Here is a 144,179-nt window from a genome sequence, read left to right on the forward strand (position 1 = left end):
GAGAGAAGCAACGGGTGAGCTGTGGGAGTTGGTTGGGGTCTCGAATAACCCATTTGTAAATAAGGAGAGTCCTCGGGTGAGGGTGTGTGTCTCTGTGGCTCTGTGTGTGTGTGTGTGTGTGTGTGTGGCTCTGTGTGTGTGGCTCTGTGTGTGGGTCTCTGTGTGTGTGGCTCTGTGTGTGTGGCTCTGTGTGTGTGTGTGTGTGTGTGGCTCTCTGTGTGTGTATGTGTGGCTGTGTGTGTGTGTGTTTGTACATGTAGGTGTGCTTTTGTACATTGTTAAGTCATGTGTGTTCCATTCAAATTAATTTAGTGCAATGTCAGGTGAAATGTTAACTTGCGTATGTTTTCATACGGATGAGCTACCATTTCCCAAAACACTCATTAGCTTACACCACATTTAAAACATTCATATCTTTATTACTCATAAAATGTATTAAGGGTTTCCTTAATCCTGCAACCCACACTGTTAGCCCTCTTTCTTTAACCCTTAACAAGAACCACATAATACCTAAGCCACAATCTTACACCCTATACACTATACTCCAACCCTGCAGCTCTACTAAATTAAGCCTGCCCACAAAAGTGTCACTCCCTTTCCTTTGCCATGATCGGTGCACAAGCCACGCCCCCCCCTAGTTCAACCTCAATCACCGGCTTCAGTTCCACCAACCCTCCAGACAACTTCTCTCATCTCACTTGCACATACATCCAGCATCCACAGAAGCACAAAGGGAGGTCAATCATGCTCCTACCAAGCTGCCAAATCTTGGAATGACCTCCCCCAACACATCAGGGCCTCCTCCCCACTTCTTAAATTCTGCAAGAAGCTGAAGACCTGGCTATTTTATTAATCTTCATGCGTGGGCCATCAGAATGCCTGTATTAAGGCCCAGCTTCACCACATGCCTACAGTCATCTATTCAGTGCCTTGACACACTCAAGGGTAACAAGAAGCACTCTGCAAATCAACATTACATTATAAGGCATGGCTAGCCTTAAATCTGTTCCTTTACGAGCAGTGCCCACGAACCACAGTGCAGTCCCAGGTGGCATGCTCAGCGGGCAATGACGTAGTTGGTAAGACCAGGGCGGCAGAGTGAAGCGAGGCATTGTGGAGTGAAGTGCCGACAGGTAGCAGTGCAAGCAGCGCTCGGTGGCGGTGGTCATCGTCGTCTTTGAGACCAGGGTTGCGGTGCAAAGTGCATTGGTGCTCTCTGCAGTGCCTTCAGAACACGGAGTCTGTTGCATTCCCCTTCTGGGCAACTGAAACAGCGGTTTAGAGGCGGTATCCAGAGGTAAAAGAAGTCTTTGCTGTCCCTGAGACTTCGTGAAAAGGAGGCAAGTTCAGTTTGAAACCCTTGGGGATACTCAGCACAAGTTTAAGAAAGTTCAGTCCAGTCCTATCACTGCCCAAGGCAGAAGCAGCAACTGCAGGCCAATACAACAAAGCAACAACATAGCGAAGGGGCAGCACTCCTCCTGGCTGGTCTTCTAGCTCTTCTTCTTGGCAGGTTCCTTGATTCCAGCGAGTTCTAAAGTTCTGGGGTTTGGGCCCCAATATTTATTCTGCCTTTCTCTTTGTTCTCTGGGGCAGAGAGTGCCTGTGCCTGGCGTCCCAAACCAGTTCTGCCCTCTCTGGCCCGGCTTCCTGGCAGGAGGTGGAGACAGCATTGTCCCAGGCTGACCAGACCCATTCAGGTGCAAGGAAGTCTCCTCCCACTACTCTAAATGCAGCTCAGGTCTGTTCAGCCCAGCCCTGTTCCATCAGGAAAGGCAGGACACACCTCAACTCCCCAGTGGCTGTCGGAAGAGAGTGTACACCCTCAGCACCTGTCACTCCAAAGCTAGACAGTCAATACACACTCTCAGCAGAAGCACACAGGATGGCTAAGCAAGAAAATACCTACTCTCTAAAAGTGGTATTTTCAAACACAGAACATAAAAATCATCTTTACTAAAAGATGCCTTTTTATATTCTGAGTTTAGGCATACTAAATCCCATTTCTCTATGTTGTCCCAATGGGAAAATATGTTTATTAGATGTCATAAGCAAACTCCCATTCTATCCTATGGAACAGATAGCCTTTCCATAGTGAAAAATGACATACACTGTAATTTACTACCACAACATGTCACACACACACCAGTACATGTCTTACCTTTAATTTACATAGCACCATGCCCACAGGGTTAAAGAAAAGGGATGATTAGTAGGGGTGGGCGGAATTTCCATAATCGCATTACGCAAATCTCTGTGAAACGGTAAAAAATCTCTGCGAACACGCAGAAATTGCTTGTTCGCGATGCTTTTTTACTGTTCGCAATCGCTGGTTGCATGCTCGGGGGAAAATCTCTTGCGAACACGCATTTGAGAACGTGAACAAGCAAAAAAAATTGCAAAGTCGCAGAACGCAGAATTTTGGGTCATTTTGCATTCTCCGCAGAACAGAAAATTACCCAAATTACCCGAAATCCGCAAACGGAACGGAATTTGCCGCCTAGGCCTAATGATTAGGGCCTCTTATATGTAATGGGGTGACCCTGTAACCCTCAGAACCTGGGTGGGTAATAGAACTATTAATAATGGTTCTGTAGGAACGAAATACACACAGATATAGTATTTGTTATTGCGTTACTTAGAGAATCCGTCCCTGCACGGGTACCAGGATAGTGGTATCTATACCAATATAAACAAAGCACACTGACCAAACAGGAAATAAAGTTTTAGTCATATATTTCCATTATATCTGTATCATGTTAAAACATTAATTTTGCTGTCCAACAGAAACACATAAAACATATAATAGGTACCTCAATTAATTCTTGGGTCCTACTGTCCCACCATTGTACAGTCCTGATGAAGACCCGCCCTCGATGCGCACAACCAGCTCATCGCCCCCCCCCCCCAGGGTCGAAACGTCGATGCATTCCTTCTTTCCATGAATCAACTATACAAAAAACCCACTAGGACCCAAGAATTAATTGATGTACCTATTGGTTTATTGCAATTATAGTTGACTTTGCTAAAGAACCGTGTGATTTGACATCAATGTATGTTGGTTTTTAAATGTATAATAATTCTGCCCAAAGTCTATGTAATGTATATGTTTTATGTGTTTCTGTTGGACAGCAAAATTAATGTTTAACATGATTCAGATATAATGGAAATATATTACTAAAACTTTATTTCCTATTTGGTCAGTGTGCTTTGTTTATATTGGTATAGATACCACTATCCTGGTACCCGTGCAGGGACGGATTCTCTAAGTAACGCAATAAGTAATACTATATCAGTGTGTATTTCATTCCTACAGAACCATTATTAATAGTTCTAATGATTAGGGCCTGGAAAGTGCATGCACATGCCAGGTCGACATGGCAGTTACAAACTATGTGCAGACACTGCAGTAATCGTCAAGAAGGAGGGAGGGTGATCAATTGATCAATCGGACACCATTTACTACTCAAGGGAGTGGAAGGTCCAGTATCAGCTTGTGCCCGTGTCAAGTACAGGTAAAGCAAAAAGGGGGTTGCTGAACTGTTCCTATGGAAAGAGAGGAATTAGGTATAACTGGCATGACCGGAGGTGTAGATGTAACACCTTTGGGCATCCATTTTGTTGGATGTATTTGCCTCACACACCCATAAGGGTGTCATGCTTCATCATAGGCGTTGCTCCTCGTCGGGGAGGCGGTGCAATCCCCGACGGGCTCACCTCTAAGAGGGGCTCTTCGGCGGAGATCTTTTGTATCCAACTGCCTCATGGTGAAGTGCGGGTGTGTGGGTGGGGTAGCAAGTTGCCTGGAGGAGTGATTTAAAATGTAGCAGGGGGTGCCGGAAACCACTTTATTCTGGGGGTCCCCCTACAGCAATTAAAAACGTGAATCTAGCTCGCTAGGTGTCAACAAGTTAGGTATAGTGACCCTAGATGAGACTAGAAGAAAGATTGGTCGACATGTTTCTCGCGTATGGCTGTTTGCCCGCGATTCATCAGGACCTATTAATGGTGAAAACTACATATAATAAACCACATGCTGGTGTCATGTGTGTAGTGTGGGTGTAGTTTACCTCTGTGGTTCAATCCTATGCCTAAACGGGGGAGAAAAGGAATACAGAATTAATAGCATTACATTTCTCCAGAAAGCATACATGGTCAGAGCCAGGGCATGAACACAGTGTAACATGCTAGTGGTGGTGAATTACAACTAGCATCACTAGAACATGCCTGTGTCGTTGCAGCGTGCAGTGTAAACATCACACACACACTGTGTACGTGAAAGAGGTGGTTACTGTTAAAATTAAAAACAGTGATTTAAAAACAGCAGCAGTCTCGCAGGAGACACCATGCATATCAATGCGTGAGGCCAAACAATAGTGTTATTATTGGCATTCTAGACTAACTCCTGACTCACCTAATGGTCAGGGATTAAATGCCACATGAGTGTTCGGCGGGTCGGTACATCGGGGTTGGACCTTTGGATATGGCTAAAGGGCAAGATGTATATATTGTCACCAAGGAAGCTACAAAAGTATTTAAAATGTGGAGGCGATTCATAGACGACATTCTGATCCTGTAGACAGGCCCACCGACCTCACATGAGGCTTTCTTTGAATGGGTAAATACACTCAACCCTTATTTACACTTCACTATGTCTTCTTCAGCTACGGAGATTGCCTTCCTTGACCTAACAATAAAACTGCAAGAGGGGTCACTCAGCACTACCATGTATAGGAAACCTACAGACCGCAACAGCCTACTCCATTACAAGAGCCATCACCCAAGGGCCCTACGTTCCAACCTACCATTCGGACAATTTCTCCGCATCCGGCGAAATTGCAGTAACCTGGCCGACTACAGGAAAGAATCAGCAATCCTATCCAGGAATCTACTAGATAGGGGCTACCCGAAGAGTGAGGTCTCAAAAGCAAAAACACGGGCCAGGAATAATCACCGAGAAGCTCTACTAGAACGACGGGAAGAAACACCGGTCGAGAACCAGCCGATCACTTGTGTTACCACTTTCACCCCCTTGTCCAACAAAATCAAAAGTACAATCAAACGCCACTGGGGCATTCTCAATACAGGCAACATGAGTCTAGAACAACCTAGGTTTGCGTTTAAAAGATCGCAGAACGTAAAAGATATCCTGATTAGTACCAGACCAAAAACAACAAAGAAAGGTACTCAACAAACTTTATGGCACCTGTCGCCCGTCATGGGCCATTATCCATGTGGCTCCTGTGGGGTTTGCAGATACACAATGATCCAAAAAAACCATACAACTCTCTGAGACGTTCAACTGGGAACTCAGGGGCCACACTAACTGCAACACCTCCCATTGTATTTACATGCTGACATGCCCGTGCGGTTTACAATATATTGGGATGACAACTCGCCCAATTAAAACTCGCATTATCGAACATCGCAGCAATTTCCGCTGTAAAAAAACTCACACCAAAATGTGTAAACACTATGTGGAATCCAATCACAATGCAGACTCATTGAAGTGGGTAGTGCTAGAATCCAGTCCTAACTGCCCCAAAAATGCCTTGTTCCGGAAAGAACAAAGGTGGGTCCACCGCCTCTCTTCTGATAGCCGTGGCCTCAATGAGGACATCCCTTGGCACTCTCTATAGACCAGTCACCGACTACTCTGATAATGGAACTCTAGATCATTTACTAAACTTGCTCTCTGTTTTTGCCAACTCTTTTCTAATTCTGTAAGCTCCACAATTTTACATTTCTTGTACCTTCCACTGGCCAACTAACTATTATGTGTTTCCGATTCTTATCACAGGTCAGAATCGTATACCAAACATCCAGTTTTAAAATACTCGAGGCCCATTTTACCCATTACATAATGGCCGACACACTAACCAAGCATATCACGTGACCTTTTGCAAGAGGCGGATAAGGGCGCAATTCCATGACGCTCCCAACTATAAATAGTGAACGCCACCGAGCTCCTCTACCTATTCGAGCTCGGCGGTGATGGGTAGGTGAATCCGCGTGGACACAGGAAGTTTGAGGTAAGGTACATCCTTCCAACACAATACTAGATGTCCCATGACATCTACGTCCAGCTATAACCAACCCTGACCCTCCTTGAGGGCTTTGAATACTTTTGTAGCTTCCTTGGTGACAATATATACATCTTGCCCTTTAGCCATATCCAAAGGTCCAACCCCGATGTACCGACCCGCCGAACACTCATGTGGCATTTAATCCCTGACCATTAGGTGAGTCAGGAGTTAGTCTAAAATGCCAATAATAACACTATTGTTTGGCCTCACGCATTGATATGCATGGTGTCTCCTGCCAGACTGCTGCTGTTTTTAAATCACTGTTTTTAATTTTAACAGTAACCACCTCTTTCACGTACACAGTGTGTGTGTGATGTTTACACTGCACGCTGCAACAACACAGGCATGTTCTAGTGATGCTAGTTGTAATTCACCACCACTAGCATGTTACACTGTGTTCATGCCCTGGCTCTGACCATGTATGCTTTCTGGAGAAATGGAATGCTATTAATTCTGTATTCCTTTTCTCCCCCGTTTAGGCATAGGATTGAACCACAGAGGTAAACTACACCCACACTACACACATGACACCAGCATGTTGTTTATTATATGTAGTTTTCACCATTAATAGGTCCTGATGAATCGCGGGCAAACAGCCATACGCGAGAAACATGTCGACCAATCTTTCTTCTAGTCTCATCTAGGGTCACTATACCTAACTTGTTGACACCTAGCGAGCTAGATTCACGTTTTTAATTGCAGTAGGGGACCCCCAGAATAAAGTGGTTTCCAGCACCCCCTGCTACATTTTAAATCACTCCTCCAGGCAGCTTGCTACCCCACCCACACACCCGCACTTCACCATAAGGCAGTTGGATACAAAAGATCTCCGCCGAAGAGCCCCTCTTAGAGGTGAGCCCGTCGGGGATTGCACCGCCTCCCCGACGAGGAGCAACGCCTATGATGAAGCATGACACCCTTATGGGTGTGTGAGGCAAATACATCCAACAAAATGGATGCCCAAAGGTGTTACATCTACACCTCCGGTCACGCCAGTTATACCTAATTCCTCTCTTTCCATAGGAACAGTTCAGCACCCCCCCCCCCCCTTTTGCTTTACCAGACACTGCAGTGGAAGGTCTGAGAACCCTTTACAGGGCTGCTTGTGTGGGTGGTACTACCAGTGCTGCAGGCCCACTAGCAGCATTTGATTTACAGGCCCTGGCACCCTCAGTGCACTTTACTAGGGACTTACTAGTAAATTAAATATGCCAATCATGGAAACACCAATTTATAACACAATTCACAATAGGAGCACTTGCACTTCAACACTGAACATCAGTGAGAAAGTGCACAGAGACACCAAACCAGCAAACCCGGTCAAAACCGAGAGGTCTAAAAGCAAAAAGACCGTGGAAACATCCCAAAAGATGCCAGGTCTAACATTATGGATGTAGATTCTATAGGATATTGGGATGCCCCCGCTAAATATGTGTGAAGCTTTAACTGTATTATTTGAAGGGATGTTTGAAATTGATTTATAGTTCAAAGTGTGTAAAGAGAGAGACACTAGGTTCTAGCATAAACCAGTGGGAAATATCTGTATCTGATGACAGGAATGGTAGAACGATGCTAAATTAATTTGTTATCATATTCTTTAGCCCTTTCTTCCTTTTCTTTTCAGACCTTTTATAATTCTCTGTACTTTGAAGTTTTAGGAGCATAAAACAATGGGGTGAATCAGGCATTTCTAATGATTTAGAATACAGGTAAGTTGAACTTGTCAAGGGTTTTTTCAGCCATTACTGTAACAGGAGAGGAGGAGAACTCTCAATCTCTTGAGATTTTGTTTAATCATAGCATCAGGATTAACATTTTGAAGTTATTAGGTCAATGTTATCTTGAATTCCAGTTAATATATGATGTAAGTATGAAGTAATAGGTGCTCTTAAATAAATGTATTGTAAAAGATTCGGAGTCCTTTGAAGAGATTAGGCCAATGTAACCTTGAGTTGTAGTGAACGCATGATATAAACATAGAGTAACAGGTTCTTAATTTAGAAAAAATGTACCATGAAAAGATTTTGAGTACTTTTAGGTTCATTGCTTTGAAGTAAGGAATATAAGAGGAGTGAAATTGTCCGTATAGCACCAGAGAAAGAGTTTATGTAGCACAAATGGGTACCCACTTGTGGGTAGATATACTGGAATTTTTGTTTGTGAATTACAAACTATCTGGATGGGAATTGTTGTTTCCTAAATATAGTTGTGTTTTGTTTCTTAAATTTCAGCCCTGAAGAAGCGGTAGCTATACCACATGCTTTTGAATAATCCATATGAGATTTTGTATTGTACTGTTTGGGTTGACAATAAGCTGTTTGTCAAAACAACAAGATGATGGACGGAATGTTGCACAATGGCAAAACATTCACCCCAGTCACAGATCTGGGTTGAATCCATCGTTATTTTGCTCATCAAGCCACCCCAGTTCAGACAAGGCCATATGCAAATCAGTCTTGACCCTGTGCCTCATGGGAACAGTCCAGCCCGAACTGCCAAGCCATGTCTTCCCTGGACCGGAATCAAGCATCCTAGGACCAGTTTCTGGCAATCAGCCGTCTTCAGCCAGGATAGCTTGACTCCAGTGGCGCAGTGAGCACGGGACCCACATCTGGGCATACCCTTCCCACATAGGGTGAACAACAAAACAAACAAGATGATGGACGGAATGTTGCACAATGGCAAAACATTCACCCCCAGTCACAGATCTGGGTTTAATCCATCGTTATTTTGCTCACCAAGCCACCCCAGTTCAGACATGGCCACATACAAATCAGTCTTGACCCTGTGCCTCATGGGAACAGTCCAGTCCGAACTGCCAAGCCATGTCTTCCCTGGACCGGAATAAAGCATCCTAGGACTGGTTTCTGGCTATCAGCCAACTTCAGCCAGGATAGCTTGACTCCAGTGGTGCCGTGAGCACGGGACCCACGTCTGGGCATACCCCTCCCACATAGGGTGAACAACAAAACAAACAAGATGATGTACTGAATGTTGCACAATGGCAAAACATTCACCCCCAGTCACAGATCTGGGTTTAATCCATCGTTATTTTGCTCACAGAGCCACCCCAGTTCAGACATGGCCATATGCAAATCAGTCTTGACCATGTGCCTCATGGGAACAGTCCAGCCCGAACTGCCAAGCCATGTCTTCCCTGGACCGGAATCACGCATCCTAGGACCGGTTTCTGGCTATCAGCCGTCTTCAGCGAGGATAGCTTGACTCCAGTGGCGCAGTGAGCACGGGACCCACGTCTGAGCATACCCTTCCCACATAGGGTGAACAACAAAACAAACAAGATGATGGACGGAATGTTGCACAATGGCAAAACATTCACCCCCTGTAACAGATCTGGGTTTAATCCATCATTATTTTGCTCACCAAGCCACCCTAGTTCAGACATGGCCATATGCAAATCAGTCTTGACCCTGTGCCTCATGGGAACAGTCCAGCCCGAACTGCCAAGCCATGTCTTTCCTGGACCGGAATCAAGCATCCTAGGACCGGTTTCTGGCTATCAGCTGTCTTCAGCCAGGTAGCTTGACTCCAGTGGCGCAGTGAGCACGGGACCCACGTCCGGGCATACCCTTCCCACATAGGGTGAACAATAAAACAAACAAGATGATGGACGGAATGTTGCACAATGGCAAAACATTCACCCCCAGTCACGGATCTGGGTTTAATCCATCGTTATTTTGCTCACCAAGCCACCCCAGTTAAGACATGGCCATATGCAAATCAGTCTTGACCCTGTGCCTCATGGGAACAGTCCAGCCCAAACTGCCAAGCCATGTCTTCCCTGGATCGGAATCAAGCATCCTAGGACCGTTTTCTGGCTATCAGCCGTCTTCAGCCAGGATAGCTTGACTCCAGTGGCGCAGTGAGCACGGGACCCACGTCTGGGCATACCCTTCCCACATAGAGTGAACAACAAAACAAACAAGATGATGGACGGAATGCTGCACAATGTCAAAACATTCACCCACAGTCACAGATCTGGGTTTAATCCATCGGTATTTTGCTCACCAAGCCACCCCAGTTCAAACATGGCCATTTGCAAATCAGTCTTGACCCTGTGCCTCATGGGAACAGTCCAGCCCGAACTGCCAAGCCATGTCTTCCCTGGACCAGAATTAAGCACCCTAGGACCGGTTTCTGGCTATCAGCCATCTTCAGCCAGGATAGCTTGACTCCAGTGGCGCAGTGAGCACGGGACCCACGTCTGGGCATACCCTTTCCACATAGGGTGAACAACAAAACAAACAAGATGATGGACGGAATGTTGCACAATGGCAAAATATTCACCCCCAGTCACAGATCTGGGTTTAATCCATCGTTATTTTGCTCACCAAGCCACCCCAGTTCAGACATGGCCATATGCAAATCAGTCTTGACCCTGTGCCTCATGGGAACAGTCCAGCCCAAACTGCCAAGCCATGTCTTCCCTGGATCGGAATCAAGCATCCTAGGACCGGTTTCTGGCTATCAGCCGTCTTCAGCCAGGATAGCTTGACTCCAGTGGCGCAGTGAGCACGGGACCCACTTCTGGGCATACCCTTCCCACATAGAGTGAACAACAAAACAAACAAGATGATTGACGGAATGCTGCACAATGTCAAAACATTCACCCACAGTCACAGATCTGGGTTTAATCCATCGTTATTTTGCTCACCAAGCCACCCCAGTTCAAACATGGCCATATGCAAACCAGTCTTGACCCTGTGCCTCATGGGAACAGTCCAGCCCGAACTGCCAAGCCATGTCTTCCCTGGACCAGAATCAAGCACCCTAGGACCGGTTTCTGGCTATCAGCCATCTTCAGCCAGGATAGCTTGACTCCAGTGGCGCAGTGAGCACGGGACCCATGTCTGGGCATACCCTTCCCACATAGGGTGAACAACAAAACAACCAAGATGATGGACGCAATGTTGCACAATGGCAAAATATTCACCCCCAGTCACAGATCTGGGTTTAATCCATTGTTATTTTGCTCACCAAGCCACCCCAGTTCAGACATGGCCATATGCAAATCAGTCTTGACCCTGGCTGATTTGCATATGGCCATGTCTGAACTGGGGTCGCGTGGAGTGCAAAACAAAAAAACGCTGGATTTAGGCCCAGATCTCTGTACTGGGGTGATTGTATGACATTGTTCTGCATTCTGTCCATCAATTGTTGTTTTTGTATTTGTCACCCCGAGTGGGATGGGTATGCTCAGACATGAGTCCCATGCTCTCCACAACACTGGAGTCATGCTATACTGACTGAAGATGGCTGATAGCCAGAAACTGGTCCTTGGATGCTTGATTCCGGTCCAGGAAAGACATGGCTTGGCAGTTCAGGCTGGACTGTTCCCATGAGGCACAGGGTCAAGGCTGATTTGCATATGGCCATGTCTGAACTGGGGTGGTGTGGAGTGCAATAAAACAATGTTTTTAGGCCCAGATCTCTGTACTGGGGTGAATGTATGACATTGTTCTGCATTCTGTCTATCAATTGTTGTTTTTGCATTTGTCACCCTGAGTGGGATGGGTATGCTCAAACGTGAGTCCCATGCTCTCCACACCACTGGAGTCAAGCTATCCTGGCTGAAGACGGCTGATAGCCAGAAAACTTTCCTAGGATGCTTGATTCTGGTCCAGGAAAGACATGGCTTGGCAGTTCGGGCTGGACTGTTCCCATGAGGCCCAGGGTCAATGCTGATTTGCATATGGCCATGTCTGAACTGGGGCGGTGTGGAGTCCAAAAAAACGATGGATTTAGGCCCAGATCTCTGTACTGGGGTGAATGTATGACATTCTTCTGTATTCTGTCCATCAATTGTTGTTTTTGCATTTGTCACCCCGAGTGGGATTGGTATGCTCAGACGTGAGTTCCATGCTCTCCACACCACTGGAGTCAAGCTATCCTGGCTGAAGACGGCTGATGGCCAGAAACCGGTCCTAGGATGCTTGATTTCGGTCCAGAAAAGACATGGCTTGGCAGTTCGGGCTGGACTGTTCCCATGAGGCACAGGGTCAAGGCTGATTTGCATATGGCCATGTCTGAACTGGGGTGGTGTGGAGTGCAAAAAAACAATGGATGTAGGCCCAGATTTCTGTACTGGGGTGAATGTATGACATTGGTCTGCATTCTGTCCATCGAACAAGTTACTTACCTTCGGTAACGCTTTTTCTGGTAGATACTATATCTGCCTGTGGATTCCTCACCTTGTGAATATCCCCTGCGTCAGCAACATTCGGAAATTCTTTTGTAGCTTCGCGCCGACGTGGACCCGGACGTCATAGAGGCACAGCATCGCTCGCAACTCCGCTGACGTCACCGACGCCAATAATAGGCCCACGCCGGCGTGATGACATCAGTTCCGCCCTTTTTTCCGTGCCTTCGAGGCACATGGACGGACCAATGACAGTAGACATAAACACAGCATACGCAGTACCAATATGAAGGTAACACACACAGTGTGAAGTAAATGCAAAAAACATTTGACAATAAAATAAATACATAATAGAAACACTGGCACTAGAAGAGTGAACAACGGGGAGGCGGGTGGGTCAGTGAGGAATCCACAGGCAGATATAGTATCTACCAGAAAAAGCGTTACCGAAGGTAAGTAACTTGTTCTTCTGATATATACATCTGCCGTGTGGATTCCTCACCTTGTGAATAGAGTCCCACAGCAGTCCCCACTCCCGGAGGAGGGTGTCCACTCTTCTAAACCAGGAAATCCTGAAGAACAGAGCGCGCAAAATGGCCATCCCTCCTCACCTCAGAATCCAAGCAGTAATGCTTCACGAAAGTGTGGAGGGAAGACCAAGTAGCCGCCCTACAACTATCCTCAACAGGAACACCTCTAGCTAAAGCAGAGGTAGACGACTTAGCTCTTGTAGAATGAGCCCTTATACCCTCTGGAGGTTCCTTACCGGCCAAAGAGTAGCAGATCTTTATACAGAGGACAATCCATCTTGATAAAGTTCTTTTATGGACCGCTCTTCCTTTCTTGCAGCCAGCAAAGCCAACGAAGAGCTGGCCATCCAGCCGACAGTCTTTAGATCTGTCCAAGTAAAAGGACACCGCCCTCTTGGGGTCCAGACGGTGCAACCTCTCCTCCTCTTTGGAAGGGTGTGGGGGAGGATAAAAGGTAGGGAGGGTAACAGATTGACTAAGGTGGAAAGGAGTTACCACCTTAGGCAGAAAAGCAGCCCTGGTCCTAAGAACCATTCAATCAGCATGAATGGACAGGAATGTGGGTTTGGAACTAAGAGCTTGAAGCTCACTAACCCTCCTTGCCGAGGTTATTGCAACGAGGAAAACTGTCTTAAGGGTCAAAACCCTCATAGGACATTTGTGGAGAGGCTCAAAGGGAGCACCCATCAAAAAAGTCAAAACACGATTTAAGTCCCACTGAGGCACAATGAAAGGAGTAGGAGGGAACTTATTCGTAAGGCCCTTCAAAAACCTTAAAACCACAGGAGACTTAAAAAGAGAAGGCTGGTCAGGCATGCAGAGAAATGCTGACAGCGCAGAAAGATAGCCCTTCACCTTGGCAACAGCAAGCCCCTGTTGCGCCAGAGAAAGAGCAAACTGTAGAACATCAGATAAATGGGCTCTCAATGGATCTAATGACTTCTCACCACACCAAGTGACAAATTTAGACCACCTATATGAATAAATGGACTTAGTGGAGTCACGCCTGGCTGCCAAGATGACATCTACCACGTCAGGCGGGAGAGAAAAAGAACTCGGGTTGCCCCGTTCAATCTCCAGGCATGAACGTGTAAGGTCTGGCGGTGGGGGTGTAGAACCTGCCCCTCCATCTGGGAGAGGAGATCTGCCCTGAAAGGGAGACGGAGCGGCTGGTGAGAGGAGAGGTGGAGAAGGTCTGAGTACCACACCCTTCTTGGCCAATCCGGGGCAATCAATATGACTTGGGCCCGGTCTTGGCGAATCTTCCTCAGAACCCGAGGAATCAAAGGTATGGGAGGAAATGCGTAAAGGAGTCGTCCTTTCCAACTCAACTGAAACGCGTCACCCAAGGCCACTTGCATCGGATACTGGAGTCTGCAGAATAACGGGCAGTGAGTATTCTCCAGAGTGGCGAACAGGTCCGCCTGAGGAGCCACGTCTGAAAGACGGGAAGAACCACCTCTGGCTGAAGCCTCCACTCGTGATCGGCCGAAAAACTGCCGGCTGAGACTGTCTGCACGAACGTTCTGTACCCCGGCCAGATGATTCGCCATCAGACAAATCTGATGGTCCTGTACCCAGGACCAGAGACGCAGAGCCTCTCTGCAGAGACAATGCGACCCCACTCCTCCCTGCTTGTTGATGTACCACATAGCGGTCGTGTTGTCCGTAAGGACCTGAAACGACCGACTGCGAAGGGAAGGGAGGAAGGCCTTGAGCGCCAGACGTATCATCCGCAACTCTAGAAGGTTGATATGGAGTAACCTTTCCTCTGGAGACCAAAGACCCTTGACCTCCAGATCCCCCAGATGAGCACCCCACCCTAGAGTGGATGCATCCGATATTACCGTGGCCACCGATGGAGGAAGTTGAAAAGGCTTTCCTTGCGACAGATTGCCTTCCACGCTCCACCAGGATAGATCCGCTGCAGCTTCTCTGGAGATCCTCACTGACTCCCTGAGATCTCCGTTATGCTGATACCACTGCCTGCGGAGGCACCACTGGAGCGCCCTCATGTGGAGGAGGGAATGCACGACATACAGTTGTGTCCAGTACAGCACCTATGAACAGGTTGCGCTGGTAGGGCACCAGGTGAGACTTGGGTACATTTATCGAAAAACCCAACCTGTACAACAACTGGGTTGTCTCCTGCAGATGATGGAGCACTCTCTCCGACGACTCCGCTTTGATCAGCCAGTCGTCCAGATACGGGAATACAGGTATCCCTGACCTTCTGAGATATGCTGCCACCACGGCCATCACCTTGGTAATGACTCGAGGCACAGTAGTAAGACCAAAAGGAAGGACTGCAAACTGGTAGTGCTGCGACCCAACCGTGAAACGGAGATACTTTCTGTGCGACTTCAGGATTGGGATATGAAAATACGCATCCTGCAAGTCGAGCGACACCATCCAGTCTTCTTCCAGCAGCGCTTGAAGAACCTGAGCAAGGGTGAGCATCTTGAACTTCGCCTGTTTCAGGTAAAGGTTCAAGATCCTGAGATCTAGAATCGGCCGAAGCCTGCCATCCTTCTTGGGAATCAGGAAATACCGGGAGTAGCAACCCTGACCCCTCTCCTGCCCTGGAACCACCTCTATTGCACCTTTTCGAAACAGAGCCTGAACTTCCTCCTGCAGGAGAAGCAGGTGGTCCTCCTGAACAATAACCCTGGCAAGGAGGATAATTCGGGGGAAACTTCCGAAAAGGAAGCGCATACCCATTCTCCACAAGATTGAGAACCCAAAGACCAGATGTTATCAATTCCCAATCTTGAAGAAAATGGGTAAGCCGGCCCCCTACTGGGCCCACATGAGCCGGAATGGCGGATCTAGGGCTACTTTGCTGCGGAAGCAGGGGGCTGGGAATTGTTGTTTTTGCAATAAGCTGTTTGTGACAGAATGTTTGAAATAAATGTAAAAAACTTTTTAAAGAGTTTTGTATAGCGCGAACTTGACCTAAATCTGGTATCAGAGCGCTTTACATAGCACCAGTTACGTTACATGAGGACACACATTCATTTTTGTTAGGCACGGGGAGATTAAGTGAATTGCCCAGAATCACAGGATGTTTTTAGCGTCATTACAGAGACTCAAATCCAGTTCCCCAGGTCCGAAGCCATATCTATGATAATTCAGTGGTTAACATCTGTAACTAGTATCTTCCTGTGAAAAATGTATATAACGTATTACATGATGAGACAGTGGCTCCTAGGAGAAGTCACCCTTTCTACGGCCAATTCAGGAAAAAACAGAAAGAGAACTTTGATGCAGCCAGTCCTTGGCACCAGGTTATCCATGTGTGTGCTGCGTCAAAGAGTCAGATCCTGTTAAGGTGCATCTCTCATTATTCCAGTTGTCAACAACCAATCATTGGTGCCAGCGGAGCCCATTCCAAAGCCCAGTCAACCACAGTAATCCTGTGATCCATGAGACAAGGACAGCCCTGAAGGATCAGGATCTCTTACTCTACCACCAAAGCTGTGGACCCACAACATATTCAAGTGAGTTGTGAGTGAAAGAAAGAAAAGAACGGGTCTTTAGATCCACGCAGATGAAAAGATAGTGACAGGCACCAGAGAGGCAGAAAACATATCAGTACTCTTCAATACATAGTATGGTCTTTGTTTCTCATGTGCTTTGTAAAGATAGATGTGTTATTGTTTTTGCTGCCTGGGAACTCTGTGCTTAACTTCCATTTTGCTTAAACTTTTTAACTCTAAGAAAAATGGAAGTTAAGCGAGAGCTCCCATGAAGAGCTTGAGTAGCAAGAGCCCAACTCCCCCGACCCATAAATGTAAGAATGTTGTGGGATGTCAGTTGGATGATACTGTTTACAGGTCAGTGCACAAATAGTGCACTCTCTGAAGTAAACTGTGTGTGCAGAGGGTTTTCTGTGACATAGAATGGTCTAGAGTGGATGCTTCTCCCTTCATTGAGTGTAACTACCTGCAACTCACAGGACAGTAGAAACTAACATTGGTGGCAGTAAAAGATTTTAGAGGCCTTTTTACAAGTTATGTGTCAGAAAGAGTTTCCTGCTGGACTGTGGTCTGCATTTTTTTCAGTTGGACTGCCGGTCATTTGTTCCATCAATGTGGGACACGGATGATCCATGTGTGTGAGTGTGTGTGAACCATCTATGTGCAATACGCTGTGCGTGGAGAGATGGATAGAGCTGTAAGTGGCAATGTGAATGGCAGGGCTATCATCCAACATTTCTTAGTTCCTTTGTAGTGAACCAGACTCCAGAGTGTGCAGGATAGGCAATAGAAGGACCCTTTATTGTAAAGGGAAAATCGTTAACTTTTTGCTGCTTAATTCTTCGCTAGAAGTGTTGCCCACAATAATTTCAGAGGTGTTTAAGTGGCAATTCTGTGCCTTTGTTTTGGGTTTACCTTAGAAGAGACTCCCAACTCTACCCCTCCTTTCTACTGACACTGTGAAACAAAGGACCTGATTACAATATTGGCGGATGGGATACTCCATCACAAACGTGATGGAGTATCCCTTCTGCTGTATTTCAAGTTCAATAGGATGTAGTAGAACTTGTAATGTGGTGTACGGAATATCAGCCATATTTGCAATGGAGTATCCCATCCGCCAAGATCATAATCAACCCCCCAGTCTGGGAGGTACACATGTAAATCAGGAAATGCCTGAAACAAATACCCGAGTTAGACTCTGGAGTATGCACACTCCATTTGGAAACATGGTATACATGTGAGGCAGAAACTACCATGCAGTGTCTCATGGTTTGTCTTGCAGAATCCAGGGTCCCACAGCAATGGAGACTCAGAAATTCTTATTTGCTTGAGGGTTGGGGCTTCTAAATGCCAGCCACCCTCTGTCATGTGTGAGAATATGAACATTGACGCTCTGCAGTCTGCCGGGAAAAAAGATGCCTAGAGTCCGCCTTGAAGAAAGCAGCTGGCTGACTGCTGTGGAAGGGTGTTAGAGGTGCTCTTACATGAAGAAGATCATACCTATAAGGAGGGAACAGTGAGGAATTGAGAGGAAGAACTGAAAGATGTGAGCGGCTAAACAGAGAAGTATCTGCACCTCAGGCTGTGTGGAGAGGCCTTGAGACCCTAGTGGCACTGCTGTGTGTCCAGGAAATTATCTCCTGTAGCTGAGGCATGACCAGGGATACCACAAATGCCTTTTGTGGTATTCCCGCCTTGAAGACATGGAGCTTGTGATTACTGGAAACTGAGAAAATCTTGATCACATTTGATAGCCTTATCTGAAAAACTGAAGTGCAGTAAGCAGCTTAGCACTAGGTCAGACCAATCTCCAGAATCAGTGGTGGTCTCTGTCTCCATCTCCTGATCATTGCTGCAACATAGGGTGGACTGGTCATTTGGGTGATGGGGTTGTGTTTGGGTCCGAGGAAGATTCCCCCAATGAATATTCAATGGAACACAACCAGAGAGCGCTTCGCAGTCTCCTCATTGTTCGTGCTGGTGCTGCTTGTCTTCATCAGACAGGGGCAGGTGCACCACATATAGAAGAGAAGGCCTGGGGCAACATCAGCTGGGCTGAGACAGAGCCACTCTGATCCCGCTTGTTGGGTTTGTAGGAAAGACAGCATTCAGTGAGGTCTTGCCTTTCACTGGCACTCACAGCCTTGGTCTGCCTGAGAAACAATAAAGATAGAAAGGTGATGTCACCCATGAAGAACTGTCATTGGGTACTATCCATGATCCACCTCACCACAATTTCTTGGGGAGGAATAGGCTGACTTAAAAGAGTTAAAATAATAATGTTACCCACCACTTACTCAATAAGGGCTAATGTCCTAATATTCATTGAAGAACTATGTTATACCTTTCTCAGAGGAGTAGCCTAGATTAGTTCTATGAGTCTCAGCTCACAGCAATTATTGCTTTGATAGCTGTGCATTATTTGCTCACTCTCAAATTTATTAACTATATACATTTGTATGTTAGAAGTGAATTACTTTTACTTTTTGAGTGAAAACAATGGCTAGACCTGGATTCATTGCTGACACTGGATGTCTCATTGACTTTACCATACACTATTTAGTAGGCACCTGGGCACCTGGCTTGCCTCATGCTTGTTGCCTCTAGTTCCTGCTTGTTCCAGACTGATCTAGTGACACCGCAGGGATTTTTCCAACTTAGCATTCTTCCTACCAACAGGAGCCTTGCCCACCCCAGGACCCACTTAATGCGGCGAAGGTGCGCCAAAGGCAAGCCTGTCTGTGCCCGTCTGCTCATGGACCGCACCCAGTGCCATGTCCACTGGCTCTCCTGACCCCAAATATATACCATTGCCAAGCTCTATACCCTCAAACCCGGCTGCCACAACAAACACTGCCACTGCGCGAGCCACGCTCCACAGTAGGACCTTTGACCTGCACCCATTGCCACCTCACCTGCCACTGCACACATACCATCCCCACAACCAGCCCACCATGAATACACCAAAGACACCACCTGACCAAAAACACAAACTTGCAAGCACCTTTCTCAACACACGCTCACTATGCAAGCATTCCACTGAATTACAAGACCTCATCGCCATCCTCACACCCAACATCGTCTTCCTCACTGAGACCTAGTTCAACCCCACATCAACCCGAGGCATTGCCACAGCGATACAGACGCATATAAAATTACTCACCAGGACCGCACCAACAAACCATACAGTGTGACACCACCACCGACAACACCACCACCCCCATGGAACACCTCAACTTCAAGCTCCACACGGATGACAAAACAACCATTGGAGACACCCACGCATTCCCCAGGCCCATGCTCCAGCTTGTGCAACCTCATGACAGACTTAATTGCACCCCCAGTGCTAGATTCCAAGGACTAGGTGTTCCAGAGTGACCTAAATTTCCACATCGACGACCCCATTGACAAAAACACTGCACATCTCCTGGACAGTATGAACAGCCACGGATATACCCAAATCATGCAAGACCCTACAAACACCTCAGGACACACACTGGACCCAATTTTCACCTCCAGCAACCGTGTCAAATACAGCCATGTCACAGAATTCACATGGACCTATCAATCCATCATCCACTTCAGCATCTCCAGCCCCTGCACCACCACCCCCAAGATGGTCAACACCCCCCACAAAATCTCAGAGACCAGCTGGGCGAATGCCCACAACACCTCCAACCCTATTAGCGACACCAACCTCGAACAGTCATTGACAAACTTCAACGCCTGGATAACCAATTGCGCAGACAGCATTATCTCCATCAAGAGCAAGGTCCAGAGAAAATCCTCCAAAAAGGCCAGCTGGTACACCCAGGAACTCAGAACAGCGAAACAAGATAGGAAAGAGTTGTAGAGGAGTTGGCGCAAGGACACCTCAGACAGGGCAGCCTTGAAGACCTCCCTCAATCTCTACCCTCTGCCTGCTAAGGGCAATAAAGAAGACAGTCCTTGCTGCATCCATCGAAACCAGTGCCAAAAACACCAAGGAACTTTTTTAAAATCATTAAGGAACTCCCCAACCCTAATACCCTTACAGGAGCTGCGCGACAACCATATACAGAAACCTTGAATCCCAACCACACCTACGGACGTCCTCAACAGATACGCCACAACCATAACTGACATGAACCACACACTGACCACCTGTAACATCCTTTCAACGAACGACACCAATTCCACCATGAAATTCATCCCACAAACCTCTGCCCGCACAACATCTTCAACCTTGAAAGCCAAAGGTTATGCCAGGAACTCACCACCCTACTCACTACCTCTATCACCTCTGCAACATTTCCTGATACCTGGAAAAATGCTGAGTCAACTCATGACAAATCTGGAGCAGTACTAGCTACTCAAAGCCTCCCAATCTCACTTCCATAGCAATCACAACACCAAAACTGCTCTGATCGCAGCCGCTGATGACATACAAATCCTCCTCAACTGAGGAGAAACAGCAGCTTTGATCCTCCTTGACCTCTCGGCAGCCTGTACCCCACACACTGATTGAAAGACTCCACTATATTGGCATCCAAGGGGACACACTCAGATGGATCACCTCCTTCCTCACAGGAAGAACCCAGAGGTTCGATCTCCCACCTTCACCTCTGAACGCAAGGAGGTCGACTGCGGTGTCCCCCATGGCTTATCCCTCAACCCCACACTCCTCAACACATATATGACCTCAGTGGCCAACATTTTCAGATCCCACGTTCTCAACATAATTTCCTATGCAGAGGACACCCAACTCATCCTCTCACTCACCAACAACCCCACCACCACCAGAACCAATTTCCACAGATGCATGCCAAATGTTACCGACTGGATGAAAAACAACTGCTTGCAGCTGAATACAGACAAAATGGAAGTACTGATTTTGGCAACAGCAGCAACACATGGAATTATTCCTGGTGGCCATCAGACCTAACTCGCTCTAACCATGCCTGAAACCTCAGAATATTAATTGATAACAAGTTCACCATGAAATCACAGATCAACGCCTTCTCCTCTGCCTTCTTTCCTCACTCTGCTCATGCCATGTAAGATCCTCAAGTTGCTCCCCTTACACAAGAGGCGTACCGTGACACAATCCATACTCACCAGCGGACTGGACTACAGCAATGCCCTCTATGTAGGAATTGCCACACATTTCCTACAGACACTTCAGAACATACAGAACGCTACAGCCAGACTCATCATTGGCCTTCACCGATGAACCCATATCACACCCCACCCCAGGAAACTCCACTGGCTCCCGTACAGAAAACATGCCAATTTAAGCTGCTGATCCATGCACACAAGGCTCTACACAACCAAGGAACTGCCTGCATTAACCACCGCCTGAACTTCCACCAACCGTCAAGAAGACTACGTTCTGCCCCCCTTTTACTTGCCCGTAACTCCCTGCATCTACCGAAGTAGAGGACTCTACTTCTCCCACATCACAGCAGAGACCTGGAATAGCGTCTCCACGTACCTCCGGACAATCACCTCACTTTCAGAATTTCAAATGGCTCTCAAGACCTGGCTGTTCGAATAAGCCTGTGGGGCCTGCAGGCCCATGAATACCCTATCAGGTGATTAGCCATGCTTTATAAATCCTGATTGATTGTTCGATTGACCTTTTCCCTGACAAGCCTTGGTCTGCTCAACTTTTCTACCCTGGGGGCCTAGTGTTAAAAGGGTATACTTGTTGCTCAATTTTTGGTTCATCTGTAAGCTTAGCCACAGGACGCCATTTTTAAAAGGCTCTCACTGTTATAAATTAAGACCAGTAACCAGTTTCTGTCTTGGGCCGCCTAAAACTGATACAACATGTCTTAATGGCTACCTAAGAGACATCTCATTTTGCCCTGTAACAGTTATAGTCAGTGGATTAATCGGGGTAGGAGTAACAAGTAAAGTGGGCCTGCTGCAGTCTCAGTTCATGTAATACATATTGTCTCAGCTGCCAGTAAACTTGTATAATCTCTTGTAGAATGTTTTTGCCGACCACCTATTACTGTTGGTCTCTTGGTAGGTGAGAGGTGTATTCTACTAATGCTGGCCACTACTGACAGGTACCATTAATGGACTCGCCCACCCTGGCTCCTTGACATGTGGTAACCCTCCCTGATATCACTTAATGTGCTCCGAATGTGTTAAGAGAAGCTCTTTGCATTGGTAGGGCAGATATAATAGCAAGTCATTTTTTTCATCATGTGTTATCTTCGGCTGCAGCTACAGCTACCCATTAAAAATAGATTTAACAAGTGATCATGTCCCTGGAATGAATGCGACTTCTTCTGTCAGAAGGAACTCTATTCCCTGCCAGGTAGGCTGTAACCACCGGATGCAGTGTTTGTGGAATATTTACTTCATCAGCCACAATTTAGTAACATTGAGGTTTCTTTTGTATCTGTTACACTTAACAAGCCCTGATGGATAAGGGTGACATATACAAAAACAACAGTTGACGGAGAGAATGCAGAACAATGTCATACATTCACCCCAGTACAGAGACCTGGGCCTAAATCCCTCGTTTTTAGCTCACCATGCCATTCCAGTTTGAACCCAGCTATATGCAAACCAGTCTTGACCCTGTGCCCCATGGGAACAGTCCAGCCCAAACTGCCAAGCCAGGTCCTCCCTGGACTGGAAACAAGCATCCCAGGACCGGTTTCGGATTTTCAGCCCTCATCAGCCAGGATAGCTTGATTCCAGAGGCATGGAGAGCACAGGACTCACGTCTGAGCATACCCATCCCACTCGGGGTGACAAATTAAAAAACAACAGTTGATGGACAGAACGCAGAACAATGTCATACATTCACCCCAGTACAGAGATCTGGGCCTAAATCCATCTTTTTTTTTGCTCACCATGCCATTCCAGTTTCAACCCAGCCATGTACAAATCAATCTTGACCCTGTGCCCCATGGGAACGGTCCAGCTCAAACTGCCAAGCCAGGTCCTCCCTGGACTGGAAACAAGCATCCAGTGACTGAAAATCAGTTTTCGGGCTTTCAGCCACTGGAATCAAGCTATCCTGGCTGATGAGGGCTTGTTTCCTGAATCTATTGAAGATTTATAGGTACATAAGTGTCTCCTAAATAATATCAGTATGTCACTCAAATGTGAAATTTGGAGCAACCAAGGAAATGGCCCAACTTTGGGAACCACTTCATCATATCACTTCTTTCTAAAATCACTCCTGGCTAGGTTTTGCCAGCTTACAGAGCTGTAGGAATATATGTGTGTTTCTGCAGGTAAAGGGAAAATACACAGCTATCTCACACCCCTCCCTATGGGCCATACATGGTGGAAGAAAGCCCATTTGTGACCAAACCTACCAGATAAGGTGGAGGGACTATGATGTTCCTACCACAATTGTGTCTGTTCAGTTCATTATGTAGGCAATAAGGTGATTAATGTACTGGGGTTTAAAAAGCCCCATCCTCTAGCATCATCCAAGGATTAGAACAGTCATCCCAACAAGGCCAGTAATAACAAAGGCACAATACATTAGGGCTAAAAGTATCAAAAGCAAAATAGTATATTTGATTAGTGGAAATCAAAGCCTGCCATTGCTGTCAGATCTGAAAAGCTATGTAACACCACCTGCACACCATTTTACGACCAACATGACTGGCCTCTACTTTATCAGCTGGAATGTCTTTTGGACAGGTAGTGCTCCTAGTTCTGTAGTCAGTCTTTCCTTCTCTCCTTAGGAAAGACAGGGTTATATTGTATTGTAGCCTGGTTGTAGCTGTTTCCTACTTAGAATGGCATGAAAACCCATTGTTTGGTAGTGTGTCTGTCAACCTGTTGTTGGGTGAAACGGTTTCTTTTCAGTTTGATATAGCGTGAGCTCCCCCCTAAGGTATCAGAGCCTGGTACATGAGCATCCGTTGCATTACGGATTGACACCTTCATTTTTTTTGTTTTTTAGGTGGGGTAGATTAAGTGATTTGCCCAGAATCACAGGATCTTTGAGCCTCCCCAACTCCAACATGGTTCCCCAGTTTCAAAGTCAGCCACCCCAGCTGTTAAGCCACACCCTAGTTATTCATTACTAGGTCCAGTCTTTTAGTGATCTTTTGCTGGGCAAGGGGACATTACAACCATCACACTACAGTGAGCTCATATGGAAACACAGGGCAAAAGTCTTCAGTGAATAATTAACACTATTTGAGAACAGACCACAGGTTGTGTATACAGTTCTTTGTAAAAAAAAAAAGAGAAAAAAAAACTTAGCACTATCATATTGTTATGACAATTTGCACACAATCAAACCTCCTTAGGCCTTAAAGACTTATACCCCAAAAGGCAGTTGGTATGAGACTTTAGTGAGGCACTATACCCAACAATATGAGTTTTCATATATCAAGTAAAGTTAAGCCTGCCATAAAAAGCACCAAACCCTCATCTTGCTCATTTGATTCCATCCCTCCCACTTTTACAAAACAACAAGAAAATTCTCTCTCACAAAGGACATTTTGAGACAGACAGCAACTGGGTGTTGTTTACTAATTACCTTGTCTCTGACCAATGCCAGAGAAGCCATATGACCCTCAGTTATATCTCTGCCTTCTTAGAATTATTCAAGAGTAGAAAAAGTCATTTGAGGTCACTTTTTAAAAAAATTGTCCTTTATTTATTTCCCCAAGAAAGATGTATATGCCCATTACCCTGCTCAAGGACACTGCATCACAATTTAAAGAGTGAGATTATTTCTGTCCCTTGAAACACCCCTAATTGTGATGATGGTTGAAAATAGTTGAAGACCATTAAGAAATATGATCAACATTGATTGTTTTATGGTAATTTATGTAAATGTGATTTCCTAGGTTCTTCATGGATTTCTAATTGCTGGCTTAAGCGTTTACATAAACAAAGGGCACATTAGTAGGCCTGGGTGGAGTTCACAATGTCATTAAAAAACTCCACTGTGCTCCGCTGAGCTCCGCATGCGGCGGAGTGAGTTAAGTCATGCTACAGATTTTTCGTACTGGGATTATTACAGCACAAATGGCACCATCTGCAGCACAAGAGGGTACAGCTTCCTTCTGCCCCTTGAGCTGATGTTCTACTCGAGTGGCAGCTTTCTCAACGCAAGTGGCAGGCGTCTCAATGTGAGCGGTAATCACCTGCTGTGACCGCTCGTGTTGAGAAATCTCCCCAGGAGATAGTCTAGCGGTGGATTTTCCTAGCTTGGTCTTACCAAATTAACGTTGGCAACCCATCCAAGAAGAAAAACTCAGTTCCATGCTACTACATAGAGTTTTTCGTAACTCCGCACAGAGCAAAGAGGGGAAAACTCTGCAAACTCCGTGAGTGGAGCAGTTTACCCCCCAGGCTAATGAAAGGAATTCTTTATTTTACATTGCTTCCCTTGCACAGGACTGACCCAAGTGAATTAATAGACAAAGATCAGTGGGTCCCTGTGTTTCAAACTTTTTTATGTGATTGAAGAAACATGTTTAATCCAAATCTTAAATTCTGCATAGAAAAACCATGCTGAGAGTGATTTTTCATGAGTGACGCATGGTGATGCAATGGGCCCCAAACCTACTTAGTTTTGAAACTCGATCTTCAAGGATTACCGTGTAGCCAAGAATATATGAGAGTTCTCATTAAAGGCAAGAGTGATTTATTGTCTTTAAAAAAAAATATTTACTGCCAAGGGCCCTAAAAACAGATTACATACAAAAAATGTACAATGTTTATATTCAGTGAGTCTGGGAAACAGCATTCGCAATACAAATATTTTAAGGAGTCAGATCCACATTACAAATAGTAGGCAATTTAAAATTCATCATGGCTGTACAATAACTATTTACAACTGCTTAAATTGCTCAGGTTGTGGTGAACCAACGTGTCAAGACTGATATCGGTTAATTATTTGATGCAGGAGCCCCAGACCGGCGGAAGCGATACTTCGTTGTCATTCAAGGTGATCCTCAACCGTACTCCTGAGATAGGGTCATCATCCTTCACCAAATCACAAAAGTCGAATCTTCGTGTTTCTCTATGGCTGGTGAAGCTTTTCTGTTCAATGATATCTAATGGTTTTCTGCATGTCCTCTGGTGGGAGATGGTGTTTCAGCACTGAGTGCTCATCAGAAAGGGAGATGGTGAGGGATCCTCAATAAATGCTATCAGTGATATCAGCCACAGTGGTCCGAATCAAAGGCCAAAGAGATGGTACTTAGGCTGGTACCTGGAAGATGAAAGGTACATGGTCAGATAGGTCAAGTAGGCAATTGTCCATCCTTACAGTGCAGCAAGCAATTGAGGCACCATGAACTCATAAGATATATTTTGCCTTGTTTCCAACATTGGCTTGCAAAGAATTTGAATACATTTAACCAAGGTGAAGGGGAGTCAGCACTGAAAAGATTGTGCCTCTTCAAATATTGCAAGAGGTAAGTTAGTTCATAAAAATGTGCTGCCTTCAAATATTGTACTCCAGCATCTGCCTCTTGCCCTCTTCAGTGTCACACCCTCTACTACACAGGAGCTACTTTACAGAATTCAAGACTCTGTGAAGTCCCTAAACAGGCAGTAGGTGTTTTCTAATCAGATGGTTTTTTTTTAACAATGTGTTCCCAACCTGATAAATGCCAGTCTTAAACTCAAGGGGGCAGATACCAATGCTTACTCATGCCCCCCCCCCCTTGCATCTGAACCAGACATTCAGAATTATTATGCTCCTCTTTTGAAATCACAAAGCATCCATACTGGGATCACAGCCAAGCTCTTGGTGGCTGTATTTTCAGATGATACATCTATGAATTCATAAAAACAAAGGGCCTGATTCACAAAAGTAAAGGTCCACTGTCTTTCTTTTCTAAAAGGTTTTGCACCCAATATTTCCCAACCTAGAGGTATTTCTTTGATGACAACTGCTTTGGACAACCCTACCCCAGAATCGCTCTTTCTCCAGCACCAATGGGATGTGATCCCTCAGTCTCTCCATGTCCATTGTTGGTTACATATTTCTCTAGACTTGAAAACCTATGTATTTCGTTCCTATTGAACACACCCAATTGTAATTTAAAACATTAATCAAAGGCCTTCTGCCAGAAGGGCTTCTGGAATTATGAGACTATGAAGGGCCAATTGCACTCTTGAACGTCTCGTACAAGAATATTGTTGCACACTAATGCCATGGACAAAATATCGAAGCACAAAATATTGAATGGTAAATGCAAAGAGAGGCAGATATATTTACCATTCTTAACTCCACATAAATGAAGATATATGTATATATATTTTTGGTACACATATGTGGAATTAGGTACAGAAAATCTGTTCATTTTTACCTTTTGATATTTTGGCTCGCTTTTTTGTCAGTTATATTAGTGTATGGCGATATCAATGTTCAGGAGGCACATTTGGAAGGCTATATTATGGGACACAGTGAAAATTATGCAGCATAATTTATTACATTCTGTGAGAATACTATTCTGCTATTTTATCACCCATTAATGCTGTTCTCCCAAAAAGCTTTGCCTCTCTTATACCAGTATAGCACGTGGGTGAGGTAATCTGGTGAGTAGTTAATGTTTGCTGTGGCGCAGCACCATATGGTATTTTTGATTATTCTAAACTATCAATACATTTATTTGTGGAAATCTGCAATCTATGTAGCATAGGGTGGATTATTTGGTAAGTACAGCAAACCCAAAATTGTATAGTAGAAGCGCCTGGCTAAACTCATGGGTGACAAGCAGCACTGTACAAATCCACCTTGCATTTACATTACATTCCAGTGACCCCATTGATTTGTGATGGTTTGTTGTGTTATCATTTCAATCTGATAGTACTCACACTCTCACTGACAATAACAGAAAACAAAAGTATCAAAATCTTACCTCACCCTACTTAGAAAGTATGTAGTCGCACAACTTGAGAGTGTTTTTCATACATTTGATCATGTCCTCGAGCTGGTAGATAGAGAGAATAGAAATGAGAAGACTATTTAGATGTGACAACATGCATAACAGATGACTTATTTTTCTAAAAAAATGGTAAACTGTGGGCATTGCCAGTAACAGGTTGATCCCAGGGAATAGGAGATTGTTTTCTCTGTTGCTCGTTGCCAATGCAGCTGAATCCTTTGCCTGGTTTAGAAGTGAGGATAGAAAAAGCTAAATTTGCTCCTAAGGTGAAAGGGAATTTTTGATCCCATAGTTCCTTGCTCGTCCACAAATATGATCAACCCCTGGGTACTTTGTTCTCTTCTCTCACAGAAGAGTTTACTCTTGTAGTCAGAAGGGTGATTGTTTTAATTAATTCCTGTTTCCAGCAAGAGATAGCTTCCACCTCTGTCCATTTACGCTGTGCACTAAAACCAGCGTTGAAGTTCCGAAATCGGTTCTAGCTCTCTAAGGGTACCACTGGATGGGAGACTGAAGGCCAGATGTAGGACGGCTATTACCGGTTGGTAACGGGAGGCCAATTTACAGATTCGGTAAATACCGAATCGGTATTTACCGATTCAGTATTTACCGAATCATCATATACTGATTCGGTATTTACCGAATCGGTAAATAACATGTAGGAAGCACTTTGAAGAGTGCTTCCTTGCTTTAAGAGTTTGTTATTTACCACCAACTATTAGTTGGTGGTAAATTACGAATACCTCTGTAAATGCAAATCCATGCATTTACACCAGTGCCATGTGGCAGACATACATGCCCTTAGGGCATGTATGTGTGCCACATGTGCACATAAGCACTATTCAGGGGTGCAACAGGGTGTCAATGTGCCACCCTGCCACCCTTGACTCTTTCTCTATTTTACCGAATCTGTATTTACCGATTCGGTAATTGACATTCATTCCTATGGGCCTCCAGGGCCATAGGAATGAATGGCAATTACCAAATCGATAAATACCGATTCGGTAAATACCAAATCTTAACGATTCGTCAATTTTTACCGAATTTTTAGCTACATAGCATTTACCGATTCGAAAATACAGAATCGGTAAAATTCGGTATTTTCGAATCTGTAAATACTATTTGCCTACATCGAGCCCGACTGAGTTACTACACTATTCACTCCGCGGTAATATTGTAATGAATTCCTTTTGTTTCTGAGAATGGAGTACAGTTTCCATGGGCAGTTATTCCTCTGGTATCTTTTGGATTTACTTTGTTTTGTGTAGATGCAATGGAAGCGACAGAGTTTGAGAGAGAGGGCACATGAACTTGATGGTATAGAACTTTAAAGAAGACTCACATATTTCTCAGCTGCAATGGTGGGCATGTCGAAGGCATCCATTTGTTCCGGTGGTGTTACTTCTTCAAGCAGAATAGATGGATCCTAAAAATATAATTAAAATATCAGCATTACCAAGACCGTTGTCAACACATCTAGACTCTCATGAGTCTCACAGAGACGGAAGTCACAAAAGGCTGCACACCTCAAGAAACTCAAAAACTAAGAAAAACATTTGTACAAGAAATAGCATACTATGTTCACTTCCTATTTGGGCATTTCACGGCCTTAGCACCTTGTGTTCACCCCCTTTAAAAGCAGAACTATTACTTTTGCGAGTAATTGATCAAAGATGCAGAAACAGTGAATATGGGTAAGCTGACAGTGTACAGGTGTGCTGCTACCAGAAGTGGTCACTCTGCTCTTGACCCAATAAATTGTGTATGCTCTTTCTAAACAATACAGTATCTACCTTATCTGATGAATACCATCCTGGCTCCCAAAGTTCTTGCCTACTATTGACAAATCCCTCACCTCCACTACATTGTAAAGAGCATCAAGAAAGAGATTACTGGGAGGAGTTGCCAAGTAGTGTAAGATGGAGGCTACATTTTACGAGAGCTCCGTGCCAGTTCCGAGAATCCTGCTGAATCCGGCAGGGAACCAGAGCACACTATACGTTTTCAAATGATATTTTCTTCATCTAGTGTTCATTCATTCGGGATAGATCACACCAAATGGAGATTTTCAAAAGATTTTATTCATAAACAGTGTCCACCTCTCGGGAATCACTGTACCTGTCACTTAAGCCTACACGTGTTTCATCACAGCATGTGGCTGTGACTCTTCAGGGCTGATCTTATTGATCGAGGCGCGTGGTCGGGGAGCCGGTGATAGTTCCAACCCGGTCCTTATCGGGTAGTTTTGTTGTGTTGTAGATTCAGGCACTAATCGGTATTTCCGGGTGCCGTCAGCAAACTTTTAGGATTTTCACAGTGAGTAAATGTCACTAATTGTATTCAGGCCGTGTTCAGCCCGTGAGTCAGCTTGTATAGCTTCGGTCTCCAAGTGCGGGTTCCCGCACTTGGAGACCGAAGCTATACAAGCTGACTGAATGAGTGTCTGAATCTACAACACAACAAAACTACCCGATAAGGAACGGGTTGGAACTATCACCGGCTCCCCGACCACGCGCCTCGATCAATAAGATCAGCCCTGAAGAGTCACAGCCACATGCTGTGATGAAACACGTGTAGGCTTAAGTGACAGGTACAGTGATTCCCGAGAGGTGGACACTGTTTATGAATAAAATCTTTTGAAAATCTCTATTTGGTGTGATCTATCCCGAATGAATGAACACTTGATGAAGAAAATATCATTTGAAAACGTATAGTGTGCTCTGGTTCCCTGCCAAATTGAAATAAGAGGGGGGTTGCTGTACCTCTTCTCTTTACAGAGGTTAAGGTTTTCCTCTGACCAAGAAGCACCTACCTTGATGCCACGACAAGCTAATACTTTACTGTAAGAAGTTGAGCGCCAAATTTCTGAACACTTAAAAACCCACCCACAGACTTAACCAAAATCCTGCTGAATCCGACCCTTAGGCTACCTTTTTTCAGCCATAAGCACCGGTGTGGTAGCCTGTATACTAACCCCCTTTGGCCCACAGAAGCCCATCCAGAGAGACCGGGATGAGAGATAATTTTGGCGATCAACAGCCTGGGTGTTCGTACGACCTGCCTGGAGACGTGCCTGCCGGTGACCAACATCTCCTGAAGCTGTGAACTCACAATGGTGAACCCCCCTGTGCATCGACTCCTGGGTCGCGCAAGGGAGAGAAGACAGCCAAGTGGCCAGGGTGTGGCACAAAGCCGCTTTAACTTCCAAGCGGTGGCTGGAAACAGCAGAACAGGGACCTTAGAGTGGAGGAGCGGGACTGGGTGCCACACGTGGGCAGGGCTGCAACTGCAGACTGGGCGAGCCGACTATGGGGAAACCTTTTCTCCGATGCAAACATCCATGTTGCGGCCCCTACTCTTGTACCCTTTGTCCTACCCAAGCCCATGCAGGGAGCCAGGGATGAGAGAAAATCATTAGGCAAATGACGCCTGCTGCCAACGTATCCATCCTGGAGCTGCAATCCCACAGCGGCTATCCATCTTTACCTCCGTATTGACTCTTGGGGCACAGAGGAAACAGCCACATGGGAGGGGAGTGGTAGGGACCGCTTTTCACGTTTAGGCAGCCACATCGGATTGTGACTGCCGAGCCGAATTGGTGGGCCACATTAGAGGAGATTGGATAGGCAGCATGAGCATCCACGACAAAGTTACAGCCCAGGTGGGCCGGGACCCACACAAGATGTCTCGCCCCAAAGGTAGGAGACTGGGTACATGGCTTCAACCTCAAGAGGTGATCCCCCTCTGGGAGCCCAGAAGTCCTGGGAGACTGCTAAGGCCAATGGGGGGGCAGTGACGGTCGCACACGCCCAGCCTTACTCCTCCCCTGATCACCATGGTGTCTCAGGAGGACATCTGGAGAGAGGAGGGGAGAGAGGGGGGCCCCAGCATTGGGCCAGTAAGACATGACCTCACAGAGACAAGCGTGGCCAGATGTCCCTTGCATTGTGTGTAGGGAGGACCCTTCTGTCCCCTCCCAGCTGGTAGACCTGTCAGATGGCGTGGTGGACCAGCACCCAGAGAAATTCCTCACAGAATAGTTCAGAACCCGGGTCCCCGATTGTGAGCTATCCCGCTACTTTGTTCTGGAAAGTGCACACAGGGCGCTGGCCCCATGACCTCCGCCGGTGACACAGCCTAGAGCCATTATCATTAGGGTACTGAACTTTGTAGGCAGAGACTGTATACCGCGGCAGGCACGCCAACATCCAGACGTCCTTTGCACTGACTCCAAGTTTATGCTCTTCCCCAATTACACAGTTAAGTGGAGCTCTTTCGTAAATGTTAGAGGTTAAGTGGAAAGTCAGGGCTATGTACATTGAATGTGCTGATGTACCCTGCCAAACTAAAAGTTATCTATCAGTAGGGAACCATTTTTATTTTATAGCCCGGAAGAGACCTGGATCTGAGCGGCAGAGATGAAACAACTGCCTATATCAACAAAGGAGCCAATGACATCTCGGGAGACTGAAGGCTGAAATGCAACACACTGATAGGAGGCCAAATCTGGTTATAACAGGAGGATAAACATAGGGCATCCTCCTCATAGAGCTCTGGTGAGTACCAGGAAGGGGACCCTACTAGTAGATGATGAGATAATATTCAGCGGTATAGAGGAGGGGTTTAGTCCCCTTACTTTCTTTTCTCCATGTAGAGCTACAAGTGTTTTCTCATTCATGGAGGGAGAAGAGACATATTGCCTCTTGGGAGAGGGGCTGGCCCGAGGCAAAGCACTCCCCACTACACAAGATTATTGTGGTTACTTTATTTTGATTAAGTATTACATTGTATTGTATGTTGTTTCTATTGGGATTGCTTGTTTTTGGAGGCGAAAAATGCTTCCACTTTAGAGGCATTGAGTAGAGGGTTGTTGGGGGGACAGTTGGGTACTTTAGGGTTGATTTTGGTCACAACACTACGTCTCATGCAAAACAGATTGCGGACCCCAGTCAAATGGGCGCAATGACCTGCCATGACCTCTGACAACAACACCATCCATTACAAGCAATTGTCTTGGAATTTCAGTGGGTTGTTGGATAAAATAAAATGCACAACAATCCTTCGACAGGCCCACAATCTGGTCCTAATGGTTCCATAATTGCAAGAGACACATTTTCTTGGGAATAGGGGTGCATTTTTGGACACTAGGTCTTTAATCATGCAGTGTTCACTAGGGGTTCCAGAGGAGTTACTTTTCCCCTGATGGTCGTGGACACTATCTGATATGCCATAGATAGATATGTGGTTGTTACGGGCTTCCTGTTTGGCATTCCATTGGCAGTAGTGTCTGTGTATATTCCACCGACCCTGCAGGCGACTACGATGAAAAATCTGATGACATTTATCACCTTGGGCCTGGATTAGGAGCTTATCGTAGGGGGGATTTCAATGATGTCATGTACCTACAACTTGATGTGAAAAGAGGGGCTTACCCATTGCATCATGGGCAGAGTCCCTGCGACTTTGCAATTCGTGGAAAGCAAATTTATTCCCACTCTCATAGGTCACATTCAAGACTAGACTACTTCTTCCTCCCAGTTGCTGGACTCTGATAGTCGTCAGGAGCTACAATTCATGAAGGGTTACTGTTGGGCCAATCACCGATGTAATTAACTATGGGGCTGGGGAGGTGTAGGTCTAACATGCACTGGAGCCTTTAGGTTGGGTGGCTGAAGGATGTTAGGATAGGTGGAAAAGTGTGGCTCAATGGTTAGAGCGGCAGACCCTGATGCAGAGGTCTAGCCCGGGACCAGGGTTCAATTCCCCGCCTCGGCGGGTCTTGGGCTCAAAATTCCATCGACCTGATAATTCCCGCCTCGGTGCCTATTCCAATCATGGAGTCCCACTCTGCATCTCTGGGCAATAGCTTGCTTAATCGCCACAATGGCCCCCACAATGCTAAGGATGCCTGGCCTCCACCTTGGGGGTGCCCAGGAGTGGACGCCTCACAGGGAAAGCCAGGATGGGTTCCACAGCGGTATTCGTACAAGCGCCTTGAGACCCTTGCGGGTGAGTAGTGCGCTATACAAGTATCAATTTACAATTCAATTTACAATTTAGGTTTTAAGAACACATGAAGAAAAAGATAAAACTCTACTTAAGAGCAAGCTCCACAACAGAAGTCTCCCTAATCACATTGTGGGAGGCAATGAAAGCAGTTCTTTGGGGGTTAATATTAGCACACCCTCTGGGAGGAGAAAGAAAAGTACCGCCTTAACCAAATGAGAGATCTTGACACATTTTGTAATCTAGAGGCTACTAAGGAGGCCCTTAAACAGAAACTGGTGACTTATGCCAGGGCACCAGTGTCTGATTTTTAAAAACTGAGAGTACGAATTTGAGGCAAGACAGGAAAATTGCTAAACAGGCTTGCAGCCAACTCTGGAAGACAGGTTTGTCCCATAGACATAGGGCCCGACAGTGAGGTGACCCATTACAAATCACACATTACTATGAGGCACTTTACCAATCGAAGCCGCCGGGCGGGTTGGAGCAACAAAACCTCTCGCCTGCAAACCTGGTCATGCCGAGGCTCTCCATTAGTGGAAGGGTGAATTTGGATGCTCCCCTGTTGAAGGAGGAGTTATTTGCAGCCTTGTAGGAGATGCCATCTGAGAAGGTGCCTGGTTCAAATGGATTCCATATGCAATTCTTGGAAAGGTTTGCATCAACAGTACTCTCTCACTTCCTCACGAAGGTTGAAGCTGCAGAGACAGTTTTGCTACTTCCCTATGATATCTGGATTGCCTTAGTGGTAGCCCTCCCCAAACCATATAGCCACCTACAGACTGCACGTCTTACAGACTGATCTCCCTAATAAATATTTAAGTCAAAATAGTTGCAAAGGCCTCAGCAACAAGGCTACTGAAACAGGTGAGACCCCCCCCAGTGCATTGCGATCAAAATGGCTTCATGCCAGTCAGAGGCACAAGGCCTTGTCTTAGGAGGCTAAATATGTACTTGGACCACATACATTCTGTATCTGACCACACAGCCATGATGCAACTTGACTTTGAGAAGGCCTTTGGCCCATTTGAATGGTCTTTCCTCCACAATATCTTGAAAAATATTAATTTTGGTCCTAGATTCATTTAGCATGTGAGGCTGTTATACATGATGCTATGGCTAGGGTCAGAGTGAACAGGATTTACTCACAGCTGTTCCAGATAGGCAGAGGCCTGCTGTCTCCTCCCCTGCTCACTCTCGCAACTGAACCACATGCCAAATAGATTGGCGGGACGTGCAGGTGTAGAGCTTGAGGTATGGCGGAAAATTAGAGGGCTGCATCTCTTTGTATGCAGACAATGTCCTCCTTTATATCCAGTGCCTAAACCAATCCATCCTAAAGCTAATTGATATTCTAAAAATCTGCAAAGAAGTGTCAGGCCTGAGGGTGAACTGGGGGGAATCAGCCATAAACCCTATGGTGGGTTCTCCTCCAGATTTACTTCCAGACTCCCCGGCGAGCGGGAGTATTTAAATACTTGGTGTTAGACTTGTCAGTCTTATGGTGGTTTTACCTCAATCTTTTTGGCTGCACATTTTGCTGAATCTTTTGTTGGCCTTAGGACTTTGAGCACTTTACCACTGCTAATCAGTGCTGAAGGGCATGTGCTTCTTCCCTAAACATGTGTGCAATTGGTGCATACTTAATTGATGTAGGAGAGTAGGGTCTGCTTTCCTATGGTCACCCCATTTTTTGCTTTTTGCTTCACTGGTTTTCGACTTAATGTGGCTGTGGGCCTGCTAATCAGACCCACAGCCTGATGTTCTCTCTCTAAATTCATAACCATGTACCTTAGGTACATTACCAATTCAGTATTGGGTCACCTTATCAGCCCCTGTACAGTGTACTATAGGTACCCAGGGCATAGGTGCATCCAAGGCCTATCAGGGGCTGCAGCATATCTTTTGCCACCCCTGGCTGGCTATCCAAAATGACACAACTGGCTGATCACTCAGCTGGGGCAAGGTGGTGTAATCACCCCTTGCTTAGATATAATATACCTATATCTAAACCTATATCTGGACACATATACACCTATAAGTCACTCCTATGGCAGGCCTTAACAATCCTGGAGGCAGAGTGCTTGGTTTTTTGTGAGATGGTGCTCTAGCATGAGCAGAGCCTGTATGCAGCTTTCGGAACCATGTCCCTTAGCTGTTCTGGGATATTGCCATACCATATACTCTTAACCCCTTCCATGCTGATGACGAACCCAGCCGTCACGCTCCACGGTGCTCCTGTGCTGATGACGGCTGGGGTTCGTCACGGCCCCGCCCTGTTCATTTGTTTACCGCACAGCGCCGGAAACAGCCCAGCATGGAAGGGTTTAAGTGCATTATAATCCTCGCGGTTACTTGCTAACTTTGGTTTGGCTTTATCAAAACATGTCGTGTAAGGTGTCATATGCTTTGGAATACTACCCCCTCGCCAGTCCTGACGACGGGGGTAGCATTACATCCTTCTAGAGGGAGAAGACATGTTACTTTCCTTAAACGCGGTTAAATCTAACCAGAGCCTCAGCATCACAAAATGGATGCTGCTGCCACAGACACGAGTTTGGCCTCCTGCTGCTGACCGAAACTCCGGCAGGGGAGGCTTGGACAAAAGGTTTCCTGTCACAGGGAGGTGTTACACCACCCCAGACAGGAGATAGTGGATTGGGGCAGGGAGGGCTGAATGAAACTAGACACTGCCTGGGGCACACAAGGTGTCCCATGCAAAGTCCAGTACAAACCGGTGCTGGGGCATTCCAGCCCCAGCTCTGGCACGAAACTGGACAAAGGGAAAGGGGTGTAACCACCCCCTTCCTGGGTCCCACCCATAGAAGGGACCTAGCAGGTGATCCAGCCCCTTGATTTGGAATAAAGGTAGGAGCTGTGCCATGGCACATCAGATCATCCTGACTGAAACTTTGAAATGAAACTCTGGACCCTTTGACATCCTACTCGACATAGAAGACTGAAGAATCTCCCTTGTGGTCAAGGAGTGGCCACCCTCTGCAAGCAGGCACCATCAGCGCTCAAAGGTTTTCTTTGCTGTTGCTCCCGCCGGAGCTCGAACGACAGAGACCGACAAGACCTGGACTCCTAGGGCCCGATGTAGGTAATTCCATTTTACTGGTTCATAAATACCGATTGATACAGAATCGGTATTTATGAATCGGAAAACAGGATGTAGGTAAAAAAATGGTAAAAAATTACAGATTCGGTAACAGTTGGAATCCTGACTCGGTAAATACCGATTCGGTAATGTCCGAATCGGTAATTACCGATTCGGTATCACCCATTCAACCCTATGGGCCTCCATGCCCATAGGAATGAATGGGAGATACCAAATCGGTATTTACCTAATCGGAAATTACCGAATCGGTATTTACCGATTCTGTAAAAGCCGATCTCGAAAATTCGAATGGAAGACATATGAGCCACTCAACCAATCAGGGACACCCACCACACCCCACAACAAAGCCAATGTGAAATCAACCAATCAGAAGCAAGTACCACACCCAGTACCTGGAGTTGGCCGCACCCATGCAGGTGCAGAACCACAGAACTGTCTGGAGAGCTGGAGGGAAGACAGAGAAGCAGGCTGCACTAAGCCCAGCAGAGCATCACCATGGAGTCCCAGGAAGCCCAGAAGGATGGTGTTGACCGAAAAAGGAAGATCAAATTCAGCACAACTGAGCTCCAGGTGCTGGTGGAGGAGGTAGTGCAGCATTATCAGTGCCTAACCATGGCACTGGTCATGGTAGACCTTAGCGCAACGTTCGACACTGTAGCACATATCACCTTGCTACAGTGTCTGAACAGAGGAGGTGTGACTGATAGAGCACTCGGTTGGCTAAAATCGTTTCTGACAGGCAGAAGCTTTCAGGTCCAACGAGGCTCGTTTCAGTCTGAGGAGAGGGTATTAGAACAGGGCGTGCCACAGGGCTCTGCTTTAAGTCCTACCCTTTTTAACTTATATATGGCCCCCCTGGCTGAGTTAGTTCAATCGTTCGGCGTAGAGATTGTCTCCTACGCCGACGATACGCAGCTGTTACTCACCCTCACCCAAACTCCTGCAGCTGGAGCCAATAACTTCCGAGCCTGCATGCAAGCATTGGCCACTTGGATGGATAATCACTGCCTAAAACTGAACGGCTCCAAGACAGAAGTCTTGGTAGTTGGTGGTGATCAACGGCTCTGGACTTGTGACTGGGGGCCAAGTTGTTTAGGTGCTATGCCTACACCGTGTTCTGAAGCTAAGAACTTAGGGATATGGATGGATCTCACACTCTCTTACGAGACACACATCAACCGTTTAGTAGGCAAATGCTTTGGAGTCCTAAAGACTCTCAATAAAACCCTGGACCTCCTTCCTTTGGAGGCTCGGCGCACTATGACCCAGGCACTGATTACATCACGCCTCGACTATGGGAATGTCCTCTTCCTGGGAGCTTCTAGTAAAAGCATAGGACGACTCCAGATACTGCAAAACGCTGCAGCCCGCCTAGTACTTAGACTCCCAAGAAGAGCCAACTCCAGACCCGCCCTGGAGGCCCTCCACTGGCTCCCAGTGAAAAAAAGAATTATGTTCAAAGCCCTCCTTATAAGTCATCGGATCCTGTGGCATAAAGCTCCCGGCTATCTGGCAGGTCTGGTTACCTGGTATGAACCACGTAGATCGCTCAGATCGGGCGGCATGTGACCCACCGCTATAGAAGAGAAAAAATGGGAGGTCGGTCCTTTAGAGTGGCGGCTGCTATAGGATGGAACAAACTTCCCATCAGTCTCCGCCTAGAGCCTTCGGAAACTGTTTTCCGACGTCAACTGAAAACTCATCTGCTCTCCTCATAAGTCTACTTTAATGTCCTGTGCCTCGCACTGTCCTCTCCCCTGGCGAGTTCTGTCTTCTCTGTTTTTTAGCGCGGGGACACGCCGGGATGGCGTTACCATGCGCTCTATAAATGTCTTTATTATTTATTATTATTACAGCCAGCTTTTTGGGAGACAGTCCCTGCAAGTGGCAGAGTCTGTTAAAAGAACCACCTGGCTGGCCATCCAGAGCAAATTATAAATGCCCTTGGGATCACACATCGTGAGATAGAAGACATTAAAAAAAGGTGGTATGATCTGAGGATCACCACTAAAAAGAAGATAGCAAGCCAGAGGAAAGAATCCTTAGCCACAGGTGGAGGGAAGAGCCGTGCACCAAGCCTCACTGAACTGGAGCAGATGGTGGAATCCACAATGGAGCCTGAAAGCATACACAGGATTGGGGATGCTGACAGCTCAACCAGAGCTGCAAGAAAGAAAGGTAAGATGCATGGACATGAATCCCCACCCATTTCCTGGGCCCTTCCCCAATGTGGGTTACACATGCACAATCCATAACACATGTCAGTACTCACCAGCAATGCATCATGGTAATCGTAGTCATAGGAACATTCATAAATGCAGCCAACACTGAACACTGCATGCCATGCCACACTCCCCATACACAAGCAGTTGCAGCTCAGGAAACTGTGTGACAGGAATTTTTTCCAATGGAAACACACAGGTGATCATTGTCCATGTCTTCCCACAGGAGAGTCATCGCGCAGTGCAGCGCAGGGAGGGGAGGCAAGTGCACCAGCAACAGTTGCGAGGGAGAAGTCCACTGACAACGCAGGACCCAGCACTGTCCCTGAGGACACTTCCACTACGCAGGCATCCCCAGCAATGGAGGAAGACACCACAGCACAGCCACAGTCACCCCTGCTGTTTGAGACACAGACCACGCCAGTACCTGCAGGTGCCACAACACCAAGCTCAGGGCCCTCTGTGCAATTGAGGCCAATGAGGCAGGACGTTCCACCACTCAGGATCCTGGAGAGCTCTGATGAGGAAGAGGTGGGGGATCAGACACCTAGCACTCCAGCACTACCTGGGAACGCAGGGCAACAGGGATCATTAGGATCTGGGCGTGCAAATGCCCGTGGTCGTAGGGCACGTGAGCAAGAGGAGGGACAAGAAATGCAGGGGGTGTTTGCCGGGTTGGAAAGCACCATGGTGAGGATCCAGCGCATGCAGGCCAAAGGGATCATGGCAGTGCACAGACAGGTGCGCATCCTCAATAGCAGGATGTCTAACATTGATAGGGGGATAAGCTCCATGGCCCTGGGAATGGAGTCCATGTCCAAAGGAATGGAGTCCATGGCAGAGGGGGTGAGGGACATGGGTGTGCACATGGGTACCCTCTGTGACAGGCTGGAGAGTGACCAGACGGAAAGGCGCAGGAACAGGCACGAACTGAAACAGCTGAATAAATCCATCAACCGCCTGGCAACTGCAACCACCCTGCTATGGCGCCGGTCTGTGAATATGCAGACAGATATTGTGCACTGCTGCAGTGACTTGTCCTGGGGGATGGGGAGAGTGAACTCTACTATGGAGGTACTGCTGACACAGCAGACAGCCACTGCTGGTGACACGTGTGTCGTGGACACGGAGGAGTCCACAAGCAGGAGTGGATCCAGCACGCCTGTCCATGATGTTCGCTGGAGCACCAGGCTACATGCTGATGACCCAGGCACCACTGCACAAGTTGGCCCCCTGCCCCGTGGCTCCCACAACATCATGCGTAAACGCAAACATTAACATTTCATCCATAACACAGGACAGGTCACAGTGAAGTGAACTTTGGCCACCCAGTGTGAAAAGTGGATTTTATTTTGTTCATGTGCTCTTGAATCTTTGGAGTCCCATAGTGCAAATTAAACAGAGTGCTCCAAGAAGTAAACCTGCCTGTGTTTCATCAATCTATTAGAAATATCTGTTTGTTATTTCTGCGCATCTCAGTCTGCCATCTGTTGCTGGTGCTGCACCTACTGCATTGTCATCGGTTTGTTCTGTCCCATCATCCATGTCCTCATGATATGTGAGTTCTACCTCTGTGCCCTCCTTGGTGGCAAGATTATGCAGCATGGCGCAGGTAGCAATTATTTTACAACAGGTCAGTGGCGTGCACTGCCGTGCACCTCCACTCTTATGGAGGCACCTAAATCTGCTTTTCAGAAGTCCAAAAGGGCGTTCCACAAACGCAACGTGTTGTTCTGTGTGCCACGTTGTAACGCCTTTCGCTCCTGGTGGATGGATTCAGGATTGGGTGTGAGAACAATTGGACGCAGGGCATATGCACTGTCACCTGGGTGGAAAATGAAATTTTGTTTAGTCACATTCTCATGATTGTTCCTTCTGCATTGACTATCAGGGTGTCTCACACATACTCACCTAGCAGATATCCATCCCCAAAATCACCAGCCACAAGGCGTCTGTATATCCCACTGTTCTGGAATATGTAGGAGTCGTGGCTACTCCCTGGAAATTTCGCTACAATGTCCGTTATCATGTTGGCAGCATTGCAGATCCCTGTACATTGATTGAATGCGTAGACTTCCGGTTTCTATATATGTGTTCAGTTGTTGCTGGTGGGCATAGTGGGATGTGCGTCCCATCGATACAGCCTATGATGTGCGGGAACTGTGCAAGGTGATAGAAATCGGTTTTTGTCTTTGCTAGTTCAGCAGGTGTGTCAGGGAACTCTATGTAGTGTTCCATCCTCTACATCATGGCGTCAAGGAATTTTCTGAAGAAACGTGACAGGCAGCTCTGGGACACCCCACCAATCACAGCAATCACATGCTGGTAGCTCCCAGAAGCAAGGAGATGTAGGCAGCACAACACCTGCACGTGGGGTGGGATGGCATGTGCTCTTGGGGTTGGGTGTTCCAGATATGGGTGGAGGTCCCTGATCAGGTCCAGGATGGTTCTGGGGTGGAGTCTGTACCTTTGCAGGATTTCAGGTTCAGTCAGTTGGAAGAGGGTGATTCTCTGCCTATACACCTGCTCCTCCCTTAGCCAGACCCTCTCTCCTGCTGCCTATATCCGTAGCCACCTTGCAATGACATAAAAAGCTGCCATTGTGGTTGCAGTGTTGCATTTTGGGGCCTTCTTTTGTAACCTGTACCTGGTTTCCACCTGCTTTCAATCCATGGTAATAACCGACTCTTAAATACCGATTTTCATGGAATTCGGTATTTTTTGTGTTTTCTACATCTCGATATGCCTTTTTTACCATTTCTTATTTGCCGAATCGGTAAATGAGGAATCGGTAAGTTCCGATTCGGTAAATTGCCGTTTCTAGTTTACCGAATCGGGAAATGGGAATTCGGTATTTTCCGATTCGTCAAATACCGAATCGGTATTTTACCGACAGGTTTTTACTGATTCGGTACATTGTTGGTCACATACATCTCGATTCTCTTAAACCGGCCGGTAAGGGCCGAAATTACTGAATTTCGGCCGTTACAGACCGGTATTTGGCTACCTACATCGGGCCCCTAGACTTCCAACAGCCTGATCCACAGTCCCAGCAAAGCTGAGACCCGTGGAGGCGACGTGAGACGTGGGACCGGCCATCTTGGAAAGCCAGCGAAGTGCTTCCTGTGCAGCCCCCGAGATACCCTCGAGGCTGTGCTTTGGGGATTGAGAAGCCCCAGCCCCGAGCAGCCTGTGCACCGAAGATCACCTCTCCACACTCACCGAGTGCTGCGTGGGACCCTTTTGCACTTTTCCTGCTCGACGCGTTGTCCGGTCACTTGCCCGTTGGCTAGTGGCCTCTGAGACGACGAACCTTCGATTTTGAACTGCTGGTCTGGTTGCTCCAGACTGGCCCTAGCTCCTCTGAAAAGGAGCCACCGATCTGACCTTCCCGGTTCGATCCAGAAGACATCTTCGAGTCCTGCGTGGGTTGCATTTGCCAAGGCTTGGTGACTCCGATTTGAGAACCGACACCGCCGACAGCAAGAGCCAGCTGGTCATTCTCGATTCTTCCTGGTCCACATGGCAGCGGAGACAAACTACTTGACAGCACCTGATCACAACCCGACATTGCCTGGTTCCATCCTGGTTCCATCCTGGTCACTGGCTAGTGACCTAGACTCTGTCCCCTCTGCTTTCAGGTACTCTACATCTTCGATCCACCCTTGGATCCAACCGGACTCTTCTTTCCTGGCCGCCTGCAGCATCTTTTCCTCCAGGCTCCATAGACCTCCACGAAGAAACCCGACACACTTTGGTACCTATGCACCCGCTTCCTGTTGGGTGAGGTAACGAGGGTACTCCAGTGCCCCTGTAGTGATTTGCATCCCTAGTGTGCTAGTTTCAAGTGGCTAAGTTCTAGTCCAGTCGGAAGTCTCCTAAACCTATAACTTTCTGATTTTTACGCACCATTGACTTGTATGGTAAGCGCGGTTGCCTATAGACACTGCACCCGCATCCCGTGGGCCTCCTATGTCTTAACCTTCATTAGTCCAGAGTAGGCTCAGCGATTCCCAAGGCCCTAGGCCTTACCATTGTTCGTGACGTGGTACTTATATCACTTTTTTAATATATGGTTTGAGTGGCCACCCGGCCTATCCATAATTGTGCAGCTTATTGCATGTTATATTGAGTTCTTTGTTTAAAGCTTGTGCTTCTGTGCTCATAAAGAGTATAGGGGATTATTCTAGAAATAAATACATATATTTTGTAATATATAACTTGTGTGGTGTCCTTTCATTTGGTATTTAAAGGATTGCATATGGTAAAACAGCTGGCTTCACATGCCCTCTTGAGTTTAGCCTAAGACTGCTTTTGTCCATGCTACCCCTAGGATAGCTGGTCTATAAGGTTGACTTACAACCAATCCATAAGGGTCATTTGGACTGGTGCAAGGTGCTCACTAGAATTAGTGATCATCATATACCAGGCCAACGTCTCACAATTTACCTATTTAATTTACTTGTAAGTCCCTTGTAAGGTATATACCAAGCCTCTGTAAATTTACTGCAGCTGGTGCTGCAGCCATGATTGTTTCACCAACAGAAGAAGCCTGTCTAACCCATCTCGGCCTGCCACTGCAGTGCCTTTGTGGGCAGTTTACTGCCACTTCGACTTGGCATTTAAAACTACTTTCCAAGCCTTAAACCTCAATTTTATTGCATATAAGTCACCCCTAAGGTAGGCTTAGGGCAGGGTGGTAAGTAAGCAAAAGGTAGAACATTTACTTTATAGTTTACATGTCCTAGTAGTGACAAACAGCATATTTCATTTCTCACTACTGTGAGGCCTACTCCTCTCATAGATTAGCTTCAGGAATTCCTTAATACACTTTTTAAGCTATAATTCCTGATCAGAGAGGAGTAGCTGTTTCCTGTTTCATATGTTTGGAATGGTAGTGATAAACCCTACTTACTGGTGACGTTAAATTTAACATTACTATTTTAGAAATGCCACTTTTAGAAAGTGGACATTTCTCTGCACTTACTGCTTTGTGTGCCTGACAGCCCGTCCCCAATGCATGTCTGAGGTGGCGGACAGCTATGCTTTGTGCATTCCCTCTAGACAGCCATAACACAGGAAGGATAGGTGGGTTTGAGTACCCATCTACATACATCTGCATTCTGATGGCCTTGCCTGGGCTGGATGGAATGGAGAGGTTAACACTTCAATTGAATAGGTAGTATCCTGTCCCCACACAAAGGACCGATTACCCCCCACAGATAGCCTGGCAGGCAGGTCTGGCCTGTAAGGGGAACATGTGCATTTAAGAGAGCTGCCTTGAAGTCACCCCACGCCACAACAAAGGCACTTTTGGGTATAAGTACTGGGTTTCTGACCACACCCCAAAAACAAATTAGGCACTTCTGGATCTTGAACTTGAATCTTTGTTACAAGGACTGTTGTGCTGCTTAAACAACTAATCTTTGGACTGCAGGCTTGGAAGGTTTGCTTTTCTCTTGTGTTTCCCTGCTGTCTGCTGCTCTTTGACTCTGCTGAAGGAGAGCTGGACTCTACCTTCCCTCCAAGTGATCTCCAAGGGCTTGTTGGCTTGCCTCCTCTTGCTTGAGACTCAGGGATATCAACGTTTCTACCCCTAGTCCTACGCCTGAACTCAGTGGATGTGGCCCAGATACTTGCTGCACGGAATTTGACGCATCTTCTGTCTGTGTATATCACAACGGGTGCATCGATCCAGTTGCGCAAGTAAAATGAGCACATCACATTGGAACCAGCACTTTGCCTTCAGAGATCGATGCACCAGACAGAGTACACCGCCACTGCATCTTGGTGAGATTGATGCACCCCCTCAACTGCGTGGTAGAATCCGATGCGACAAATTGTTCGACACCTCTTGACTCCAGTACCCATTTTCAATGCTGACACATCGCCTTCACTAGATGGCGCAGATCTACACATCTAACTGTTTTCGTCAGGAAAGGTGCTTTGTTCACTAGGTCCTGCGTGGATTCTTAGCTGGCCTGCACTTCCATGTGGTCAGCCTGATATTTGACTTCGGCCTGGTCCAGCATGACTTAATGTAACCTTTTTAGCACTACTTGCTTCCAAGCACTTTACTGCGTTTATGCCTTTAAAATTCAATATCTCAAAGTCTGTACATTAGATTTTTGTCATTTTTTTCTTATTTTGTTTATAATATGATAAACTGCTTTTTCTCAACCTGTCTGGAGTCTTTTTATGGTGTATTCATTGTGTTACTGTGTGTGTGTTGCACAAATACTTTACACATTGCCTCTTTAGATAAGCCTCACCAGAGGGTGAGCACAGGTTATCTTTAAGTGTGGATCTAGCTTACCCAGACCAAGATTATGGCTTCTGCTTGGACAGGGTGCATACTTTTGCCAATCAGAAACCAATTGTCTAATATTAGAGCATGCGCATATCAAGAGACCCACAGGAACGCTGGGACAGGAAAATCACCCCTTTAACTTGCAAATTTAAGGGATATATGGCAAGATGGAGCTCCCTCCCCCGATCATTATGGAGCGTATAGCCCTCTTCAAAATAGTGGCCTTGCCAAAGCTGTTATAAGTTTTGCAACACTAGCCACACAAAATCTGTACCCAGTACTTTACAACCCTACTGGCAAACATCAATGGCTACAAGTAGGGAGGTTCTGCACTGTGAATCTCCCATAAGAAGTGCATACAATCCCCTTATTATGGCAGACTAGGGACAGTAGACACCAGACTGTATTACTAGTCGGTCCACCTGCTTGCAGTTAATGACTGGATCTATGGGGATCGGGGGGATCCAGCTACGAGATTCGAGCGGACTCTCTTAACCGGGCCGGACCCAGGGTTTTGGCTGTATGGGGAGTCCCCCCTGCCCTCTCTCTCTGCTATTTCAGCCATTCCTGTGATTAGCTGGCAAAAGGCACTGCAGTAGGTTGGATAGTGGAGGGTGCCCACTAGGAATAAGCCACTGTGGATTAGGTCATGGCTATCGGAAACGGTAGGGGTCCAGGGCACTGAGATAAGTTGGGGATCCCAAAATTGGGAGATGTCTGGCAGACACACCATATGATGTTCTATGATCCACTCAAAGCTGAATACGATTTACACATATCCCAGTTCTTTCTTTATCTTACAGCGCTGGCATGCACCAGTTCGGCTTCTAGACACACACCAACTAGAATCAGCAAAGGAATACAAACACTTGGGTGTTCTACAAGATAACAAAGGCTCCTTCAACCCTCATATGGAAACACTGAAACAAAAAGGTAATACAATATTCTTTGCCAAGAAATTTTTTTAAAAAGTGATTGCCGGGCCCTCTCTGAGCCCTCTATTAGAGGTTATCCAAGTCAAACTCCTGCCAACGTTAACATACGGGAGTGAGGCAATGAGAGGAAGAGACACCACTACCGTGGAAAAATAATCACCAGGTCATTTAGAACAATCTTCAGCCTCCCAAAATACACCTCCCCTGCCCAAATAAGGATAGAGTTTGGGTTACAGAAGTATTTACTGTCCAGAAGGGGTGCATTTATAAAAAAATGTTGGCTCAAAATCACAGGGGCAGAGCAAGATACACTGAACTGGCAACTTTGGGTTGAACTATCACTAAGAAAAAACTTACCGGTGGGAATGTATCTTAGAGATTCCCTTGGTCTGGAAAACCTATGGGCAATATCAGTGTCCCACACCAGCTTCAAGAAAGTGGTTAACAAGACCATCAGAGCACTGTCATTGGAAGAAGCTAAGCCTGCACTTGCGAAGAGAGTACATGCCTGGTATGTACTACACAACTATGTAGCAGCCAAACTACCAAAATATTTTAGTTATGGATTCAATATCCATCTGAAAGAGAAATGTTTACAATAGAGGATGGGTATAATGCCGATCTTACCACACCTTCCACCATGGAAGAGGAAACGCAGAGACAACATATGTCAACTATGTAGCCTTGGAACGGAAGATCTTGCGCACATAATTTGCAACTGCAAAAGCCTAGTACAAGAATAACATCTACTCTTGCTACCTCTTCTTAATCTATACGGGATCCGTTCCTGCAGACAGGTAGTGCTAATTTGTTTCATATCTGTCAATATGCAATTGACCTGTCGATTTACAAAATTTCTCAATATTGCAGAGAAGTACCAAAGAGAAGACTGAAGTTAGAACCATTCTAGCCCAGCACATTACACAACTTCAATAAGCATTACAATACAGCCAACACACAACAAAGGGCTGCTTAGCCTAAAGACAATCATAGGAGACACTTGGTCCCACGAATCTCATAAGCCTAGTCTGCATTGCGGCACTTCACACAAGACTTATTTATATGCAAATCTATGCAAGATTCCCTTTCAGGCAAAACAACATCAGCACGGGAAAGGACAAATGGAGCACAGAGCAGCTTTCTTTCGATTTTAACCCAAAGAATCACTGAATGGACATAATTGGTCAAATAAGGCCCTTTTAACCTTCATTTTAACCTTGCTATTTAACACAGTCAATCCTATTTAATCACTTATGCTATGTGTATGTAACAGTTTTAATTAATGATGCATAATCAAAATTACTAATTGGCAGTCAGGCACAATGTACACAGCTCTCACAGAGTACAACCCATAGGAAATCTGACTCATGATGTCAGCTATTGGTAGGAAGGACAGATCTTGCTTATACAGAACTCTGGTGATAAACATTCCAGTCCTCACAATTAGGAGCATAGAGGGACAAGCAAAGGACCCTGGTTACCCTCCACTCAAAGTGTACTCAACAACAAAACCTGGTCCTGATCCTCATAGGTAATTCTTCTTACATCACCTGTCTATTGCTGTGTGTGGATCTATTTAAATCAATCACCCACATTATTTCTCTAGACAGGGTGTACCTTCTTGTTATCTTACTAATAAAACCAGTGTGTGTCTACATATGCCTGCGTGGCTATCATCCAGACGATATACTACGTGTCTATGAAAAAATGTGTGTGAGGAAGGAAGGACCCTCACGGGAGCAACCACCAGGGAACTGCTGACTGGTACTCGTCAGTTTGTTCCTCTTCTCATCATTGGCTTCTTCCAACCAAGAAAGAAAAAGACATAAAAAGAAATAGTGTGAAAGGGTAAATGATAGTAAAAAAACCTCAAAAGTGGTTCTACCTATTTACATCTATGTTCACCTGCCCCCAAGGGTAAGAGAACCACTATTCAGTGCTCTACCCTGTCTAAAAATGGGTCCGATATCCCTAGCTGCGTAATACTCTTTATTCTCTGCTGGGTATCTACTCCTATTAAAACCTATACACTACAGTTGAGCTTCGTTTTAATCTATAAGAAGCCAATATGTTTCGTTGCCTGACTTACTTGGTTGGCAACTTCTTCAGGGCTGGGGGTTTGTCTTGCCACACATTTCTGGAAATACCCAGCACTCAAATCTTGTTGTGGTCACCTGTTGGCGTACCTGTGGCCACTCATGTACCAGACTTAAATATAGGTCCTCTTTAGTTCAATGCGGTCGCTGTATGTCAACGGTCGGTTACTACTTCTATCGGGCTCCCAGTCCCGCTCCAGACCTGCTAAACAAATTGCAGGAAAGAAAGGAATCAGACCTGCGGCCCTTGGATGATAACAAATGGATTGAGGCAAACAATGGCAACTGGAGAATTGGAAATATTGCCTTGCTTTAGATTAGACCAGGTTAAATACTTTCCTAGAATGTATTACACCCCTGACTGGCTGTGGAGGATGGGGAGTGACAGCAGCCCTGAATGTCTCAGTTGGGGACAGGCCAGAGGTTCTCTTATGCATGTGGTATCGGAATGCCGGGTGATTAAGGTGTATTTGAACCTGCTTTTCTCCAACCTAGAAATGGTTTGTCAATTTCTGATAGCACGCAACCCCATATTGGGAATCATGGAAGTATTCCACAGATGGGATGGGTAAGGGGGCAAAAAAAGATGGCTGGGATAGGTTGTGTTTTGGCTAAACGTCACATAGCGGGCCATTGGGGATCCATGGGGCCTCCCCAATCTCAAACCGGCTAAGATGGATGGATTACTGTTCTTCAGTTAAGGAAGCAGTGTATAGGTCCAGAGGATGCTCACAAGAGTATTATAGACTCTGGGGACAGTGGAAAGAGCAGCAAAAAATACCCAGAGTAGCGCCAAGATGCCTTAGGGCATTCGTGCGCTTTACACATTTTTAAATCAAATCAAATCAAATCAGAGTAGACAACCCATAAGAAGTTCTTGGGGGAAAGCACACAGTTGTCTGGAGCATAGATCCCGCCATAGTTTACCGGACGGTTCGCAGTTGACTTAATTGGGGCCTACTTCATGGTATTCTGGAACTAAAAGGGTTGTTGTGCAAGGGGAGGATGGGGTGGATGACAATGCAGTGCTACAGTATTGTGATCTTAACGTTGTTAAAAATTCAATCAAAAGATTTTTTTTAAAGAAAGAAATTACGATCCAGCTACAGGACAAATCAACAAGAATTGCCTCTTGTGCAATAGCTGCTCTCGAATCAGGGTGAAATGCAGCAATGAAACGCTACTAATCTGTTCACTTCACAGTCAAACCTGGACCTGCAGTTGTGCGAGCTGGATTTGACCATAACTTTTGATGTTATTCACTCCAGTCCTACAAACTAGCATGGAATTTTCAGGCTGGCAGAAATCCCTCAATATGGTGGGCTGTATATCTGCCAGGTCAGTGGAGTACATGCCTGCACTGCCCGGTCCAAATGGAGTACATTATTTGATGGGCTGGCCCATCCATCAACACTCCAATATTTCTGATGATCAGATTATAGAAATATCTCTGCATACATACATGCAATACCAGTGCAGTGTGAGAAGGTTACCTAGAAAGAGCTGGGACTGCTGCTGTGGCTGACGTATTCTTAGAGAATCATATTACATGTTTCTGGATCGACAGCTATTGGTTAAGGTAGGCATCAACTTTTTGGTGCTGGTGCATTTTTCTAAACTATTCATCTAGTCTGAGCATTTCATTGCCTTGCTTTTGTTAGCCACTGAGCATCTTCATCACCCCTGTCATACTCCTCAGTCAATAAGCAGAGACCTGCGCAGTTATTGGCTTGGATAATTTAACAAACATTTGCAATACAATATGTCTTCGTTTTGCGAGAGTTAGAGCTATTGACATTGTAAATGACAAACTCTTTTACCTATGTGTCTTGGTTTGGAGTGTAGTGGATGTATGTGGTGTTGAGATGTATTATGTGGGTTGTATTGGAATTGTTAGTTGTGGAATTGTGTGGGATGGAATTGTATGGTGTATTTCTGTGGTGGAATTATGTGGCATGGTGAATAGAAAGGGGTGAGAGCTGCACAGAATAGATAGAAAGGAGGATACAGAGGAATAGGTAGTTTGTGCACGAAGTGATGATTGAATTTGAGATAGAGGATCATAAAGAGTGTGTGAGAAAGAAGGGGAGAGCAAGCCACAGATGCATAAACTCTTTATTCGTGACTGTTACAGGATATCATACATTGCTGTACATTTTCTTATCATAGCATACATCAGTCTTTTCCGTTTTCATAACCATTAATTTGTGGGAGCAGTACATTTCATTTATAAGTTGCTTGTCAGAGCAATCCCCGGATATTTCCCATATATATTCTGTAAACTCCAGAATCGTGTCTTACATAAGTATCACACCCCAACTGACCCCGCCTCCCCACCCGCCCACCCACCCTCTGTCTCCTGGTCGTTCTCACTTGTGCACTCCACATCCCGGGTCAAGGTGGCTCTGTCTATTTGGAATTTGGTAAAAGCCCTAGGTCTGGTCTAGCCCTTGTGAGTCGCAATGGTGTCCGTGGTTCTCGGCCCCCTCCCGTTACATATGTGAGTTCACCCCACCGGGTCTCCCGAACTGTCCAGGTCTATCTCTTCCAGTTCCGGCAGCTTTAAGTCCCATTCCTGAGCTATAGGATATTTGCCAAGGCCCTTGCTCTCCTCGTCTCGCAGTGCCGCGGATTCAGCTTTGCCCCATTTCAGTAAGTCGCTGCGCCACATTCCTATTTGTGGGGCCCTGGGTGACTTCCATCTCATGGTGAGCACCCTGATCGCCAGCACTAGTGCCAGATGAATAAGTCTCAGCTGTGCCTTGCATGTCTTGGGCCATTTCCTGTTCCCCAGTAGGCATGGTGACGCTCCCTCAGGGATCTGGAGTGTTGTTATGGAGTATAGCGTATGTTTGATCGTTCCCCAATAAGTGTGTAACTTCGGGCATTACCATAGCATGTGGAGAATATGTGCTCCGTCTTGGTGACATCTCGGGCAGCAGTGTGTGGTGGCAGGGAACATCCGATGTAACCTCTGGGGTGTAAGATAAGCTCTGTGGAGAACCATGGCCTGTATGAACTGAAACTTAACATTCCTGGACACCCGTCTATGATGGCCTAGAATAATTTTCCACTCCCCGTCCGTTATGTTTTCGCCCGAGTCTGCAGTCCAGGTCTCCCTGAGTGTAGCGATCGGCGAAGGTACATGTCCCCTGATGCCAACATATAACCATTTCACTAAGTGTCCCCCCGTGCCCATGTAGTATAAGAGGTGTACTAATTCATGTTGTTCTGGTTTTGTACGTTGTGGGGCCCAAGCCTGTCGCACGTAGTGCGTCACCGAGGCGTGTAGTAGATATAAGCGTGAAGGTGCTCCCGTGGCTTGTACAAACGAGGTGTGGTCCAGCATGGTGTCGTCGCCGAACAGGTCTCCCACCCTGTTCACCCCAGTCTCCGTCCAGGGTCGTAATCTGCGCAGTGTTAGGGTCCCCTGTGGTGTCGGGAGTCCCAGTAGTGGTATATTGTCCGCATATGGGGAGGTCCCAGTCGAGTATGACAGTGCTTTCTTCCAGCAGGTCAGGGCCACGTGCAGGAGGGGGTGACAGTCTCTAGGGATCCTAGCATTGGGCAAGAGGAGGGAGTGCAGGTCTCCACGCGCTAATTTGTCTGCCGTGTAAGCGATCTCATGCAGGTCCCTGCCAGCCACCCATCGGGTCAGCCATTGGAGTTGGCTGGCAGTAACTTCGCAGGTCCGGCACTCCCAGGCCGCCCTGTCTGGTGTTCAGTTGTAGTTTTTTAAGGCTGATCCGTCTTCTCCCCGAGCCCCATATGAGGCTGACCAGTAATGTATTTAGCGTGGTAAAAAATCTGATGCGGGAGCATAACCGGCAGGTTCACAAAATAATACAGTATGCGGGGAAGCAGGACCATCTTCGAGACCGCCACTCGTCCCATTACCGATAGGGGTAAGGACGTCCAGAAGCCTATGCTACCTCTCAGGCCAGTAATGGCCTTACGGATATTACCGTCAATCAGGGCCTCCGGGTCCCGGTAGACCTCTATTCCGAGATATTTAAACGTGGACGGCGCCACTTGGATTTCGTAGGCCCCAAACTGTATGAGGGGGGGCTGTCGGCTATCTCGAAAGAAGAAACCCAGGGACTTCCCTGGATTTATAGCCAGCCCAGATATGACCTCAAATCGTCTAAAGATATTCGCCAGGACCGAGTGGTCTCCTCGCAGGTTCCGGAGGAACACCAAGATGTCGTCGGCATATATTGAGATCATGTGGTCGGTGCCATCCACCGGTATGCCGTCCTCCACAGCTCTATTGCGAAGCGCAATAGCCAGGGGTTCTAGCGTCAGCACAAACAGTAGTGGCGACAGTGGGCAGCCCTGTCGGGTGCCCCTATGGACTTCTTAACTGTCCGATGTGTGTCTCCCCGTGCGTGCCCTAACCGTCGGACCTGTGTATAATAAGCGGATCCATTTTATAAGGCCTTCCGGGAAACCAAAGCGATGCAGAACTTCGAACATGAAGTTCCACGTCAGGGAATCAAACGCCTGACGGAGGTCTAGTGCTATACAGCCAGCGTGTGGTAGGTTGTGGGGTGTAGTTGTCAAGAGGGCGTGGAGTCGCCTCGAGTTCTGGGAGGTACTCCTCTCTGGGAGAAAGCCACATTGGTCAGTATGGATCAGGCCAGGGAGGTGGTGTTGGATCCTCATGGCAATAGCTTTTACTAAGGATCTTATACTCCGTGGAGAGCATGGAGAGGGGCCTGTAATTACCTACATCCTGAGTGTCCCTACCGGGTTTCGGAATAGATATCACCAGGGCCTGCATGGTGGTAGCCGGGAGATGGCCAGCCTCGTACGCAGTGATGTATATTTGCTCCAGGACAGGGGCCAGCACATCGGCATATGTCTGGTAAAACTCCCCTGGTAGGCCATCCATGCCCGGGGTTTTATCCCGGTTAAGCGAGTGGATTGCTATCTTTATTTCCTGCTGTGTTATAGGCCCGGCTAGAGCCGCCTGGATTCCAGGGGCCAGCACTGGGAGCGTCAGTTCATCCAGGAAGTCCGTCATTTCGTCCCTGTCCACTACAGAGGGGGGAGCATAGAGGTTCTCTAGGTGAGTCTTAAATACAGTGTTGATTCCCAGTTGAGTGGTATCAAGTCACCCGCCGCGTTCCGGATAGACGTTATTGTAGGGCTCTCAGGGGCATCCCGGACCAGCCGGGCAAGCAGAGCACCGGATCTATCCGCCTCTGACTGTTGTCGTTTCAAATAGGCCCCGTAGTCCATCACTCTCAGGGTCTCTAGTAGTTCAGCATGTTCGATATTACACTGCTGTAGATCAGTCTGTCGGCCAGGGTCCAGCCCTACCGCAGTTTCAAGGTCACGCATGCGCTTCTCCACCTCGCATAGCCTACTGTGGATCTCCTGTCTGGCTCCCACTAGGCGGCCTATAGCAGCCCCCCGTATTACAGTTTTCATTGCGTCCCATACCACTAGGTTCGAGGACGCAGAGTCCCAGTTTGTATCGAAGTAGCCAGTTAAGGCTTCAGCTATATGTGATCGAAACGGGCCATCCTCGAGCAACGCAGGGTTAAGCCTCCAGGTAGGGACAGGTGAGGGCACTCTACCCCAGTGTAGGTCAAGCGCTAGCGGGCGGTGGTCTGAGAACGTTTTAGCAAGGTAATCTGATGTGTCGCATCTAGTCGCGACTGAGGTGGAGCACACAAATCTATCTAGTCTGGTATGCAGGTTGTGTACAGGGGAGTAGCATGAGTATTCTTTATATGTTGGGTGCAGTGTGTGCCAGATGTCAGCCTACCCCCAGTCCCGAAGCCATGTCCCAAACAATTCAGACAGTTTATGTATTCCCGCCGCCTGAAGGGGGGGATGCGATCTGTCAAGGGCCACATCTAAGATCATGTTCCAGTCACCTCCCTAGATCCAGGGGACGTCCACCCAGTCCGTCAATGCCCGGCCCACTGCAGCTAGGAACTTATCTTGGTCGAAATTCGGGGCATAGATGCTGCCCAACACTACCACCTCCCCGTCCAGGGTGCCCCTCACCAGCACATAGCGCCCTTGTTCGTCTGTCCGTCTCTCCAGTTCTACAAATGGAGTACCGTGGTGGACCCATATCGTGGCCCCTCTGGAGAAGGCAGAGTATGTGGTAGAGAATATAGTACCCCTCCATTTCTTCCGTAACAGGAGTGCTTCGGAGTGTGTCATGTGTGACTCCTGTAGGAACACTATCTGTGCCTTTTGTCGTAGCAGGAAAGCATGCACCCTGTGTCTCTTCTGCACTGCCCCCAGCCCTCTCACATTCCAGGTGACCAGCCTATACTTGCCTTGTGCTTCAGCCATAACCCCGTGTAGGTGTCGCAAGGAGTGTTCCCATATGTCCTAGTGAGTGATTCGCCCGTGTCAACCAGGAGACAGTACCCTCCCTATCCCAAACCCCAACTGTAGAGGCGCAGCCTCTGAACTCCGCTGTGCCGAACCATAAACATTGTAACGTAATTAAACAGGTAACGTTGCATACGCTAGTGGGCGGTCGGCCAAGCTCTGGCCGTGTCCATAGTGCCATGCCTGGTCAAGTCGCCGGCTCAACGGCGCCGCCGGGAGAGTCCTTTCGGGATTGTTCGGTATATGTATCCACGTCTTGTGGGAGGGGGGGAGAGGTAGGGGCAGGGGAGGGGGGGGGGGGGAGACAAGGGCAGCCCCATACTGGTACAGTCAGCAAACAGCGGCCAAGTGCCGTAGGATCCCAGGGGATGCAGGAGTCACATCTCGCGGTCCCCGCATCTAAATCTCCTTCCCCGCCCATGATTAGGCCCCGTAGTGTTCGCCAGAAAAGAAGGGCCACATACATTTTCCGAGCAAACACCTTTCGCCCCTCTCCCCTCTCCCCCCGCCCCCCTAGTTCACACATAAAAAGGATATCGTGGTGTACTCAAGCTTCAGGTCTGGTCCATAGGAGGTATTACTCTTGGGCATTGTCTTGAAGTTCGTCCGCAGCTCTAGGTGTCACCGTCGGGAACAGGACTATACTGTTATCTGAGTCCGAGTGGACTGTGCTATCCTCAGTGTCTGTGTTAATTGTCTCTCGGTCGTCTCTGAAGGAGCCCACTGCTGCCACTGCCTCCACCTGTCCCTGCTTCTGCTGATGGGCAGTCGGTTTACCCTGTTTTGGGTGATTGCGTCGGGCGCCGCTCCCGTCCTCCCCCTGAGGCTGTCTTTCCTTGGATCCGCTGTCCGTGGAGGCCTGTGTCGGGTCCAGTCGTTCCTCAATGTCTATCACCTCCATCCATTCCTCCACATCTGTGGGGCTTTCAAAAAAGTGTGTTTTCTTGTCATGGATTACCTTCAGGCGCGCAGGGAACAGTAAGGCGTAGCGTAATTTCGCCTTTTGGAGTTTCTGTTTCATCTCATAATATGACGATCGTTGTTTTTGTACTTGAGTGGTGTAATCCGGGTACAGTGATATTCTTTTATTCTCCCACGGTATGACCGATTTTTTTCTGGCCTGATTTAGCAGCATGTCTCTGTCCCGGTAATTTAGGATCCGGACGATGAGCGGCCGTGGCGTCTGTCCCGGTTTAGGCTGGCCAGTTGGGATCCTATGGGCCCTCTCTACACAAAAGAACGGTGACAGACCTTCAGGGGCAACGTTATCTCGGAACCATTGTTCCATGAACTCTGCCGGACGGGATCCCTCGCTTCTTTCCGGCAGGCCAATAATGCGAATGTTATTGCGTCGATTGCGCCCTTCTGCATCCTCCACGCGTTCCATCAGGGTTTTGACTTGACGCTGGATCAGCTGGATGGAGTCCGTGTGTTCCGCCACTGCCTGGGCAATTTCAGCCAACGATAGACCTTGATCCTTAACTTTGTCCGTTTGTTTCTCATGGTCCGCCTTAAGCAAAGAGAGGTTAGTGGTGAGGGTGCCCATCTGCGTCTCCATCACATCTGTGGAGTCTCTGATCTCCTTAAGTATAAGGTCCAGCTTATCACCTTGTTGACTCTCTGAGAGGGTGGAAGTCAACGTCAGCGGCGCAGAGCCCCCGGGGTCCGCATCTTGAGTAGGGCTCGTGACCGGTCCTTCCTTGCCCTCCGTGTTCTTCATGCCTTTGCGCACCATGGTAAGTGCCAGGTGTCCAGGTGGGGGCAGGAGCGCGACCCAGGGCAAACACCAGCCGTCCGGGGCGTGTCTGTTGTCCTAGGAGCCCCCTCGTTGGCCTCCCCCAGCACTCACAGCCTGGGATATCTGTTGAAGGTTGCCGTGACTCCGCTGGGGGGGGGGTCCACTTATCGGGGCGTCGGGGCCCTCCGCAGCGCCAGGCACCCTGAGGCGCTATGCCTTTCTCCCCATCCGGCTTACTGCAGGGACCAAGAGCGGTAGCAGGATCAAGTGGCTGCCACCCCGCCTGAGTTTCCAACAATGTATGGGCGAAGTGTATCTGGGGCCAGGCCGATAATGGAGTAGATTAGGCGTTTCGGGGGTATTAGCAGCCCCGTTCCAGGCCTCTCCGGCGCTCCGATCTCCAGCTCGCCTCGTGGGGTATGCCCATACACCCTCAGCCCCACCGCGTCGCAGCCGGGCAGTCAGGATCTCAGCCGGGTTCCGGCCTCTAGCCCAGGGGTCTCTGTCCGCTCTCTTCAGGCTGTGGGGCAGCAGCGCTATCTTAGGCCCCGGTCCTCCGCCCAGCTCAGGGCCTCCAGGGGCCCCCCCCTCTCCTTCGGACCTCTTGTGGAAAAAGGGTAGGGCTATGACCTTTTTTAAGATTTGCCCGGCGCTAACCGCCTTTGTACCATTCAAATTACCAAGCAATGAGGCAGGCGCCGGAGACCAGAAGGCAGGAAACAGAAGTTTTATTCCGACGGAGCAGAACACATCAGATCAGACAACAAGGTATCGTCTCGAGGTGCTCTAACAGCCTCTCTGAGGCCTGGCCTCTTATACACTGGTTTATGGCATGTGACCTTTCTTTATTACAATCAAGATATTGTGAAGTAAGGAAAAAGACATCCCCGTAATCCTCGTGTCAATCCCACCCCACATGCCTCTACAATAGAGGTCCTCAACCTGCTGATAAGAGGAGGGGGTCATCACGCAGCTGAGTGTTCTGCCGATTCTTAGGATGTGTGCGCCTGATCATATCCCCTGGGGTGGGGAGGCCATGATCAATAGTGGGTCCTTTGAAGAGGAGTGACTTCATACAATAAGGGGCAGTAAATGGTATCTCCCGGCTTAGGCGATGGCCTCGGATCTGTGTGGACAGTCGGACTCGGGGGACGGGGTCATCAAAGGAGTGGTATTCATGCCGCGTGGACAATTGAACATCGGAGGGATGGCTCATCAACAGAGGGGTATTCATGGAAGGAGAGGAGGTGTTGGTCAGGCGCGGGTGTGATTTGCCAAGGACAGGGTCATGCAGGAGGAGAAGGGTTATGCTCATGTGAGGGAGGGAGGGGGGAGCCAGGGTGCGCGGAGGATGCTTGCAGGGTCAGAGGAGCGCGCTGGCGGTCGATCGTGGACAGGGAGACCATGATACCTAAAATGGCTGTCGTGTACATTGTGCGTGGGCGACAAGCTGGCGCAGATGATGTTCAGCTTGTAAACTAAAATTCCACACTCTCACCGTCTATCCTCGCGGGCAGGGGGCAGGCCAGGCGGCGGGGCACCTCATCCAATGGTCGCCACCGGCGGCAGGAATATTCGGGCCACAGCAGTCCATCTGCAGTCTCCGACCCTCCACTCGGCACCCGGGGTCACAGGGTGTCGTCCGCTCCTCTCGGCCGTCGCGGGGTCGGGGTCTCCGCTCCAGGGGTCCACTTCCGGTCCCGGGGCCTCCGGCGAGCCGTCACCTCTCGGCCTTCGCCCTTCGGGTGCTGCTGTCACTCGAGGCCCCGGTCTGCAGTGTGACACCAGGCCCCACCTTCAGCCACGGCGTAACTCCGGGGTTCCTGCCGCCAGAGCTTCAGGAGTTTCAGCGGGGCAGGCGGGGGTTAGGAGCTTCAGGATGCAGCCGTTTTTTGGTGTAAACGGCCCCTCGGCGTGGGTTGCAGGATCGATCCTCCCCCAGCGGCACCGGAGCACTAGCAAACTCCGTCCGCCATGTTGGCCTGCTAGCCACGCCCCCCGGGAGCACATGTGTACACAGAATACACCCGAAGAAGAGGAGGAGAGCGTGGGTTTGAGGAATGGAAATTTTTTGAAAAGGCCAGGAAAGAAACTGTGCTGGAAGACATGAATTGAACCATATGAGAGAGGCAAGAACAGAGTGTGAGAGAGCAAGAGAGAAGGGTGAGAGAAAGTAAGAGACAGCGAGAGATGGAGGTACGAGTAAAAGGGGCCCATATTGGGGAGGCGAGAGTTGGACCAGTGCCGAGCATGAGGTAGTACAGGAAAGTAGCCTGTGTGAGCAGGCTGTATAACCCCTTCACAGCTGGGCAAATTCCCCTGCTATGCTGGGGGGCGAAGGGGGGCCCCCGTGCTCATGACAAGCTCAGCTCGTCATGAGCCACAGTGGTCGTGTGCTCACCCGTTTCTTTAGAACGCTCGCACAGCAGGGGAATTTGCCCAGCATGCGAGCGTTCTAACGGTCATGATAAGCTGAGCTCGTCATGAGCACACGAGCACCGTGGCTCATGACGAGCTGAGCTCGTCATGAGACTCGAAGTGATAGAGAGTGTTGTGAATATATCTAGGACCCTAATTAGATATTCCCGATTTATGCCCTTATGTGGTTAAAACAAATCATATGTAATAACAACAGAGGAGTGAATAGTACAGTGCTCAAATTATATTATTAAACTACAAAAACAGTGTGTCAGTAAAACCCGATGTGTCGAGAAAACCCACACATCTCTCACAGGAATAGCAAACACCTATCCCAGTTGGGTTGTAACTACAACTGGGCACCCGTATCCCACATTGTAAAACAGGACAGGGATCTCCCTTTTGTAGAAGGACCCTCACTCACCACTAGCTGGTGACATGCTTCATCATGGGGTCCCCGCTGGGGTGGTCTAATACCTCCCCAGCGTGCTACATCGCCTGTTTACAGCGGAGCAGGATGTGGTGAATGCAACAGTGCCCAAATCAAAATGTAGTGATAATAAGCGCGGATTAAAAAATACTAGGTTGTAGTCTTTACACCTATTTTAATAATGACCAACCCGTATCCTGACGAATGCTGAGCAAATCGCAGTCAAACAGCAGAAACATGTTGACCACAATTTTTCTTTAACTTATGAGGACACTGGTTTCCTAACACAGAACCTATCAGTCCGCTCACTTGTTTTTAATGAATACGGGTTGGTCATTATTAAAATAGGTATAAAGACTAAAACCTAGTATTTTTTAATCCACACTTATTATCACTACATTTTGATTTGGGCACTGTTGCATTCACCACATCCTGCTCCGCTGTAAACAGGCGATGTAGCACGCTGGGGAGGTATTAGACCACCCCAGCGGGGACACCATGATGAAGCATGTCACCAGCTAGTGGTGAGTGAGGGTCCTTCTACAAAAGGGAGATCCCTGTCCTGTTTTACAATGTGGGATACGATTGCCCAGTTGTAGTTACAACCCAACTGGGATAGGTGTTTGCTATTCCTGTGAGAGATGTGTGGGTTTTCTCGACACATCGGGTTTTACTGACACACTGTTTTTGTAGTTTAATAATATAATTTGAGCACTGTACTATTCACTCCTCTGTTGTTATTACATATTTGACTGGGGGCATAGGAGTGTTGCCTTAAGCCCTTTCTCTCCTGTTGTTACATAATATAACAAATCATATCCTTATAAAGGGATAAGAATCATATCCATATTAAGTCATAGCCAATGCAGTCCAAATACGGCAAGGCTACTCCCATAGACTCCTAGAAAGTACAACGCGTTCTTAAACAAACCAAGCCTCCAGCAGCCCGGGAATTCCCTCTGCTTCTGTTTTGATTTGTCCTAGAACTCCTGAGAGTCCTGAAAGAACTGCCAGTTCTTAGTGACGTCTTATGTCCAACCTTACATCAAACTCGGCACCTTCCAGGTATAAATATACCAACATCTGCCTTAAGCAACACACAGTGGTTTGGAGCAGATCGGCTATCTACTTGCCCGACGCCCTGCTGATGACGCACTGAGAGATGCTGTCTTTTCTCCTGCCGAGAAATCCAGCTCCAGTGTTTTCCGGTCACCCTTGCGGGTTACTGGGAGATCGAGTCCTGAGAGAGAGATACAAGACCTCCTTCATTCTATACCTAAGGTACGGAGCTGATTAGACCCATAGAGAATTCTTGATTCAGATTCTTGGCAAAAACTGTAACTCATCTACTCCTTCCCACGTACTAGGCTTAGGTTAGGTACATTGGGGTAGGCGTATCTTAGAAACACCAGTTGAGTACCTTTAGTCATTATTTTATCATTGTATGTATTTTATCCATTTTAAGTATCTTATGACTTAGAAACCATATAAATGCTTTTACAGTATTATTTCATAATACTCCTTTTACTGTACGCACTTTACTTCATGACAAGTATTGCAATTGTGGCAATTAATTTCTCTTGCATGAGAAAGAAGACTGCTCAATAAATAACCCTTTTATTGAAAACGCCTGTCTCTCTATTTCTCTGCATTTCTGGTGAAACGAAGCATGCACGATTGACTGAGTAAAATAGCTATCTATTGTTTCCACGACTCTGGAGATATTCCTTATTGCACGAGGAACAAAGTTGTCTTGTGATATGGTTGTCAGAAGCTAATCCCTTCATGTCTATCCAGGAAAGTTAAGGCCTTCTTGTTCATTCAAGAAAGTTTCTAGTGACCTCTGAGCTAGCTGGCACACACAATTAAGTCTAACATATTCAATAGAGACCTAGTCGGCCTCAGTCCTACGTCTAAACTATCGTTTATTTTATTCCAATGCACAGAGCCGATTGGGAATATAGGAACTACACTACAAGAGGAGACAGGGAGTATGAGGAGGGATGAAAGGGACAGTGGGATTGCGAGATGGGAGGGAGTACCGGGAGTGTGAGGGAGAGATTAGGGGGCAGTGGGTGTGTAGGGGAGGGGTGACACGGCTGGTGATAGTGCAAGTGAGAGATGTGGTAGATTGGAATTCTTTGTTGCAGAATTGTGTGGCGTGGTGTGAAGTTGTGTAGTGGAGATATTTGGCATGGTATGCAGTGGAATTATGTGGACAAAATTGAAGAGCGACGATGGTGGCAGCAAATGGGAAGCTTATGGGCAGGCATAAGCCCTTATACTAGATGCAGTACATCTCAATTTGAGACAGCCAGAGACTTAAAAAACATGACTTCATCTAGCTGTGTAGTTTATCATCAGAGAGATACTTGAATAGCACTAAAATACTTTGCCTGTGCCAGCGCACATGTGTTCTCTTCCGTGTTCTCAGAGTGAGGCAGAGAGCAAGCTAGAGCAACCAAGGAGATATTGTGGTTTATGATTCGGTGGTAGCAGTATGCCCAACAAAGAAAATGGCTGCGTGTGCTTTGGCCACGATATAGGGGCAGTGGACAAAATTGTAGATGCAGAAATTATGAGTGCTAATACATGTGCAACATTTCATCATGCCCTTGGGACAATGCCCACGAAAGCAGCACACGTGTACAAAGGTAATCCTAGGAAAATCACCTGTACATGCAATTACAGTATAATCCCATTTAAGAAAAGAAACATATGTAGAAGCTTTCTTCAGATCAGACAACGATTGTAGAATGACTTCCACTGTTGCCAGAATGTTTATAGTGTGGTTACGTAGGGTTTGCCAATCATTTCCATACACATGGCAACCTTTTCACCCACATTTACTTTCTAAGGAAAATTGCCGATGTTCATATTTTATTGAACAGGCGGCACACGGTGTGAGAAGCTGCTTCAGTGTGCGCCACGTTATGCAGCGAAAGGCCCTACCTGCAGATTGCCCAGGTGGGCGGTGGCCAGGGACAATTAATTGCTTGCACTTTCAGTTCCACTGCAGTGTGGGGGGTTCAAGGCCACAGGAGTTAGAATTAGAGAACAATTACCAAGATTAGCCACAAAATAATTGAAACAAAGCCCCCAGCAATTTGCAACAACCCTAGTTGCCAGGGTGCATTATGCAAATATCCAACACAATATCACTATGCTTCTCCCATCTTTGAATAATGCTGAATTACCACATGCATAAACGTTTACCACAGTTAATAGTTCATCATGCTCAGAAAGAAAAAAAAATGGAATGTAGCAAGTTACTGTTCGGAGCATGCTTTGTGAAATACACCCTGGCCTGCGACGAAGGGCCTATGTGGGATGAAACACTGGTGGGTCTCTCAAAGGGGCGAGGCAGATATAAATAAGCACGTGGCTTAAAACACATAAGCTAAAAATATGTGCTTTTGCATAGTGTGCCGCCCCAGATATATACTACAGCAAGTAACATTGCATATACAACAAGCCAGGGCTGTCGGCTTTGTCAATGGTATGTATTTCTGTTGTCTATATCTGAGGGTAAACATGCTTGGTCCTTTTCAAATAATGTGTTTCCTTTTAAGTCTTTTCTCTCTCAAGGGTGGATTTGCAAAGGGTAGTTTAAATAGGCCTTTTCCTGTGTTTAAAGAGGGATATTCAAGTAAATTCCTTGCCTTTCACTCATAACTATTTTTTCAGCGCAACTTCTTTTTAACAACATTGGCGTTTAACAAAATGCATGTTCCAATTCCTCGATTATTATTATTATTATTTTGAATTTGTAAGGCCCACAGCTACTCCAAAAGGTTTCCCGGTGTGATTACACACTCAAATCATTTCTTCCTGCAAAACATTTGCCGCGTAAAAACTTATTGTTTACATGTAAAGTGCTTTAGTGCCCCCGGATAAAGTTTGCTCTATATAAATTGACAGATTAAAAAACAGAGAACAGCATAACGTGGCGTTGGAGTGCCCTGGCTGGGGAATATAGCCTTTTGTGTAACAACAGCATGTAAGTTGGTGCCTTGACTGTAAAAGTATACAAGTGTATGAAGGGTAGAAACCTTCTCTAGTAGAGGACAATGAAAGTTAATGTCATTTGTGGTGAACTCTGTAATGATGTACTCTGCATTATATAAGAAAGTGCCTTGCTGTTCTGCACAGTGTGCTGCACTGGTGAAAGAGCCACGCTTCCCAGCAGCAATGAACATTAGTTCTTCAAGCAGTGGGATCAGAACAGACATTCCAGGGAAAACAGGAGTCAGACAAAACTGAGGTTTCTGCCCAGAGGGTGTCAGCAAATAAAGAGCCTGATAGGGAGCCGTCCCCGCACATGCTTTTTAGAACAGCTGGAGCACCGGTAAGACCCAGCCCACTTAAAGCCCTGGGCCTACGTAATATTTATTTGTGCCTGGGTTATTATATTATTAAAAATAGTATCTTCAAGACATGTGGCAATGCTATGAAACAACAAAAATACAGCTACAAGACCTATAAATGAAAACGTAATTTATTATTATTACGGTGTTCACGCTGTTAAACATGAACATGTGCACAAAGTCAAAGGAGGAGACCAGAAAGATAGTACACAAGTAAACCGAGTGTTTCTGATGGTGAGGAAAAAACCTGCAGAGGAGAATACAGCCCTCTGCAGCTTATACCCCAACTTTTCCTGTCTTGCTTGCAGCCCCTCTTAGTCCCATCTAAGATCTCATTGCCGGGTCTTATAGGCAGGCTTGCTTCCAATGAGATCTGAAAGTGAAGGAAGTGAAGGTTGAATTACTTGTCATTAATGGTGAATTTAGGAGTTTGTTGCATTTGGTATCATAAGTGCCATCAAAATACATTTTTTAAACAAATTTCAATATTTTTTCAACAAATGTTATGTACACATCAGGCACGGGAGGCTGCACTGGCCATATATTTGATACATTTTTGTTTTCAGTATTGTAGACCACATAAGTCTTTAGACATATTTTTGTTTTTTTCCTTGTAAACTTTTATCTAATTTTAAAATACACTTATGCAAATGTGAACCGCTGCTGCTGGGAAAAGTTCAAAATATGACACAGAAAGAGATGCATGGTTCTTACCCGCTCAGTAGCTAAAAGGGAACCCTTGAACTCTTCAAGTACTTGACGGCATTCGAATTCATGAACTCTGGCACATGTTTGAAAGCCAATTACTATATCCTGCAAAGAATGAAAGACAACTCACAGCCTCAGGGACACATTAACCAAACACAGATATTTAGGACAAGACATTCCATATTAGAAAGAAAAGCTAAAGATGGGGTTCTTGATTGGACCTTCGGTGTTTACAACTGGCATTGGTGAATGATTCTCCATTACTAAAGCAAATATATTCAGTGCCCAGAAATCATGATTTAAGGATACTGTTATACAACTATGCTGGAGTAAGAAGATAAGAGTTCAGTCATTATCTGTGCTCCGTCACTAGGTTCTTTCTTTAGTGTTTCACATAAAGGCACTGCAAGGAAAGTTCAGTTCACAAACCTATTTTGTGACGAAGGAGTGAGATTTCTTTAGCACGAAGGCTTATCCTTTCTTCCTCAAGTCTACTGTGCAGGGATTACACCAGATTCGGCTTTGCCCTTCAATCCTTGAATACTCCCACCTGACAACAGGTAGAAACAGACAGCTCTGTTGTCTTTTTAGTAGGTCTCTCTGAGAGAATCATTTCAAAGCTTTTACATAGCTTTAGACCAGGGGTACTCATAGTATGGCCCGCGGGCCGCTGACGGCCCGGCAAGCCTTCCCTGACGGCCCGCGGACCGTCCAAACATCGTACCCGTGTTTTAATGTATATATATTTTTTTAAGAGTGTCAGCAAAAACCCCTGCGGCAGCGCGAGTCAAGAGACTGCTGCTCTATGGGGGCCGGGGTCGGGAGATTCAGTGGAGCTGCATGGGTCTACGAGGTGAACAAAGCCTCATTAACATGGGAATGGTCTTTTAAAGACCTGTCAATTGCTCGGGTGCGGCTGTGTGTGTGTGTGTGCCGGGAAGCTCTCAGCCCGGGCACACACAGGCAGGATGAGGTGAAGAGGGTGACAGAGGGAGTGGGAGGGAGGAAGAGGGGGAGAGAGACAGAGGGAGAGTGAGGTTGGGAGACAGAGGCACTGAGCGAATCACATGTATTGCACAGATATGTGCATGCCATGTCACAGCATATGCATTATTGATACAAGCTGTCCACAACTATCGTAATTCTACGGATGCTGATGTGCTCATACCTGTTTTTCTTGTCTTTAATTAAAATCAAATAAATACATATATGTGTGAAAACACCTTTCCCTTCTGTCTCAACTTTCAATGCCCCGGAGCATCGCTCTCGTCATTCCCACATCCAATGCACTCTATCTATGTTTGTCCTTTCCCTTCTCCCTCACTCCTCCTCTCTTCAGAGTCCGGTGTCTGCTGTTGTCACCAATGCTGCTGAGCTTTGCTGCTCCCCTCAAAGCTGCTCTGAAAGGCTGGGGCTTAGGACAGACACACATCTCCCTTCCTGAGGGAGAGCGAGGGAGAGGCAGACAGAGGGAGAGTGAGAGAGATCGAGGGAGAGCGCGGGAGAGTGATGGAGAGCGAGGGAGGGAGACAGAGGCAGACAGAGGGAGAGCGAGGGAGGGAGAGAGAGGGAGAGCCAGACAGAGGGAGAGCAAGGGAGAGGCAGACAGAGGGAGAGCGAGGGAGGGAGACAGAGGCCGAGGGAGGGAGACAGAGGCAGACAGAGGGAGAGTGAGGGAGGGAGAGCGAGGGAGAGGCAGACAGAGGGAGAGTGAGAGAGATCGAGGGAGAGCGCGGGAGAGTGATGGAGAGCGAGGGAGGGAGACAGAGGCAGACAGAGGGAGAGCGAGGGAGGGAGAGAGAGGGAGAGCCAGACAGAGGGAGAGCAAGGGAGAGGCAGACAGAGGGAGAGCGAGGGAGGGAGACAGAGGCCGAGGGAGGGAGACAGAGGCAGACAGAGGGAGAGTGAGGGAGGGAGAGCGAGGGAGAGGCAGACAGAGGGAGAGCGAGGGAGATCGAGGGAGAGCGTGGGAGAGTGATGGAGAGTGAGGGAGGGAGACAGGCAGACAGAGGGAGAGCGAGGGAGAGGCAGACAGAGGGAGAGCAAGGGAGGGAAGCAGAGCGAGGGAGGGAGACAGAGTGAGGGAGGGAGACCTCAGAGTGAGGGAGACCTCAGAGTGATGGAGGGGGAAGGAGAGAGCAAGACAAAGGGAAGGAGGAAGAGGAAAGGAGACAGAGAGAGACAGAGGGAAGGAGGGAGAGGGAAGGAGAGAGAGGGAGACAGAGGGAAGGAGGGAGAGGGAAACAGAGTGAGGGAGAGGGAAACAGAGTGAGGGAGAGGGAAACAGAGAGAGGGAGAGGGTAACAGGGAGAGGGAAACAGAGAGAGAGAGGGAGACAGAGAGAGTGAGACAGTCAGAGTGAGTGAGAGAGAGGGAGAGAGGGAGTGAGACTGTCAGAGTGAGTGAGACAGAGGGAGAGAGGGGGTGAGAGGGAGTGAGACAGTCAGAGTGAGTGAGACAGAGGGAGACAGAGAGGGAGAGAGAGGTAGAGAGAGGGAGGAAGAGGGAGAGAGAGAGGGAGGGACAGAGAGAGAGAGGGAGAGAGACTGAGAAAGAACGAGAGAGATAGAGAGATGTGTGTATGTCGGGTCTGGTGGCTCAGTGGACGAAGGTGTCCGCTGCAGGGACCAGTGATCAACCTCATGGTACCAGTTTTTTGTTGTTGATTGAGCCCCGCCCCCTCCCCCACTGACCCCGCCCCCACCGGTGCGGCCCTTGGCCACAAACCACACTGCAAATTTGGCCCCCGAGAGAAAGTTTGTGAGTACCCATGCTTTAGACCTTCTTCCGCTTTATGTGCTATATTGATTAAACTTGGCTAATCTTATTCAATCACTTGCATCTATCAGGAGAGATCACCTAAAGAGGCGAATAACTATCCCTGATGAAATGCAGCAGTGACCACTGAACAAAGGAACCATTAGTCTAGTTTCTGCTAACTTAGTCCTCGTCTACTCTGTGGAGGGTTTTCAGTCTGGTATGATTTGGCTATTCATTAATTTACCGTCAAGCTCCTGTAATGAAGTTACAAACCTGAACAATGCACACCCAGATGCTCCTCAGTCCCTTATGACTTCCATCTCAACATGTGTCTGTTCTGGTCGTACAGGGGGACATTTTATCTCAGGGGAATAGATCTATGATTATTGTAAGAAATATGCTCGGTACTTACTGAATGGTTAGGAGTTAAGATGAAGCGGGCAGATAAGAACATGCCTCGAAGGAAGTGTAAGATCAGCGCTGTATCATCACAGACGGCGAGGCACTTACCGAGGCACCGGAAAATAAAACCCTAATATGGGAGTGAATTAAAGACAGTCCGAGTTCAGAATAAGCAGCAACTTGTGCCCACTGTATGAGAGTCTTACTTATAGAGGAGCATTCATCTTTGATTAAACTCTACACACGTTGTCTCTCACTTTGAAATTGCTTTTAATGAGTTGAGAGAAATGTTTATTATGTAATGTTATGTTATATCTTATGGACATTGTAAAGATTTGTACATGGCCATGAATATGACTCAAAACAAGAAAATGGGGGAGGGGGGTGGGAGCCAATAAAGGTTCTGTACCTAGGCTCAGAAAGTGCTAATTCAAAAAGCAGTGGAGGTACTTTTCTTCTAGAAAGTGAAGAAGAAAAAAATGCGGGCAAAGAAGCAGGAATCCTAAAAATTATTTCTTGGTACCCTCACACATCTACGAGGATGTAATGTATCATCATTGGACTTGCTCCTTGTAGGGCTCCACAAAGGGTCGCTTTAGCAGAGACCTTTTATTTTTTTGCCGTCTGATGAGAAGCGCCAGTGTGAGGGCGTTTTGAATGTATGGGGTGGAGTGAATGTATATATTGAAAGAAAAGGACACTAAAGCTGTCTAAGACACACCAAACTTAACTTTAATGTGATGGTTCTCCTGGCAGGATTAAAAAATCATAATTTGGTAGGGGCTACTACAGGGACATGATGTATCCTGTGAGTGTGGTCAGGTTGACATGTTTAGCGACTGATGGCCCAAAATAGATCTCCGCTACTTCTTCAGGATCTAAAAGAAAAGGGGAATAAACCTACCCCTCACTTAAGACGTAATATGCAGTGAAGGCATTCCCCCGGAGGAAAATACCGTGTTCAAAAAGTTTAAAATTGATCTTCCAACCTAGAAAATGAATGAGAAAATAGAGAAAACACACAGTAAACAAATGTTTTGAATGTATGGTTCAATGAGTCACCAGACCAGGATCCCTTTTTCAGCACAGTGTATCATAGTGTCTCCTAAGGTAGATATGTTCATGCTATTGTTGGCGCTGATCAGTTACCACAATGTGAAAAAAGTGAAGCACACGCTGATGGTAAACAGCGCTTACCACAAATCTTTTTCCAGCAGGGAATCACAATGCGGTTATTACAACGACCACGTTGTGATTCCGCATTCCATTACTCCGCAAGTTGGACCAACGACTTGGGGGGGGGGAGGTGTTGGATTTAATATCCAACACCTTCCCTATTGTCCGCACAGACTGGAGTTGGAATAGTAAGTTATACTATTCCAACATCCAGCGCCCCCCCTCCGCAAGTCGTCATTCCAACTTGCTGAGTAATGGTATGCAGAATTACAACACAGTTGTTGTAACAACCGCGTTGTGATTTCCGTGAAAAAGACAGCGGGATAATAACATGCATTCCACACTGATACATCAAATATAACAGAACAGGCAAGTAGACATTGGTCTAACAGACAAAATAAAACCAATCTTTGTTGGTGTTACACAGTGTATCATAAGTGATTAGTTGTCCTCAGGTGTGAATGACGTGTCTCATCCTTTGGATCAATCTATAATGCCCCATAGGTCAAAAGCCGAGGGTAGAGCTTAGCTGCTAACTGTGGTAAGAGCAATGATACCCAACATAAAGAAACAGTAAATCAAGGGGACCCAAATGACCTTAGGGGGAAAAGAAAAGAAAAAGCTGAGAGTTTTCTAGAGAAGCAACCGAACTTATGTGATTTCTGCACAGAGAGTGCCAGAGACCTACCTTCCTCCGGTCACCTGGATAGAGACTCAGCAGAGGAGAAGACCTGCCTTTTAAGGTGCAGGTATTGAAGTGATTGATCTCAGGTGGGGTGCGTGCAGCTACAGGAAGAAGGGATGACAAAATGACCAATGAGGACAGGAGAGGAGGGGCAATATTGATACAATAGGAGCAAGCCCCTCACATGCTGGTGTAACATAGGTATCATCCCTCAGTGGTGGCCATCTCGGAATGTGTAGTGGTCAAATGCAGGTCAGCCCAAAGTGAACAATGGTTTTTGAAAGGCAGCATCTTAGCAGTAAACTGAGACTGTTGAACGTTTTCTTAATAGACAGTGACAGTAGTAGAAAACTATGGGGCACCTAATTGCTCTCAGATATATAGTGATGGAGAGAAAGCCCGGTGCAGATAACCTCTAGCCATCCCTCATGGTGAAATCTAGGTATATTGACATCTACGTACATATTGGATACATGGGCCTATTCATTAAAAAGTAACATGGGGCGGCCAAGTGGCCTATTCCCAATATATTAGGATGCTTGGATAGCACTATTGGGCCAATGGCTAATGAGGAGAAGAGAAGTGGTATGCTCAAGCCAATAGGAGTGAGCCCTCGCCTGCTGGTGTAGTGAAATTATCATCCCTCAGTGGCAGCTATCTTGGAGTGTGTGGCAGTCAAATGTCCAAAGTCATCAATGGTATTAGTACAGCAGTGTCTAAAACAGTAGACTAAGACAGTTTAACCCCTTTAGTGCTCCTGTCAGCCAACGGCCATTCGAGCACTACCTCCGTAGTGCTGTGCAAGCCCGTTGGCTGACGCGGCCCCGCCCACTGATTAAAACTGCTGCACCGTGGCAGAATTCACACCGCGGTTAAGCAGTTCATGTTTTGATGGGGGGGTCCTGCCTCATTGGTATCAACAGAAACATTTGTGTTAATGATGAAGATGCTCATGGCCCTTAACAAAATGCTTACCATAAGCACGTCTTAGTGTGGTGTGTGAGACTCCATAGCAGGCCGTCCCATATGTGACATGGTGCTAGTGGTGATATGTTAAATCAGATCCCATGTATGAAGCGAGTATTAATGCTTCCATGGTAAGGGAGTATCTGATTTCGCAGGGGACAGACTGGGGAATTACACCTCACAGCAAAGGATTTCATCGTTCGCACCTTTGCAGTTGGAGTAGAGGCATAAAATCCACCTTTGCTCCTTTCTGAAAAGGTTAATAGAGCTTCATGAGCTAGTTGCTTCTAAAAGCATCCACTGGAGGTCATCTGGAGAGTGGTTTGAGTCACAAAAGTTATTGCACATTTTTGTAGTGCTGTGCCTGCAGCAGATATTGCCCAGGTGCTCTAATTTTCTTGCTTTGATAGCCCTCATGGTCCTTCCCACGTAAAGAAGGCCACATGCGCAGGTGATCAGGTCAACACAGTTTTTGTTGCATTGCAGTTAGTGTGACCTTCCTGTATCCAGGTGAATTGTGGGCTCAATGTGACCTCTTTGGAATGTTTAGTGAGTGGGCATAGCCAGCAGGTCCCAGAGGGATATTGTGTTGTGACAGGTGGTAAGGCCCACAAGGTATTCTGCATGTGGGACTGTTGAACATGGGGTCTCATGTATACTAGGAGGTCCTTCAGGTTGCTCTGGGTACACTTAAAAGTGAATTGTGGCTGTGGAATCTAAAGGGACCTAGTGCATAAAATACCCCAATGGTACATAATGGTGCATTTGATCTGATCGGAGTTGGAGGTGAAGGTGGTCACACAAGTAAGGACATCTTCAGTGTACCTTAGAGCCAATATAGCACCCATCACCAGGCCTGTTTCTTGATGATATGGTGTTCAGTATGAGAATGGTAACAAATTGCATGGAATACACACATTACTGGCTCATTCGTATCATCAACATGGCCAAATTCCTGTCTGATGCACTCATCATCAAAATCAACATTACAGGGATTGCACTGAAAGCTGGGTTCAGTATCTCAGCATTCAATTCACAGCTCTCAGAGATCAATGCCCAGATGAACGAGCACTTAGATTACCTCCTGCAGCATAAGCTCTCTTCAGACGAAGGTTCTATCACATCTCCCAGGACACATCATTCTTCAAACAGCATTTTGAGTAATGACAGTTGGGGCAGCAATGAGAACGACGGGTAAAGGGTTCCCCACCATCAATGTATGGATATCCAATACCCCCATTTTCAGCACACCGTCAAATGTGGTACCCTGGATTCCAGATGTCCCCTCCCAACCACTGCAGCCCTTCTTCCAACACTCCTTTCCCCAACCTTTTTTGGGTGGGAGCAGAGTAAGAAGAAGAGGAACAAAACACAAGTGCACTGGAAACAGCAAGAAACCAAGATGCAGACCAGGAGTCAGTCGGCCAAGGAAGGCTAGTCATTAACCTCTCAAAGAGGGCTCTGACAGAAGACGAGATTGCAGTACTACGCAAAGGTCTTGTATTCGTGACCACCTCTTTGGAAGAGCAATTCTGTCTCATAAGCAAAAGTCACCAGTTCTTCCGCAAGTTTGCCTTCAGGAATTTTTTTCAGGACAGGAAAACCCCTGACAGTTAGGACTCAGGACTACGGATTCAATCTGAGTTGACACCTACTTCAGCCATGACACCCAGAGAGGTCCTCAACTTTGAAAAAGCCATACTGAAGAAGACTGCACAGATAAGAACTCCTAGGTTCTTCAACAATTTGTCATCCAGAACAACGCAGATCAGTTAAAGCCTTGACTGAGGATCCTTTGATCGTGATCAAATCAGCAGAAAAGGGCAGAGCGATTGTTGTGATGGACATCACCGATTACAACCAAGAAGGCCCACACCAGCTAGCGAATGGGAGATACTACCGCTCAATGAGCTCAGATCCAACTGAGACCTTCATAAAACAAATTCAATCCATGGTCATGATGGCGGAGGCACAAGATTGAATCGCTAAACATGAAGCAGTGTTCCTGGTGAATACATTACCAAGGACCCGCTACTTTTACGTATTGCCCACAATACACAAGGAAAACAGCCCCCCTACAGGAAGGCCAATCGTCTATGGCATTGGATCTCTATTGGAACCTTTGAGTAAGTTCTGCGACCACTACCTTATACCACTGGGCTCTAGGACAAGGGCCATGCTGAACCTGATTGATAACACCAATGATCAACAGGAAATGAACTTCCTTTTGACCTTAGACTTAGAGGCCTTGTACACCCACATCCCTCAAGACGCCACCATAGAGGTAATTGAGGCCTGCCTCAGAGCACAAACTAGGACAACAGCAGCGCTGATGGACTTTATTATCGAATGTGACACGATAGCGTAGAATAAGGACTTTTTAAATTCCATACCTGGATCTATCATCAGATACAAGGGACATCAATGGGCAGCACACTTGCCCCGAGCCTAGTCTGTCTATACATGGCCCATTTTGAAGAACAACGCATCTTTACTGAAATGAATTCCTTCAATGCCAACATTCTAACGTGGCGACGATACATAGATATTATTCTGGTCTTCTGGAAAGGTGATAACACCACATGCCAGGAATTTGGATGCTGGATCAGTACTCTTAACTCGTACCTGAGATTCACCCAGTCTGCCTCAACAAGGCAGATACCATTCCTGTATTTACTAATCTCCATTAAGGTGGCAAAACTATGCACTAAGACATATAAAAATATCCCTGATAGCAACAGTCTTCTGTTATTTAAGAGTCACCATCCAAAAGCCTTATAGGAGAACTTGCCATATGGGCAGTTTCTCTGTGTCCGGAGAAATTGCAGCTTTTAGAAAGATTATAGCGCTCAAGCCAAAACACTTAGTAGGAATCTGTCCTCCTGGTACTACGCATCCAGAGTTATAAAACGAGCTGAGAAAAGAACACGAAACAATTCATGGGAATCTCTTTTAGAGACCAACACAAGACCCACTGAAAATTTCCTTACTAGTGTCCTTATCTTTACCCCCAACTCCAATCGGATCAAACGCACAATAATGAAACATTGGGGAATTTTATGCACTGGGTCACTTGAAATTCCACGGCCACAATTTACTTTTAAGTGTCCCCAGAACCTGAAGGCCTCTTGGTACACACCAGGCCCCGCATTCAACAGTCTTTCATGTAGAATACCTTGTGGGTCTTACCACCTGTCACAAGACACTATCCCGTGAGTCCTACGGGGAATGTTCCCTCTTATAAACATTCCAAAGAGGTCAAGTTGAGTCCCCAGTTCACCTGGATGCAGAAGAATTACACTAACTGCAATACAAAAAATGGCATCTACCTGATCACTTACCGGTGTGGCCTTCCTTACGTGGGAATGACCCCAAGCATCATCAAACCAAGAATAATGGAGCACTGACGCAATATCCACTGCAGACACAGCTCTACAAAAATGTCCAATTACTTTTGCAACTCTAATTACTCCCCAGATGACCTCCGGTGGACAATTTTGAAGCAACTAACTCATGGGGCCTGGTTAATCTTTTCAGAAGAGAGCAACAGTGGATTTTCTGCCTCTCCACCAACAGTAAATGTCTGAAAAATTAAAACCTCTGGCTGGTGTGAGGTGTAATTCCCCAGTCAGTCCCCTGCAAAATCAGATACTCCCTTACCATGGATATACTGACATTCTCTTCATACATGCAATCTGATCTACCATATCACCACTGACACCATGTCACATATGAAATGCCCTGTTATAGAGTCTCTTACACCACACTGAGCAGTGCTTATGAAAAGTATTTTACGACTTGGCATGGGTCTCTTCTTCATTAACATGAATGTTTCTGTTGATACCAATTAGGCAGTACCCTCCAATAAGAAAACATTTTACTGTGTGTCAACTTGTTTCGACGGCCCCTTAATAATACCATTGATGATTTTGGGCAATCCTCCATCTGACCGCTACACACTCCAGGATGGCTGCCACTGAGGGATGATACTTCCGTTACACCAGCACGTGAGGGGCTTGCTCCTATTGGCTCTAGCGTACCAGCGTACCCCTCCTCTTCTCTCTTCTCCTCATTAGCCTTTTGCCAAATAGCGTCTCCAAGCACTCTAATCCATTGGAACTAGACCACTTGGTCACCCATGTTACTTATTACATGAGGAGGACCATATTTCCAACATGAACACAGACACCAATAGGCCTAGATTCCACCATGAGGGATGGCTAGTAGTTATGTGCACCTGACTTGCTCTCTGTTATATGCCAGTGCACCATGCTTTTCTCCTACCATAACTCTCCATTGAGAAAACATTCAACTGTCCTATTTTACTGTTTAGACGCCCCATTTAAACAAGCATTGGAAATGCAATAGGTCTCGCATTAGAAAAGTTGGAGCTATTGGTCTTGTAAATGACAAATATTTTATTTATTTGTTGGTTTTTAAAATAGCTAAATTGATAGCTTTGTCATTTACAATGCCAATAGTTATAACTTTTGCGAATGTGACACCTATAGCATTTGGAATGCAACATTGCTAGCCATAAGTGAAGGACTCTAAAGGAGTGCAGGAGTAAGGGACCGTGAGAGAGGCTTACCGGTGGAATGAAGCTGAGAGGAGTTCAGCGCTGTATGCAAAGTATAACAAGTGTCTAAGGGGAAAGGAATTAGACAGTTAATTACGGTCATATTGCCCAAAAAAGGGGCTGCCATTATTGCGGAAAAAACTTACCACGAGGTGGGGCCAAGGGGAGTATTGAAGACGTCTGTGGCGAGAGAGGGGAGAGTGAACTGGGGTATCAATTACCGAGTGTGCAGTGAAAAAAGGGTGCTCTAATAAACGAGCTTACTAGCGGGAACAGTGCCCTTGATGGATAATCTGCGGGAAGGGAAAGTGCACTTAAAACAATTGACACATAAAAATTGAAGGCGGGTTCAAATAAATAAAGCATGTCTGGAGCCTCCAATATGTCGCGCATCTATAAGGGCTTACCCCACAGGAAGAATTGCAGGTCCGCAATGGGGGTCCTTGCTAGGCGTGAGAGATCTTCACGATACGCCCTCAGCAATGTGTTGTCATAATAAGAAAGCCGCTCGCGGTCACATGGAAGCAAATGACCAATGGGCGCGCGGCAGAAAGTGTCGGCCATTTTGTGTTGGGAGTGTAATGAAACAATATATGGACAGACCAAAGGTGCATGCAGAGCGTCTGCGGCGGCCCTCTTGAGGGAACTGGAGCCAAGGGGTCCACAATATGGATTGAGGGCATACAGAAGAAAGAGCTTGGAAGCTCTAAGAGTAAGAGTGGTGCAATTCGAGATACCGCAGTGCACAATCACGCAGTGAACAATTTCAAATGGGCCAAGCAACATTTAGGCAATGTCATAATTGAGTGACATTAGTAATTTGAAAAAAAACAATTTACAGTGAACCTGATAAGGTGAAAATCGTAGTAGAAAGTGAAAGTAGAAATGGGAGTCCTATTAATTACTAGCACCACTAGGCAGTATATGTAGGGTGACCACTTTCCTCCAGATCATTAAGGACACAGTTGCTTAAGTCTTGTGTTGCTTCCACTGAACTAATTATACTAACACAACTAAAATCAATGATTTGTGGCTGGAAAGTTCAGGACTAGATACGGTGTCCGTATTAACCTGCAGTAGGGTGATCAACTTAAGCACACATCACTCAAAGAGGGCATTTGCGGCAGACGATCCGATTACATTCTATGTAGAACAACCGTTTTTTTGAGGTTGCGGAAGACTTGGAACGCGAACGTCCCCACTCCAGTCTGTAGAAAGCGTTTGGAATTTAGAGAGGGTAGAGTGATTCCAAGAACGAGCGCAAGCTCAGAGATACACCTAAGGCTCTAACATGAACACTGTTAAATGTTTCCAAGCGAGTGACTTGGAAACCGCATTCTGTTGCGCTTTCCTCAATTATCGAGCACACTAATGCCACAAGCCCAAGCTCAAAATTAATATTTGTACCAGCTGTTTAGTTCGCACAATGTTTGTAGACAGCCTCAACTTGGGTCGGAGCGGTACCCTAGTGTCTAGCCTAGGGAAGGGGCGGGTTTGTGGTAGTGAGGTCTACACATCTAGTTAAGGTTTGGGGGGCGTGGGGGTTCTCATGACGCACCTTAGGAGTAGATTAATAGAGTGTTAAGCTCACCTGTGGAGAAGTGTGTAGTGGGTAGGTCAGCTGGCAGGTACCGTGGCAGGAGAAAGAGTCACCCAACACGGAGTTGAAGTCATCCGAGGTAGAGGGCGAGTCTGCCCTAATCGTCAAACAACTGCCTAGATAAAGGAGGAGCGCTAGAGGAACACGTACAGCAGCCATCTTATCCGTCTCTGTGTTTGTTGTTACTGTGTTGATGGTATAGACTTCCGCGTAGACATAGAAGAAGGTACTAGCGCTCAAAGAGAACTCAAGTATGCGTGAATGAGGCGACCATGTTTGAGTGCGCATTTTGTAGCTTATGAAAACAAGGTACATAACAGAAAAGTTGTGAATATGAAAAAATTGCAAATCTGAATTAAAAATGTAGTGCTTCAATACATTTTCATGTTTAAAACATTTTATGAGCTATTTTTTTGCGCATAGTTAGCCTTAATAATGTATGCAATATTTAATCACTATTTTCAGGAAACTTCCTGTGCATGTTCAGAGAATCGGAATAGTACATTTTCATTGATTAGGGTAGTTTGAATTATCGACCAACTATATACGCCAGTCATATTCAAGGGCTGAAAAAGGTAACACACGTTTGCTGAACGGGTTGCCTTAGGAGTTTACGGTGGTGCAACTGTATTATTTGATTGGCTTCTTTAGTCGGCGAAATCTGGCCGTGCTATTTTATAGAGCCAAGCGTGGATGTTCAGCATCGGTTCTGACGCTTTACAAATATAGCAAGGGAAGCCTTGATTTTAACGATGGATAAATTCGTAATTCGAAAACCGAAGAGTGACCCTGACCAAGAAAAACGTGAACCAAGGGGAAAGGTGTACCGACAAGCAACCATAGAATCCCTAAAGGTATGGAGCTAATGTTGGAAAAAGAAATACGTAGAAAATTACTATTTTACCCTAGCGGGCATGGTGTTATACAGATGCCATGAGTGTAATACCTCAAGACAGACCTCGCTGTTTATTTGTGAACAGCACTGTGCATGCTGGAATAGTTGTCCAGTTACACCAATGGACATAAAAGAAAAGTTCCAATAAGCAGGACAACGCTGTAGCCTAGATCTGGGAGGTCCAGTCTTCGGTACAATTCAGGCCAGTGTGCAGGGGGCGGAGCGGGGAGATGGGAGAGGTGCGACACGGCAGGCAGAGTAGGAGGAGGAGGGGGGAGGAGAGTAGGGAAGGCACGGCCTAGCGGCCGTGCAATCAAGAAGTGAGGGGGCGGAGCTGGGGAGGGGAGCTGGGGATGAGAAATGCGACGTGCGGATGCGGCAGGCAGAGTAGGAGGAGGAGGGGGGAGGAGAGTAGGGGAGGCACGGCCTAGCGGCCGTGCAATCAAGAAGTGAGGGGGCGGAGCTGGGGAGGGGAGCTGGGGATGAAAAATGCGACGTGCGGATGAGGGAACTGATGTGCACGCGCTTTTAAGCTCAATGCGCATGCGCATTGAGCTTAAAAGTCACGGGCACTGCAAGGAATCGCCACGATTCCTTGCAAGTTGGATAAAGAGTGGATAAGCCCCCATAGTCTCGCTTGCTCGATGCGCATGCGCATCGACAGGCGAGACCTAAAAACCATGGTGTCTTTGGGCTGGCCAGCATTTGACCACTACCCACTCTGAGACGGCCACCACTGAGGGATGATAAGTCTGTTGCACTAGCATACGAGGGGGCTCGCTCCTATTGGCTCAGGCTTGCCCCTCTTCTCCTCATTGGCCATTTGGTCATCCCTCCTTCCTGGGGCCGTACACACCACACCTGAGAACAATTGCTCCAATTACACATTCCACGTATGTCCACTTGTCTGTTCTGTTATAATGTATGCACTAGCTTGTTTTTTCCACATCTTTCAGGCTTTGGAGACTGATCAGCGCCAACAATAGCATTTACATGTCTACCTTTGGAGACAATATGATACAGTGAGCTGGAAAAGCCATTCTGGTGGCGTATTGGACCATACATACAAAACATTTGTTTACTGAGTGTTTTCTTTATTTTCATCATTTATTAACTAGGTTGGAAAATCAATTTTAAACATTTTAAAACAGGTATTTTCTTCTGAGGGAATACCTACATTGCATTTCATGTCTTAGGGGTAGGGAAGGGATTTCCCCATTTATTTGGGTCCTGAAGAAGTGTTGTGGATATTTTTAGGCTGTTTGGGGCAAAAGATGTCAACCTGGCCACACTCCCAGATTTAGGCTACTTGGGTACATCACACCACTGTAGTAGCACCTATCAAATTATGTTTTTAGGTCTCGCGCCTGCGATGCATAGGGCGAAGCCATATGCCATCGCGCAGGCGCGATACTATTGTTGCCGGGTCTGCTTCCCAGGAGACAGGAGATGTCACGCGCACGCTCTGGAAAGCGATCGGCGCCGGCCGCGCGCGTGCGTTTCCCAATCTCCTGTCTCTCTGGGAAGCACACAAGCAAGCCCAGCAAGCCCCGCCAAGGTAACTTTGAAATAATCTTTATTTCTTGTACAGACTGACCGTGAGGTGGACAGAAATGAAGGTTTACTGTTTGCTCAGAAACACTCGATGCTCTTCATAGGTAATGAATCTTCTGCAAATGAAATGAAATGAAGGCCTGGACTCGACAAACTTAATGTGGAGAAAATGGAGGGGCATGATTGAAATAGAGAAGCCCGGGAAACGAGGCAGATTGATTGGAATGAGAGGATTCAAAGCGCAGTAAACTCCAAACCATTATGGATGTCCTGTAGCGCTTGAAACGGTGTAATCTTCATAGAAGCCACCAGTGAGCTTTGTGCAAGTTCAAATGAAGAACAGGGGGCAGAAAAACAGAAATCAAGGACAAAAGTTTGGGAAAGGATATTAAGAATGAGCAGAGTGGGAGGAAAGTGAAGGCAGGTTGGGGTGCTTGCTAGAATTTGAGGAAGAAGTAGACGTGTGGGTTGTAAAGAATAAAGGAAAGAAGGTATGTTGTACAGAAAAAAATACTTGGTATTGGCACTTCACAGCTCGCGTAATTATTAATGGCATTTGTGTTATTGCTCATGCTGAGTTCCTGGAGTAGCAGATGTAGATGTTTGATCACTGCCTGCATAGTTATGATATGCAGACTCAGGACTCGAATCCAAGCCCAGATCACCAGGGTCCAACCTTCTCCGGAGTTGTATGTATTCAAGCAACTTCCATAACTGTGTAGCCTCTTCAGTGCTATCTGCTCCTAAAAGGAGGAGGGGGTAGGGTAGACATGGTCCTTTCCAAGGGCAGTGGTGTTATGGGTTAGTCCACCGCTGTGCTCAAAGGCAGTGAGGTACATTTATTTTCCCCCACATTTTCAGTGGGTCCTTGCTGTCCTGCAGTAATGTTTGCAATTGTGAACTGGGCACCGGGGCAGTTGTCCTCTATACCACATTGAAAACAAAATGAGGTGAAGGGTCCTTGTGATAGCTGCAGTAGCACCCTCTCTGCTTCTGAATAGGGTGCTGGAGCATGTTTAGCTGTCCTGGTCCTTCTTGGCCTACAATGCTTTGAGGTACTGTCACCGTCTTCGAAATTTAGGGGCAATGGATTTCAGGACACTTGATAGTTATCAAACCAGTACCATAAGATCCAACATACATCCTTAGAAATCAATGACATTTCCTGAAAAAAACTAAAGTTTAAGACAAGACAAGGTTGAGCATGGTTTTAATAGTGGCTACAGTGCAAAACCAAATTGTCTGCCAGGGTTTCTGTTGCTTTGTCAAGCCTCGCCAAAGTTACCAGCAAATTAAACAAGCATTTGCAATGCTACAGGTGTCACATTTACTAGAGTTTGAGTTATTGGCATTGTAGATTACAATGCCTTTTATTAATGTGTTGGTTTTTTAAACAAATAAATAAAAGGCATTGCCATTTACAATGCCAATAGCATAAACTCTCGCAAATGTGAGACCTATTGCATTGTAAATGCTTGTTTTCATCCTTCCAAGGGAACCATTACATTAAAGTCAAGTTTGGTATCTCTGAGACAGTTTTAGTCTCCCTTCACGTCACTGCACACATTCACTCCACACTCACATTCAAAACGCCCACACACACCCTTTGTGGGGCCATGGGGCATTGCAGCGCTGACCCTATGAAGAGAACGCGCACTATGATTCATGACATCCTCATTGATGTGTGAGGGCACCAGGAAATAATCCTTAGGATTCCCCCTTGTTTGCCTGTCTTTCTTCTTTGCTTTTTGCATGAATATGACCTCATAGCCACTGATTGGAGAGTGGCTCTAACATGAAGAGTACCTTTTAGCTGAAGGAGATCCATTGGGGCAATGAGTATAACCCTGACATGTGGTGGCTCCTAATTAGCCAGGTGGAGAGTAATTACCTTATGGAGTTCATCTCCATCTGATTCTTAGTAGGTCAGCTATTACAGGGAGTGGGAGAACCATACCTTATTTTTCCGGCTGGTCTATTCCAGTCCTGTGTACCCATAGTATAAAAATGAACTTTACCAATCACAGTGCAATTGGAATACACAGTTCTATCCTCTGCATTTGTGTTAAATTGACTTTCCCAGTGGTTCAATGCTGACCCTTGAGAGCACTAACCTCCTCAATCTCATGATGGACGAAACTGGGAATCTGAAAGCTGAACTCCTCCATTAATGAGACGTGCCATTCTCTGTATGGGACTTGTTTCAGGATAGTCCCCAGGAACTGCAAAGAAAACAGAAAGAAACTTTAAAGCAGTAATATATACTTAAATGCAGTATCTACAGCTGACGTCTGGGTGCATTGACTTTGAGAAGATGAGTGAACAAAACAACGGCTAACAACAACCTCAGTAATGACAAAATATTATGATGGCAGAAGAACCAGAGAACACATACAGCAAGGCTTAACTAGTATGGCGTGAAATCAGTGATCAGAAGAAACAAGGAGACCTTTACAGTGTTCATGATTTATAAAGAAACACACAAAATAAATGCATGCTGCCAGCAAATTACTGTGAAAAGAGCACCAGTGCAGCAATCCAGACAGAAAGCAGATGGGGACTGTGCAACAATATCACATACTTAGGAGCAGAATGCAAACATATAGACTCTTCGATCACCAGCATGAGGGCCAAATGTAAATTTAATGTTAACAAGTGTGAAGACTGAACACAAGGAAAAGAAATTTGCATCTCTGGAGTGTGAGAAGTTGGTCTGACATATGCTGTCCACTAGTTATAGTGGGCACCTTGCACCAGTCCAAACACCCCTTACTGATGATAGCTTAGGAAACCTTTATTGAAAGCTATCCTAATGGTAGCTATGGAGAGCAGCCTTTAGGCTAAGTCTTGAAGGAGTGTAAAGCAGCTTGGTTTACCAGATCATAACCTCTTGAATGTCTAAATGAAAGGAGAACCACACAAGGTATGTATATATATATATATATATATATATATATATATATATCTGTGTATATATATATATATATATATATATATATATATATATATATATATATGTATTTATTACTAAACACTCTCTAGTAATCTCTCTATGAGATTACAGAGACAGGTACACAACATAAACACGATAGAACTTAAGTAAATAGCACAATATACAATGGGCCCCACAGGGAGACCAAACCATATATTAAGATAGTGGTATAAGAACCACAACTTGACTAGACACAAGGCCTAGAGCCTGTAGAATCGCCGGGACCCTAAGGAACAACCCAAGGTAGTGACACAGGGGACCCACGGGGGACGTGTGCAGTGTGAGAACACAGCCACGAGCTCCGTTAGCTCCTATGGGGAAAGTCACAGTTGACATTTTAACGTTTAAGGACACTTAGGAGAGGACTTTAAGCAAACTCCTTTAGCCTTAAGGGGTTATAGGGCCAACACTCACAGGAGCACCGGAGAACTCAAGTTACCTCACCTAAGAAAGCCGGGTGCATTGGTGTCAAATGGTGTTGGGAATTGTAGTTTTTAAAGGCGACCTGCTGCAAAGTGCTGCTGTCGTGAAGAAGGAAAGTGTCCGGTGTGATCCTAGCCTGGATCGAAGATGTGAAGGACCTGAAAGCAGAGGGGACAGAGTCTGGGTCACTTGCCAGTGAATAGGGGCATGATAGGTGAGGCCCACCGATGTCAGGTGATTCAGGTGCGTAGAGGTAAAGCTTGACTCTGCAGCAACGAGGACCAGGAGGCATCAATAATGACCAAGAGCTAGATTTGAGCTGTCCTACAAAGGACGTTGAGTGCTGCGGCATCGGTGCTCGGATTGAACACAAGTCTTAGCAACAGCAACAGCAACCCAGGCAGAAGGAGAAAAGATGCGTCGGTGTGAACCAGCAGGGTCCAGGGGACTCACCAAGTGATGTAGAGTCAGGGCACGTCTGAAGCAACCAGGGAAGCCCAAGGAAAGTTGAAGTTGTCTTCTCAGGGACCCACAGGTTGACGAACCAGGGATTGCGAAGGTACCTCGAGAGAAAACATAAAGGGTTGGCTCCGGGAACACTCGTGGAGTGTAGGCCAACAATCTTTGGTGGAAATGCTGCACGGGGTCTGTGCTACAAGAAACCCAAAGCACAGCCTCAAGGATCACCAAGAAGCATATGCACTTGCAAATGTGCACGGTGTCCAGGGGTTCCGGTTCCACAGTCCCCACAAGGGCTACGGGTCTCAGCCTTGCTGAGAGCTCGGGTTCGCTTCTGGAAAGTCTGGAAACAGACCTCCTGTGTTGAAAATTCTTCGGAGTACGGCGGGAGCTTCAGAGATGCAAACCGGTCAGATGCGTCTTTGGTGCCTGCCGCACAGGGGAGTAACTCCCTTACTCCAAGGGAGATTCTTCAGTCATCTAGCGTCGTGTAGATTGTCAACCTTTCAGGATTCAGTATCGGAATTTCATCCAGGTAAATCTAAAGTCCTGTAGTCAGAGGTTCCTACTTTATACCCAAGGAAGGGGTGGAAGAAACTCTGGAGAACCACCTAAGGGAGGGTTTGGAAAGAGGGCTGGCTACACCCATTTCCTTTGTCCAGTTTCGTGCCAGAGCAGGGGCTGGTATCCTCTGCAACTGGTTTGAACTGGGCTATGCACAGGGACACCAAATGTGCCCCCAGTGCAGACTTCAAAGCACTCTTGAAGTGCACCCGCCCAGCCCCAATACACTGAAGCCTGTCTGGGAGGTGGTTACACCTCCCTGTGACAGGAAACCTACTGTCCATGCCTCCCCTGCCAGAGTTTCATCCAGCAGCAGCAGGCCAGACTCATGTCTGTGTCTGCAGCATCCATTTTGTGATGCCAGTGTTAAGGAAAGCTGGTAACGGGTAGCCTGGTACCCCACACTAGTGGTTCTGCCATGGAGAAATCATACCTCCCACACCAGTTACTGATGTGGAGGTACGATTCCAAGGTGTTTGACACCAAACACTATATTATATATTTGAAAAAACAAGGGTCCTGAGCAATTCCAGGAATATAAACAAATGTGATATAGACCACAATAGGTACTATATAGTTCTCCTGTCCAGCCGGACCAGGGATTTATTTACATAGAATAACACAATAAAATTGGATACAAAGGCATCAATTACTGAAAGTAGGGCACAGTCCTGTACCGTACTAGTGGAAAAGACAAAGTGGTAGAAAAACAAATAGAAAAGAAAAGAGATTCACAGGCAAGGAAAGTGAGCAACCTGGACACTTTTTAAATCAGTGTAGGTAGTGTTCTCCAGAGTAGAACATACATAATAATACACATTTGTTACATGTATGTCCACTTAAACAAGTCGACGACGTTTCGATCCATTGCTCTAATTAAGAAGGATCATCATCAGGACTAGAAACAAGATTATTTTGCCTGGTATGAATAATATGCCTGTTTAGAGAAAGTACAGGGAAGGAAAAAAGAACAATAAGGTTTTCTGAGAAGGTCAATGTATGAGAAGTCAGCATTTAAAACGTTTTTTCGACATTTGCATTACTCGGGACCGCAGTGAGCCTAATGGTGTTAGGCCTCTTTTGAGGCCATGTCCACAGGTGAGTCAGACCGTGCAATCTGCATAAAATCAGGAAGTGAGAACACATTGTAAAATCGCATTGTGAAATGAGTGGCGGTCGGAAATAATCGCGTGAGCGACGTGAGTGCGAGTCGCGGTGTAAATTTAAAGAGACTAATTATTACAGTATCTGAAATCCTTATCGCGCCAAGCGCATATACCCATGCATTATAGGGAGCTATGAACAATTAATGTGCATATAGTTCTATAGCAGGGCCGGTGAGGGAGCTGAGAGGGATTGATGCGCCTTGAGGGCTGTAAGGCTTTCCTCGGGTGGGAGGGTATGTAATGCTGGGGATAGCATACGTAGCACAGAGCCTTTTAGGATTGCTCGGGCTATGGGTTGCAATTTGTGAGCAGGATTGCGCTGTGGAAGCAAGGAATGGAGAATTAATTAGCTCGATGGGGGTATAGCATGCATTGGTCGCCCACGGGGGTGCCAAGGACCTACCGGGAAAATAACCGGTCTGCAGCAAGTTGAGGTGTAAGGAATCAGCTTCCGTGTAAGATTACACTGGCTCCAGGCGGTCTTAATTGGAAAGATGCGCTGTGATAGAAAAAAGGACCGAGTTACGGAGAGCCCGAACCGGGGGTCCATGGGAAGTATGGGGCGGGAGGCCAAGGGGGAAGAGAGACTTACCGAAATGCTGAGCAGTGTGAGGTTCCTTGGGCAAGGACAGCGTAAATTTGCCGATGTGCTCTTGCCGATTAGCCTGGGATTCAATGCGCAGCCATATTGTTAAGCCCTGGGCTCTGCAGTCAGGTGATCGTGAGCCTAGGTCACGTGCCTGTGGTTTTGTGAGGCATGACCGCGGGAGCATGCAAACGTGGCAGACATCTTAGAAGGGTTAGTGGTGGGTTGGATGTGAGACGTGAATAATTAATTAAGTGCGTTTAATAACGGCGCGAGTGAGAGGCAACCAAAAGTGACATTGAATTAAATTACTGCGAAGTATAAACAGATAGAGAACTTTTCTCACATTCGCATTTCTGAGGGCAATGCGGTAGTTGGTGAGTTAGATAATAGTTCGAGGTCATTTGACAAAGGTACAGAGTACCGATTATGAGGTCAAGTTCATTTGTAGGTTTCCAAACTACAGCAAGGTAGTCCAGTCCTCGCTCCTGTTGAGGCCAGTCCGAATAGTGTCAAATTGGATTCTTTTCTTGAGTTCCTCGCGGTTCAGGAGTTGAGCTAAGTTGCCACCTCTTTGTGGTAATTTGACAACCTTCAGGATTGTCCATCGAATATCATCCTCAGTATGGTTCTTTTCTGAGAAATGTTCAACCAATGGTGCAATGGGAGTCCTACACCTGATCCGACTCCTATGTTGACAAATACGGGTCTTGGCTTTCTGAGTTGTCTGCCCCACATACATTTTAGGGCAAGGGCACAATATCGTGTAAACAACATTATTAGAATTACAAGTGGAAAAAGATTTCAATTCAACATTGACACCATTGAGACTGAAATTGTGTGTCTCAATTGTATATCCACAAACATTACATCCGCCACATTTTACATGTCCCAGCAGTGGAGGGAGGCCCCAATTTCATTCAATGGTTGATCTAGGTGCAGGGGCAGGTAGTGCCGCTCTAACCAGATGGTCCTTAAGGTTCTTGCTCTTGCGGAAGGCAAAAAGGGGTCTTTCTAAGTTAATTGGGCCAGCATTAATCGTGGGCCAATGCTTGAGGATAGATTTCCTGATTTTATGCGACATAGGCGAAAAGGTAGTGACACAAGCTATCCTTTCTGATTTGTCACATACTTTCGGTGTCAACAAAACCTCTCTAGGGCAATACCATGCCCTTTTAGATGCAGCCTTAACTAGCCTTCTCAGGTAGCCACGTTGTTTCAGCTTGTTGGATAAAATATCGGCCTCCCTAAAGTAGTCTGTTTTGCATGAGCAGTTGCGTCTTATCCGCAAAAACTGGGAATATGGCAGAGAATCTTTTAGTGCCCTAGGATGGTTGCTGTCATAGCTGAGGAGTGTATTCCGCTCCGTCGGCTTTCTGAAGAGGCGTGTGAGTAATTCACCTTCCTTGTGGTAGATTGTAAGGTCCAGGAACGCAATTTGTGCTTTATCATGCGAGAGTGTAAATTTAAGGTCAGCACAGTTATTATTTAACCATTGCAGGAACTGGTGTAGTGTACTGATGTCAAGATTCCATATTAGGAAAAAATCATCGATGTAACGACGCCACAACCCAATACCTGAGTGGAAAGGGTTAGTGTCTGACAAAATCGATCCAGTTTCAAGTTCGTCCATAAAGAGAATTGCCAGGTTGGGGGCAAAAATAGCCCCCATGGAAGTCCCTTTGATCTGTTGATAATAAACATTATCAAAGGTGAAGAAATTCCTAGTCAAGCATAACTCGAGAAGTTGGAGAATGAAGAGAGTTGGTATTTTATGTGGACGTGGGCGAGAATCAAGTTTTTTCTGGATGACTAGTAGAGCCGCTGTCTGAGGGATGTTCGTATACAACGACTCTACATCCAATGTGCATAATGTATTGACTGATGGGTCGAATGGGCAGTGTTCAACTAGGTTTACCATGGACATAGTGTCCCTAACATAGCAGATGGTTCCTGGCACGAATTCTTTTATGAAGAAATCCACAAAGGCACCTTATGGCTCGAGGACTGAACCGCAGGCGGAGACAATTGGTCTGCCCCGGGGGATTGTCAATGCTTTTATGCACTTTAGGGAGAGTGTATATGACTGGTAGACGTGGACACCAAACACAACATGGTTCTGTGCAGCCCTTTTAAAGTTAGCATTTACCACGAGGTTATACTGCACTTAATAGTATATGGTCTAGGCTGCATCACTAACAACCCCGGAAGATAGATACCGAAGGCTGCAGAGGGGCTCTACTCATGCATGGGCACCCTCTCACACAAAACCCAGAACCCTGCCTTCAGGATTGATAAGGCCTGCCATAGGGGTGAATGATAGGTTCATTTGTGTAGCGATAAGGTAGATATAGGAAACCTATATCTGAGTAAGGGGTGCATACGCCACCTTACACAGGCTGCTGTAGCAGACCTGTTGTGTCATTTTGAAAGGCTTCCCAGGGGTGACATAATACATTCTGCAGCCCCTGGGAGGGCTCTGGGGTATCTATGGCCTGGGTACATAGTATACCATATATAAGGAACTTATAAGGGTACCCCAGAATCCAATTTGGAGTGTACCTAAAGTACATGGAACCAATTTATAAGAGAAAGCAGATAGGCTGGAGACCTGATTAGCAGGTTCCCAGCCAAACTAAGTCAAAAACCATCAAAAGACCAGGTAAAAAGTGGGGGCAACCATGTAGTCAGATTCCACCTTCCTACATAACCCCCCCCAAACGAAAGAAGATAAGCTAACCTTACCCAGTTGAGCCTTTATTGACTAAGTGGCCATATAAGGAAGTACCTGCACTAGCATGGTTACCCCCTGTCTTATGGTCCACTAAGAAATCCCTCTCCCTAAGGGTATGAGAGGGTCTCCACCATGGGGAATTACTACCTGTGGTGTGTTTTGGTAAAGTAAAAGGCTGGTAAAGGTGTCTGAGTAGGGAAGTGAGGCCCTAATAAAGTTGGTCTCAGCTTCCTCAGACCACTGGTCACCATGGATGCCTTTCTTTCCACAACTGAATGTAAATGTAAATGTGTTTGTATTGATATAGCGCCTTCTACCCAGAGGTCTTGTAGCGCTGTATACATACCGCTGTGGAACCCTTCCTGGCTTTCCTGTGAGATGTCCACTCCTGGGCATACCCAAGGTGAAGCCAGGCATCCAAGCGCTGCTGGGGCTGTTGTGGAGATTAAGCAAGGTATTGCCCAGAGTCACAGAGTGGAACCCATGATTAGACTAGGCACCGAGGAGAGAATTATCAGGTCCGGGGAGATTGAGTCCAAGAGCCGCCGAGGCGGTAATTGAACCCTGGTCCCGGGCCATACCTCTGCATCAGGGTCTGACGCTCTAACCATTGAGCCACACTTCTCCACTTCACTCTAGGGGTTAACTTTTGGCTGCCTATAGCTGGGGGTTGAGTCCCTTTGGGTGGAACACTGGAGGGACAAGGCAGGTTTGGAACCTTTTGGTCCCAGGTTTACCCTTTCCCAACAGAGTCCATATGGGGGTGGTCCCTATTTACTGTCAAAAGGGATCCCTCAGGGGGTTGAGGAATTTTCACCTGGCTAGGGCTACTAGCCAGGGTGCCACTAATCTGCTGATGGGGGGTTCCTCTGGACAGTGGGCCCTGTGGGGTCCACTGACCTCTCTGACCTCTGCAGCCCTCGGCTAACTGAGGGAGGGTAGAGAGGGGCAGGTTACCTACTCCGGGCGGGGTACCACCTTGGAAGGGTCCCCTGCCATCAGGGGTGCTGCCAGGCCAGGCCTGACTACCTCTGTGGCAGTTCCTTCATAAAGGCTAGGCTCAGTTCCCTGAGGAAGCTGACCCTTACCTATAGTCTGGGGGAATATAGTGGACCATTCTTTTAGGCTCCACCTCTCCAAAATTTCCCTGGGGTTGGGCTGTGTCCCTCACAGCCCCACTAATTCTCCTCCCAGGGAGGCCCAATATTCTAAGATGGGCCTGGTATTCAACTTCAGCCCAGGCTGCAATCTCTAGATCATTGCCCATCAGGCAATCTACAGGCAAATTTGGAAACACTGCCCCTCTCTTTGGGCCAGTGACCCCTCCCCAGCTGAGATTGAATATGGCCATGGGGTGATCTGTTCTGATACCATCAATGTTTGTCACCTGGTACTTAAACTCAGGTAAAAGCTGGTAAGGGGGACAAGTTTCCCTGTCACCGTGATGGCACTAGCACCTCTGTCCCTGAATGCCACAGCTTTCTGACCATTGATTAAGCACTCCTGCCTGTACTTGCCCAAAGTATTGGGACTCATAGTAAAAGTGATATGCAAAAAGTGGTTCTGTCGGATTGTACTCAATCTCTTTGATTCAAACAATTACTTGGCTCACAAATTTCTCATATGTACTTTTTTCATGAAAAACATAGAGATACTTTGAAGAAAATGCACACACCGAACGTTATTTTTCTAGTCCGCAAAGTTGTAATTATTCAGTCACTTTGCAAAACATTTGTTCTTTATGAATATTTAAAAATCGGTTGTCCATATACATTGAAAATATAACGACAATAAATAAGTGCTGCAGTGAATAAACGTGATCTGTGACTAATGGTGACTGTTATAGTGATACAGTTTCGTGAAAAATGCAATTTAGATACACTGGTCCAGCAATAACTTCAATTTACTCAAACAGTATTGTAAATCATATTTTTCTGTTGAGATGTGGTGAGGAGCAATTGGTGGATTAGCGTCGACGTTTCGACCCAGCGGTATGTGCCGGTTTATTAGCAACCGTTTCGGGTCTTCATCAGGACAAGGAGGGGGACAACCTGAAAGGAGGAGGTGTCTTATTCATAACCTCTGTAGGATGATTGTTCTTTTATTGAAGCGTGATATCTTTGTAAAAGAATTTATCACCGTCCGGTGACGAATTCGGGTTTGAAGTGCCGCAGCCGCGATCACTTGAGGAGCATGACAGCAGACGTCTGTATCTCTCTCCTGTTCTCGAGTCATAGTAAAAGTGGCAAATCCCATGCCACCATCACAGACTGAGGAGGCTTGTGAGGGGGATCTTTCTAAACTAGGGTCCACCTTAGTTCCCCAAGAGAATGCACCTAACATTTTGGGTGCATTACTACCACCTGGGGGATTACTACTAGTAGTACCAGGAGGAATGATAGTATTGCTTGGAGGAACATTTTCTTTATTGATAGCCTTAGGGCAAATGGGGTCATTTTTCCAGTGGCCCGGTTTCTTGCACACATGGCAATAGAGTTTCTTTACAGGGGAGGAAGGAGTTAGGGACCCACCCCCAGAAGAGGACCTTTGGGGCCCTGTAGGGGACTTGTCTTTTGTTTTATCCCCACCTTTCTCTTGGGACTTTTTTGTAGAATATTTCTTCTGGTCACCACTCTGATTCTCTTAGGCCTTACCCTGGTTCTGACCCATTTGTCTGTCTTCTTCCCCAATTCTTGGGGAGAGGTCAGATCAGAGTCCACCAGGTACTGGTGTTAAAGCTGGTTTTGACAATTACTAAGGATCTGCTCCCTCATAATCAAATTGTACAATCCTAAATAGTTATGCACCTTGCTGCCATGTATCCAACCTTCCAGAGCCTTGATAGCACAATCTACAAAGTCCACCCAGTCTTGAGTCTGTGCCTTTTGGGTGTCTATGAACGTAATCCTGTATTGCTCAGTGGTTAAGCCAAACCCATCAATCAGAGCACTCTTCAAGACAGTATAATTATCAGCATCCTCTTTTCTTACAGTCAGGAGCTTGTGTCTGCTTTTGTCCGCAAAGGAGAGCCACAATATTGCTGCCCACTGCTCCTGAGGGACCCTCTGTACTTTACAGGCCCTCTCAAGTGCAGTTATCCATTTGTGGATGTCAACCCCACTCTGGCAGGGAGGGACAATCTTGTTCAGGTTCCTATGGTCAAGAGTATGTTCTCTACCTCTAGGGACACTGATGCTTCCACCTTTTCTAGAAGCTCTCTGGAGCTCCATGGATTCCCTATCTAAAGCCAACTGATCTCTCCTGATTCTGAGTTTCTCTTCCTCAAATGCAAGCAGTCTGCAATTTCTATCATGGGCGGACTCTCTCCTGTAGGAGGCTGAGGTACTATGAGAGACAAAGGTCTTTGCACTGGGAAAGTTGGATTGTCTAGGTTAGAATCATCCTGATCCGCCTCCAGCTTCAGAGTCTAGGTCTTGGATGTTTTCACTTCCTTGCCTTTCCCCTTCTGCTGTCCCACCCACTCTGCCTGCCTCATCAGACCCGGGGGTCTTTCTGAGGTCATCTAAAAGCAAGGCCTCTATGAGGCGTTGAGTGTCTGGGTGTCTCCCTGTCTTCAATTTCCTAGACGTGGCCATGGTCCTCAATTCTGGAAATGGGACATGGTCATACTTGGTCAATCTTGAGCCACTGGCTTCAGCTCTTGAAGACATACTAGTGTGGTGTGGTGTCTGCCCCTACCTACTCTAGGGACTACTAAACTCTCTCTGGAGTTGGAGAAAGGGTGTGCTAAACCCTTGGCACCCAACTTTAAGTTCAGTAGAACTTACTTTATTCTATTCTTGATGAACATGTTACTTACCTTCGGTAACGCTTTTTCTGGTGGATACAGTATGTGCCTCTGGATTCCTCACCTTGGGAATATCCCCCTGCGTCAGCAACATTAGGAAATTCTTTTGTAGCTCTTCATGCCGAAGTGGACAACATCACAAAACTCACGGCTTCGCGCGCGCGGCTCCGCTGACGTCACTGACTCCATAACAGGACTCCGTCAGCGTGATGACATCAGTTCCGCCCTTTTTTCCGTGCCTTCGAGACACACGGACGGACCGACAACAGTAGATATACACACAATGTACACAGTACCAAATAATAAAAATAACACACACAGTGTGTAGTCAATGCAGGTAAGCAATAATAATAACACATTTCCTTTGACAATAAAATATTTACATAAAAACAATGACACTAATACAGGTATAGCAGAGTGGACCACGTGGAGGCGGGTTGGCCAGTGAGGAATCCACAGCAGATACTATATTCACCAGAAAAAGCGTTACCGAAGGTAAGTAGCTTGTTCTTCTGATGGATACATCTGCCAGGGGATTTCTCACCTTGTGAATAGAGTCCCACAGCAGTCCCCACTCCTGGAGGAGGGTGTCCACTCTCCTATACCAGAAAATCCTGGAGGACAGAACGCGCAATGTGGCCGTCATTCCTCACTTCAGAATCTAAGCAGTAATGCTTCGCAAAAGTGTGGTGGGAGGCCCAAGTTGCTGCTCTACAAATGTCCTCTACAGGTACACCTCTAGACAAAGCAGATGTAGCAGACCCTGCTCTAGTAGAATGACCTCTTAAACCTTCAGGAGGTTCCTTACCCACCAGAGAGTAGCATATCTTGATACACAAGACAATCCATCTTGACAACGTGCGCTTGTGCACCGCCTTGCCTCTTCTGGCTCCAACAAAACCCACAAAGAGCTGGTCATCCACTCTGAACTCTCTGGTTCTGTCCAGGTAGAAGCTCACCGCCCTCTTAGGGTCCAAGCAGTGAAGTCTCTCCTCCTCCTTGGAAGGGTGAGGGGGAGGATAGAAGGTAGGAAGGGTAACGGACTGCCCTAGATGGAAGGGAGTTACCACCTTAGGCAGAAAAGCAGCCCTGGTCCTGAGTACCATTCGTTCAGCATGAATGGTCAAGAATGGGGGCTTTGAACTTAGAGCTTGAAGCTCACTTACCATCCTTGCCGAGGTAATTGCAATCAGGAAGACCGTTTTAAAAGACAACAGTCTCAAGGGACACTTGTGCAAAGGTTCAAAAGGTGAACCCATCAAGAAAGTGAGCACAAGTTTCAAGTCCCTTTGAGGCACAATAAAGGGAGTAGGAGGAAATTTATTTGTAAGGCCCTTTAAAAACCTTAAAACAATAGGAGATTTAAATAAGGACGGCTGATCTGGCAGACAGAGTGAATGCCGACAAGGCCGAAAGATAACCTTTGACCGTAGCTACAGCAAACCCTTGTTGAGCCAAAGAAAGAGCAAACTGAAGTATGTCAGACAATCGAGCCTTCAAAGGGTCAATGGACTTCTCCCCACACCAAGAGACAAACTTAGACCATCTATAAGATTAGATAGACTTGGTGGAATCACGCCTGGCCGATAAAATGACATCCACAACGTCATGTGGGAGAGAAGAAGAATTCAGGTTGCCCCATTCAATCTTCGGGCATGAAGGTGTAAGGTCTGGAGGTGGGGGTGTAGAACCTGCCCCTCCATCTGAGAGAGGAGATCTGCCCTCAGAGGGGGACGGAGTGGCGGGCACGAGGAGAGGTGGAGAAGATCTGTGTACCACATCCTTCTTGGCCAATCCGGGGCGATCAATATGACTTGGGCCCGGTCTTGACGTATCTTCCTCAGTACCCGAGGAATCTAGGGTATGGGAGGAAACGCATAAAAGAGTCTTGAGTTCCAACTCAACTGAAACGCGTCCCCCAAAGCTCCCTGCATTGGATACTGGAGGCAGCAAAATGACGGGCAGTGAGCATTCTCGTGAGTGGCAAACAGGTCCACCCGAGGAGTTCCCCACGTCCGAAAGACGTGACGAACCACCTCCGGATGAAGCCTCCACTCGTGATCGGCCAAGAACTGCCGACTGAGACTGTCTGCACGTACGTTCAGAACTCCGGCCAGATGATTTGCCATCAGACAAATCTGATGGTCCTGAACCCAGGACCAAAGATGCAGAACCTCTCTGCAGAGACACTGCGATCCCATTCCTCCCTGCTTGTTGACATACCACATCGCGGTTGTGTTGTCAGTCAGGACCTGAACCGACTGATCGCGAAGGGAAGGGAGGAAGGCCTTGAGCGCCAAACGAATTGTCCGCAATTCCAGAAGACTGATGTGGAGTAACCTTTTCTCTGGAGACCAAAGACCCTTGATCTCCAGATCCCCCAGATGAGCACCCCACCCTAGGGTGGATGCATCCGTTATCACTGTGGCCACCGACGGAGGCTGTTGAAAAGGCTTTCCTTGAGACAGATTGCCTCCCATGCCCCACCAAGTCAGATCCACTGCAGCTTCTCTTGAGATCCTTACAGACTCCTTGATATCTCCATTGTGTTGATACCACTGCCTGCGGAGGCACCACTGGAGTGCCCTCATGTACCAGTGCGCATGGTTGACCAGCAGAATGCAGGAAGCCATCAGACCGAACAGACGAAGAACATTCAGGACTGGAACAACCGCTCCATTGTAAAATAAAGGAATCAATTCCTGTATGTCGCGAATCCTTTGAAGAGGAGGGAATGCCCGACACACAGTTGTATCCAGTACAGCACCTATGAACAGGTTGCGCTGGGAGGGCTCTAGGTGAGATTTGGGTACATTTATTGAAAATCCCAATCTGTACAACAACTGAGTTGTGACTTGCAGATGATGGAGCACTTTCTCTGGAGATTCTGCTTTGATCAGCCAATCGTCCAGATAAAGGAATACTGGTATCCCTGACCTTCTGAGATGTGCTGCCACCACAGCCATCACCTTGGTGAAGACTCGAGGTGTAGTAGTAAGACCAAACGGAAGGACCACAAACTGGTAATGCTGCGAACCCACCGTGAAATGGAGCTACTTCCTGTGTGACTTCAGGATGGGGATGTGAAAATATGCATCCTGCAAGTCGATCAACACCATCCAGTCTTCTTCCAGCAGCGCTTGAAGAACCTGCGCAAGCGTGAGCATCTTGAACTTCTCCTGCTTCAGAAAGAGGTTCAAGATCCTGAGGTCCAGGATCGGACGAAGTCTGCCATCCTTCTTGGGTATCAGGAAATACCGGGAGTAGCATCCCTGACCCCTTTCCTGCTACGGAACCACCTCTATCTCACCTTTTCTTAGTAACGCCAGGACTTCCTCCTGCAGAAGTAGCAGGTGGTCCTCTGAGCAAAACTCTTGGCATGGAGGGTTACTCGGAGGCAATTCCCGAAAGGGAAGAGCATACCCATTCTCCACGAGATTGAGAATCCAAAGGTCCAATGTGACCGATTCCCAATCTTGTAGAAAATAGGTAAGCCGACCCCCCACAGGACCCACATGATCCGGAATGGCGGATCTAGGGCTGCTTTGTTGAGGTTGGAGGGGGGTGGGAAGAGGAAGAAGGAGAGGAGGAGGAAGATTGAGGTCCTCGAGGATGAGTTCTTTGTCTGCCCCTGTACAATTTGTACAGCGGATTTTGCTGTTGCGGCTGGTTGTAGGCTCGAAATGAGGAGCTTCCAAATCCCCTATACCTTCTACTCAAAGTTCCTCTGGACTGTAGACCCAAAGACCTGGCTGTTGCTCTGCTATCTTTGAATCTTTCCAACGCAGCATCAGCCTTTTTCCCAAAAAGGCCCGAGCTATCAAAAGGCAGATCCACTAAGGCAGCCTGGACACCAGCAGAGAATTCGGAAGTCTTCAGCCAAGCTGCTCTTCTGGTGGCAATAGACGACCCCATGTCTCTCTCCACAGAGTTAGTTGTGTCCAAACCACTCTGGATGACTTGTCGAGCAGCAGCTTGTGTATCAACAAGCACCTCATTAAAGTTCTGCCTGTCCTCCTCTGGAATTTTAGGGGCCAACTGTTTAACAGAATCCATCAGAGCATGGATGTAACGCCCTAAGAGGCATGTGGCGTTTGTTGCTTTGAGAGCCATGCTCGCTGAAGAAAAAACTTACTTTGTGGATTGGTCTAGTTTTTTAGAGTGTTTGTTTCCAGGCACCTGAGGGAAAGCACCTGCAGAAGCTCTCTGGTAAAGGATGAGAAGATAAAAAGTCTGGGTCTCCAGGAGCCACCCTATATCTTCTTGCGACAGCTTTCGAAACTGCTGGAACCGTAAGAGGCCTACGCCACACTTCCAAGATTGGCTCTGTCAATGCATCATTAAAAGGAAGCATAGGCTCTACCACTGAAAATGGAGAGTGGAGTACTTCTGTTAATATATTTGACTTGTACTCCGCAGTAGGCAGATTTAAATTCAACAGTTCTGCTGGTTTCTTGATGACCACATGATATGGCGCCACATCTTTTGGAGGGGCATCTGGGACAGAGGATAACTCCCAATCCAGAGACAGTTCCAATCCACTAGCGTCCCTTAGGTCATCAAAGAAATCTTCAGATTCCTGAAGCTCACCTTCTTCTATCTCCACTTCTCTGTACCTCTGTTCCTCTAGAAGTCGCTGAGCCTCACGTCTCGACCTCTCCTTCGGGAACGGTGTCGGTGGATCCACAATCGACTCCGATGGAGCCGGAGCCGGCGGTGAGCTTGGAGCCGAAGGACCAGGTCGCTGTGCTTGAGGTCGAACAGGAACTGGCGCCCGTGACAAAGGAATCGGCGTTGAAGACCTCGGCGGCGCCGAGAGATGCCAAGGCGGTGCCGGAGCCATCATAAATGGCATGAACGGCGCCAGAGCATACGTCTGGGGGACTCCCAGATTAAAGGCCATCAGACCCATGGGACCAACCGGTGCTCCAGAGGGGTACATGGCTCTCGTGAAGACACCATACATAGCATTTAAATACTGTGTAGAGTCTTGTCCTGGGCCCGGAAATGGAGGGTATGAACCCACAGGCTGCTCCCGAGGAGGCACCCGATTCTTGTCAACTTGCTCCTCGGGTTGGTGAGCCAGAGTCGTCGAAACCTCAGGCAAGGGAGCCTCTTCCTCCTCTCGAATTGGTGTTCGAGACGCCGCCGGAGAGGGATTCGACCCCGGAGCCGGTGATTGCTCCGCGACTCCATAGGCGAAGCCTCACCTTCCGGATGCAGAACAACCGGAGAAGGAGATACATCATCCTTATGATGTCTTCTAACTGGCGACTTTGGCCTCAAATCCGAATCCTTCCCAGAATGGTGTCGAGATCCATGCTTCCTCTTCTTATCCTTCTTTTTTGTCGACCTGGAAGCATACCCCGATGACGAACTCAAAGGCGACCTCAAACGGGACCTCGACCGCCTCGAACGCGACTTCGAGCTTTTCCTGTCCTTTTTACCCTTCATCTTGGCAACCAGAAGCTTCACCTCTCTTTCACAAAGGGCCTCAGGGATCATTTTTGCAGCATGGACATTCTTGGACATCATGGTCTGAGGACAGTCACCATAAGCAATCTTCATGCGGGTCCGTGATCGACATCATTCTCCTGCATTCCCCGCACGGCTTGAATCCGGTCTTCTTCGAGGACATCTCGACAGGAGACAAAGAAACAAGAAAACACTGAAAGTAACAAACAGTAACAGAGTTACTCAATAGCTACAGAGGATCCCTCAAAAACTGTTAGTGTCGACGACGCGGAAAAAAGGAACTGATGTCATTACACCGACGGAGTCCTATTATGGAGTCAGTGACGTCAGCGGAGCAGCGCGCGCGCGAAGCCGTGCGTTCTGTGACGTCGTACACGTCGGCATGAAGAGCTGCAAAATAATTTCTGAATGTTGCTGACGCAGGGGGATATTCACAAGGTGAGGAATCCACTGGCAGATGTATCCATCAGAATTATATGTACCTATGTACCTATAGTGGTTTTCAGTTAGTCACTCAATGACATTATCTGGTAAAGCAATAGCAAGCTTGAATCCAACCACTGAACACCAATGTGAGAAGTTGGTCTGGCATATGCTGGCCACTAGTTATAGTGGGCACCTTGCACCAGTCCAAACAACCCTTCTTGACGATAGGTTAAGACAACCTTTATTGAAAGCTATCTTAGTGGTAGCTATGGAGAGCAGCCTTCAGGCTAAGTCTTGAAGGAGTGTAAAGCAGCTTGGTTTACCAGATCATAACCTCCTGAATGTCTAAACGAAAGGAGAACCACACAAGGTAGGTATGTATATATATATATATATATATATATATATATACATACATACATACATCCATATATATATATATATACTAGCAGCCCGTCCTGATGTTGTCCGGGTATGAATTGCTGCCGGCCAGTAGTATATTGTTTTGTAGGATTTCGTTGTGATAGCATTTCTTATCTGTGACAGGCCTGTGAAACGCGACGATTCACAGTGCACTGCTGATACACTTAAGAGTGTGTGTTCAGTATTGTGTGAACTCGAGTGCCCCTACTTTATTTTTCCTTGCAATATTATATAGCGCAAACTCGACAACATGGCATGAGCACAATTTACATTACAGAAGAACACATTCATTTGTGGTAGGCACGGGGAGACCAAGCGATTTGCCTGGAATCACAGGATGTTGAGCTGATGCCGAGATTCAAACGTAGCTCCCCAGCTCTAAAGTTCGCAATTCTAGAACTTGTGGCGGGAGGTGTGTCTAAAAGTGTATGTCGGTGCTGGCCATCAATGAGAGAGACCTGTGCATTTTTCAAATGGGTGGTGAAAAAATATGAGTATGTTGCTGGAGATGTGGGCTGCTGTGCCACCAATGTACTTACCGGGGGAGGGTAAACACCCATTATTCCGCAACTTTCTTTCCACATACCAATACACACCGCATACTTTCATTATGAAAGTACCATGACTCCGCAATACCATTATAACGCATGGCATTACATTTTATATGCTTTTACCACGCATACATTTACAACGAAATTCGTTGTAAATGCATGAATGGTAAAAGCATGTTTTTTTTTTAATGTTTGGATAAGGTAAGTATGGGTATAGGGGTATATGTCTTGGGGTACTGAGGCATATGTTTTGGGGTACTGAGGCATATGTTTTGGGGTGTTTGGGTATTTTAAGGGTAAGGTAAGATTTGCTCTGGTGAGGAGGAGAAAGGCCGAATTCCTTGGCCTGCACAACAAACACAAAAGCGCTTCCATTTCAGGGAATACGTTTTGGTCGTGCTATCCGCCCTTGCTCTGGCAAGAATGTCTCTACAGTCTTGAGGAATATTCAGATTCTGGAACTCTCGGAACTAAGGAGCCAGGCGGCTAACTTGAGAGACTTCAGATCCGGATTTTGAACTTGTTTGTTGTTCATCGTGAGCAGAGATGGATACTGCAGCAGGTGGATCGGTGATTTCAGGGATAGACGGTGGAGCTCTGTGAACCAATGTTGCCTCGGCCAGGTTAGGGGTATTAAAATTAGAGTACAAGGCTCCACCTTCATTTTCCTTAGGACTCTGGGAAGCATCGGGAATGGCGGAAAGGCGTATGCAAAGACGTTGCGCCATGTGATGGAAAATGCATTCCCTAGAGATCCTGACTGGGAATGCCAACTTGCGAAGTGTGCATTTGGCAATCGATTTGTGGCGTGCCCCATCTGGAGAAGATCTGGTCGATAACTTGTTGATCTAGCTCCCACTCGTGTAATGATGCTTTCTGCCTGCTCAACTCGTCGGCGAGCACATTGTCTGTGCCTGGGACATATTCCGCCCTTAGGGCTACATTGTTGAGTATGAGTAAATCCCAGATTTTTTGCGACTCCGGAGAGAGTGTCAGCGAGCGCGTCCCTCCCTGTTTGTTGAGATGTCGTAAATATTTAATTTACTATCTTAATTTCTATGCAGGTAAGTACTTAATCAATAATAACTCAATCGGAAAGAAAGAAAACAGAGTCCGTGGTGTTAGAGTTCTTAGGGGTTTTATTCCTTAAAAAGGAATTATTCCGGAATAGGATATCATGTTCCTGCAACCACACAGGGTTCAGGAAGGGATAGAGCCCTGTTTTATTGACAGTACATAGCTTATATACTTAATTTACATCATAGAAAACAGTGTAGTAGGCGTAACAGCTGAGAGTAGACAAGATAACAGCATCCACGTGTTACTAGTACGTAATCAGAAGGCGTGGACTAGGCGTAACTGTAGGTGTGCTCTAGAAACGTCACAGGTAGGTGTCACATGTGGGTGGCACTAAACAGAAATGTTGCAATGTCAGCAGAAATCGGAAACTTAGATGCGCGCGCAGCTGCATGACGTGTGATTGGCGTGAAACTGGAGGGTGCAGGGGGCTTGACATTTGCACTGACGGAAAGAGACAGAAGTCTGGCATGTCAGATCAACTTGTGCTTCTATCATATCTGATATCTGATGTTTAGGAACTGGACTATCTGGGCGGAAAGGTCTCTGGGGCAGAAGCTATTCTATACTGACTGTGCGTGCGTGTATAAGCGCCTGAGTGTCTTCATGAGAAAGCGTGGGGGCATGGGCCTTCCATGGGAGCATGGTAACAGAGGCTATGAATTACTTGCACGGAGACAGGCCAGCCCTTTGGCTCTGCAGCTGGGGAATGTTTACTTAAACTAGTAGGCAGGAATGTATCTTCGAGGAGCGGAACAGATAACTCGAAGGTTGTAGTCAGTCTTGGCAGGCAGCAGGCTGAGCTAAGCGTGGTGGGCCGCGCTGGAAGTAAGGCAGAGTTCACAGGTACGGGGGCAGCCTGGGCTGAGGCTTTCAGAGTCAGAAGGAAGGAAAAGCTCGATGGCAGAAATTCAGGGCCTACTTTGCCAGAGCTGAAAAACATGTAGAGTACACTACAAAAAGACGTTGGCATAGCATACTTAGGAACGGGCTATCCAACCCATTCAGGGTGGATCTGAAAGAGGACATGTTAACGTTGGACGCAAATGTGTTTGCGTCTTCATAGCTGGCACAGGAGGGAAGTTACATGCACTTTAACTCGTACATGGAGACGGTGGGGTACACGATAGGGAACATAACTTGACCAAAAATTTATATTTCCTCATTCCCTCCTTGTTCCCTACGGACCCTTCATGATATATCGATCATCATAAATTGATCAGTTTGTTCTTGTAACATAATTTGCTCGTCTCTCTTCCGTTGTCTGTTTGAGAGAAAACTGGAATGTTCAATGCACGATGTGGCACACAGTCCACATATCGCCGGCCCACACTGTAGGCACAGGCAGCAGCTGAATACTATGACAAGGCCAAAACCTAGGAAGGATAGGATCTTCCATCCCCAAGCGGACAACGTTGTCCAGAACCAACCGGACCAAGTCCAGGTGCCTGGAGTCTGATGTATTAAACTTGCAATTTTGTGAAGACGTGTAATAGCTTTGTATACAGATGGCGCGTTTTCTGGAATGAAAACACAGCAACTTGACCCGATGACCTTACAGGCTCCACCTCTATCTGCCAAGATGACGTCAATAACAAGGCGATTCTGAAGGACAACAACCCGCATGGCGGACTGCTCTTCTGTTAAGTTGCCTAGGGCGGAGGCAGTTTCATGTACTACAGCTTCAAGGGTTCTGGTTAATCTACGTATTAATTTACTGTTTTGGACGGGGCCTAAAAAGAAAAAGAATCCTTTATTAAAATCGGTGTACTGTTCCCATGCCGTTTCTGTATAGTCGACAAGTGGGAGATCTCTTCGGAGTCTATTCTTTACTAGATTTGGGTTTCTGTGGTAATCAGGAGGGGCTAGGAAAACAGGTGGCAGAAGGAATGCAATATAACAGGTACCATCCCAATCTGGAGGCAGACGTATGTATGCGGTATGCCCACAAACAAAATAAGAATGACGGGTAGCTTTAAAGGACGATTTACCATGATCACCGAATTCGACCACAGTAGTACATTTACTATGACCTAAGTGTACTGAACCTTTCTTCCTGACACATAATTCACCCGTGACTGGTAATACTGACATAGCGGGCAGAGCTGGTGCAGCTTCGGATTCAACAGTAAGAATCATAAGGTTAATTGTATAATTACCTAATCCATATACTTCATTTTCTAGATCAGTTCCTATTCTAATGGGGAGTCCCTCCTTATCAGGGTAACAGACGTCGAGCAGGACTAAGTTCAGGTTTCCCCAAACCCAGCTCCCGTCGAGAACAGCAATATCAGGATCTAAGGAATTAATTATTTTGAACCATGCACCACAGGAGCCGTTGTGAGTGAACGGGTACGGAAAGAGGGGCAGAGCTCCCTTGTAATTCTGGTAGGGAGGGAGTCTCGGCCACATATCCAACAGTTTGTAGCATTGCTTGTCTGGTGGGAGTGATGTAGCATACTAATGAATGTGTTGTTGCGCAGCGCAAGTCTGTAAGAAAGTTCATGTGGAGGTAACTCGCTAAAAGAATGTTCAGCAGAAATATTGTAAGCAGATTGTTCACGCTTGAAAATAGGGCAATAGATTGGAAGAAGTACACTTGCAACAATTACCAGAATACTTAGAAAAAACATAATTAATAATGTCACTACACAGTGACTACGCAGTGATTTGCAGTATGTACGTTTCTTGAATTGTCTCTCTCTCTCTCTATCTCGATCTAGGGGATACATGTCAGAAACTATTTAACCGATTCACCTAGGGGAGGACTTAAACAATTAAACTGTCTGACTTGCTAGATCGAAGCTTGAGTCGGTACTCCTCTTGGGGAGTTTTCTCTCGTTCAGATAATTTAGAGTCACTAGGTTTAATACAGTCTTTGGTGGGGGTGGGCGAGTCAGGGTCCTGTTTCAGTTCATTGCATAATTTAATATGACTCGTGTGGACCCACCCCTTTCTGCCCTCCAACTTCACTGCGGTCCTCGTGGTAAGAAGAACGGTCTTCGGTGCTTTCCAGCGGGGCTCCAGCGGGCTTTTCCTGTCGAAGTTCCTCACTAGTACTATGTCGCCAGGACGGACATCATGTGGCTTTACATCAGTGTTGTCAGGAAAAGCTGCGGCAACCTGTGAACGACATGATTGGAGTGCAGACATCAAGGAGGCAAGGTAATCTGTCAACATGTTACAATCAACATCTGTAATTTTCTTAGGAATGGGCGTCCCCCACATATTCGGTGGTCTGCCAAAGACCACTTCGTACGGGGATAGTCCTGATCTCGAATGTGCAACCATTCTCATATAGAACAGTGCAACTGGCAGGGCGACTATCCAGTCGACCCCTTTCTCCTGGCATATTTTGGCAAGGCGTATCTTGAGTGTCTGGTTATGCCTCTCTACAAGGCCTGCGGCTTCGGGATGTCGGACACAGTGGAATTTCCACTGATATCCTAGCAAAAGGGAGACATGCTTCATAAGTTCGGATGAGAACGGCTGTCCGTTATCTGAGTACACGACACGAGGCAGGCCGTATCGTGGGAAGAATTCTCGAACCAGCTGCTTGGCAGTGGTCGGGGCAGTGTAATCTGAGACTGGGTAAGCTTCGGTCCAACGAGAAAGTGCACAAACAACTACGAGGACATATTTGAATCCTCGACAACGGTCCATCTGGATATAATCCATCTGGAGGACTTCAAAAGGGTGATCGGGAGGATGAAATCCACCTTGCTCTACAGGGACGCTTTTACCTGGATTGAACTGACAACAGATCATGCAAGTACGCACTTTCTGTTTTGCTGCTGCTCGTAAGTGTTTGTTGTACCAGAGATTCTGTAAACTGTCTAACATAGCTTTCTCTCCTAGATGTGCAGGACTATGTGCTGTATTTATCATGATTTGAACCATGGAGTCGGGGAGGAACCATGTAGGTTTTCCCTTTGTGACCCATCCTTGATCTGTCTGGATCCCTCCTAGTTCAGTCCATTTCTTTATTTCATCTGAAGTAGCATGTGTCTGGATATCGATTACGTCTAGGGTGGGATCCCTGACTGACATACACTGAGTTGGTACTATTGTCTTTGTCACATCAGTAGTCTGGGTGTGAGTTAATGCTGTATGTTTCGCCGTCTGGTCTGCCAGGTCGTTACCCTGGGAAACAGAATCTGTAACTTTAGTATGTGCTTTACACTTCATGACTGATATGCCTGAGGGCAAATGTATTGCCTCTAATAGTGCTTGAATGAGGGGACCGTGCTGGATCTTGGCACCATGAGAGGTCAGAAAACCTCTTTCTTGCCATAGCATGCCGAAGTCGTGTACGACTCCGAACGCATAGCGGGAATCAGTGTATATGTTAACATTTCTGTCCTTGGCTAGAATACAAGCTCGGGTCAGAGCGATGAGCTCCGCTGCTTGAGCAGACAATGTGTCAATACGGTGTGTTTCTTTGACTTCAGTTTCAGTGGTCACTGCATATGCGGCCACTAATTCTCCTGTACTTGTTCTCATGCATGAACCGTCCACATAAAGTGTCAGGTCTGGATTTGTCAGTGGAACATCTGTTAGGTCTCGTCGAGGTTTTGTTACTGTATTAATGATCTCTATGCAATCATGCGGTGTTGGATCTGTCATAATTGCAGGTAACAATGTTGCGGGGTTCAGGATGCTACAGCGTCTGATTTCTATGTGTGGCTGGAATAGTGTCAATTCATAACCTGTCAATCGTGCTATGGTTAAGTGTTGAGTCTGGGTTCTGTTTAAAAGAACCTCTACAGAATGTGGAACTTGAACTGTTAATGGATGTCCTAAAACAATTGAATCGCTCTGTCTGATTGCTAATGCTGTTGCTGCTACTGACTTTAAGCACGCAGGGAGTGCCTGGGCTACTGAATCCAATGTACTTGAAAAATAAGCGCAAGGCTTATATGAACCTGCTTGATCTTGAGTGAGGACAGACAGTGCTGTACCCTCACGTTCTGTAACAAAAAGTGTAAAAGGTTTGCTGTAACATGGTGTCGCTAGAACTGGTGCTTGGCATAAAGCTTTCTTTAATTCCTCAAAGGCTTGTGTATGTTCCTGAGTCCAGGGAAGGACAGTCGAAGTCGCTGCCTCCTGTGTTGTTAACTGAATGAGTGGTTTGGCTAGAAATGCATACTGGGGAATCCATTGTCTGCAGTACGAGGTGAGGCCTATAAAGGCCCGCACTTCCTTTTGTGTCTGGGGTTGTGGCATATTTATGATTAACTGAATGCGATCGGGAGTGAGCTGTCTCCCCACTTTGGACAGCAAGTGACCCAAGTACACAACTTGCTGAACACAGAATTGTAGCTTCGAAGGAGACACCTTGTGTCCCTTGTCGGCCAGAAAATGTAAAACTGTCAGTGATGCTTGTTCACATTCGGGCTCACTTCGTGCGGTGATCAGCAGATCATCGACGTATTGCAGTAAAGCGGTGTTAACTGGCATTGTGATACAATCAAGTTGTCTTTTCAGTGCTTGGCTATAGATGCTGGGGCTTTCTGTGAATCCTTGAGGTGCGCGTGAAAATTTAAAACTGCGTCCATTTAAACTGAATCCGAAGAGATATTGGCTCTCTGGATCAATAGGTACGCTGAAGAAGGCGTTCTTGAGGTCAATTACAGTAAAGAACGTTGCTTCTGAATCAATAGCAGTCAATAAGGATGAGATGTCGGGAACCACAGGGTACTGTGGAATAATGCATTTATTCAGTTCTCTTAGATCAATCACCAGCCGATATACTGGTGGTGCATTGGGATCAGTACGTTTAAGAATCGGAATGATGGGTGAATTACAGATATTGGAGTCGGTCTCCACGACCACTCCCTGGGTAATAAGCTCTTCAATGATTTCCAGTAAAGCCACTACAGCATCGGGTGGTAACTTGTATTGTCTGATTCTGGGTAAAACTACACCTGCTTTGAGTGTAACACGGTATGGTGTAATGTGCATACAACCTACATCAGTTGGGCCTTTTGCCCACAAGTGATCTGGTACATTTTTCAATCTGACATCAAATTCACGTAACATATAATGACCTTTGAAATCCCGCAGAAAGAGTCTGACTCCCTCCGGGGAACAGCAGATTACGGCTCCTAGAGCCTTCAATGTTTTAATTCCTAACAGATTTTCTGGACATGATTTCGTGAGTAACAGGTCTGTAACACGTGATAATGGACCCACGGCCAGGGGAACTGGTTCTGATACTTCATTTACAATGGGCAGTCCTGAAAAACCAAGGGAAACATTCTGTGAGCCTGAGAGGGGTGCCCCTGGAACTTCATCATGACTGATAGTGGTGCGACTTGCCCCTGTGTCAATTAAAAACTTTCTGTCTTTTCCCAATACTTGACTATGTACATAAGGACCCTCTTGATCTACAGGAATCTCAAAAAGAGGCAAGCCACCCTCCCTCTCTAGGCTGTTTCATGTATATCGTGGATAATCGGGGTAAGCGGACTGGGCATACTGGTACATCTGTTGTGAAACTTGCTGGGTCGCGGCAATGATACCGCTACTGTCTGTGCTGTATGTGATGAAGCATGCGTAGGCTGTGCATTCTGCATGGGCTGTGTATTCTGTGAAGACTGATGCTGGTTATGGTCTTGTCTAGGCGGATGCGGTCTTTCTTTAGTTTTACCTGTTGCTATGTTATGTTTCAGAACTGGGCATTCGTGTACGTAGTGACCTGGCTGCTTGCAATAATTGCATGTCCCTTTAACGGAAGCTGCGGCATGACTTGTCTGGGTTGTACCCTTTCTGTGGCCGTCGGTTGGGACCGACTGGGCTACTAGCATTTTCATTTTCGTGTCTTTCATACGTTTCTGCTCCTGATCCTGCTCTTCTCTAATTCTGTTCTGATGATATTGTAACATTTGTAACATCTGGGATGGCGTATGGCTTGCCATGTACTCTCCACCTTGTATACACGGTTTTTAACTGCTAACAGGGAATTTTCGACTAAGTTTGATACAAAAAGATGCGGGTACGACTCGCTACTTGGTTTAAGACCACTATTAATAATGAAACATTTCTCGAATCTTGAATAGAAGTCACTAGTATCTTCGTCGGGTTTCTGTTTACATGCTGAGATTGCATCCCAGTCTTCCTTTCTAGTTGTCAATAATCTTGGCAGAACCTGTACTATCAGACCTGGTAATGCTTTAGTTTTATCCCCAAGGCCTACCCCTGGGACACGTTTATTCTCTTCGTCTTCTATTTCTGCCCATACAATCTTTTTCTCTCCCACCTCCCATTCTTTTTCTTTTAGTTTCTCGTAAATGCCCGTGGGCAGCAGTACTTTTAACATTTTCGTGATATCTTCGTACGTATAATCCCCCATTAGTAACATGTCTTTAAGCTCTCTGTGAAAACCTGCAGGGTCTTTATCATGGCACGGGACTAGTTTCTTCATTTCTAACAGTTCTAACTTAGTCAGAGGCGTGTGTACATACACTCGTTTCAAGTTATGATCGTCACCCATAACTGGATGCACTTCTCGTAAGGGGTTCTGACTTTCAATGCCATGCCGACGTTCCACATGATACATTTTTCTTTCTGGGGGCGGGGCGGGAACATATTCGGAGCTTATGAAGGTGTCATATCTATGGCGTTGTTCTAGAATTATTTGAATTAATTTGGTACTTAAACCTCTCCATCTGTCCATGAGTAGTTCTTCTAATATCTCATGTAAGGGACCTGGATCAGAATGTTTATTTCTATATTTCGTGAGGAGGTGCTGAATCATATATACACCTGCTAATTTCTGCTCGTCTGGGGAAAGGTTCAGGAATGTCTGTGCTACGGTGTCATCATTGTATATATCCGTGTTTTCAGTCCATAATATGGCTGACCGGGCTAGTTCTTGTTCATCCATAGAATTGAGTACATGGTACCCTACTCGATCTCGAAGCCTTTTATCAGTTTCCTGGAACTGATGTTCAGCAGAATTCGGGTTTGTTAAGGCAGAGAAAAGAACTCTCTTGCTTTCTGGACGGATGCCTTTCCTAAGGTAAGTTCCCTTACCTACATATGCTATAGTGTCTGTAGTCTTTTCTGGTTCTTCAGGTTCTTCTTCCCCCTCGGAGGAAGCCTTTTCTTTCTCTTCTTGGTGTACGTCTATCACTGCTTTTCTTATTTTCTTGTACATACTGGCTATGCAAGTCCCCTTGTCGTGTTTTCCTTCAGATATATTTTGACCCCACCTGTTGAGTGCATCTAATTCACCCTGATCTGTCTCAGGCCTGTCTCGTTCTCTTATTAGGCAATTTATGAAAAAGCGTAGTATCTGTCCTTGAACGTCAACTTTCTGATGCTCCATGGCATCCTTAATACTGTCGGGGTCTTTCCCAGTCTGAATAAACTGATATATTCTATCTAGGTGCTCTTTCATTCCTGGAAACATCAGCAGGAAATCAGTAGCAGATCGTAATCGTAGTGATGCCATTATCATTCTATCGTCTTTGCCGGGTACTGGATCATATCTGCAAACTGTAAGTTGTCCTTTGAATATATCGAGACGGGGTGATTTGTACGTGTAGGGACTCTGCAAGTCCCCGAGCTGTAACCTACGTGTTGATGGCGGGGTCCGAAAACCTCCTGTCGCACCTCCTGAGGCGGAAGCTTGGACATTATCTCTCTGTGGAGTCTGTATCTGTACTTGAAGTTGTCCTTTAGTAGGGTCTGGTATACGTGGTTTCGGTACATTAACTTTAGGTGTGGGAAGCGGTGGAGGGGGTGGAACAGGCGGAATCTGATCTTGGGGCGGGTTACCACCCCCATCCCTGTCGTTAGGCAGGGCTCGGACAGGCAGATTGGTGTAAGCGGGTGCTACATCCTCTAGATAGGAATTCAGGAATATGTCTTTAGTAGTCTTGTGAGTTACTTTAGTTGGAACCAATGGCGACGGTAGATTTTTCGGTATTTCTGAAATGGCCTCAGGCGAGCCTTCGGCCACAAGATACATACCATTTACAAGATTGTTTAGTGCGCGGTCTATTTGCTCTGTCTTTACTCGAATCCCCTCAATAACTAATTCGTTTTCTTGGGCTTTTTCTGATTCTTTAAGTCTGTCTTCTCTACGTAGTTCTTTTTCAGCACGCTTACGTGATTCCTTACGCCAAAACTCTATGGCGTCTTTCTGAGATTGTCTGGCTTTCTTTTTCCATAATGCTTCTTCTACCTTCATGATGCACTCGGCATCCCATGTTCCAGTAACTGGCCATCTGTGTCTCTCGTCTAGATGTTTAGTGTAATCGGCCCATAAATCTAGATACACTATGGCATCTATGCCATGCTTGTGGTACATAAAGTTTCCTGGAGTATCCTTAGGGGGGATAGGAATCTCTTCCTCTAGTATCCCTTTCCTAGTTCCTATCTGCTTTAACTTGTTAAAAAACGGCATCTTGTTTTACTTAGTACTGAACGCTCAATCCTTGCTACTTAATACTAGATACAGCTATTTATACAAGAACACAATAATGCACAAAAAACAGTCACACTCATACCACGACATTAATCACATAAAAAGACGTTTAAGAACACTTATTACTACCCCCTATATCAGATGTACTGCTAAACAGCACAGATACACTGCTGAGAACAGTGCAAGAACTTGAATCATCGGATGTACTGCTAAACAGTACAGATACACTGCCTAAAACAGTGCAGACCGGACTTGTGTACCCAAACCCGTCTAGATACGTCCCAGCAATGGTACTCACCGGGAAGCACGGAAAACAGAAGGCCTCGGAAAACTCGACTGGACTGGACTCGACTCGGCTCGACACGTGGATACTTCGGATAACTGGTGGGCCTCTTGACACCTCGGACCTTGCTTCTTTCGGCTAGGCTCTGGTCGGGATCCTCCGCACTCCTCACCGCCTCGTCTGGGTACTGATCGCAATCTTCGTCACCTCCGTGGGCCAGAGGGAGATACAGGAAATCCTGCCGGTACGCGTAGTTTCCTTCTAACTGATGGCAGGGGACAGAGCTTGCAACGCACCAACCGGCGCGTGAGGTGGGGGAGGGGTCCCTATTCGGGCGCCAAAATGTCGTAAATATTTAATTTACTATCTTAATTTCTATGCAGGTAAGTACTTAATCAATAATAACTCAATCGGAAAGAAAGAAAACAGAGTCCGTGGTGTTAGAGTTCTTAGGGGTTTTATTCCTTAAAAAGGAATTATTCCGGAATAGGATATCATGTTCCTGCAACCACACAGGGTTCAGGAAGGGATAGAGCCCTGTTTTATTGACAGTACATAGCTTATATACTTAATTTACATCATAGAAAACAGTGTAGTAGGCGTAACAGCTGAGAGTAGACAAGATAACAGCATCCACGTGTTACTAGTACGTAATCAGAAGGCGTGGACTAGGCGTAACTGTAGGTGTGCTCTAGAAACGTCACAGGTAGGTGTCACATGTGGGTGGCACTAAACAGAAATGTTGCAATGTCAGCAGAAATCGGAAGCTTAGATGCGCGCGCAGCTGCATGACGTGTGATTGGCGTGAAACTGGAGGGTGCAGGGGGCTTGACATTTGCACTGACGGAAAGAGACAGAAGTCTGGCATGTCAGATCAACTTGTGCTTCTATTATATCTTATATCTGATGTTTAGGAACTGGACTATCTGGGCGGAAAGGTCTCTGGGGCAGAAGCTATTCTATACTGACTGTGCGTGCGTGTATAAGCGCCTGAGTGTCTTCATGAGAAAGCGTGGGGGCATGGGCCTTCCATGGGAGCATGGTAACAGAGGCTATGAATTACTTGCACGGAGACAGGCCAGCCCTTTGGCTCTGCAGCTGGGGAATGTTTACTTAAACTAGTAGGCAGGAATGTATCTTCGAGGAGCGGAACAGATAACTCGAAGGTTGTAGTCAGTCTTGGCAGGCAGCAGGCTGAGCTAAGCGTGGTGGGCCGCGCTGGAAGTAAGGCAGAGTTCACAGGTACGGGGGCAGCCTGGGCTGAGGCTTTCAGAGTCAGAAGGAAGGAAAAGCTCGATGGCAGAAATTCAGGGCCTACTTTGCCAGAGCTGAAAAACATGTAGAGTACACTACAAAAAGACGTTGGCATAGCATACTTAGGAACGGGCTATCCAACCCATTCAGGGTGGATCTGAAAGAGGACATGTTAACGTTGGACGCAAATGTGTTTGCGTCTTCATAGCTGGCACAGGAGGGAAGTTACATGCACTTTAACTCGTACATGGAGACGGTGGGGTACACGATAGGGAACATAACTTGACCAAAAATTTATATTTCCTCAGAGATAGTGCATCGTCGTAGTGTTGTTGGTTCTGGCGAGCACCAGGGAGTTTTTGATCCTTGGTAGGAATGACTGCAGGGCCAGGAAGACTGCTCTCAACTCGAGAAGGTTGATATGGAGTTTTTTCTCTGCCACTGACCATTTGCCGCTTATCTGCAACTCCTGCATGAAGGCCCCCCAACCTTCCAAGGAGGCGTCCGTCGTGATGACATGAGGAGCTGCGGGAAGTAGGAATGTCAATCCTTGAGATAGGTTCTTTGGCGACATCCACCAGCGTAAAGCCTTGACTATTTGCACTGTCACCTTTATGCGGTCGTCGAACGATCCCATGCATTGCACCCACTGAGTGGATAATGCCTCTTGCAGAGGACGCATCCGCAGACGGCAATGTGGTATCAGTAGGATGCACAATGACATCATCCCCAAAAGGACTTGAAGAGACGAACCGTCAGCACTTTCTTTGAGGCCACTGTCGAGGCTAGAGAAAGGAGCCTGCGTTTCCTCTCCTGTGATGGGAACTCTCTTGCAGAACTTGTGTCCAGGGTTTCCCCCAGAAAGTTGATGGTTTGAGAAGGCCGCAGGGTCGACTTCTCTTGGTTGAGAGTGAGACCCAGATGATCGAAGAGACTGAGACAGGCGTTGGAGGATCTGGAAGCGCCTGAGAAGGATGGTGCCTTTAATAGCCAGTCGTCCAGATATGGGAAGACTTGGTGACCGTGTTGCCTGAGGTATGCCGCCACTGGGGAGAGACATTTGGTGAAGATGCGGGGTGCCGATTTGAGACCAAAGGGCAAGACACGGAACTGGAAGTGTCTGCCCGCTACTGCAAACCTCAGGTACTTTTTGTGAGTTTTGTGAATTGGAACATGAAAGTATGCGTCCTGTAAATCTAGTGACGCTATGAAATCTCCCTCCTCCAGAAGATGCAGGACTTCTTGTATCGTGACCATGCGAAGCTACTTTTCCTCAAGAATTTGTTCAATGCCCTGAGGTCTAGTATCGGCCTCCATTTCTTCTCTTTTTTCTGGATGAGAAAGAATCGGGAATAAAATCCCTTCCCCTTCTGCGATGGTGGTACCTTCTCTATTGCTCCTTTCCTTAGCATAACAGAGAGTTCTCGCAGAAGCAGTTGTAAATTCTTGTGGTGCATTGGGCGAGGAGGAGTTTGTGGAGGAGTACTCTCGAATTCCATGGAATGGCCAAATTGTATTAATTGAAGGACACAACAGTCCATAGTAATTTTCTTCCAATTTTCTGGAAAGTGGGTTAGTTTTCCTCCAATCCTTAATAATTGAGATGAGGCCTGGACTGGCTGGATAAACAGGTCATTGTCGTCCTCCGTTATTCCTCTTTTGACCTCTGCCCGAAAGGTTGACTTTCCATATGAAGACTGTCGGCCCTGTTGTTGTTGGCGCTGCTGGTATTGAGGTCTACTCTGATTGGAAGAGTAGGATGACCCGTTTTGATAACACTCTCTGTAGGAGGATTGTTCTCTTCCTCTGTTTCCTCGAAAGGACTGATTCCTATACTGGAGCGTGCCCAACGCTCTTGCAGTGTCAGTGTCTTTTTTAATATTTTGTGGTGCCTCATCAATCTTGGAACCAAACAGAAGTTGGCCGTCATATGGCATGTCCAAAACTTTGTCTGTACCTCAGGTCTGAAAGAGGTCGCTTTCAGCCATCACTGCCGCCTTAACACTGCTGCCCCGGCAAGTTGGCGGAATCCTGTCATTGTCACATCCATTGCACAGTCTATCATCTCTGAAGCTGAAGTTTGGCCCTCTAGAAGTATCGTTTTCACTTCTTCCTTTGAGGCATCCGGCAGTTCAGACAGGTTGGGGCTATGTCTGCCCACAGTTGTCTATTATAGCGCCCCAGAAGCGCTTGGGCATTTGCCGCCTTAACTGTCATCGCTGACCTTGTGGAAAATCGTTTTCCTATGTTGTCCAATTTTCTTCCCCCCTTATCCAGTGGCGCCAATAAGGGAGATGAGGGATTTCTTGAGTTCTTCTGCACCGCCTGCGTCACCACCGAATCAGGCTTAGGATGTCCTGTCAGGCAGGCCGGTGCCAATGTTGGAGCTTTGTATTTCTTATCCAGGCGAGGGACCACAGGCAAAACTGAAGCGGGATTTTGCATCACCTGAACCCCCTGTGTCCACAGGTAATCAATAAATGGAATCGATCTCGTCGATTTCTTTAGAGGTTCTTTAAAATCGTACAGGAAGCATTCCTGCTCCTGTGATTCCAACGTAATCTGGAAGCGTTTAGCGGCCCTTTCTACCACATTGTGGAAACCACCAATGTCGGCCGGCGGAGAATCTGAGGTGGCGGGCACTGGAGATGCTGGGGAAGGTATAACATAATCATCCCAGTCTTCATGGACAGATTGATCGTCCTGCACTTCACCTTCCTCTTGCTGTTCTCCCTCCTCTTCTTCATCCGAAGACTGAGAACTAGGCACATTCACCCTTTCCTGCTGAATAACCAAGGGCAGCGGTCGTGGTCTTGGCGATGGTACTGTCGCGTTAGGTGGAGGAGCTGGAGATTCTGGGAATCTCTGCTTGTAGTCCTGAATGAGGAATCTTAGATCTGTAACCAAGGATGCTGGTAGACAGATCATGGGCATAACTTGTGTTTGAACCATGTGCTCCTGAACCTCCTCCTCATCCGAGCTTTGACATTTAACATGTAGTTCTGAGTGGCTAGTGGCTTGAAACATATCCCCGTCATCAGAATCCTCATCTTGAAGTAGACATGTTGGTGGTAAACGTTGCACACAGCTACGAGAAGTCAACTCCGGTGTTAGTGTCTTCTTGGAGATTTTGAGACGTACAGAAGCTGCTTGAAATCCAGAGTCACTCAACGGCAACGGGCCCGTCGACAGAGTGATCGTCAACGAAGTAGCGTCGACAGTTGTTATATTCTGGAAATCTGTCGTCAACGGGATTGTCGTCGTCGACTGTACAAAAGGTATCGTCAACAGTGTTGTCGTCGATGGCAGTGATGCAACCGTCGTCTGTGCCTTCGTCGACGGTGTCGTTGTTAATGGTGTCGTTGTCGATGGTGCCTTCGTCAACGGTGTCGTCGTCGACGCTGCCTTCGTCGACGGTGTCTTCGACGAGGATGTCTTCGTTGATGGTGAGGATCTCGCCATCTACGCTGTCGTCGGCGAGGTAATCGTCGACGGGATCTTGGGCGTCGACGCTGATTTCTTAATGATAATCGTCGACGATAAAGCCTTACCCGCTGTCGAGGATGGGGTAGTCGTCGTCGATGAAAATAATGACGACAATGCTGTCGTCGTCGGGATTGTCGTCGTCGACATAAACAGGAGACACAGCTTTCCTGAACGCTGATGATGTCGTCGACAAGGTCATCGTCGTCTACGGTGCAGGTTTCTTGAAGGTGTGAACCTCCTTGTCAGAAGCTGATTTTGACAGACCCTCTGAAGACTTTCTTGGTGTCTTCTTTTAAGGAGCGTCCAGAGGGCTAGGGGAAGCTACCCTAAGCCTTTTAAGAGACGTCTTTGAGGAGACTGAAGAGCCCTCACTTTCCTCAGAAGACTCTAGATTATCTCTGTCCTTGAGTCTTTGGAGCCAGATCAAAAGGCGTCCTTCACGGTCTTTGAGGTTTTTAGTAGAAAATGTTCGACATGCCTTGCAGTCCTTAGCTGAATGATCAGGGTATAGGCAGAACAGGCAGTCCTTGTGTTGGTCATCTATTTGGAGTCTTTTCTGTCCACAAGAGCTACATGCTCTGAAGAGACCCTTCTTAGGAGTGTCAGCCTTAGTGTACAGCTTTCACTTGAGAGAAAAATCCAAAAGTTTGAAGAGAAAAGCTTTGAAGAAACAAACCTGATCAAAACTCAGGGGGACACTCCCTTAGCACAACGTGCAGTAGAAAATCTGAGGGACTGAGGCTCCTGACAGGAAGGTTCTAGAGGGAGGTGGCAGCTGATTGGCTCTTTTCTATAGTTTGGTCCTTTTTTACAAAAGGACATGGATATGTTACTAAGGTGAGGCCTCTAGGCCTACTTTTCCCTATATATGTCTATAGGACATTATTTATATATTTACAGGGGACTCCCATTCCGACGATGGGGAATGATTCAGGCATGTGAATCTATGGAAGACACCCATAATACTGGATAATAACTCCTTTACTCCAAGAGAGATTCTTCAGTCATCTAGTGTCAGGTAGATCGTCGAAGTTCCAGGATTCAGTATCAGAGTTTTATCCAGGTAAATCTAAAGTCCTGTAGTCAAGGGTTCCTACTTTATACCCAAGGAAGGGGTGGGACAAACTCTGGGGACCCACCTATGGGAGGTTTTGGGAAGAGGGATGGCTACACCCATTTCCTTTGTCCAGTTTCGCGCCAGAGCAGGGGCTGGTAGCCCCTGCAACTGGTATGAACTGGGCTATGCACAGGGACACCAAATGTGCTCCCAGTGCAGACTTCAAAGCACTCTTGGAGTGCACCTGCACAGCCCCAATACACTAAAGCCTGTCTGGGAGGTGGTTACACCTCCCTGTGACAGGAAACCTATAGTCCAGGCCTCCCCTGCTGGAGTTTCTTCCAGCAGCAGGTGGCCAGACTCATGTCTGTGGCTGCAGCATCCATTTTGTGATGCTAGGGTTAAGGAAACCTAGTACCGGGTAGCCTGGTGCCCCACACTAGTGGTTCTACCATGGAGGAATCATACCTCCCACACCAGTTACTGGTGGGGAGGTATGATTCCAAGGTGTTTTTTACCCCAAAAACCACATGGTCCTGTGAAGCCGTGAGGTTATACCGCACTGAAGAGTATATGGTCTAGGCTGCATCACTAACAACCCCAGAAGATAGATTCCGAAGGCTGCATGGGCACCCTCTCACACAAATCCCAGCACCCTGCCTTCAGGATTGATGAGCCCTACCATAGGGGTGACTGATAGGTTCATATGTGTAGTGAATAGATACCTATATGAAACCTATATATGAGTAAGGGCTGCATACACCACCTTACACAGGCTGGTGTAGCAGACCTGTTGTGTCATTTTGGAAGGCTTCCCAGGGGTGGTATATTACATGCTGCAGCCCCAGGGAGGCCTCTGGGGTACCTATACCCTGGGTACATAGTATACCATATACTAGGGATATATGAGGGTACCCTAGAATCTAATCTGCAGTGTATCTAAAGTACATGGAATCAATTTATAAGAGAAAGCAGACAGGCTCGGGACCTGACTAGCAGGTTCCCAGCCAAACTAAGTCAAAAACCATCAAAACACCAGGAAAAAGTGGGGGCAACTATGTAGTCAGATTCCACCTTCCTACAAGGAGCATAATAATAGCACAGTGGAGTGTGATGACCTCGTCAAAATACAGTTAATATGACTGTCTGGGAATTAAAAAAGGAACCAAGTAGTAGTGGGCTAACCAATGGATGAATAGAGAAGCTATAATATGGCCATCACAAGGTTGAACTGGAACAGTGAAAAAGTGATAATTCGGATGAAGATAGGGAGCACTGATCATGTGCCAAGCAGACTGCATAATATCAACATACTGATAATTCGAAAAGCAGTGGGCAGGAAGAGAAATATTGTGAAAATCCATGGAGAAAAAGAACTTTGTGCTACTGTGACAATCCTGGGGACAAAAAAAGACAGAGTACCCGATTACCAGTGTGTGGCTACATTTTTAGCCCTGTGCAACATCAGTCAAATTTATGAGTAATGGATTAATCACAGCAGAGCCTGTAATTTACCTGAGTAAAACATGGGATACACTCTGATGCATGCAGGACTAGGTGCAGTAAGTACATAATTTTCAATTTTCTGAGTGTCAACTTGGGCCAAAGAGGTTATTAATGCTGCTGGTAGATATTACAGCCTAGGAAAATGTTGTGTACCCAGTACGGCTTCTCAAGCCTCTGTGCCCAATCATAATCAAGGTTATAGAAACAATCTTAATCCAGAGAAACAATAGAAATATGGTGAAAATATTGCAACCACGTAGCAGAACAACACTATGAACGGGTGAATTAAATATCTGCATATATTCACTCTGAATGAGTGGTTATGGAAGAAAACAAAGAGTCAAGAGTCATGTGTGACATTCATTAGCAAATAATCCTTACTGAAACAAGGATGCATTTCCACAGTGCCAAGTCAAAGGTTCTTTCCGTTGAAGCTGAAATAGCAGTTGGAAAAAAAATATATAGGTAAGTTAAGGTAAACGTCAAGACGCATTTTAAAGGCCAAGGGCTTACATACCAACCACTGGCAGAAGTAGAATCAAACAATTCAAAGTGTGAAAAATGTGTCTGTTGGCTCAGCCTCACCTAGTAATTGATTTCAAGGCCCTCACTTATTCATGTGCACTTGATGTTACTCTTAACTCCTTAAATCAGTGTATTACAGAGCTTCTGCCCTTAATAATTTCGGCTGTCAGGTGCAGCCATGATCACAAAGGGGATCATCATCATAGTTCAGAGTCAAAAGTGCAGACTTGCTCTAAAAGTATATACACACAGACAAATACTCTTTTTCTATATCCAAGACCAAAATGATTTTAACACTTCATAATTCACCTAAATGAAATTATAATAAGTAATATCTATCTAAAAACACATTAAAACACTTCGGCATGATATCTGGTATACACAGGCTGAAATATGTCTTGTGTTTCAGAAAACAAGAGTGTGCAACCTAACAGTAATACATATCAATTCATTACTACCAATGTAATATCACCAACTCTTCTTAATGTCCCTCACTGTGAAATTCTCACATAGTAGAATTCAGTTATGCAACATTTAACTCCTTGGACGCTCATGACGTGCTCAGCTCGTCATGGTGTACACCTCCATACACTCATGACGAGCTGAGCTCGTCATGAACAATGGGGAAACCAAAAGCTCAGCACAGGAGGAAAATAAAACTAGCATCGATGTGGTTAAAACATTTCTTTTAACTGCAACTAATGGTTGAACCAGTGTCCTGACATTTTACTACATATTAAATGCGGTGAAATACCCTGTTCAGCCTTACTCTTCATACAAACAATGTTATGCCCAAGTAGGCTAATCTACCCTCCCATGTACCCTGACTAATACCTGCTTATAACATAAAAGTAGAGACAACGTTTGTTGTTAATAAATGTGTTTTATATTGAAGCCACCTGTGGTCTTTTTTCAAGCTCAATAATTTCGAAGAAGTGGTGATACTGCATTGTTAAAATAAGTCACAATTGAATTATAAGACCTGTTGCGGATCTGAGAAGTGTAATAATCATGATGACCTTGAATATATTGAAGAAGTATTTTTTCTATGTTCATGAATCTTTGAGCAAATGTGCACTTTAAAACATGGATTCAAGATACCGCTTCTTTATTTGATCAAGCCTGCGTCTGACAGCTGAAGCACTTCATTGTAGAAGCTTTTTCACTAACTGATTTTCAGCAAACCAATGCTGTCAACATGAGGAAGGAAGCCAGTACTTGCATGAAGCTTCTGTCGATGTGGTTTGGAGTATGGCAGCAGCCGGCTACAAAAAATGACTGTGTGTATTTCTTTCTTTTTTTTTTGTTGCTTACTTATACAGACCTCCTCATTCGCGGATCTATTGTGTCATATCAAACACATTCTCTTCTGTCCTCCACAACATTCACAATGGGCAAATCAGCCTTAGGCTAACTTCACTGAGTGATGACATTCTACTTTTACACAAGGAGTATATTCACACACAGAATATTTTTATTTAGTTCCAGGGACTACTATGGGAATGTGGACTTTTCAAGACCAAAACAATATTTTGTGCTTTAGACAATATGTTTTTTATCTTGGTGAGTCTCCTCCCACAAAACAAGTTTTACAAAAACCGTTAAAAAAACGTTAAAAAATACAAGCGTGAACAAAGCCTAAAAGCTAGCAGCGAACACCAGAATTATTGGCTTTGTCAATGCTTGTTTAAATGCCATTAATGCTTGTTTAATTTGTGTGCTCACTGGCTCATGCGTTGGTGTCTTACCTTCTAAAGATGCTATCAGGGGGGGAATCTTCATTTTTACGAGCCCCACTAGAAATGGGTAATTTGCAGGAATCAGGTGCTCGAGAAGAGCCAACACCGAGGTTCCCCTTTCGACATCCCAGTGGGGATTAGAAGAAATGACCTGAAAATCCACAACAAAGTATTCAAAACATGATCATTTCATCAGGTCTTACTCTCTGGGCTTTAAAGTATCTGTAAATGCTATCTTATTTTCTATACAATCCACATGTGGGCTGTTTCTGTACAATGTAAGCAGTATGTTGTACTGATCACCAATAGACTAGAAATAAAACCATCAAATTCATATGGATAAAAGCTGAGTTGAATTTAAGATCTATATGGGCAAGTTGTATAGAAATGCCAGCAACGAACTTGGGAAAAGGGGTCTGGTGGAATATGGTGGGGGTGGTACGTGATACTCACTAGTAGTCTGATGAACAGGCTGCGCATTGGAAGGCCTTTAGCTGTTTAGATACAAAAGAAAGAAGCTGTGTCATACTCAGTTCATATAATACTGAGTAACACTTGCTAAAGAAAGATATATGGCTGATACACAGACTTATGACACATAGTTGTACCTGCAAAGAAGAGGGTGGGGTGATGGGTGACATTTCATTGATGCTCTAGAGGTCATGAGGATACTTTGAAATCACTGCAGACACTGGCAAAGGTCCCCTACCACTAAGGTTGCTCCTAGAGTTGTAAGGTGCTGCGATGTCCTGTGTTACAATGCTCCCCTTCCGACCCCCAGCAGTTGCTGTCAAGGAATGACCTAAGCTGTCATGCACAGATCCCCCCGCAGCTGGCATTGCGGGGTAAAAGTCTTCAGTGGGATAAGAGAGAATGCCGCAGGAGCTGTGGACCTGCTTTGCATCCTGAATGGACCATGTCATTCTGTGACAGCAGATACCCATAAGAAAATAGGACTCCAGAACATGTTCTTGCATATCCATTTTCTAATAATGTAAATGACCTGTGAGGCAGGCAATATAGGGGCACATATTGCTTGTTCTCTTCTGCTCACAACCCCATAACACAGGTGACAAAGAAATAGACTATGATACCATCTGTCCAGGTCACTTGCACTTTAGCAACACAGCCAATGGAAAATTGAGTGAGGAGAGCTAATTGGAACCCTGGAATTGCAGTCTGCAATTACAGGTACTCACCCACAGATGCAAATCTTCCTCCTAACCTTGGAGTCAGTCAAAATAATTATTTTCACTTACCCTCATTGAACAGGCATCATTGTGTACTTGGTCCATAAATCAAGTGGGGCCAATTACTAGTATTTTAGTCTGGATCTGAGGTCCAAAATATTGAACCAGAAACATTGCAGAGAAAAATATAATAACTAAAAGTAACTCCAAGGAGGAATAAAACACACCACTGTTGCTGTCAACAAAATTAAACGCATATAAATAGGTACCATACCCAGAAGGGTCTGATCAGCATACGTTATGTTATGTTATGTTACGTGGATTTGTACTGCGCACAGCTGCCCCAGCCAAGGGGCGTCCCGGCGCATGTCAAGGTAACACGCAACAACCACAGGGAACACAACAGCAAAAGAAGAGAAAAAGGTTAAAACAGAAAAGTTTTAATCGCTTTGCGGAAGGAAAGAAGGTCTTCAAGCAGCCGAATCTCCACTGGGAGAGAATTCCAGAGTTCGGCCGCTTTGACCCGAAAAGAGCGTCCATCAATACGGCACAGCTTATATCGTGGAGTGATGGAGAGAGCTTGGCCCAAGGTTCTCAGATGTCGAGTGGGGACATACCAGGACAGAAGACCCGTAAGAGTTTGAGGGGCCGTGCCTTTTAGGATCTTAAAGGCCAGGCATAGCACTTTAAACTGAATTCTTGCTCTGACCGGGAGCCAGTGCAGCGCTTTCAGAGTACTAGAAACAGGGCAAGATCTAGGAAGACCAACAATAGCTCTGGCGGCAGCATTCTGCACTCGTTGGAGGCGAGTGACTTCGGCCAGATTAGCGCCAACCAGAAGAGAGCTGGCATAATCCAGGCGCGATGTAACAGTCGCCTGGATTACCAGCTGCCACGTATAAGAGTCAAAAAACTTCAGGACTGGACGCAGAGCCTGGAGAATTCCAAAACAGCAGGCTGCCATTTTCTTCGTGTGTCCCACAAAACTGAGAGTGGGATCCATCCACACTCCCAAGTTTTTTAGTTCCGTCACAGGAAGGGGGGCCGGCCCAAGCTCTGAAGGCCACCACCTGTCCCCCCAGAGATTCGCCCTTCTACCGACGATCATGATCTCGGTCTTCTTCGCGTTGAGCTGGAGGCAGTTGGCCTTCATCCAGCTTGCCACCGCTCTAAGTCCACTCTGAAATCTGGGAGCATCCTGGTCCGCATCCCCGCTGATGGTAACCGCTAGCTGGGTGTCATCGGCATATGACACCATTGTCATACCCCACTGCCTGACAACCTCAGCTAGCGGTCTCATGTAAAGATTGAACAACGTGGGGCTCAGCGAGGATCCCTGCGGCACTCCCTGTTTCAGAGGATAGAACCTGGACTGGAACGGCGTAAACGAAGAGACGACCATCGAGGAAGGACTTGAACCACTGGAGGGCAGACCCCCCCACTCCAATCTCCTCCAGGCGGTGCAACAGGATAGGATGGGAGACAGTATCGAAGGCGGCGCTAAGATCTAATAATACCAGCGCCGCCGTCTGTCCTGCATCCATCACTGTGCGAAGGTGTTCAGCCATGGTGAGAAGGGCGGTTTCCGTGCTGTGCCCAGCACGGAACCCGTTCTGGGTGGGGTCTAAGATGTTGGCACGAGTGAGGTGGTCGGAAAGAACTTTATTCACGTGGGCCTCCACGACTTTGGTCGGCCAGGGGAGCAGGGAGATAGGCCAGTAGTTTTCCGGCTTTTCCGGGTCCACAGAGGGTTTCTTTAAAATAGGAGAAACCACAGCCCGCTTCCAGCTTGTTGGAACCGTACCCGAGGCCAGCGAGATGTTAATCAGGGAGAGTACCGAAGTACGACCCACAAACAGCTGGTCTCTGAAAAGGGCTGGCTTGATCGGATCGGCGGGGGACCCGGATTTCACCTGCTGCGCCAAGATGGTAAAGCCCTCGGGAGACAACGGGGGTAGCACATGAAGCAGAACATCTCCGCCAAAATTGTGTGGAGTACCAGCCGGTGGCCTAGTGTCCGAAAAAGTAGAATAGATGTTATGAACTTTTTCTAGGAAGAACCGGGCAAGAGCCTCACAATGTGCGATGGAACTCGTTGTAATGGGCGAGGCTCGCTTTACCACAAGGTCCTTTACCACTTTGAAGATGGTTTTGGAAGGGTTCAGGCTATTGCCAAACTCCGCAGCATAAAAAGCTGCCCGGGCCCGACATATAGCACGGTGGTAAGTTTTAACGGCAGCGAGATACACAGCCTTCTTCCCGCTGTCGTACTCCTTCCGCCACTCCCTCTCCGCTCGCCTACAGCTGCCCTTGAGTATACGTAAGGCACTATTATACCAGGGACTTGACTCTCTGGAACTGATTTTCCTAGTTGACACAGGTATCAGGGAATCCAGTGCCTCAGTGACCCAAGAGCAGAACCGGTCGTAACCCGCATCCGCGTCCTCCAAAAGTCCCAACGGCACTGCCGCGAGGGCCTGATGAAGGTCCTCGAGACTCAGTTTGCTCCAGTGACGTGTGGAGATCATCCTCACAGGAGCAGAAGAGGGAATTCCCGGCAAGGGAACATGAATGGCCACTAAAGAATGGTCTGACCAGCCGAGCGGGGTAACAGCCGTTACTGTAGCCTCCGTCAAGTTCGTAAAGAACGGGTCCAACGTGTGGCCGCCTACATGAGTGGGATGCCGCACTATTTGTTGGAGTTGAAAAGCCTCCAGGTCGGCTAAGATACAACACACCGTAGAGATGTTCTGATTCTCAAAGTGCAGGTTGAGGTCCCCCAAAATAGAAAAGTTCGCGCACCCCAGCGCCAAAGAACTAACCGCGTCTGGGAAGGCAGCCCTGAATGCCACTTCGCTACCCGGGGGGCGGTAAACTACCATCCCCGAGAAAGAGAACTGGGGATTAACCTGGATTTTGAAGGAGGCACTCTCGCAGCCTACGATGTTAAGGGCAGACCAACAGCACGAAAGGCTAGATCTAACTGCAAGAGCAATACCCCCTCCCCTAGTTGATTGATTCAAGGTGAAGACCGAGAAATCTGAGGGGAATGCCATATTAATAATGGCCGTGTCCTCATCCTTCAGCCAGGTTTCCGTAATAGCCACAATATCAGGGGCTTCATCATGCATCAAGTCCCTAACGGCATGATGGTGTTGCACTAGAGACCTCGCGTTGAAGCTCAAGATGCGCAGAGCAGGTGCCGGACGGCCGCAGCGCGCAGCGACCGGAGGAGTCTTCTGATAAATTTTAGCCGGAAGATCCAGTGCCCACTGACCACAGGCGCACTGATAAGGGCCACAAAGAGGGTGTATAGGTGCATGTATACACCTCGGGACAGAACGTCCTAAAAACCGCAGCATGGCTGCAGAATAGACAATCATAGCGTAATCCCGTGTCGTCAGCCTGAAGATGTTTAAGTCCCTAGAGGCCGCCGCGCCCGGCGTGTCCTTGGCGCGGACGGGCGCAGACGGGCAGGACTCAGGCACGACTCCGGCTCCAGCTATACCAGACAGAAGTAATTCCAAAGAGAGCAAAAACACTCCAAGGTATGCAGAGGAGCATTAGAGGACTAAGTAGCCTCACAGAGTGTGGAAACCTGGGACAGTTGACAGGGGTTGAGAGCATTAACCAGATGAAGAGATGAAACTAACACGAAAGTAACTTTATGGCTGACAAACTGCAAACATTATGTAGAGAGCATCAACATTGGCACAGATACATATATCTTTAAGAGGAGAGCCAAAACTGTTATTTGAAAGAAGGACACCCACATGTTATAATAAATCAACCACAACTCCTGAGCAAATGGACTGGTTTTTCACCTCATGCCATATCATGACTATGTAAGAGGTGATCTGGGGAGCTGAGGAGGAAGCATTAACCACCTTTAATGCTCGATCCCACAGTATCAATGAGTAGGATGCATAAGACTCACCACATTTCTGAAAGTTGATGCTTTCTCGTTTATCGACAACAAGTACCATCTGGCACAAAGCTGGCACAGATGAAATATAGACCTCTTCCAGCATGTAGCTCAAAACCTCCTTCCAAAATTCCTGCAAGAACGACCGGCAAAAGCGTTATTTGTATCATTAGCATTTAATAAGGCTAATAAACAGTCATTCCCGGTGGGAGGGTTTTTGGTACATAAGATCATGTGCCATTTTCTAAGTCCACCTCTCCTGGAGATGGGGCTACATTTGATTCTTCCCCTTCCTTATACCATTCCTTGCTGATGGTGTCCAAGGCAGATGCCTAGTATTACACTCATGTAGCACCAACCTTGTTTAATGCTACAATCTGTGGCTCTGCATCCAAGGAGAATGGAGATATTATTTGCAGAAAATGTGTGCAACATTTACTCTCCAAAAACCCTGCAAGTGAGCTGAACTTTGCAAATGATCTCATTATCTGCTGTTATCTTCATAGAATTATCTTTATCAATGTGCTAGAGTATGCAAAGCCATTGCTGGGAATGCAAGACTCTGTTGATGTGAAATTTTGGTGCCTGATGTATCATGGGGCAGATAGCAAATATTAGATGCAAATTGAGTAGCAATGTTTTGCAATATCACTCATGTACCATTCAGTCTCATTTCAAACTGGTTATTTAGAAGAAGATACAAAACCTCCTGCCAGGGCCATGAATGAGATAGGATTTGATTAGCAATCTTCCCCGAATGCTGCAAACACTGGGAATGAGGACCGCATGGGACAGCAGACCTCCATCCCAGCAGCAGAGGAAACAGCCTTTACATCGCATCTCGAACCACGCTGTGCTTAGAAACGTGGTCCAAACCACGAATGCATCTTTACAACGCATCCTTTTAAAAATGGAAGTCATTACAACAAGTGTTGGACTTTAAATCTAACACTTTCCCTACTTTTGCGCAGACTGGAGTTGGAATAGTAAATTGTACTATTCCAAAGTCCAGCGCTTTCCCTAAGGCAAGTCAGTGGAACAACTTGTGTGGTAAAGGAATGCATTTTAAACACACATTCGTGGTTCGGACCACGTTGTTAAGGCAGGCATGATAAATGCCTGCATGCTTCCCACATACAACCCTGCAGCAGAGGGAGCTTTACTAAAACATGCTTGTATGTGAGGTGGAGGATAATTAATATCACCTGGGAAATAAGGACTCTCTGGATATTCTGCAATTTATATTTTCTACACTCCTAGTTAAATGTCCCACCTTGCTCCACATCATTCTCACTTACCTCATCAGTATTTCTATGGCGTAATGCAATTTTATTGAGGAGCTGATAGCTTTGGATGCAGATGGTCTCTTCCTCAACATCAGATTCATGATCCATGTGACTGGTACACTATGAAAATGTGGAAAGCAAGAGAAATAAAGTAACATGTATTTTCACATCATTTTCACTATGTTTTCTCTCCTTATGGAGGGACAAGAGATGTGAGATTAAAAAAATTACAACTTCCTAATCCGAGTTGCAAGCACAAAGAAAATCTCTTGGCTTAAATTCAAATGTGAAAGCAAAAACAATCAACTCAAACATGTAAATAAAACTGTATAAATGAGGTTATGCTCTCATGCTGTGCTCTGTAGAGTATAAATTATTCAGTAATTTGGCAGGGAAGGGTATAGCATTCATATACTGCAGATATATTGGTGGACTCACTTATAATATGTAAGCGTCTGATACATGAGACACTACACCTGAGACATTGCACCTCTGGCCCCCCAAGGTAGTCTCTCATCATTAACACACGGATTGGGCTGCTCATGCACCCTGCCCCCACCGCTTGTTTGGGAAGTATGTGCTATATAATGGGACTTTTTACTCATAATAAGGACATAAGAATACCAGTAACTACATTTTGGGAGGCAATGTTGATATGAAATAATGATTTGAAGTATATTTGTGCTACTTTGTGCAGGATTTGGTAGTTTGCCCTGTCAGGCATTTCAACAGCAAAGAAGGGTATGTAACGGGATAATGCACATCATTTCAGTGCAGTAGCGGAATGCCTTTGAGCCTTGCCCAAGCACCCTAGAAGCTCTGGTAAAGTCTAATGGTCAGTTGCCTCTCATAGGCTGGATTGTGTGGTAGGCCTCTGCACTGCCTGAGAGCACTGCTGTGGATCCTGTGCCATTCCCACGGTGTCTGAGCATTTTATTTCAGGTGCAAATATAAGCTGATGGAGCAAGGGGGACCTTTAAAGCGAGGGAGGGAGAAAGACACACTGGAGTGGTAGTGGGGGAACATTAGGCTCAAATGGAGAACATGGAATGTCAAGGCGGGCCTATGCGAACTAAATAGAGGGACACACTGTCTATATTCCACTACCCGGGGCAAATATGGCATAGGAGCTTCATCTGGGCACAAGGGGGCTAAAAGGCCCCCTTATTTATTTTTGACTGACTACAGTTGCTGTTCCCTAACACATTCACTTAAGCAAATATGTACATCTACCACTTACTTTCTCTTTGATGAGGAGGTTGCACTTTTTGAGCACATATTCAATCACAGCTCTTCCGTTCTTATCATAAAAACCTTTGGATGTTAAACTGGATATTAAACTTAAAGTAGCAAGAATAACCTATAATTAAAAAAAATGGTAAGCATGTTTAGTGAGAAACCCTTTTGGCATATAAATAGGATCAAATCCCACATTCTGGTGAGGGAGCAGCAAGGGAGTGTGAGGAAACCATACAATCTCTACTTCCCTTTTGTTCACAGAGGATAGAAATACACATTTTGTTATGTGTGGAAAGCTAGTACCTGGATTCAACCTTTTAAAAAATATTGGAAAAAGGTTATTAAGACACTCTGAGAATGAAACTGGAGTCAATTTAAATAAACTGTTTTACAGAGTGTCTGACCGAAGTGCAATTGAGGGAATATTCAAACATTCCAGGTAGATTACACCTTCTATATGTGCCTGGGACTTGGTAAAAGATTGCAAAATATGTCCAGGTAGGTTACAATCAACAAAGAACTTATCAGGACCTGGTATTGATTACAAAAAATGAGACTGAAAAATAGGCTGTGGATTCCACTGCTGTGGGAATGAAAACAACCTATAGTAGTCTGTGGGAAGAATTATGGCCTCTGTCTAACTCCATCCACAGGATATAGCAAACCTACACCATCCCCACTCTGCCTACAGTTAACAAATAGGTTAAAGTACTAAACGTCCATTATCCCACACCTTGATGTTTGGTTGGTCCATATCACTTTCAAGAAGTCATTTCGTCTCAAGACCGTAAATAGTCACAGTCTCCTATATCCACGTAGCAGTGTTACAATTCACGTCCCTAATATGGCTCTGTATGCTGTATATTTGCACAAGCTGGCCCCAATGGCTTCAACCACCAAAGAATACATCTATGTTTGATTTCTGTGATTCTAACGTTCCTCGTAGAGTCCTGTCTCTCATGTTTCTGGTTCAGTCTGTCAAGTATCTAAAGTCAACTGGGTTTATATCATGAGGTTAAAAATGACAAACCCATTACACCCCCAAAGAGAATACACTAGAGACCCAGTTATGAAAATACAGGTTTTTGTTGATTATCAACAAAAATTACTTTTTCGATTTTCCTTTATGCCTATGTCCTGTACTTTCTTACATGCTGACCATGGTGATGCTGTTATTGAAGTTACCTGCTTTCTCAATGTCACTGAAGTTAGGCACATTGTGGACGTATATGGCATCAAGAAAGTTACATATATTCCAATCTCTACAGACAATACATCTTTTATATCACAATTTGACTTTTCAATGTGCACACTGAATATTATTCTGCACTATTGATCCACGTTTGGTGAGATTTCACCTAGACATAGCCCAAATATCATTCTTGGAAGAGACCTTTGACTCACCAACAAAATATATAACTCCCCGGTTGTTAAAGGTTTGGGCAGATATTATTATTCTAAACTTCAAACCCCCTGATTTGATTGATCATCAACACTCTCCTCTTCAGTGAAGGGTATTACAGACCAACTCAATGTGAAATACAGACCAAACACATGGACAGCACACAAGAATTGTTTCTTAACACACATTTATTCAACAATTAGGGAACAGTGCGTAGGACAGGAAAACTGGGATATATCCACTTGGAAAGGGAAACAATGGAACACAGGATGCACTGAACAGACACACATGAATGGAGGTTCCATGACCCAACACCTCCAGGAAGATTTACCTTGGAGAAAATCAACAGACTGTGGTATGCCTACCACTTCTATGGGTCTGTTTAAGTAGAGAATACTGCACTATCCGAAAAGTGCTAAACTTTAATTAGATTTAGTTGTTGGGTATGAAACAGCTTTAACACAGATTTCTTCACACATAACAGCTTGATGGTACCTTGCGATTGTCATCCTCAAGCACGTGACAGACAGCATCCAGATAAGAGGCACCTTCTGAATCTATGAAATAAAGCCATACACCAAATGTTCATAACACATAGATATTGTCTTTGTCTAGTAAGATCAAGATTAATAGATAAGTAGATGAAGTTTCCGCTATCAACTGTGCTGATCACCCTGAGGGTCCTATCTTTTAGTTTTGGTTTGCGAGTCTGTGACTGTGAGTCCCATGGGCCTATCAATGCTTTACCGGTTCCACTGTACATGTCTGTGTCATCATGTCCCACTGAGCGTGTCTGTGTCTTCCTGCTCAACATTTTATGTCCCTTTTTATTCCTGTCCAGTGTCTATGTCAGGACCTCTGTTCACAGAGCCCCTGTCCCATTAATGGCTCACAATGGGAACAATTAACGGAAAAGACAGAGGTGGTATTGTTTGACCACTAAATTGAACTGATTTGCTAAGAGCTGCACCATATTGGTAAAGTAAGGGAGTACGTTGGGACTATAATTTAGGGCTCCAGATTCCATGACAAGAATTTTAATCCTTTAACTATTCTCCATGTCTACCTTATTTACACACTGCCACCTATCCACTGACAGTCTTACCAGTTTCAGCTAGAAGCTTGCAGAGAAGCTGTATTGTTATGGCACGGGACTCTGCACCCATCTGGATCAAGCTATTTTCAAAATATTTAAGGACCTCACTAGAGTGAGAATGGGCTGCAAGAGTAAAGTGAAGAGAAAAAATAGACATAAATGAAAAATAACACAACGTAAAATCATGCAAGGAGAAACTCAATGCAGGGGAGCAGGTCATCAAGGCCAAATATATGGAAATTCTTCAACTCATATGCAGGAGGTACGATATCAATGGTCTACAACATTTAAATATGATCTTAGGAGCACATAGTACTCACGTGATTACTATAACTTTATAGAGTAAAGTGGACTCCATGTTCCAGTAAAAAGCCAACCAATGCACTGGGAAGGGAGATAAAAACTGAAGCAATAGTAGTTTTTAGGAAGATCACGTTATATGTAGGGCAGTAAACAGAAATTAATGTTTCTGAGGACCTGATCCCTAGTAAAGACCATAATATACTTGCAGTATCATAAATATATACATACATGCATTTTTGACCAACTTACCCAGAGACATGATAATGGCTGTGGGCACCTTCAGTGGCTCTTCCCTCTCATCGGAAACTTCCCTTGAGGGTGTGCAGATCTGTCAGTAACAAAGCAATAAGAAACAATAATGGAAGCTAGGCTATCTGAAAGCCAATCCCGTACATCCAGACAGCAAATAATTTTCAGTGGGGTGATGACAGCATAAGAGTTTGTCAGGCCTTGTGGGGCCATGATCCATACAGCGCTACAGCAAATTCAATTACGTGGAAAACAGCATTATCTGGGAGTCCAATATTGGTGGAATTGCAAATCCTCAGTTACCACTCAAAGATGGCCATCTTAGTTTCAAATGTTTTTTTGTATGGTTTGGAGACTCTGAAGTTTCACGAGGTAGCAGCAGGCATTCATACAGACTGCTATTTAACACAGATGGCACTAGGGATGGTGTCAGCTATTCAAGGAAATATAGGAGAACACTGTTGTTGCACTTCAATGCTTTTCAGAGCGGGCATCTTTTGTGCACTTTTTCCTCCTTTTGCAAGACGTTTCTCTTTCAGGTCGCCATCCTTCTCTGTTACCTATTATAAGAGCCATAGTTGCAGAGAGGTGGATGTATGGGAGGGTCCTGCCGAGTACCTCTCTACCCTGACAGTTCTGACATAGTTTTTAACATAATCTTCTTTCTTTGCATCCTTGATGATAATTTATTCATGTTGATGAGACTCTGTGTGTTGGTCTGGCATGAATCACACTGAAATTTGTCATGTGTCAGGAAAATGTTTAAAAATGATATAGTGGGAAGGAAAAGTACAAGGCCTTGAGAACTTTCATCATCTCTGACTCCAGGAAGACCCAAACGAATATAATATGGAAGTTCACATCTGGGTTGTACGCCTGAGCAGATTTTCATGTTTTGGTTTGGAGATTTGCTACCATTTGGTGATCCTGGATCTACGTGTAGGGAATTTAGGTCACAGTAGGGAATACCTTAGGCGGTGTTGAAGGGAGGTAAGATTTGCATAGGGCAGAGAGGTCAGAGTTCGAGAGTCCTTTCAATGTGCGATGAGGCCCATGAGTACGGCAGAGGAGGGGAGTAGTTCTCCATGTTTGGGATTAGTGACCTTTTGAAAGCCTGAGTAGGGAGAAGTAGAAGTAAAGTGGGGGGCCCTGGGGTTGAGGGATATAAGTTATTTATAATCCTCTCTAAGTAGAGAGAGTTTGGTCACTAAGGTAGTAATATTTTGGTCAATGTTGATGAGTGTTTGGGTAAGGAGGGTGAGCGGGGGAACTGAAGTTGCAGGGGTGGGGAAGGGTATATTTTCAGTATTGGTTGGTAGGAGGGAGTTAATGTTCAGGGAGAGAAGGGTGTCGGGAGTAGGTGAGGGACGGAAAATCATGTCGAGGGATGGCGGGGTGTGGAGGAGGGCGGAGCACTGAGAGAGGAAGGAGAAAGTTTTGAGTAGAGGGTAAGAGCGAGATGAGTGTGGGGAGAAATACCATCAATGTTGGGAGAAGGAGTGTAGTTAAGAAAAGGGAGGTTCGGAGAAGGGTGTGTAATAGAGGGAGGGGCAATGAGGGGTATTTTGGTAGTATAGCAGGGGCAGGGGGTGGGGTTCGGAGTTGGAGAGGTGAGAATGGGAGTTGGCGGGAGTGTTATTAGAGGGCGTGGGATTTGGTTTGTTCATGAGCAAGAGATTTGGGGACATGCAGAGTGAGTTGGGGATGTCAAGGGGGGATTCAGGAGAGAGCGATTGATTAGAAGTAAAGGCGTGAGAAGGGGAAGAGGAGGAGAGGAGAGGACAAGGGGGTTGTGAGGAGGGGTACCATCAGAGTTTGGGAGAGAAGTGTGTTTAAGAGGATGAAGAGATGGGGAAAATGGGCAAACAGAGGGAAGAGCAATATCGAGGGCACAGGTGGTTTGGGTGTCAGAAATGGGGTTATGAGTTTGGGGGCATTGGTTATTAGCGTAAGTGACGGTAGAATTATTGTCAAGCATTACACCTAAATTACTGATGGTTTTCAGGACCCCACACTAGACATTAACTACTAAAAAACATGAGCGACATGTGGAAGTAGGTGGTTTCCTGTAGAGGCAGCTGCACTTGACACCTGTTCTCCAGGAAGTGGTTTTGCCATACAAAGGCAGAGGCTTGTTTTTACTGGCAGGATAAAAAACTAGAAAAGACTGATTCTGGACAATAGAAATCTTATCCATTAATTTGTTTCCACAAATACTTCAAATATATTATAATCCCAAGTTGTTATATTTATCCTGATTAATAAATTTAATATCAGAGTAATTACCTCCAGTTCCATTTTTAAAATTGCCTAGACCCTTGGGTTCGCCGCCATACCCTTCCTATTCCGTATCCCTCACAACCCTCTCTTGTGTTATTTGGATGATAGTTCTACATTCACTCTCTCTGTTTACTCCCCTCCTCCACTTTTGTATTTTATATGTTTTCCCTGCCACCCATCACGTCTCTCACCTGTTTTCAATAATTCCTACTCCCCTACTTAAGTTATCTCTTCCCTGAAGCCCCTCACTACCACTCCTGCCATTAATCCTCAATACCGTTTTAAATCTGTACCATCATTTTATCCCAATACCCATTGTTCTCCTTGCCTCCTCTGCCTGTTACGATTGTGGTAGACATAAAACAGAGACTCCTGCAACTCCGATGTTATTAAATTACCCTAGAATCTCACTCTGTCCCTTTCTTTTTCAAAAATACTTATTACACTTACTGTTCCTTAGCCCTTTAGTATTATAACATGGTTTAGCTTTAATTGTATTTTATATAGCTGCCTGATATGCATTGGATACTTGGTATGGTAATGGAGGACACAGTTAACGTCTAATGGATATTGGAGGAGAGGGGGGTGAAAAATTAAAAGCAGAGAACGGTGGGCCACTTGAGTAGACTGCACTAACCAGTGGGGTGTGAAAGATACTATTAATGCGAGAAACGCCGCCCGACCTCCGGGATGTGGGTTGTACGGCTGTGTGCATGATAACCGGATAGTGCCTAAAGGCCTAAGGTCCCGCAACAAAATAATTGCAAATATGTTGTAATACTTACATTGAACTCTGCAATAAAAATTGTTTTACCAAAACAAATTGGATACTTGGTATAGTACAATACAGGTTTTTACACATTTTAGTAATCTACAAGAATAGAGATCGCAAGTCTGGATCAAGAGAAGGAATTACATTTTGTTTGTATTTCATCAAATGAAGGGTATATGCAAAGGCAGAGGGAGTCTTGTGTATGAATCAGTCTTCTCACAAAACAGTACAGCTCTAATCAATCCTCCTCTGCGCTCTGTTATTTCCCCACTTTTCCAACTCACCTCCTGTAGACTGGGGATGGTTTCAAGAAGAAAGACCTTGCAGGCTGAGTAGGCTTCAAAGAAAAGTGTGACTAGGGGAGCATCTACAGTGGCAGCAAACTGGCCTGCTAACATCTCAATGACTGCAGAAACATTAAAAAATCACAGTTAAAGATCAATGGCTTAAGTGTTGCATTTTTCTGCACATTCACCACCTTGCCTGGTAGGACATACTGAACAAAAACAAGGCAATGTGTTTGCTGACAGCAAATGATTTTTTGCATGAATTAGACTCAATTCACATAGGTTTTCTCTGACTCTCATTGGTCATGTAATGGCATCCATTTCAATCCTACATCCTATTGTACTTTTGTAGCATTCTAGACTCTAGACATTACATGGTAATAATTCCACATTACTGCAACTCACTGTATTGAATTCAAAAGAATGAAAGGACGAATATGTATCACCAGGGCGCTTTCTACTTAAAATTCTATGTGGTTAACAAAGAAGTGCTGGTTCGGGCATCAACAGAGTAAAAAAAGTGGTGTAATGATTTTGCACTATTTTGCTCCTTAGGAAGGAAGAAACTGAACCAATTTAATCTCATACATCTGAATAAACACTGATTCACTCAATTTTCTATTTTAAACATAACAAAAAGTGTGGACTCAAATTTCCCCCTTTCCTGCCCTATTATTGTAAATGTTTAGTCGGGAGCAAAACTTGCTTCCTGCATTCTCTATTTTTTAAGTGGTAAAAATGGTTAAAATATATTAACTCCATGATTTGCACCAGTCAAAACTTTTACTTAATATGGTGCTTAGTTTGCAATTGTGTGAGCTGTAGGTTGCAGCGAGATGCCTGTGCCAATGAAATGAACAAATCCCTCTTGAAAATGATGCACGGTTCCTATAGGTTTTAATGCTACTCTTCCTATGGAGGTAATTTCATAACTTAAGACCGGATTCTGGGTTTGTCAGATGGGTATCCCGTCACACACGTAATGGAGAACTGGTCCGTCTAATTACAGGTACAATAGGCTGTAAAGGACTTGTAATAAGTCCGCGGGAACAGACGAAAAGTTTGCAATGGAGCAATTTGTCAACCAAACTCTAAATCAGGCTCTTATATTTTTGTTACTAAAAAGAATAGGTTTTTCCTGGAGATGTGCTCTTCAGACATGAGATGTGTTCCCCTTCTGACATGGTAAACTTGACACAGCAGCTCAGCATGCAAGTTCAATTGGCAGATGTACTAGAAAGTAGTGGAGTTACACTTTATGCAGACCAATGTTGCAGTTGAATTCTGATTTGGGCCACAAATGAGACATCAATGCAGATAAGTTAGCAGTTGTTGAAAACTATGGGAGGAATATGAACTATTAGTCCCTGCACCAATCAGACATAAGAAATTGCATCTCTTTGCATGAAGGGTGCTCTCTGCAAATGTTACAAAAGGGAACTTAATAAAGGTGCCCTTTCCCCACACTTCCTCAACCACCATACAGAACCCCTCCCTTCCACCAGCGCAGGTGCATACCAAGGCTAAACCAATATTTCTGGTTGACTGTAGAAGCAGTCTTCATTACGGGATAAAAGGTTCTGAGAATCAGACCCAGGTGTGATTCAATTTCTAGTCCTGCAAGAGAAAATAAAAAAACATTATTAATGAAAAGAAAGACGAATACTGACTTAAAATGATGAGTGTGCTACAAAGCTCATGTGTTTGTTATGATACATATTGAAAAATAACTTGATGTATGGCTTTCTAAATTTTCCACTCAGCAGCAAATGAAACTTCAAACCTCTGAGGTAAAGGGGAACCAAATTTCACCAGATTTGATATAGGAAAATGGGCGCCTTTCTTTTTTGACAAAATGACTGCAACTCCTTTTTAAAATGGCTCCCACATGTAAGACCTAACTACAATTTTTGCATCTTGGTGCAGTTGATGCATTTCTGCATCTACAGCAAAGTTTATACTAACTTTTCAGGAGAAAGCAAGTAGGGTGTTTAGACAAAACATGCTCCAGTCAAAGCAACTTTTTACAGCTCATGTAAGGCAATCAGCCTCCATCAGTAAGCGGAAAAGAAAGTTTCACATTGTCTTTACCTTGGATTCCCCGGATTCACTTGCACCTTTTTATAATGGTGATGAAGGGGAGCGGAATTATAGCAGGGTTGCTGCATTTTTACAAAAAACTAAAATCCTTGTACGAAGAAAGGCTTCATAGTTAAGTAGTTAGTTGGTGTAGAGCTGTTTAGTTTTTAACTGTTTTTTAGCAAGAGACATAATGAAACAACACCTGTAAGGAACACCTGGTGCTGGTATATGGTGTTAAAATGTGAATCTGCAAAGTGAAAGGACTACGAACGACAACAAATCTAAAACAATATGTATCATTTTAACATATTAACCAAAATAGCAGCAATACATGTTTGTCCTACAAGAATTGCTGTCGGTGGACCTATATTTAAGATGCAAACATTCACTTCAAAGGACTATTGCTGGAGCTCCATATTTGAAGTCTCCTGATAGAATTAGCATTGAGATGTTTGTTTCTTTAATGAGCACTGTCTGGAAAGTAATGATCTTAGAGTTGATTTGCATAACCATTATGACATGGGGTCGCAACAGATAGTGTTGCTGTTATATTTTTTTCCTGTTCATTGTCAATTTCCTCACAAATTAAGTGTTTCAACTATGTGGGTTGAAAAGACAAAGTCATGGGCTTCTATTCTCAATGCCACTATTTGTTTAAACATATGTAGAAAACAACTTAAATATACCCTGTGTGGCTTCTTTCCACTTTCAATTTGCATAGAAATGCAATGCTAGTTCTGTAGTAGGGGATCTCTGTGTATAGTCATAATCTAGTGAATAGTCCCGCCCATGTGCGTGGACCCCGGCAATCAAAAATAATCTCTTAAATTGTCAAATCATGCAGAAAACTGCAAGACACTTAAGAGAGAATTTAAAGACAAATAATGCAGCCTATATCCACAGGCTACACTGTCCAGTACTTCAACTAGAAATTCCACCAAATAACACCACACATAATACAGCCTGCCCAGTTTCTACCATAGAGAAACTTGCCTCCCCCAGTAAAAGACACTGGAATGATAGAGAGGAAGGCATGGACAGACAAGCCCCATAGGCTGCCATTATGTGGCTTAAATAGGATACTGTGCCTTTAAGAGAACTTTCCAGAACTTCTCCCAGTATCCCAGAATGCATAGCAGGTCCCTCTACTTTCAGTTCTTTTTTCCGGCTCCTGCTTACAGGACCCTGGCATTGAGCTCTCCCTTGTTTCAAGGGTTTATTGGATATTTTGGCACTTTTGTGTTTTAAAAGTGTTTCAGTTTACTTTCTTGGTGTTCTCTTTCTCTTTTGTGTGCTGTTTCAGGCATTTTAGGGCTCTAAAATGCCTGGCCTTTTTGATAAGTGTCCAGCATGTGGGAGGAAGAAGGCCAAGAGTGATCCCCACGATGTCTGCATCGTCTGCCTCCCTGAAGATCATGTCCCTGAGGACTGTGTCATCTGCCAGCAGTTTACTGCTCGGACCCTGAGGGACAGGATGAAGATCAGGCTTTCTGGCCTTGAGGAGAGGCGTCTGCAGGTGGGTCTGGGCAGTCTGGGAAGGTTCCCTCTGCCTCTGCTGAGGCCTCTGGGGGGCTCCCCAGAGGCAGGAAGCCCAGCAAACGATCCCGGTCTCCGTCGACGTCGATTGCTTCGACGACGACGTCGAGAGGGATGACGGCGGTGTGCTCCCCTTCTCCCCGGGGCTCCGGGTCGAGACGGCGTGACGGCTCGACGTCGAAGGGCCTGGAGAGGTCGCCGTCGAAGCCACCGTCGACGTCATCGTCATCATCGACGTCAAGGTCTTCCTATCGACGTCGGAGACGAAGTGACAAGCATCGGCGCTCGCCGTCGAGGCGACACCGCCGATCGCCGTCGAAGCACCGGTCGACGTCGAGGGGCTCCTCGACGTCGAGAGCATCAAGACGGCGGCATCGACGCTCGTCGTCGATGAAGGAACGTTCGACGTCGCGGAGGCGGCGTATGATGTCACGGAGGAAGAGGTCGAGGGGTCGGCGTTCGACGTCAAGGAAGAGGAGGTCGACGTCGCGGAGGCGGCGTTCGACGCCGGAGTCGCGAAGGCGACGTTCGACGCCAGAAAAGCGACGCTTAGCGTCCAGAAGAAAGAGGTCGGCGTCTAGGAGTCGTTCTGCCTCTCCGAAACGGCGCAAGAGGGATTCTGGTCCCGGAAGTCAGACTGCTTCCAGTGGAGGGCGCAAGAGGAAGCGATCACCTGCTGAAGGGGCTGGATCTCAGCCCCCTTCGCCTAAGGGGTCACCGGGCTCGGTGTACTCAGAGGTGTACACGCCATCTCGGACTCGGTCGCCACCTCCACCTGTTCCTAAGGAGGATCCTCCACCCAACCCTCCGCTTCCATCAGGCGACCCACCGCCACCAGTTCCTCCGCATGGGCCCACCCCGCAGCCGAGGGTTCCTCCGCCGAGGTCCACTTCGCTGCCATCTTTGCCTGTACCTCCTAAGGGGACCCCAAAACCTAAACCCCGGGAGGAGCCAAGGAATACCCCACCACGGAAACCGGTTGAGCGGCCACGGGCTGGCAGGTCTCGCTCTCGCTCTGGGAAAAGGGAGAGATCGCGACACAGATCGTCCACGAGGTCGAGACGCCGCCATAGGAGGTGCGAATCTCGCTCCCACACTAGGTCCTCTGGTATCAGGGACTATTCTCCTACCTTGTCGGAGTCACCGGACACGAGGGTGTCCCCGATTGATGACTTGGTGGCGTTCCAGGATGTCCTCTTAAGGGGCGCTGCGAAGTTGGGCATATCCTTGACGGTGCCTACTCCTAAAACTTCAGTCATTTTTGAGACATTGCATCAAAAACACCTGTCTCGTCCTCTCCTGCTTCTGGTGCCTGGGCCTGGAGGAACCGGCTATGGCCCTTTTTCTCACCCCTGCGGCGACGAAGGCGGCTCCATCGAGGCTGCTGAAGAAGTACCGGGCTCCCGACTCGGACCCGGCCTTTCTGAGGGCAGAACCCCCTCCAGACTCTGTAATTGTGACGGCGGCCCGCAAGCAACATGCCACCTCCCCGTCATCCACGGTTCCCCCGGATAAGGAGTCCAGATGGATGGATTCGGCAGTGAGGAAGGTGTGTGGAACATCGGCTACCTCCATGAAGGCTGCGAGTGCCACGGCGCTGTTGGGACGTTACGACCGCGCCCTCTGGGACTCCCTCCAGCATTTTGCGGAGCTGTTACCCCGCGAGAAGCGCGAGGACTTCCAGGAAGTGCTGAATGAGGGGATGCTGGTGGCTAACCAGATTATCAGCGCTGCAGCGGACTCTTCCTTGTTGGCAGCTCATGGGTTCTGCCATGGGGTTAACCAACGACGTCACGCCTGGCTCCGTCTTACGTCCCTGAAACCGGACGCACAGCAGAGGGTGGCCAACCTACCATTCTCCGGCGAGACCCTCTTCGGGAAGCATGTGGACGATGAGATGGCCCGCATGAAGGCGGAGGCCAAAACGCTCACGGCTGTGGGCCTGGAGAAGCCTAAAGACACGAAGAAGTCATACCGCCCGTTCCAACGGCGGTTCGGTGGGCAAGGCAGAGGACGTGGCCAGGCTTCGGGACAGTCGCAACAACAACAACAGTTCCGTAAGCCATTCCAGAAGCGCCAGAAGGGCAGAGGAGGCCAGCAGTCGGCTCCGGTGCCCAAGGGCCAGGCTGGGTCTAGGCCCTAGGAACCTACTTCCCCCGGATCTGTTACCCACTCCGGTAGGGGGAAGCATTCAATTGTTTCTGGCAGAGTGGAGAAAAATTACTCAGGACAAGTGGGTGCTGAATATTGTTTGCAATGGATACAGTCTTCGGTTCACCAGCCCTCCTCCAGCAATTCCACTGGTCAGCTCGCAGTTTCAGCTACGCGAGCTTCAGGGGGAAGCGGATATCCTGTTAAGGAAAAGGGCGATAGAAGACGTACCTCTGTCTCATAGAGGAAGAGGTCTGTACTCCCGGTTCTTTCTGGTTCGCAAGAAGGACAAGAACGAGTTCAGGCCCATTCTGGACTTGCGGCAGGCAAACAAATGGATTCGCAGGGAAAAGTTTTGCATGCTGTCGTTGCATCAGATTTATCCTCAGTTGCAACAGGGAGACTGGCTATGTGCTATAGACCTACAGGATGCTTACTTCCATGTGCCCATTGCACAAAAACACAGGAAGTTCCTGCGGTTCCAAGTCGGCGCCAATTATTATCAATACACAGTACTCCCATTCGGACTGAAGACTGCGCCGAGAACATTCTCGAAGTGCATGGCGGTGGTAGCAGCACACCTGAGGAAGAACAAGGTGTTCGTTTACCCGTACCTGGACGATTGGTTGATCAAGGCATCCTCCTTCTCGGAAGCGCGAGCACACTTCCAGAAGACGTGCGTTCTTTTGAACAAGCTGGGGCTGCACATCAACATGGCCAAGTCTGTCCCGACTCCGGTCCAATGCATACAGTACTTGGGAGCCTCCATCAATACGCTGTCAGCAAGCGTGTCTCCTTCGGAAGAGCGACGATTATCTCTCCTTCGGAAGGCTCAGGCTCTTATGACAACTCCATCTACAACAGTGAGGACGGTGTCTTCTCTACTGGGGCCTCTTGTATCTTCCTGACGCCGCACGCACGGCTGCACATGAGACCGCTGCAGGAGTGCTTGGAGGACCAGTGGGATCAGAGGAAAGGATCTTGGGACGACAAGATTCGACTGTCACTGCATGCTCTTCAGTCTCTGAAGTGGTGGTGTTCAGCGGAGAATCTCCTCAGAGGGGTTCCCTTTCACAAGGACATTCCCACGCAGACTGTCGTGACGGATGCTTCTCTCCTGGGATGGGGAGCGCACTCCGGGACTCTACAGATTCAAGGAACGTGGTCACCGATGGAGGCCACGTATCACATCAATTTCCTGGAACTCAGAGCTGTTCACTTGGCACTGAAGGCCTTTCTTCCGTCCTTCCAGACCAACTCCCTGCTTGTACAGACTGACAATACCACCATGATGTATTACCTCAACAAGCAGGGGGGCTCGAGATCGCGCACTCTGTCGCAGGAGGCGCAGGCGATCTGGCACTGGCTCCTAGCCAGAGGACTGACGATAACGGCTACCCATCTGCCGGGTGTGCAGAATGTTCAGGCAGACGCACTGAGCAGGCTGGTTCAGGAAAACCACGAGTGGGTCATAAACGACGAACTACTAGGAGAAGTCTTCGCAAGGTGGGGAACTCCAGACATAGATTTGTTAGCCACCGCCGAAAACAGCAAGTGCAGAGACTTCTCCTCCAGGTACTACCAGCAAGGGACGCTGGGGAATGCGTTGTGGATCGACTGGACGAACAGCTTTCTGTACGCTTTTCCTCCCATTCCTCTGATTCCGGCAGTACTCATCAAGCTGGCCCGGTCCAGGGCCCGGATGATACTCATTGCCCCGGAGTGGCCCAGGCAGTGGTGATTCACGGACCTGCTTCACCGGTCTCTCCTTCCTCACATTCGGTTGCCGTGCAGGCCGGACCGTCTCACGAAGTTCGGGGGACGGATGTTACACCCCAACCTCTCGTCTTTGAGTTTGGCAGCATGGCTCCTGAGATAGTGCAATATGGCCATGTTAGACCTGTCTGACTTTTTGCATAGTCCCTCCAATTTATTATTTATTTTGTCCCCTTTTTGCCCCTTATGCCTTTATTTATTTCTGTGTCCACTAGCTTTTTCAAGGTGTTGGTCTAGGGGATAGGTGCTTTTTCACCCTCATAGTTTTCCACCTCAGGCCTAGAGGCCTTTCCTGACAGGAATTCCCTTGGAGTCACAAAATGGTGGCTACCAACTGTCCCAACTGTCATACCTGGAACCTGTCCCATAGGATAGAGTAGGGCATTCCAGAACCTTCTGGTCCCTTCTGGACCTCTGAGGGTCAGCCTATAACAGGCGGAATGCTGGTCAGCCATTTTGTCTTACCAGAGAGAGTCAGCTGGAGGACAGGCTGTAGCAGAAGGTGGGGGTAGGATAGTCAAAGGGTTGACCTATTGATTCACCACCCTTCCTCCCTTGGGTTACTTGACTTGTCCCCGCTGCATGGGATTTCTGGAGACCCTGGGCGCCTGACCAACCTCTAGTCTGGAAGTAAGGGGTGTGAGTAGGAGAAGGAGACTGCGGCGCTGTGGAGCGCAGTCCTCTGCCCAGTTGAAGAGACATTGGAAGAGTGCCCCTCACCCCCTATCACCAGCCTCTGTCCAGTACCGAGAGTTAATAGGTCCTTGATAGGGATAGGAAATGGGAGCTTATGTGTGAGGAGATCTAGCTCTATTTCCCATCTCCTTGGGTGTTAGAGAAGGCTAATGCCCTTGTGACCCTGAGGGCCCTTACCGGACGTGCAGTCGGCAAAACACCTATTTCACTTGTGATTTAGAGAAAGGAGAGGGGTGCCGGTTTCCTAGTGGCAGCGCCGATTCAGCCGTGTGCAGGACCCCGGGGGCACCGGTCGCGTTGTTGTGGTGGCGCCACTGATTTGAGGAAAGGTGGGGGCTAGTCACTGAAGAAAGGCGCCATCGCGCATGCCCCAAGTAAATTCAGGTGTCCCTGGAAGGAGAGGCCTGGAAGTGAGCAGGCCCGTGGAAGAGCCACTGCTAGCGTCAGGCGGCCGGGGCAGACTCCAGACTTGTGCCGCTAGTCTCCCACACATGCGCGGTTGTACCGCTGTGGGAGAGACGTCCCTGACCGGCGAAAGAAGATCTTAGAGGAAGCGGGCGGGAAGCAAGCACTGGCGCTTCTCCGCTCGTGAAACCCCTTTCCCTGCTTAAGCTCCAGCAAGGAGGAGCGGTATTGAGCAGGGGAGAAGGGGCGAGGGTCCGTAACGAGTGCCTGTGAAGATTGGCACTTTCCCCCACGCCAGGCAGAATTACCGGCCCATGAGAAGGGGCCCAACACCAAAGAAGTAAGGAGGTTGTGAGGGGGACGTGGGAGGCCATAGAGTCTCCTTCAAAGGAACACAGACTACCAGTTGGCTACACGAGGATTGGGCTGGTCCTGGGGAATGCTATCCAGCTTCATAAAAGAAACTATTAAGTCATAATTTTTAAAGCAGGATGTTCCTCTTTGGTGACTGAATTACTCGATACCAATTTCCCCCCCCTTACTTTTGTCAACTCTGGTGAGGAGCTTATTTGGAGCCACTAAAGTGAGGAAGGCTCACCAATTCTTCTGGTGGAAAGGGAGTAAATGAGTAAATCTTTTCTAGAGAAGTGCAGACACTGCTTCTTTTGAACTATTGTATTGTGATGCAAAGTTAGAGAACCAAGTAATGGGATTGTACTGATAACTCTGAGGAGGTTACTAAACCCATGACCAAATGTAATGTGCTGTTAAGTTAAAAGAACTGTTTAATGACATGATTTGGCAACTTTAAGAGTATTATTATTTTTCCTGACAACATGTTTTATACTAAGCTGTGATTTCTAGAGACAAGAGAGCAAAGATTCTTTTTATAAACAAGCTCGTATTTTTCCAAACATTGGTGTAGCGTCCTTTTTGAGTGAAATTGCGTTGATTTACTGTTGGGTGGTTTGCAACCTTTACACATGTGCCTCTAGTGATTGTGTCTTACCCTAGGCCAGGCTACCCTAGGTGACCTGAAATACTTAGGTTCCAACAGGCCATCTGAATCTGCCTGAGGATTGCATGGACATACTGAAGGAGTCTAAGAGGCCTTCCACTCGAACTTCTTATGCTTACAAGTGGAAGAGGTTTTGTATCTGGTGCCAGTCTAGGAACCATGACCCTACGACTTGTAAGGAAGATGTCATCCTTCCTTACCTTTTACATTTGGCGCAGTCTGGCCTTAATGTTCATTCCATTAAGGTTCATCTTGCTGCATTGACTGCCTACAGGAAATGCCCTTCACAGACTTCCTTTTTCCAGATCCCTGTGATCAAAGACTTTCTGGAAGGATTGAAGAAAGTATTCCCTCCTGTCAGGCTTCCTTCGCCTTCATGGGAATTGAACGTGGTGCTGTCCAGATTGATGAAGGAGCCTTTTGAACCTATTCATAAGGCTTCGTTGCAGCACCTGTCCTGGAAGGCGGCGTTCCTCGTGGCCATTACATTGGCCCGCAGGGTGAGTGAAATTCAGGCGTTGTGTTGTACTGAACCTTATACTGTGTTTCATGCTGCTAAGGTTGTTATGTGCACTCACCCTAAATTTCTTCCCAAGGTTATTTCTGATTTTCATGTCAACCAGACCATAACTTTGCCTACGTTTTTTCAGAACCCTTCGTCTCCAGCGGAAAGGTCTCTCCATTCCCTGGATGTTAGGAGGGTGTTGAAATTTTATCTGGATAAAACCAAGGATATTCGTAGGTATGACCAGTTGTTTATTAATTATGGATCAGTCAGGACGGGTCTTGCTACCTCTAAGCAGTCCATCTCTAGGTGGATTGTGTCCTGCATACAATTATGTTACCAAAAGGCTAATAAGACCTTAGGAGGTAAGCCTAAGGCTCATTCCACCAGGGGCAAAGCTGCCACGACGGCTCTGCTCCGTAACGTGCCGATTGCTGAAATCTGCAAGGCAGCCATTTGGAAGTCGGTTCATACCTTTGCTAAGCATTACTGCCTGGACACTGACGCCAGGGCAGACGCTCAGTTTGGGCAGGCTTCGCTGCGGAA

The 144,179-nt window shown here is 46.5% G+C and overlaps 1 protein-coding gene across 1 annotated transcript; it reads right to left on the minus strand.

Moving 5' to 3' along the window:
- Nucleotides 1-25,927: 25,927 nt before the first annotated feature.
- LOC147691860 (maestro heat-like repeat-containing protein family member 2A) lies at nt 25,928-119,915 on the minus strand. The gene is made up of 9 exons (XM_086936694.1): nt 119,889-119,915; nt 119,445-119,586; nt 117,553-117,605; nt 81,580-81,687; nt 68,021-68,140; nt 64,855-64,953; nt 29,480-29,563; nt 28,111-28,182; nt 25,928-26,453 (listed from the first exon to the last, which is right to left on the minus strand). Exons 1-8 carry the CDS (start codon nt 119,913-119,915, stop codon nt 28,117-28,119), a joined length of 699 nt encoding a protein of 232 aa, XP_086792820.1. The 3' UTR covers nt 25,928-26,453; nt 28,111-28,116.
- Nucleotides 119,916-144,179: the final 24,264 nt, after the last annotated feature.

The sequence above is a fragment of the Lissotriton vulgaris genome, chromosome 9 (genome assembly GCF_964263255.1).
Source record: "Lissotriton vulgaris chromosome 9, aLisVul1.2, whole genome shotgun sequence".
Lineage (NCBI taxonomy): Eukaryota > Metazoa > Chordata > Amphibia > Caudata > Salamandridae > Lissotriton > Lissotriton vulgaris.

Excerpts from the sequence above, each read along its gene's own strand:
- LOC147691860 (XM_086936694.1), bottom strand. The coding sequence starts at position 119,915 with ATGCGCAGCCTGTTCATCAGACTACTA. Across the intron at positions 117,606-119,444 it reads CCTGATAGCATCTTTAGAAG|CTTCAACGGAAAGAACCTTT; the intron begins GTAAGACACCAA and ends CTGCTATTTCAG. Across the intron at positions 29,564-64,854 it reads CCCTTTTAGCTACTGAGCGG|GATCCATCTATTCTGCTTGA; the intron begins GTAAGAACCATG and ends TTATATTTTTAG.